At 43.1% G+C, this 141293-nt stretch overlaps 8 protein-coding genes and 1 long non-coding RNA gene across 17 annotated transcripts; 3 read left to right on the top strand and 6 right to left on the bottom strand.

The window, feature by feature from the left end:
• Positions 1–3280: 3280 nt before the first annotated feature.
• On the bottom strand, positions 3281–17011 carry keap1a (kelch-like ECH-associated protein 1a). Of its 2 annotated transcripts, none has more exons than XM_037487097.2 (12): positions 16937–17011; positions 11132–11956; positions 10635–10834; positions 10369–10525; positions 9176–9268; positions 8633–8779; positions 8442–8548; positions 7322–7451; positions 6852–7048; positions 5438–5643; positions 4842–5018; positions 3281–4039 (listed from the first exon to the last, which is right to left on the bottom strand). In XM_037487097.2, the coding sequence occupies exons 2-12, from the start codon at positions 11333–11335 to the stop codon at positions 3855–3857; spliced, it is 1803 nt and encodes a 600-aa protein (XP_037342994.2). In that variant the 5' UTR covers positions 11336–11956; positions 16937–17011; the 3' UTR covers positions 3281–3854. The 2 variants fall into 2 exon arrangements, with proteins under 2 accessions (XP_037342994.2, XP_037342995.2); XM_037487098.2 differs by lacking the exon at positions 16937–17011 and adding an exon at positions 14905–15419.
• Positions 17012–24359: 7348 nt separating this feature from the next.
• Positions 24360–37267, top strand: crlf1a (cytokine receptor-like factor 1a). 2 transcript variants are annotated; one of them, XM_037487506.2, is made up of 9 exons: positions 24360–24911; positions 27844–28122; positions 29260–29389; positions 30246–30415; positions 33758–33915; positions 34979–35053; positions 35136–35229; positions 35814–35998; positions 36133–37267. In XM_037487506.2, exons 1-9 carry the CDS (start codon positions 24839–24841, stop codon positions 36154–36156), a joined length of 1188 nt encoding a protein of 395 aa, XP_037343403.1. In that variant the 5' UTR covers positions 24360–24838; the 3' UTR covers positions 36157–37267. The 2 variants fall into 2 exon arrangements, with proteins under 2 accessions (XP_037343403.1, XP_037343404.1); XM_037487507.2 differs by having other exon boundaries at positions 35814–36002.
• Positions 37268–39213: 1946 nt separating this feature from the next.
• odf3l2a (outer dense fiber of sperm tails 3-like 2a) lies at positions 39214–41032 on the top strand. Its single transcript, XM_037487419.2, has 5 exons — positions 39214–39342; positions 39674–39784; positions 39946–40071; positions 40192–40333; positions 40687–41032. Exons 1-5 carry the CDS (start codon positions 39264–39266, stop codon positions 41030–41032), a joined length of 804 nt encoding a protein of 267 aa, XP_037343316.1. The 5' UTR covers positions 39214–39263.
• A 61-nt stretch (positions 41033–41093) lies between these two features.
• ebi3 (Epstein-Barr virus induced 3) lies at positions 41094–44519 on the bottom strand. Its single transcript, XM_037487420.2, has 6 exons — positions 44174–44519; positions 43952–44066; positions 43721–43820; positions 42149–42266; positions 41856–42019; positions 41094–41454 (listed from the first exon to the last, which is right to left on the bottom strand). Exons 1-6 carry the CDS (start codon positions 44274–44276, stop codon positions 41272–41274), a joined length of 783 nt encoding a protein of 260 aa, XP_037343317.2. The 5' UTR covers positions 44277–44519; the 3' UTR covers positions 41094–41271.
• A 125-nt stretch (positions 44520–44644) lies between these two features.
• LOC119228098 (rab GTPase-activating protein 1-like) lies at positions 44645–48451 on the bottom strand. The gene is made up of 8 exons (XM_037487418.2): positions 47783–48451; positions 47194–47271; positions 46981–47091; positions 46242–46346; positions 46079–46162; positions 45924–45995; positions 45535–45750; positions 44645–45191 (listed from the first exon to the last, which is right to left on the bottom strand). Exons 1-8 carry the CDS (start codon positions 47864–47866, stop codon positions 44958–44960), a joined length of 984 nt encoding a protein of 327 aa, XP_037343315.2. The 5' UTR covers positions 47867–48451; the 3' UTR covers positions 44645–44957.
• A 1708-nt stretch (positions 48452–50159) lies between these two features.
• On the bottom strand, positions 50160–59156 carry LOC119228091 (protein FAM163A-like). 5 transcript variants are annotated; one of them, XM_037487399.2, is made up of 6 exons: positions 58795–59156; positions 58088–58137; positions 57475–57544; positions 52385–52408; positions 52120–52234; positions 50160–51923 (listed from the first exon to the last, which is right to left on the bottom strand). In XM_037487399.2, the coding sequence occupies exons 5-6, from the start codon at positions 52210–52212 to the stop codon at positions 51543–51545; spliced, it is 474 nt and encodes a 157-aa protein (XP_037343296.1). In that variant the 5' UTR covers positions 52213–52234; positions 52385–52408; positions 57475–57544; positions 58088–58137; positions 58795–59156; the 3' UTR covers positions 50160–51542. The 5 variants fall into 5 exon arrangements, 4 of the variants coding, with proteins under 4 accessions (XP_037343296.1, XP_037343298.1, XP_037343299.1 ...); XM_037487401.2 differs by lacking the exon at positions 58795–59156 and adding an exon at positions 58568–58787; XR_005121423.2 differs by having other exon boundaries at positions 51785–51923; positions 52104–52234.
• A 2238-nt stretch (positions 59157–61394) lies between these two features.
• LOC119227364 (nardilysin-like) lies at positions 61395–87632 on the bottom strand. Of its 2 annotated transcripts, none has more exons than XM_037486101.2 (32): positions 87519–87632; positions 82502–82709; positions 81820–82069; positions 80931–81012; positions 79746–79899; positions 79006–79079; positions 78731–78826; positions 78411–78533; positions 75585–75642; positions 74898–74971; positions 74541–74610; positions 74239–74316; positions 72975–73095; positions 71551–71609; positions 71273–71327; positions 71084–71188; positions 70574–70697; positions 70193–70279; positions 69155–69274; positions 68991–69042; positions 68314–68464; positions 67396–67523; positions 67042–67204; positions 66827–66858; positions 66443–66581; positions 66307–66354; positions 66176–66228; positions 65318–65401; positions 65044–65134; positions 64820–64936; positions 64258–64347; positions 61395–64161 (listed from the first exon to the last, which is right to left on the bottom strand). In XM_037486101.2, the coding sequence occupies exons 2-32, from the start codon at positions 82672–82674 to the stop codon at positions 63952–63954; spliced, it is 3261 nt and encodes a 1086-aa protein (XP_037341998.2). In that variant the 5' UTR covers positions 82675–82709; positions 87519–87632; the 3' UTR covers positions 61395–63951. The 2 variants fall into 2 exon arrangements, with proteins under 2 accessions (XP_037341998.2, XP_037341997.2); XM_037486100.2 differs by lacking the exon at positions 87519–87632 and adding an exon at positions 83353–83418.
• A 1006-nt stretch (positions 87633–88638) lies between these two features.
• Positions 88639–103965, top strand: LOC119227502 (SLIT and NTRK-like protein 3). Of its 2 annotated transcripts, none has more exons than XM_037486315.2 (7): positions 88639–88757; positions 92011–92291; positions 92478–92729; positions 92956–93071; positions 93341–94273; positions 95542–95761; positions 101450–103965. In XM_037486315.2, the coding sequence occupies exons 2-7, from the start codon at positions 92076–92078 to the stop codon at positions 102599–102601; spliced, it is 2889 nt and encodes a 962-aa protein (XP_037342212.2). In that variant the 5' UTR covers positions 88639–88757; positions 92011–92075; the 3' UTR covers positions 102602–103965. The 2 variants fall into 2 exon arrangements, with proteins under 2 accessions (XP_037342212.2, XP_037342213.2); XM_037486316.2 differs by having other exon boundaries at positions 88639–88878.
• Positions 103966–105397: 1432 nt separating this feature from the next.
• LOC119223418 (uncharacterized) lies at positions 105398–106060 on the bottom strand. The gene is made up of 3 exons (XR_009941566.1): positions 106039–106060; positions 105610–105892; positions 105398–105464 (listed from the first exon to the last, which is right to left on the bottom strand). It is a non-coding gene; the product is annotated as an uncharacterized LOC119223418 (long non-coding RNA).
• Between the last annotated feature and the right edge of the window lie 35233 nt (positions 106061–141293).

Raw genomic sequence — 141293 nt, 5'->3', positions numbered from 1 at the left:
TAAAACCAAAACATGTAAACGTGCCTTGCTCGAAGTGTTGAAATGGAAAGCGCGTCAAGAATAAGTGAATCTCGGCTCCCCCGCGTTGCGGCGGCGTGTTTGTGGAGGACCCATAGTAGAATCAATTCAGCGAGAGGGGAGCTTGAAACCGTCCACTCGCGCTTTCCTCCGAGTCCGAGAGAAACACAGTTGAAGTGAACACACAGACCAGTCGGCCGCGCTACATGCACACAACAGGCAGCCTCCGATCACTAACGAAGAACAACAGCAGCCTCTGCGTTTCATTACGACGATACTTCACCAAACGCCGTGCGGTGATCCGAGGAAACATATGTGGCAACGGTGGAAAAGCACGCGGGAATATCACCCTGATACGAGAGCCTCATTAAAAGTGTAAAAGGTCACCATGAACTCACTTGAGAGTCGCCTGACCCGGACGCGATGTTCAATGTACATACCCATAAAAACCTTCCAGTCAATTTGGTCCTCGTGTTCTTTCTGTCAACAAATAGCCTTAATCATTTGGCATGTTCAACGTGGTATCGTTTAATTGTGCGGATGTTATGACTGGAGACGTTTTAATCTTCATCAGGCAAAAGCGACTCATAAGATGAGGTTTGAGTTTGGGGTAGCGGGGTTCAGCAGTTGCCTCAAAGGTGCCCCAATTCAAATGGAACTTGATATTATTTGTCATGTATCGTAGAACAAAACAGATATGTGGATAGATTACTGGGGATCAATAGTGTAAACTGGACCATTGTCACACAACTGCTTCTGAAAAGTTATGCAACGGCGCACAGGCAGAGCGGCCCACGCGTTCCGCTCTGCTTCCCACTCGTTTTGCTCACAAACATTCCCTGTCTGTCTTCTGCTGCTCCTCACTGATCAGCTCCACTGCATCAGCTGGCCGTGCCTTGCTCAAGGGCATCTGTTGACAGAGGGGAGGAGCGAGGACAAGGCGAGCACGCGCCATAGACCGCAAACTGCTGCACTTGGTACCGTCGGAATCCATCAGTCTTGACTCTTCAGCCACCATCGTACTGCAACACCTGCTGCATGCATCTGGGAGATTTCACATCAAGTTTCATGTAGTTACAGAACTCCATCACAACAACAAACATGGGTGCAGCGTTTGCATGCATGCACTGCCCTCACATGCATCCTCGTTTGAATGTGTTCGGGTGGTGCCTCGATGAGGGCCGGTGCCTCCACGCCACCAGCCCCGCTCACCAATGTCACCTTCATGGGTGGCTCCATCGCAGGAGCATCCTTCAGAATGTAACAGATTAGCTTTGCAGGCAGAGATGATGATGAGGTCATCATTTCCCAAGGTCACACCTACACAGCTATAGGCCCACTGGCGTTAAAGTCCCCCCCCCCGCCCTCCTGCCTCTCCAGATCCTATAGAGGCTCTACTCTACCTCCTGCCTGCATGCAGATCTGTATAAGGCAGAATAAGCCAGAACCAACAGGATAAGCCTTATTGTAATATTCAGGCTGCTTCGGCCTCTTCAGGATTCCTTCCCCCTGCGAACACGTGAAAAAGGCCGGACGGCTCTGTCACAAACACACTGTGTGCGTCACTTATAGTATTTCTAAGCTCCTATAGACTTTTAAATCCCCTAAGACACATTTCGCCATGCTGCGTAGCTGCGAGCTCTCTTATGCAACAATTGGTGATCAGATCAGCTCTTTTCCATTCTATCTCCTCCAATGTACATATTAAAATGGGTAGTCAAGTATTGAAGAAAAGCACTTGCTGAGGTCCTCTTGCACTTTCAGGTCTGAGACCGAAAGTCAGTCCCTGCCTGTTTGCTGGAGCACCAGAGTTCTTCCTTCATCTCCATGGGTATGTATGTATCTAGAAGTGCACCATGAGAAATTCCAAATGTCTAATATTCAAAAGGTAATGCGGAGGTGATCTATAAACAAAACCCTGTGCCTTCTCAGTCGGAGGCAGAGAACACGAGTATAAAAGCAGCTAATGCCAAGTCCTTCCTAGTCTTAAGATCGGTCTCTAGACTAAGACCGATCTCGAGTACTACACCAGCGTGCACCAAAGGAATGAACTAAGTTATTACAGAGCTTATAGACGCCATCTCTGCTGCTCTATCGGAGGAAGGTTCTCTCCTCCAACAGCTTCTCCTGGGGTTGCGCAACTGTTGAGCATCAGTGCAGCGAGCGCGCCAACGAGCGGCTCGAAGGACAGCTACATCTGCATGTGTACTCATTCTCCTCTGCTGATTCACTATGTACGTATGTTCTCCCAGCTGTACAGTGCCTCATCTTCATCTGCAGGCCCATCCCCTCATGAGACAGTGAAAGCATTGAGGCAGGTCTGTTTCCACAGAGTGTGAATAAGAGACAGCAAGCTTTGTTTTTGCACACACACACACACGCACACACGCACACACACACACACGCATGTCTGAAAGATAAAAGGACAAAACCTGTTTGTGTATGGACATATTTCTGTGTGCGCACTATTAGCACTACATTGTCAATGTCACGCGCTCGCCATGTGAGTCACCTGCTCTTGTGTCGGGCTTTAAGTAGTGAGTAAGAGCCCTGTGCTCCCTGGTCCGTCTCACCATCGCTGCTCGTTGCTGTGTCGATAACCCACGCTCACAACCCCCCTGCGCGGCGCAGAGTTTTCTAAATCTGAGATGGATTCAGACCGAGACAAACGCGGGACCGCAATCATCTATCATTCCAGGAAAGCAACGCAACATACATTTGCTTTTTGTTTCTTTTTCTCATTCATCCGTCACAAATCTCAACATGTATTTGAATGATTGCTCCATCCAGAGCGGTGTTGTGTGTTGGCACGGCCCGTGATGGTTGCAAGTGACCCCTGGAGGAGACAGGGAGAGACAAGGAGACACACAAGAGAAGTCTCTCTGCGGCTGTGCAGTGCCTTCTGTCTTTCTTCTGGACTGTTGCTCTAATGATTCTCCCTCAGCGATGAAACATGGAAAAATATTCTCCATCCAAACTAGACTTCAGTGCTCAATAGCGTGTAAATCCCAAACGTAGACTGAATGCGTTAAGATGGTAAAGCGTCATGTTTAGAGGCCTGATCTACTATTTTTAGGCTGGGAGTTGCTTTAGGGCACTTTTACATGGCACAACAAAACAGAAACAGCTTTTTGTGTTGGTGCAGTTTTTGGATGAATCCCACCATCTAGTGGCAGTGCATGTGTTGCTACATATCCTTATAAAGGGGATAACAAGAAGTCCATAAAAACACATATGTCTATGCTGACATCAGTTCATTGGCAAAAAGTAAATTGAAAGTTGGGTTCAGAAACATATTGGATCCATTTTATTTACACAAAATAAAATATGGTGAATTCACACAAACTGGCAGTTTGGGTGAGACGATATTGGCACAAAATAAAGGAAACACATAAGAAAGGTGCTCATTCAAACAGACACAGAGGTAGTGATTTAACAGAGGAATTAAAATATTATTGTGAAATAATAATATTGTGAAAGTCATTCACAAGTTACAAATAAAATGTCCCACTAAGAGATTTAAAAAAAAAGCTGAGGAATAACAATACTTAATCAAATGGTCCCATTGTGTGAATGGGTCAACTCATTCCGAGGTCACTGTTATGCTACCCGTTTTTCCAAATCACTCGTCCCCCCCCCCTAGAGATGCAGAGATCTTCTTCCTCTTCCCTTCAGAACATGTCTGTGGTACTCGACAGGGCAACGGAACGCGATCCATGAGAGGGGGGCGGTATGAGGAGGTCCGCATGGGATGGTTTTCAACTTAACCCTCTCTTGAAAAGCAGCACCACTTGTACTCAACACTTAAAACTTAAAACCAATTTGGTTCCTCGTCGTCATGTAGCTTCGTCTTCGTCCTCGTCCTCCTGATGTTCGGGCAGGCTGCCGGGACAGGGCTCCATGGTAACGGCGACGCCCATGCCGCTGCGCCCGACGGGCATGTCGCCGACGCGCGTCCACTCGTTTCTTTCGGGACAGTAACACTCGATGCTTCGCAGGAAGCCGTGCTGGTTGAAGCCTCCTGGACGAACCACAAACACAACACGTTCAACCCAGCTGGTTCTATCATTCTGTCTTTAAGCAAGTCATAAATGTGTTGAGGAAATAATTACAAAAAAGACGTAGCAAACTTTTTTGATTTTGAATTGATTTGATTTGCTAACGAGGTTTGTTATTTCTTTCCGATCTGAGATTTAATTTGCCTTCTGCTCATTGGTTTACTCTCAACATCTGATCCATGCTTTACTCTATTTAATTAAACAACACTCAGCTATTGAGCCACGTTGAGCCTCCCGACCCGACGGTTTACTCATTAATCAGATTATTTTATTAAGTCCCATTGCTTCCTCATGCATGCACGTCTCAGCAAGGCTCAGCAAAGTCAGAAAATATACCAGACTCCTAGAACCAAATATAAGTGTTTGTGGTGGTGAATGCACACACGATACTGTTCATTTACTACGTAGTAATTGGACACAAAGCCGGCAGTCATTAGCAATCATTACAAACCCAGTTAACAATAAAATACCTTGAGCAACACAAAAAGGGAAATAATAATTTAATAATAAAAGATAAACTAATTAAAAAAGTAAGAAACAAAGTCAGGAAAAATACCGGTACATATATATGATACAATTATGTTAATATGTATATCAATATATATCAAATTAAATGATCAGAGGGATGCACGTTGACTTCATTAGTGTAAATATAAGATCATTGATCACTTTTTTTGTATGTCATGTTATGTTTTATATGTTATAGTATGCTACAACTTCCCAAAACAAAACACTTATGATATATTTGATCAATTTGTAACTGACCGAAGACAAAGATGCGTCCCTGGTGCACTGCGACCCCGTGTGCACTGCGGCAGTTGTGCATAGCGGCCCTGGGCTCCCATTGGTTCCTGGTTATGTTGTAACACTCCACAGAACACAACTGGTTCCGCCCATCATAACCTCCTATTGCGTACAGGTGTGAGTTTAAACACACCAAGCCTATAAAGACAGACACAGAGGGAACATAGAGGAATAGGAAAAAAAAAAAAAAATTGGCCAATTCCCTTTATTGTTGATGGGTTAGAGGAGAAGATCAATACCACATTGTTCAATAAATATGCCACTGGAACCAGCAGTTGGTTGACTGAAAAACTGTTGAAAAATCAGCTCATTTACAGTCTTGCTCACAGTCATCTTTCTGTTAAATATTAAACTGCAGTCAGAAGACTTTAGCTCAGCTGATCATAAAGACCAGAGCTAATACTAAAGCTAGCTATCCTTCCTCATCCTGAAGGTAACATAACCTGCACACCTACAGCCGGCTTATCAATGCATAATACATTTGTCCAATCAGTCTGGCTTTTGTAAAAAGGGGAGTAAAGACACACACACACACACACACACACACACACACTCACCCAGTCCACTGCGTATGGTGCTCATGGGAGCCAGCTGCTGCCAGGTGTTACTGTCAGGCTGGTATTTCTCAGCAGTGTCCCAGCGGCTCTGCCCATCGTACCCACCAACCACGTACAGAACCCCCGAACACGGCGCCACTCCAGCACCCAGCCGGGCCACCGACATCGGGCAAACAAAGGACCAGCGATTAGACTCTGGATCCCACCTGCAAAACAAACACTGTGCATGTAGTCGATGTGGTAATCTGTTGACAGTGTAATGTTGTTATACATATATATATATATATACACATATATATATATACATACACATATATATATATATATATATACACACATATAACAACATTACACTGTCAACAGATTACCACCATTACTATATATATATATATCAATTACAATGATCAAACGAGTCCATCAGAGCTGCAGAACGTGTGAAGCAACTTTCTCAATCTACACAAGCCAGTCAACTTTAAGAGGATTAAGTTAAGCTGGCAACCATGTTTGGCAACTATAGACAAGCTTAATTTGAAGCGGTTGTAACTCCACTGAGACACACACACAGATGCATATATACACCAAAATACTGGACTGTTCCTTAATAACATAAAAAGCACAATAGCAGTAATGAGACTAACTAAGGGTGATGAAGTGGCAGGTTGGACTGCACGTTAATGATGAAATGAGTTCCTCGTAATGGGTGGACTCCAGCTGTAAACTGCTGCTGGGAAGGTGGTGCATATTATTTCACCTGCCCTCAAACATTGGCAAAGTGCCCTCGAGGAAAGCAATGCATGCATGTCACTTCTTGAGTTGATGTGCTGACACTGACCCTGTGCTCTGAACCCTGAAATGATTACATGCAGAAAGGCAAATGTCATTGATAAATAATCTCAATATAGCGCCCTGTTGAAGTTTAATCATTTTAATTGTTATATTCAACAGCTTCTTGTGAGAACACCTCCAAGTAGTGTCTGATGAGTTCTAATAATTCTCCTGTGATCAGCGTTGTTTAGATACATAATGCCCTTTATACAGCTTTAGGGATAAATATAATAAATAAGTAACATTTGGTCAAATGATTATTCTGCACTCACCATTATTTCTCTTGAAGTGGCGCATTTGTTATCTATTCAAATTAATTAACAGCATCAGCATGTCATATATCATAATACTGCTCCCTGATCAGCGGCGGCAGCAACAACGATGTAAAGCTACCCGACAAGATCTACATTCCTACATTGTGTGTCGTGACATGTTTTGAAGGAGTCCGTTTTGTAGTTAGTTAAGAGTAATACCCGTGAACCTCTTCACTGCTCTTCAGGTTGAATGCCATCTAGTAAATACGTTGTGAAAATTCAAATTACTGCTTGAGCGGCCAGTTCAATAAACAAATCCGCAACACACGTCCCACCTCTCCACCGTGTTATGATGTGTGGATCCCTGCGAGCCTCCCACAGCGTAGATGCAGGCGTCCACCACGGCCACCCCGACCCTGTTCCTCGGGATGCTGAGGGACGCTCTCTGGCTCCACTGGTTGGTCATCGGGTTGTAGCAGCACAGGGCGCTCGACTCGGTGTTGTTTTGACGAGACATGTTCCTGCCGCCAACCTGAGCAGATACGTGTGGAAACATGGACAGGTGTACTGAGGAAAGTGCAAAAATAATAAGTTGGGTATAATAATTACAGTATAAAATATCAAATAAAGACAGATATGTGCTACCACACAGGCAGGAAACTAATCCAGTGTTTGAGTTTTGAATCCGGTTTTGTATTTTTCATATAATAGAACATACAGTATATTGGTTTCTTCAAACGTCACTGCCTGCAATGTTTTTGTAATGGCAATTTGTCGGAGGTACGACAGAAGAGGTGAAACTTACAGTGTAGAGGAGTCCAAACAGTGCACAAGCTCCCAAACCACTACATGCAGACCCCATGCTGGACAGCTTCAGCCACACATTCCTCCTGGGATCATAGGCCTCCATGGAGTCCAGTGAATGCTCCTGATACCTGAACAGAGAAAATGTTACGTTCACTCTAAAGGAGCTTTAGGCACACCGTAGAAAAGAAACAGTGGCTTAATATGCTGACGTATGTATATATGTATGTATGTATGCACACATGTATTTATGCATTGTGTGGTTTGGAATTTAGTGGTGCAATTTACAAACCTTGTTTGTATTTTCTGCCAGAATTGACTTAAATTAGGTAGTTATTAAAAAAGGGCCTAAATTAACAAAGCAGAATGACATCACCGAATGGCTAAGAACTCAAAACCGCTGAAGCCGCACAATCTAAATGTCTTTGGATTGCACTCAAAGAAGAGTTACATCAATAAATGGACATCTTAAGTAGTTGGTATTTGGTAGTAGTTGTGAGGTCCCCAAATTGAATGAAAACACTCTTGTGGCTTATGGCAGTGGAAAGATATGTCAAAATGCAAGTTGCCACTTCAGTAAGGGCTCAGCACTATAACTACCTTGTCTAAATTGATAAAAACAATCAAAGGCTACCTCAAATTTCTCAGAAAATTGAACCATTTTGCATATAAAGGAAAATACTAATACTTTGGTAGTATTTAGTTCGCCCAAGTATACAAACCAAGTGGTTATTTGAGTATTTTATTGAATTACCAAAAATCCTACATAGTAATATATCGAGAATGGACATTTTTATCGTGAGGACTTTTTTTGTCTAGTTTCTATGAAGGGCTGAGAAAGAGGCTGCTCACATACCCTCCCAACAGCCACTGGGTGGCAGACTGAGACACCTTCTGGGTGCATGGTCGCGTCTAACATAAATGAGAACATAACTTCTGCCAATTTGAGCCAACATGGTCTCTGGTTATGAGGAAACGCTTTTTTCATAAACACTAACTGTTCAGAAATATCTGTTTCTTTCTATGATAAATATGTCATGTGCTGCGGCCTGTGTGTTTCACAGTAAGTGGGTGAACAAAGAAAAAGGCTGCCGATGAAATGTGAGATTTGAGATGGTTACCCGCCGGCGACGTAGATGAGCTGCGTTCCGCGGTTAGGTGCAGGAGGCAGCTTCCTTAAAGTCATATCCTGGAAGATTTTAGACAGGAAGTCCTTACACGAATTGGCCTGGAGATAAAAGAAGGAGAGAGTATTGAAAATGGCACGTCTTTCTCAGAAAGAAAGCTATAACAGATCAAGGCTGAGGTTTACCTTGCTGAGGATGGGGCAGGACAGCAGCTGGTTCTTTAGGAACTTGGGAGGCAGGGCGTAGATATGAACTGCGTTCAGCAGGGCATGCAGGTACTGGGCTCGGCCCTCCATATCCGAGCCGACCCAGTCTGTACAGGCCTTATACACCTAAAAGGGATGTATTTAGTCACTCCAATATGGGGTCTGTTATATACATCTGCCTTCAATCAAGGACTCATAGCATTTTTGCTAGGTTTGACCTTTTTTTGTTGCATGAGATGACACAAAAAAGAAAACCCTCTTTGTCTAAGGTATAAACACAGTAAATTTACTGTATTTTGTGGTTTCAAATACAAATGTCCATAAACAAATCATCTTGCAATATATATAGAGCATTTGGCTGAAATCACATTTTCCTCCATACCAACAATATAACGATTTAAACAAACCTAACATATTAGTTGAAAATATGGTTTCAGAAAGGCAGAACAAACATGTATGTTCCTTACATGATCGACGGTTAACCCTAACCCTAAATGAAATAGTTAATTTATTGGCACACACCTCAGACTCACAGAGCACTTTGAGACTGTCCTGACTGATGAGCTCCAGCAGCTGGCAGTGAGAGAGGCTGAAGAACTCCTCTTCTTTGATCACCTGACACACAGACACACGAGAGCATGGACAGCAGATTGAGCCATCAGACCGCTGAATATCCACATTCAACACAGTGCTTTCTCATGCAGGAAACGTTATTCAGGGATTAATGTGGGTAGGTAGGAAGGAGTTACAAAGGAAGTTGCCATCATATAAAGTAGCATCACCACCTCGTGCTTGCATGCCTCTGCAGACAGAGGTGCACTAGACGTCCATGTACGTCATCACTTCATGATTATAGTCTATTGGACATTTGTGTGAAATTGTTGTAAATTAATTACGAGTATTGGTCAAAACTGTGTTCAGGGGAGGCCACAGTGACCTTTGACCGCCAAATTAGAATCAGTTCAGCCTCGAGTGAAAATGGATGTTTATGCCAAATTTAGGGGAAATTCCCCTGAGGCGCCGCAGGGATATCACGTTCATGAGAATGGACCGGACAGACAATCCGAAAGCGGTATGCATGTGGCCACAAACGAAAAAACATTGGGGGAAAGAGAGGACGAGGATGTGTGTAATATGAAGACAAAAAGTAAATATGAAGCACTGGTGCTGCAGCCAGAACGCCAAAGCAATGGTTTCCTGGAAACATCAAACAATGCTGCTACAGTTTGCACAGTGATCGTATCACATGAAACCAGCAAGTGGTTTAGTAAAGCACTACTGAAGCATATCATCTGTAATGTCCTGTATCGTCTTTGGTGATTCATTGACTGCTATGTGCAATCTAAGTAGAGTCAATAAGCATCTAAAGACACATCACAAACATTACCACCGATCTCATGGAGGAACAACGCAAATGACCGTCATTCCTATTCAAACTTAAAATATCTTCTTTTTAGTGCTGGATACAGCTTTGATCCCTTAGCTAAACATCAATGCAAAACTTTCTGTGTTTTCTTCTTTCCCCCCATGTGACAACAACACGACAAGAGTGTATCCCTCACAAGAGTATATCCCTCACTGAAAAACAACTACACTTTGCCCAACAAATACACTGCGTCACATAAAGTACAAGCAACTATTCAATGAGCTTTAGTAAAAAAACGTTGACTACATCTCAAAGTATAACCTTTTATTTGAGCTTCCTATATTTTCACCTCGTTGAAGTGTGTGTTGATATACTCCCGACTCCGCTGGTGCAGCTCCTTGCAGCTTATCTCCTCAGCGAAGCGGGCGATGCCGATGACATTGGAAGGCTCCAGGTGCTTAGTGAGGAAATCGCAGCATGCTTTTGCCACGTCGTCCATCTGGTACCTGAAGAAACCAAACAGGAGCGTATTACGTTCTGCGTTCATCTGGTGAATTGTCAAAAGACAAAAAGCGTGCGAGCAAAAAGAAAATCAAAGCATTTGTGCGTGTTCACCTCATGGCAGCGAGGAGAACGTGCAGCACACAGTTCTTTCCCACGGTGATGTGGGAGGTGTAGGCAAAGTCAATGAGCCTTCCCACCACCTGAGGGCAGACATCGCGCAGGGTCACCTCCGAGGCGTGACGCTCCTTGAAGCTGCTGGTGAACATGGCTCTGAAGTACGGGCTACACGATGCCAGCACCAGCCTGTGCACCTGAGGGACCACAAACATGCATTCAACCCAACGGACCCGGAGAAGCACCCGGAGGCTCCGACCGCCTCTCCTTTCAATGCGGTACGGAGAGATTCAATGACTGATCCGGGAGCAGTAATTCCACCGGTGGCCTTGGTATTCCAGTATTCTACTTTTTTTCATTGTGTAACTATTTTGTGTGAAAGCTGCGTCAACCCTACAACATAATATTCTGTCTAACTTGTAATGAAATTTGGAGTTTTGACAGAAACAGAACCAAATGGGAATAAACAGCATTGTATTTGGAACGTGGCTCACCTTGAAGTCCACCGTCCTCTCCTTGTATGTGACATGCAGCACCAGGTCACACAACATCTCCTGCTGTCTGAATTCCTCCATGGCCTGGAGGGATTTGGAAGAATGGCTCCCGATTGTGTAGTCAAGACAGCCGGAGCCCTGCATGGAGGGAACGGCGATGGCCGAGAAGTCGCGCGTGGGACGCTTCTTCCTTGGACAATGCATTCTGCAAGATGGAACTTTTTTTTTTTTTTCAGTACTTGTTTATTCTCACAGTTTCTAGTTCTTAACCCGCTGGGCTCAGACTTTCAACAGATGAAATTCCTTTGTCTTTGTAAAGTCTCTGTTGAGATGTCCTCAATTCCTTCATTTTGCCTCAGGTTTAACACAAAACAATTCTATTCAGCGACGACACATTTCCCAAGAAATCAGGGATGTGAACAGCTTAATGGTACTATCCATGACTGGTGATCCTGGCCACAATCAGCAGGCACAGCAGGTAGTCCGCAGGAGAAGCCAGTTGCCACATAAAAAACATTCGGCCCGTGTGTTTCTCTGCACAAATCCGGCTGGTAGGCAAACAATGATGAACGACATAACACTCCCTCGTGCACCGATCCAGGCTCCAACATGACTGGCAGCTTTGGAATCCGGAACCCAAAAGCAAAAGTCAGACCACGATCATTAAATCACTGCTCGTCCACATTTAACAGGCTTACGGGCTTTGGAAGTGATCCATCTTGACATTTAAGAGAGTCATATATGTTGTCCAAAGGGGGGAAAAGGGCACTATCCGATATATCCTGGCAGGGATTTCTTCATCCCCTGTCTGTGGAGATGCTTATTCTGCAAAAAACAACACAAAAAAAAAACAGATTCAGTTAAGAGAGATGAGACTTTTGGTGGTTTTAGAAAAAGCCAATGATATGATGTTTGTATGAGTGAGTGGGTGTTCCACCGTCTCACACACTCAAGGTTTCACTTCCTGCAGCTTGAAACATGGCTGATTGTGTTTAACGGCTTTTTTCCCAAATGTAATGGTTGCTGTATATCTTATTCAGGACAAATATTTTCATTCACTATCTGTAAATGATTATCTGGAATTAATGCTCTCCATTAATATGCTACTATAGTTCTTAAGAGATGATATAGGAAGATTCCTTATAGGTTGAACTATAAAAACAAAACTTTAAATGAAATTCTGACAAATATTATATGCATTTCCGACATGCTCAACTGGCTCGTTATGTTGAAACCTTTTAACAAATTACATGCAAATGTAATAATTTAACCACAAATTGACATAAGAGGATTCAAGACATCTGACAAGTGTGAGAATGTCCTATGTAATTCTTTGCATTATTGTAACATTTTGAACTATTAGCCAGAAAGAACCCTACCTTTGATCATGTCACCTTTTGCTCTAGGACAATGTGATGGCCCGGTCTCCATTGTATTGGAGATCACTCTAACCACCAGATTTATCAAAAATAGTTGACAGTTGCAGCCTTACAGGACCTTAAAGAGCTGGGACATCACTTAAGGAAAGTTTGATTACTATCTCTGTCTAGTTGTCACCCGGATTACATGAGAAACACTGGCCTAATTTTCATTGCATGGAAAAAGGAAGCTCATGTTATATTTTAGATCCTAATCTTTGCACACATACATGTTATTTCCACTCCCCCAGAACCACTCGCCCAAAATGACTATATCATAATGAGAAATAACAACCAGCAAGGCTATTGTTAGCATTCACAGCTGTTACGCTAGCTATAAGTTCACGGAAAGAGTGAACACAGCCAGGAAGGAAGGAGGTAGGGAAGGAAGGAAGGAAGGAAGGAAGGAAGGAAGTCTTATCCAGCTTGAGTAAAATGGAGGCATATTAAAAGGCTGCAGCAGTCACAGATGGTATTTCTTTTCATGCTTTTCAAAAAATCTGAATTATTGATTGGTTGTTGGGATCTAACACACCATTTGAACAAAAAATACAAATACATTCCCCATCCGGGCTTCAAAATAGCAGAATATAATCAGTAAAAAACGCCTTTCCATTCTTCAAAGAGCGCCCCCTTACAGAGTCAATGAGAGAAGTGACTAAGACTCTACAAACAACCACATCCAGAACATCAACGCTGTTTAAAGCCACATTTAAAGCCTGTAGGTATTCCTACTGTCTCCCTCACGCACAGTCACCGCTATTTCCAAAGTATGAGTAAGGACATAAAACCACTCCCCTGTGTTGGAGTCGCCTGACTGGAACCTGTTTTACATCTATCTTAACTTAGTAAAAACAAGAACAAGCTAAAGAGATAAGTACTAAGAGAGCACACGGTGCTTTTCAAAAACCTCACGTCTGTGATTCAATCTCAAGAGCTGTATTTGTGAATTTTGACAACTCTAAAACGAAACAAAGCGGGTCGAAGAGACCTGTCGAGGAATCTTTATCATTCCAACCAGGTATGTAAATAATGTACAGCCTCAACAGAGTTGCGGTGCGAGGCAAACAGGTTTTTCATTTCCTCATCGGATGTCGTTCATTGACCAACCAGATATAAACTGGAACACAGAAAAGGGACTCATCAACTTATTGGCATTCAAATGAAATGAAATTGAAGCCAATTTGCAACGCAACACAAAAACCCAAAAAAGTCAGCGTTCCCCTTTAGTAATCTTTTTTGTAAAACATTTCCGTGGGAAGATGATATTAAACATTTGCCAGCAGGAAAACACTCAGACCACAATCGAGCACATAGGATGTGAACAGTGTTGGAAAGACTGCATGATGTCATGGTGTAGTCAGCATGGCCTTTGAGACAGCAGAGTGCCTGTATCCTCTAACAATGATACGTCATGTCAGCTGATAGGAGATGTCCAAATGACCTCCTGGTGGGGCCAAACTGGGGAAAAGAACACAATGGTCCTTATCCCCGGGCGGTTCCCGGCACTCAGATGTGGACAAAGCCCCCCTCCCCCACCCCACGCCCCCTTTCACCTATCAGCTATATATTATATAGAATATTTGTAACGACAGTGAGCCTCCTCTCGTCCCGCCGGAGGCTCCGTCCTGAAACTGTGCAACGATCGACACTTTGTATCACGACTTTACAGAGATGCTGTCGGCTTGCTTGAAAGACACAATTTCAGAATACCGGCTGTGTCTATATATTTACACTCATAAAGATCTATTTATTTTACAAAATGTCATGACTGGTGATGATTTCATGTAAAAATGAATGCAGAATGCGTCGTGTTTCCACAGCGTAAAACAATGTGCCAGGTTCACCCGTAATATATAATCATCCGACTGTTAATTCATGCATTAATTGATATCCAACCACATGAGGTAACACTAAACAGAACAAATGATTGAGGTTTAACTGATGTATGACAGACGATAAAAGCACACCATTGATTCATGAATAAGTTAAGCATTAGTCAAGCATAATATTTGTGCCCCTTTTATAAATTCATACTCCAATTCATACTTCTCTTTACAAACGATTAGTAAAATAAACCGCTTTGTCTAAGGTATTCGATTAAGAGTGATAATCAAAAGCTTCCAATCCAATAAGTTGCAACGCTTGAGAAATACCTACAAATCCCAGAAAATGAGACTGTGTATTTTTCTTCACACAGCTGCAAACTCTATCCAGCAAACATTCAAATATCTGCATTCCACGGCGTCACACGCTGCGACCGCTCGAGGCGGGACAAGGAGTTCACGTTGAAGGGCGATAAAAGACGTGTGCACTGCACGCCCCTGACCCTGGGAGTTCAACAGCAGTACTTACGGGCGACCGGCGGCCATTTTTTCCTGCCCCACCACGTGCTGCGTTCCACTAAGCCCAGCACAAAGAGGTTACTGCACGGTCCAATCTGCCCCCTCACCTCTCACCTTACAGTCAGTCGGCCTGTTCGCTGGTCATATGACCAAAGGAGTGAGATGGAAAGGGAGGGAGGGTGAAGCAGAGAGGAGAGAGAGAGGCTTTTGGGGGGGAAGAAAAACAATGAGGTGGAGAGGAAACAGATGCCAGGATCCAAATGGCATTAGATGTCGCACAGGCAAGATTTAAACATAAAGGGAAGCGAGAGTTATTAACACGGTGCAGCGCAGATTGCCTTAAAGGGACCATTGTGACGAGTAATATCAGCCTGTCCGCTTCTCCTGATGAGTCTTTAAGCATTTAACACGGTGTGCACAGCGTGGCTACTGCATAAAGCATTGCTCAAACCTGTAGGAACAGTGAGAGACCACCAAGACGTGTTCTGACCAGTTCGTTCATCTCAACCACTGTTTGTTTTAACGGGCCTCCACTGTCTGCGGTGCACGTGGTGCCCCTGTTTGTTTTTTGTCAAATGGACACTGCAGCTTCATCGATGAAACGGTGTGATTTCAGGAAGAAGAGATGCGGTTTTTAGATTAAAACAGAGGAACAAAAGCCTTCCGACTCTGTTTACCATAAATCCTAAACCCCGTCTTAGTGCAGAAGCGAAGCAGAGCGACGCAGAGTTAACTATTTACAGACTGTTAGTGTTGGCAGATGGAAGACAGAGCTCTGGGAACACGTCAGCTTTGACCTGGACGTGCACCTCACAGCGTTTAGTGCGAGCACTTTCTCTGCTGGAGCAAACCACACAAAGTTTGCAGCATTTCGTAACCGCATTGACACAAGCTCTTCTGCCATGTCACCCTACAGCTGCCATGGTGGCTGATTGGGGTCAAAGGTTTCTGATGACTGCAGACATTTGGTGGTCAGCACATTAAATAGGTACTGTGACCTAAAATAACACTTGATAATGAAGAATTAAAAAAAAGGGCCCAGTGCTGCCTTCCAGACCACAAACTGAACATATCAGACACACAAAATATACACAGCCCCGAACAAAGAAAACAATGTTGAAGTATTGGCAAATACTGCAAAAACTTGCATAAAATATTCTTGTTGCCTTAGTTATTCATTTGACTGTTTTTAAAAAAATGTTTTTGTTAATTAATGAATTACTTGGTCTATAAAACCCAAGCTGACATATGTACATTACTTTACTACTTTGATCAGAGAAGAATTACATTTACTATCATCAAAATGACTTCATTCGCTCATTAATAAATCAATCGTTCACTTTCAGTTGATTTTCAAGTTCATATTGTACAGCAGGGAGTTACTGAGTATCTGTAGCCCCTTAATCTGAAATCATTAAATTATCCAAATGTGTTTGTTAATTGCTGCTATTTCACTTAAAATGATGGTAAACTGAATGTCTTTGGGATTGTTGATCAGACAAATCAAGTCACCCCGCAGTAATTGCATCCATGGCTGCAATCATTATTTATTGCTTTATTAATTTTTTAATTGACAGATTTAAAATGGAAGAAACCGATGAACAGTTTTCCCTCAGCTTTTTTAAAATCTATTTATTGAAAGCAAAAATCGTTGGTATAGTGATTTGAAGGATGGATGAGTCCGCTCTGCAGGTCGCATGAGGATGTCTGAGAGAACATTTGACTCGCGTTATATGAATGACAGACGATGAAAAACAGCAGTGATAAGCAAGTTTCAATTCCCCCTTTTACGAGTCTGCGCACTACGGAGAACACAAACTACCGGATATCTAACCAATGCAGCAAGAGACAATGCAACAAATGGCACCAGCGATCCTTCTCTATCACACACACACACACACGAACACACACAAGTACACACCACGACAGTCCTCGCAAATGAGACTTTCTTTCCCTCTTTTCTTTTTCTTTTTTAAACAAAGCGCGCGTCCACTCTGCAAGTAAAATGCGCCTGGTTTAAAAACAACAGCGGACCCACTCACCGAAAGCCCAACTTTGCCGGCAGCTGTTGATTAAAACTGCGATGATCGACTGAGAATACGGGGAATCCCATCGGGGCGGCGGGGGGGGGGGGTGGAGGGGGGGGGTTCCTCAGCGGGGGGTGCGGTGAGGGGGGGGGGGGGGGGCGGTGTGAAGCGCTCGTTCCCGCGAGGACACAGCGGCAGATCAGCCTCGGCGGAAAGGACCCGACGCTGCGATGACACGAGCCGGGATGTCGCAGCCGCTGCTGCCGCTTCTCTCCTCCTGACGCTGCGGTCGGGGTGGGAGGGGGGAATCAATGCCTCCACATGACTCTGCAACTCTGGAGCACACGGGCTCTACCGGCACAGGCGGCGTGCACGGGCGGAACGCGTGCACGAGAAGCTCACATGGGAGCGAGTTACGAGCGCCATTCCTCGAACTGAAACCGAGTGCCCGAGGGTGGAGGGAGGACTGATTATACAACTGTGACAAGGCTGAAACGCACACGGGAGGCTTTATGCAAAGAAGAACGCGCGCGCGCACAAACGCACGCACGCACACAAATGTAACCAAAGTGTACCAGCAACGCCACTCCCCTATTAGTCAAAGCAGGAGATCTATACATTGACTATTCGGTGTGTGTGTGTGTGTGTGTGTGTGTGTGTGTGTGTGTGTGTGTGTGTGTGTGTGTGTGTGTGTGTGTGTGTGTGTGTGTGTGTGTCAAATACCAAACAATACTGCATTGAAAAGTAAGATAATTTATTCACTTAACAGTGACCGTCTAAAATGACTGAACCTAAAAGTACGTGTTACTTGGAGAAAAATACTTGGAGGTATAAATCCGCCCGTGCACCTCTCCTGGGTTTGCACCAACTCCAGAAAGCCTCCTTTTCCACAAGGGGAGATGGGTCACACGCGCAGGAAATTGATAAGACGCACCAGCACCAGACTTTTAAAAGCTTGGCAAAAACTACCCCCACCCAACCACGGGGAATTATTGACTCACGCCGTTGTAATTAAAAAACATGCAGGTACAAATGTCTAACAATAGCTTACCACAAATAGTTAACCCTATAATAACACAAAAGTGGTAATAGTTTCTAAAAAACTGTGAGATTAGACCCACACACAATTGATTGAAATTACTACTCAGTGCACCTTTTCAGAGTCCAATGTCACCATTACTTTGTAATGTAACACATAACAATGCAGAAGGTTATTTGTAACATAACAAGTGTCTATTGAGGCAATCCGGGCACATTAATGTATACGGATAAGATAAGAAAAATCCTAATTATATTCAACATCAATTCAGCCAAAATGGATCAACACATGTTCTCAATAAGAGGTGTATTCAACCATCCAACCCCAAATTCTTGTTTGGTCATAGTAGCAGACACCCAACAATGTTAATAACGAGTGTGGCTTATGCAACCTCTCCAATACTTTTGATTGCTTCTTTTCAATAAGAAAAAAGAAAAGAAAAATGTAACATTGATGGAAAGAAAGCACCTGGTTAATTCCAACAATTGGGAAACAAATTACTTTGCACCATTATGTTCAATGAAAAGATGGGAATAATCAGTTTGTAAACAGAGTGACAGTTATTGTACAGTCAGAAATCCCCTAAGAAAAACATACATTTCAAGAGATTAATTCTAAAGAAGAAAAAAGAAAAGAAAGCTCAAGGGCTTATTTCCATTCAGCTGCTCTGAGTTCTTTTCCCCCCTGAAATACTTGAAGCCCTCCCCTCTATCTGCCGTCTTGCTCCTAACATGCACGGTCCATATCCTGCACACCTCCAGCACCAGTGGAGGTCACAGGCCACACCCTCGGCAGATGGCCGCGCTGAATGGGCCTTACCCCGTGCAGACTTGTTCAACAGCTTTCCGCAACAGTTTCATGACCTGGAATAGAGAAAGACACGGTAATTATACTCACACTACATCCTCTTCATGCCCACAGACACATAAAGGCACATTCACTCTTTGACTTTATGTCATGGTTATCTTTCGCAACACTAAACTGTTTTTCTAGGTCTGTGAGTTCAGATTGAACATGTAAACATCTTTTTGACATACAAAGTGAGCTCATGACTTTATTCAGATCCTCATCTTATTGCAGCGTTGGTTTTCAGCCGTCTGGCGGCTCAGTAGCGATGGGCGTTGTTTTCTGCTCAGCTGTAAATGACATGTCATGCAGCTGACTTTCTAGTTCGTCACAATCTCACACCCCACCCACCAACACCTCTGAAACTGGTTATGGATTTCACGTAAGGGAAGGTTGTATCATATTATGATAGATGATAGAGAGGCGCCTGCAAATTGTTTCGGTTTTGCATGCGTGAACACGTCAATCCAGCTGCTATCTCATTGTGCAATGAATTAAAATAAGACTCATTTCAATGCAGGTTATTGTTTGGAGACACTCAATGTCTCAATAATATATGTCTGTTATTTTGTGAGTTATTATATAATCCAGAATGACGTCTAACTAAGACCTACATTTATTCACTCTGCAATAGACATATACATGTCTCAAAGTAGACACCAGAATCATTTACTTTCAATAAACATACCCTGGCAGGTGATTCACATCTTCATTCACATTCATTCTTATACGCAAGACATCTTTCATGGTTAAATTAGCACTTGTGTAGGAGTGTGCATGCACATGTACACATCTACATCAAATGTTTCTATTTCATTGTGTCTGTTTGCTCAAACTAGAGGAACGCGGTGTCCCTGCAAAGTACGTTTATCTAAACTCTAACTGTGAGTGTTGTTCAGTCAGGAATGTTGAATCAGTAATACACAGAGACTACCTGTCAGTATGTTGAATGTGAACAGCGTATTCATTTAAAATGGTACTTGAGTAGATGTACTTTATTAAATTATGCCACTAGATGCAACATTTAGTTGTTAACATAGACGTTTAGTGTTATACAGTGTTTGAAGAATACAATGAAATGTTTACATTCTGCAAAGCTCTCTTTTATTTGTTTTCTTCGGAGGAACACCGGTGTGTTTCTCTCTTGGAGAAGCTTTGTGCTCAGGCTTTTTCTGTCCTATGAGGAAGTAACAGAAAAAGTACAACAGCACGGTGACACAGCAAAATGCCGCCACATCTTTTGTCCCGTTAGAGTAGACCACTCTTCTTGACATTCCTCCTGGCATCTTGACCCAGCACAGACACAGAGGAGGAAGACACAGCATAGAAATTTCAGGGCGGCAGACTTGATTTCACCACATAAAACGTCCCATGCATGTGTAACTATGAAATAAAACCCATGTTTGTTTGAGAACACACTTAAAATCAAGAGGTGAAAGGTGTGAACATGCTGCAGTGTTTGGATTGGAGCTGCTCGTCTTTGCTGTAAGAAGAGCAGAATTTGATTGACCTCTGATAATGAGATGGTGGTCCACAACATGCACTGGGAATGTGCTGCCCTCTGCTGTTTGATCTGGAGAACATTGTAGCTAAAGGGCCATTGCGCCAATTTGACTAATAATGTAATGTGGTTAAGGTTCACTGATGAGAGGAGTAAAAAAAATATCCTGACTGAAACGAGAGTAAATTTTTTTAGATGGATAACAGATAAGCAGAAGAGCTAGAATGTGAAGAAATGTTAGCAAATAAACAAAGTATCCTTTCAAAATGTGCATGAATAATCAGGAATAATATAAAGCATATTAGGCTTGATTACTTCACTTTAAGGGATACATTAAGTTTAATGTAAGAGCCATTTTCTTTTTTGCACCCGGACATGGACTCAACAGAACAAAGTTTGCAGATTAACTTAATTTCAAATAACCACATTTTGATGGAGAAGTATACATCAAAGTATCTATAAATACATTAACTACATTATTAAAAATGTCACGTGTTACATTCAAAAAATAATTTGAGCCTTTACAAATATGTATACATGTAATTAGCTATTAGCATCCTGTAATTTAACATAATCCATGGGAGTAAAAAGAGTAGGAGGGTGGTGTTGGAGCCCACGTCGACGCCATGCCGACTCGAATGAGGCACCATTGCCTGCAGAGTCCGTGTTCTACCACCAGGACGGGAGGATTCCTCACACAAGGCAGTAATCCTCTCCTTTCTCTGTTTCGAAAGAAGTTTATGCCTTGATGCACGATGCCCATCACCAACAACACATTGGGTCCAGATGGGAGGAGGCAGAAAAAGAGAGAAAAAGGGGGAGAGGGGGAGAAAGAGAGATAGACAGGGAGCCCGGTTGATGTACATCTGTCATGCATTATTGCAGCGAATGCCAGCGCTGCTATCCTGGCCTTAGAAACTATGTGAGGAGGGGGTCGATGGGGACCTCCTTAAATCCCAATCTGATTCCTCCTCCTCTCCTCCGCCGCCTCCTCTTCTCAGTGACTCTAACAACACACAAACACACACTCTCTCTCTCTCTGCCACGCGCACAGACAGACCTCGTCTCTAGTGCTTCCTCGCTGTCTTCCTCAAACACAAGCACACACGCACACTCACGCGCACACACGCACACGCACACACATAGTATCCCCGGATGAATTCCTCAGGAAGGAGTCAGCCTTCATTCCTCTGGACACAACTTTTCCTTAACAAGGTACTGATGGTCTTGACCTCCTCTTCAAACAAACCCTTCCCTCCAATCAGGGAGGATTGCCGAGCTGGGGCTCAGTCAAGGCCTGTGGGTATTACAGAGGAAACGTCCTGATTCTCCTTGATTACTCCCTCTCCTTCTCTAAATCTCTAACTCTCTCCCTCTCTCAGTGCCCCCCCCCCTCTTGCTGCCCCCGCTCTCTCTACAAATATCTCTGTCTCAGTGGCTTCTGGCTTCTCCTGATGTCTCCAACCCGATCCCTGCCTTTGTCTGTCTTCTTTACTTTTGTTCTCGCCTCATCTGCGTCCATCCCTGTGATTGTTCGCTGGTTAGATGCTGTTTTCTATTCTCCAGCTGTTTGTCAGCAGCAAACCGAAGTGCTTTCAAACAAGAGTTTAAGGAGACGGTTCGGATAATGAAATGTATTGTACGCGTGTTCATTTTTTCACAGATCGAAACGGCCCGAGAGGTGTAAAGACACTTGAGTCTAATATCAAATGAACAACCCCATTTGCCTATAAAGATCAATTCTAATACTTATGCTTCACCAAACTTTATTTAAGAGGATGCTAGAAAAAAGGTAAATCAAAAATCTCCTTCTTTCCCGTACGACCAAGAGAGCTCCATCTTTTTACTGCGAGTAAGACGGAGCGTCATCGGCTCGCCATCCTGTCGAACATGTGCCATTGGTTTACACCGAGTCCCTGTTCCCGTGTCGCGGTTCCAGCGGTTCCCAAAAGCCCATTGTTGTGCCATGACTGGCATCGTTACAGAGCAGCATTCCTCATCTGACTTCAGCACCACGCAGAGTGCTCTCTGGGTCTTTCCGACTTTCCCCCGTCTCACTGTGCGTCGCCATCTTTGTCTTCTGCTCTCCGCCCCGTGGTGTTTTGGATTAAGGGCTGTCTGGTTGAAAGATGTGATATTGAAGTGGCAAAGTGTGTCTGTGTGTTTGACTGTGTGGCATCTTTGCATGTGTGTGTGTGTGTGTGTGTGTGTGACATGAAAGTGGAGCACAACGGAAGCGTAAAACACACGAGCTGCGACAGTGACGCCACATTCTGACGGCTGTCCATCATGAATCGAGTGTTCTTGCTGTGACGCTGTGAGCCGGGAGGTGACAAAACGGCCACAGCGCTGTCACAAAATTCTTTTCCACATTTCCCGGACGGGGACAGCGGGGCGCGAGCGGGAACCGCCCCCGCACCCCCTCTGACAAGAGTCCTCTCTCAGGGAGGATAAAGGGGGACATTGTAGGCCGGGACCCAAAGGTCATCGTGGCTGTTGGGCTCACGCTGTGTCCGTCCTCCTGTTGACTCAGCGCTGGTCCAACCACAGACGGACAGCCGGGACTAATCTGTGTGTGTTCCTGGCCACCATTAGTCAAATATTAGTCACAGCGGCCCTTTTAGGTGACGGCCACGGAGAGAGTTCTTGTTCTCCGGACTCACACAGAGGCCAAATTGTGGATTTCTCAATGAAAACGCGAGGTGATGTGAAAGTATTTCCTCTCGTTGTCTGTGTGTCAGAGGACTCCCACATCGATGTGACCGGGATGCAACTCTTCACCAGTCCTCATTTTGACTCGTCATAGTAGGAGATGCACAAGATAATACAACAAATCAATGACAGCAGGTTTCCATTCAGTTCCTTCCGTTTCCGTGTCTTGTTTGTGTCGGTTCCTCTTCTGGAGAAAGAAGTTCTGTTGGCTTCCTTTTTGGTGGAATACTATGGATTGGATACAGATGTTGATTGGCAGACAAATGATTGGATCTCTCATATTCTTGAGGTTGTTTCACATGTGGTCATTTCACTGATAAACCCAGAAGCTGCTAATGATCGATGAGTTTGAATGCATTCATTGATGTTGTTAGTAACATCTGGACGGGTCAAAATGTCTTCTGTGGAAGAGACCTGTTGATTTGACTTTGTTTTTGTCTGGTTGGATTTTTTGCATCATTGTGTATGAATGGGAGTGTTAGGATTCTTGTCGTAAGGTCATGTTTAATAAATGTGAAATAAATCAGCTAGATGTTTTGTGGGTGTAAACAGTGACAATTTCACTACATTATTGTGTAAAGAAAGAGCAACCAATTATTTGTATTTCTTCATTATAGAACCCACAGAACAAACCTCAGGATTTAGTGACATATTACAATAAAATAGGTTATTGTCCAAAGCCAATTTCTACTTTAAAGCTACAATCTTTAAAAAAAAAGTTTAACTCAGAGATCATTTAAAGTTTTTCACAGTTCTACAAATTCATTTTGACTTAATTCAGGTTTATAAAGTGAGCCACTTGACCTTGAGGCTGAAGTAAGAGCCATGTTCCTGTGGTTTCCAAAGGAAAGCCGCAGTGAGATCAAGTCGCTGTAGCTGTTATGAGTAAAAAATACAAGATAATGCTAAATGCTTTATAGTAAGAGTATACTACAGTATCACAAGTAGACCACTATCATACAAAACAAACATTAGCCACCGTTAGCCGCCAAAAGCTACAGCCTGTAACCGACCACGTAAGGCATTTTATTGCTCTTTTATTCACCTTTTCATTTGTAAAAGGAGGAATGTTTTATTTAATCTTTGTAATATTGTTTAAATGTAAATTATCATACAGTTAACTGAATCTCACTTTGGTGGATTCAAAAAATGAACAGATCAGTTATAAAATCGATTAAACAAAAGACTCTTTATATTCTAACTAAAGTGACATAACTGTCTGCTGTGTTAAAAAAAAAATCCATCTAAATGAGGGACTGGAAAGTAACAGAAACAGAGTGATTCAGTGAAAGGGAATGACACCCTAACCCATCACTGAAGAGGGAGAGGTTGGTGGAAAAAAGAAAAGGGCAAAGGACGGAAAGAGGGGGAAATGACTGTCGACTGTGTGGGAAGAGAGCGGAAGAGAGGAGGGGCTTAAAAAGTATGAACTTGTGTATGATTTAGCTGCAGGAAGCATCGAGGAGGAGCAGAGCGCAGCCGGGACGCCGTATGCTCAACTCGCTCAGCGTTTAACTCAAGGCTCCTCAAAAGGGGACTTTCTCCACTTTCTTCCAGTGCACTCCTTTCCTACTCCGGAGTATTCAGCTTTTGAAGCCGTCCTGTTTTTTTTGTTGTTTTTTTACCTCCCCCCCCCACTCTTTCCACACTGTGCGTAATTTCTATCCAGGATCGAGGGGGTGTGGAGGGGGGGAGAGAAAAAAGGCGACATCACAACAACACGAGGACGAGGAACCAAGAAAGAGACCTCAAGGGAACTGTGGGTTGGCAGGAGGGTGGTGGTGGTGCTGGTGGTGGTGGTGGTGGTGGTAGGGGGGGGATGAAAGTCGTCTTGGATATCTGCTTGGTTTTCCTCATGCTGCACACTCCCGGCGTGCTGTCCTTGTCCACACGTAAGTTCCACGCGGACGTCCACCGATGCGCAGAGGCATGGTTTAGGCTTTGGGTGCATCGCTGCGCCTCTTATAAGACCAGTCCGGTCCCTTCTGACACCGAGAGGACCGTCTGAGAAACAGCTCTGCTGGACATTGTCCCGGGCCGGTATGCGTGATTCTTTTGAAGATAAAAACATTGCAAACAGGGGTTTTGTATAACACGACACACGTTGGTGTGCTTTTAGTCACTGCAAACACCTGTAAACCTTAAAAAGAATATCCTAGTAATAACACATTACATATATTTACTGTTTTAAAATGGTGTAAGTCAGTGCTGACATTGGATGGACACTACTCGTCATAGTAATATCATTATAGGAATATAACAGAAAACACTTAAAGTTCACTTTCACTTGAGATATAAGATGTCTATAATACGCATTATGTAAATATGGCACACTATGATCTTTCTTCGGGTGACCCTGCGCTTTAAATATGTGTCCCCAATGCAAATTAACTCAAGCGATTCTTCCATAATAAGAGCTCGCCTGCTTGGCCCCGCTGTGTGTGTGTGTGTGTGTTAATTCCTGGACACATTCAAAAAGGACTAATGACACTTTGTCCACTTGACACCTCGTGTTATTGATGTGGTCCTGCTGCAGCATATTGCCTGTATCCCCGCAGAGAGAACTCATCTCCCGGGAGGCTGAATCTCAACAAGTTGGGCCATAATTCGTTTAACACATGGAGAGCAGGGGGGCTTTACAGACCGCAACATAACAGTGACATCATATGCTCGGGTTTTGGAGAATGTTAACCGGCAGCTTAATGCACAGTAACATAAATAATTCAAAGTTATGTCCCGCTTCCCCGGTTAAGTAGCTGGATTAGTTTTTATGTTGAGCTCACTGGCAAAGGGCAGCTCATCAGAGAGGATTTCCTGTTTTTCATCGCGTTTAAAAGGTGCTGATAAAAGAAAGTATGGTTTCAGGGGCTTATAGAGGGAAATGGGCCTTTATCCTAAGCTGACCTGCTGTTTATTACAGGGCTTAATTGGTCATTACTGTTTTATTCGTTGTAATAATGGAGAGTGCTTCCCTTTTACTCAGTGAGTACTGTGGTTTTCAGATGCCACTGAAACAAACAGTTTAAATGTTTTCTTCCCAACATATAATTAACGCAGATCATAATCCCATAAATGTTGAACTTGTAACTACAGCTCGGATATAAAGAGGTATTTTCTTTGGATAGGATTGTTTGATACCACATGTTCAACTCTAAAACACACAATATATCCAAAAATCTGCTTTTTAATACAAACACCCATTCTAATAAGCCTGAGTACATGTACTGTCAACACTGCCTGTACCTGGGTAACCCCTCCTCTCTCCAGATGTGAGCATCACTTAAATACCTCCACGGGAGGCTTTATAATAATAATTTGAAGAAACAAACATCCGGAGCTGTCTGCTCTGTCCCTTATCAGGGGGTGTTTACAAGGCTCATTGTGCCTAGATGTTGCGTGACTTCTTCGTCTTAGCTTGTCCACACTGGCCCATCAAATTGTACGTCTATTGTAGAACAGACAGAGAAAAGTTCAGGCTTTCTTTGAACTGTTGCACGGATGAGAGAAGAGCAAATTGTTCTTTAGAAAGAGGAGAGGTCACATACCTTTCAAGACTGACAGCCCAAAGGAAATGGTTTTCACTCCACCAAAGACATAAAATATAAAATGTCTTTGGAGACTTCTCGCTGAGACAAAAAAATAAAATAAAATCATCCATTGCCCTCTCCATCCTCCGCTATCGCTATCAAACTCGTCGCCGGCCCCGATCAGAGCTGGTGTTCAAGGACCCTCCGTTTCTCCAAACAAATAATATCTTACAAGCCATTTCCCTCACTGAGCGTGTCAAGCAGAGACAATAAACAGCAGTAATTGTGTCTAGCGCTGTGGCGTTTGTACTGAGGAGGACTGGGTGTAAGAGGGCTTCACAACCGGCTCCGGGGCAGAGTCGAGTCCTCATCGCCTGGAATACACAAACCCTGATTGTTATTCAGCTGGATCAGCTAATTATTTGCCAATCACGGCCCCCTTTAAGTCCCCCCGTATCCGGTGACAAAGACAACGCGGCAATACGGCCTCTTTGCATGTGTTTGTATGTATTCACGCGTGTGCTAAAAAGGTTTGGCAGTGTTGCGTAAAGAGTTTTTAGGAGTTGTGTATATATACATATATATATTTATGTAGGTGTGGAGTTACAGTTTTATTTCTTCAAAGGCGGTTCCTCCGTAAAGGGCCACGATGTCCTTCAGCGTAAGGTGAATAGATTCGGGCCCTAGGCGCAGATTTGCGGCGGTCTGACAAAGTGTTGAGGCTCTTTCTCACTGCGCAGTCATTTCCGAGTTGTTTTCATAATGCCTTCAACTTAGGTGGCCATTTTTTCTTGTTTTTTTTGTTCCTTGTGTCAGAATAAATGAACACTGCCCTCTTTTCCCAGTTTCGGTCACAGTATGATCATGCCTGGGACTCTTTTTAGTATAATGAAGCAAACAGCAGACGGGATCCTTTTTTTTAACATCCATGTTTACTTTGCTCTCATTATCTGTCTTATTTGTGCCGAATAAGAAAAATTAGTAGGCTATAATTAAAAAAAAAAAGATAACAGTTAATCTACGCACTCATGTTGGTTTGTCCAAAGTGTCATGTCTGATACTCTTAAAAAAACACCCCTCCAGTTGCAGTGCAGGTTTTATGTTCAACACCTTGTTACTGCAAAGTAAAACCTCCATGACATCACTGTGATGTCATCTACGTTTACAGACTTAGAAAAGGTCTGAGCGGCGCCAGAGGAGGCCGTACTATGTTGCTGTCACGCGCTTGGTAGAATTGACGAGTGAACTGACCTTTGCGTGTCACCGACCGTCTTCCTCTGACACCCGTCTCCTCCAGATGTAGCGGTAATATACCCCCAGGACCCCGTCCTTCGCATGGGGTCCAACCTGACCGCCAGCTGCTGGGTCCACCCTGACCTCGGGGTCCACGCCGGCTCTCTGTTCTGGACGCTGAACGGTCGACAGCTGCCCAGCTCCCTGTACAGAGTGCTGAGCCCCTCCAACCTCAGCGTGACGCTGGCCGGACTCAACGCCTCCAGGCAGACGTCGGGCGACAACCTGGTCTGCCACAACCACAAGGGGCACATCATGGCCGGCTCCTGCCTCTACGTCGGCAGTAAGTCAACGTCTATCACTGCTTGTGGGATTTCTCCAGCTGGGTTTCATTCACCAAGGAGTCCATTATTTTATTAGTATACTCGTTGGGCCGACATTTGTCTGTGGAGTCTTTGTCTGCATTTAGTCTTTGCTTCGCCGTTAACTCTTGTTGCAGAAAAAGGGTAATTTATGGAAGAACAGGAGTGGGAGGAGGGAAAAGGAAATGGGAATAAGGGGAAGCAACAGTAAAAGTAGTGGGTAGAGTGTAAAGTGTCTCGGTGGTGTATGTTATGTTTAATATTCCTGCCTTGAGACCAGTAAAAGGGCCTCAATGACCCGTGTGGTCCATTACTCGCACAATCACTCACAGGTCATGGGTCATAAGACAATTTTACACAGACACATGTTCAGATTTGTGAGGACCAGCATTTACATACTCCTATTTGGAAGGGTTAAAAGTTTTGTCTGGTGACGCAATGCCCTATAATAAACTTTTTTCTTAAGGATCTATCTTCAATAAATAGTTAGTCATTTTGGGAAACACTTGAATGCGCATTTAGTTACACATGCCACGTAACTTTTCTCTCTATATTTTCCATTCCGTTTCTTGGAGTTCCCAAACATCGAAACATACATGAAAAGGTGAGGAGAAAAACCTGACTAGGAAGAAAGACGTGCTCCCATTTTGTCCGACACACGCACACAGACACACGCACACAGACGCACACACACACACACTCACACACACACACACACTCACACACACACACAGGGAGAAGCAGTCAGGATCCTAATCTCTGTGCGACGCTGGTGTTGAGCACCCTGTGTTCTGAGAGACGAGGAATGTTGGCAGGGATCCCGAGTCTGACCAAATCAGACAGCACGCATGCACACACACACACACATACACACACACACACACCAATTAAGAGAAAAACATACCACTTTTTGAGGAACATCGATAGTTGGGGAATTACACTCAGGGGGAAGGGACTAAAGTAATGGCTTAAGGTAACGTTGTTCCCCTAATGACCCCACATCTTCCCTCCACCTTCTCTGTCTCTGAGCTGCTCTCTTTTGTCTCTCATGTCTATTTTTCTCTCTTTTTTCCACCCCTTACGCCCCGTCTTTCCGCCGGTCGCTCCTCCTGTCCCAGTGCCTCCAGAGAAGCCGGTCAATCTGACCTGCTGGTCCAGGAACACCAAAGACCTGACTTGCAGCTGGGCCCCTGGAGGAAAAGGAGAGACTAACATCAGCACCCAGTACACCCTCAAGTACAAATTCAGGTATTAACAGAGACACAGTGCAGCTACAGACATTGCGAACATGACTGTGATCATAGACAGCGTCTGAATTAATACAACATACTCTTAATAGATAGATACATAGTTACTTAATTGACTTTGGATATTGTTTTGCTGCAGCAGCCTGATATCAGAGAATATTCAATAAGATTAACTAACTAAACTATAGTTAACCATACAAAAAAACGACAGCATAACGGTGTAACAATTGCAACAAAACGTATTTCACAGGTAAGGTCACATTTCACAGGTATCCTCTTTGACATGAAGATTAATAATTTTTATGAATAATCCCAAGGTGAAATCATGAAATCCTTAAAAAGAAAAAGTCCTTCCATTCTGTGTTATGACAATAAGAAAATCCTATTTGAAGGGTTACAATCAGGGCTGGGGCCAAATTTCTGTTACTTGCACTTTAAATACAATTAAATTTGAACCGTTTGCTAGTGGCATTTTACAAAAATCTAATATAACTTGTAACAAGTTAGAAAGCAATTTTTAAAATGTTTAAGTTTCTTAAGTACTATCTGTTCCTTGATTGAGAACATTTATTTTTTATTAGATTATTCTTGCTGGAACCATGTGAGGTTGACACAGATTAAAGGGTAAAATATCTCAACCAAAACCTATTGCAAATCAAAATCAAAATATTTCAGGATTATTTTATGAAGATGATATGTTTAAAATAAATAGACAAAATACCAAATCACTTTCGCCAATCCTTAAAATTAACAGCAGCAGTGGTTTCCACTCTGAATTCATGAGAAATAGGAAGAGGGGTTTTCACCTGGGAAGGCTCTATATTTTGAAAATGAGGTTTCTTCTCTTTCCCTCACAGGTGGTATGGCAAAGAGAAGGAGTGTGAGGATTACACTCATACGCAACCGTACTACTGCAGCATCACGCAAGACCTGCACCTCTTCACGCCCTACGAGATCTGGGTGGAGGCCTCCAACCAGCTTGGGCAGGCCAAGTCCGATGTCATCACTCTCGACATCCTAGACGTGGGTGAGTGTGAAAAGGAGTGAACTTTGACCCGCTTACATCCCTGACTATTAGCCCTCGGGCAATAATAAATAATTTTTAGGGATAACGAGACATTTTTCTTTTCTTTTCTTTCTCGCCCCGGAGTTAGTTGAGTGGATTGATTTCACCCTTGTGAAGTATTTGTCTTAGCTTAACATTGAGACTTACAGCAGCGGTAGCATGGAAATAAAAGAAGTAGGTCTGCCGGAGCTCCCTGGAGCTTATTTATTAACACATTATATTGTGATTTTTAATCAGTCGAGACTATTTTGCTGCAACAACAATTCTTTATTGTATACATGTTATATTATTATACTGTATATATGTTATATGCCGGATATTTTCTTGGCTCATGGCAGTGGCTCTTAGTTCGTACAGCGACACAGATGGAGCTATATTTTAAACTATAGTAAGGATCCCAAAAGTTTAACAGATAAATAAAGTAGTTGTGGAAGTTCTATAACCGTAAATTAAAGGGGGGAAACAAGGGGGCCAAATGCAAGTTACGTGACTTGTTCCTGCCCCTATTTATAATCTCGTGACCTCTTGGATTAGCAACCGCAAACAACTTTATAAAACAGTCTTTTTTATTCCCATCGGCAATAAATTGGCTTAATTTCTGTGGCTTTTTGAACGTCGTTCACAAGTATTCGTCCAGCTTTACACTGATAGGATAAGCGGTGTTCCCTTTTAAAGCTTTGTTATGTGGGAGGTTTAGGCAAAATGAAGAGATCAGAATGATTCTCTTCTCTCTTTATCCTCTGAAAAATACTCACACACACTCGTGCACATATGCACGCACACACCTGGACAGGCCTGGGTGTGTGTGTGTGTGTGTGACGAATGAAAACGCCCTCTCTTTTGATGAGCTAATTTTCTCTTTACTCATGCGTACTGGACACACACACAACCCCCTTTTATGTACTGTTGGAATGTTCCAGACTGATCCTCGACCCTAATCCCCGCTCTGAGCCGGCTGCAGAGCCCCGATGCCCGAGGAGTTTGGGCTTTGAGGCTCTAAGACCTGAAATAATAGAATCTGATTAGCTTGAAGCTCCTCGTTCTCGGTTCAGCACGCATCCAAGCGGAATTGTACCGAGAGTCGAACCATACAGAGTCTCAGAGGTGAACGCGCCACCAGCGAGGAAACGAGAGTCCATCGGACCGTAATCCTTTTTCCGTTACCTTATGCACACACACACACACACACACACACACACACACACACACACACACACACACCTGCAGAAACAGCCCGAAGGCAGGGCAGGGCCTGGTAGCTGTATAGAAACAGAGAGGAAGGGGAAGGTGTAGGCAGTTTCTGGACTTGTGTGTGTGTCTGTGTGTGTGTGTGTGTGGGGGGGGGGGGGGTATGTTTCGTTCAGGTTTCCCACCGGCCATTATTGTCATGCAAGCAGTTTCCACAACAGTAGGAGGTCATAAAACACAGAAACCGCACCTGCTTTGAGCTGCTGTGAGTCACTCACGTCGCCGGTCTCGTCCAATCAGTTTTTAAGGCGAGGTGGAACCACCCACACTTTTCTCTGCATTCCTCAGTCATGTGGAGCCCTCTGAGGCCGAAGACTAGAGGCAACTTGTAATGCTGTCTGAGATGAAGATGTGTAGTGGGAAGACACTTATTCATCCGTAATTTGACATGTCTCGTTGGCTTTTATTGCCAAAGGCTCCTTATGTATGTTGGTGCTACACAGTTCCTCTTTCCAGTGCACAGTTCCCGTTAAAAATACCATTTAAAATATTTTACACAAGTCAATTGTCTTATTGTCTTCAGTTACAAAATATGTTTATGTCTTATCGTAACAACTATAAAATCTAAATCTAATATTACACCTCATATGAGACTGAATGTGTGAAAATAACATATGAAATAAGGTATAATAATTTTGTATAATATTTATAATATAATATAATAATATATATATATATATATATATTATATATATAGATATACATATAGTTTTACCTGGGCTACAAAACTAAAGTTTACTCCACTTTTGTGTTAAAAATGTACTTTTCTACAACGGCTTTCTGCACGTTCCGTCATTATATTTACACTTAAAATCCCCCATGAGTAACAACTGAGAAAATGAAGAGAAAGTCTGCGGTTCCTTTGAACACTGGGCACAATAAACAAATCCTCTAAAACCTACTTTTTCCCCCTCCACTGAATCTTTCCCATCTTCTTCTTTCCTCTGAGCTCGTCTTGTTTGTTTATCGCCATGGGATGGCATTATGTAAAGAGACTGCAGTCTATATATCAAAAGACCAAAACAAAACACGAGTAAAGTTAAAATAATGGTCTGTCAGAACATGTTTGTTTGTCAAAAAGATAATCGTTGTCAGATGAAAAAGCCTCTTCCAGTTCACACAAGTCAACTCTTCAGAGACCACAAACCTCCGCCAACGCCGAGCGATCCTTCAATGAGCTGTTACACATGAAGACATCACTTCCATGGCTTCACATTTGAATTAAGTGAATTTCTTGACACTGCAAACGTAAGCAACATTTTTGAAAAAGCCCCCAAGCACCAATTGTTGGCAAAAATGATCATCTGCGCCATCTGTCCACCAGCAGTGCTCTCATTAGGTCTTTAGGATCGAAATCTACTTGTTAATGGATGTAATAAACTGAAGAGCCCCCCTGTTCGCGCCTCACATGAAATCATTGTTTTTGAATTTAAGATTTTGCAGTCATTTGAAACTGAAGTCACAAACTAATCTTCTAAAAAATAAATAGATATTCAGCTGGTTGTTTAGCAGCGCTTACACACCCATTTTTAAAGAGATTTTTGAAATCCTTTAAGCTTTTGTAATAAAAATAGATTACTTCACCCAATGTAAACCAACTGGATAGTTGCCCTCTGCGTTCTTCAGCTCACCTTTGTTTTTCCAGCACGCAACTTTACTAGTTCACCTTCACCTGTGGCACCAAAAGGACAGATATTTCAATCAGGATATTGGACATTTGTCAAACTTGCTGCTCTGTGTGTGAATACGTTTGCTCACATCTTCACAGTAAGCTGAGTAAGGCATTACCTCACGATAACAAACCGAATCATTCAATCAACTGAATGTATGGGACGGATTAGCGCTACTTGTCCTCACACAACAGGGGTGATTTTTGGGAAGCATTTTGGATCTGATTTGTTGGATGTGATGAGATCAACGCTGCGACTAACGAAACTTTTATCGATTCATGGATTAATCCTAAAAAATGTTGAACTTTTTGAAAGCTTAGAACTGGTACAATTTTCAGCTCTCGATGAGGCCTTCTTACCTGATGACCTCCTCCTCTTCCTCCAGTGACCACGGACCCTCCGTCGGGCGTGACTGTCGGTCGCGTGGGTCAGTTGGAGGACCAGCTGGGTGTTCGCTGGGAGGCTCCGCCCGCTCTCAAAGACTTCCTGTTCCAGGCCAAATACCAGATCCGCTACAGACTGGAGGACAGCCAAGACTGGAAGGTATATAGGACTATGAAGACATAAATCTCTATTCTTTGTCTCTCACACACAAACAGATATATCACCGCAGCTGTTTCTCATCCTAATGCTGTAATCACCCCTAATGTAGTCTGATGGAGGCCTCCACTGCCAGATGGGTTGACTTTCATCAGCCATACATCTAGAAGTCAGGTTTTCATCAGGAGAAAGAGCCCAGACGCAGCCACTGTGTATATCCCTGTTCAAACTTTTAATGAATGAAAAATACAGTGTAAAACCCTCCGTCGTGCCAATGGCGTTTCCCAGGAATCATTTGAGTCCTCCGGGTACGAGTAAAGACTCTTCTGTAATTAAGGTGGAATTACACAGTACTGTAATACAAGCAAGTCTTTGCTCGCAAAGTGGAAAAAGAAAAGAAGGGGAGTGGAGAGAGGCGTCGGAGGGATGAGGCCGCTCCAAAAGGAGGAGAGAGAAGACTCAAACCCGGGGGTTTTAGGGGGGTTTGGTAGTGAAAACAAAACGCCATTTCCCTCTGAAGCGACCCTAATCATGAGGTCATGCTGAGGAATGGAGGGATACATCTCAGCTGTTAATGCCTTCAATATGGCCGTAAAGACGCTCAGGGTAACGTCTGCCCCCCCCCGCGTCACGTCATTAGCCCTCCGATGCCTGCGGTGTCCACGTCCTGCTTTCTGCTGCAGTCGTTCTTAACAAGTGTTTACAGACTGGATGCCAGAGAGAGAAAGTGGGGACTATTAGACGCGATTATTAACCGCAGGGTTTCTCTGCATCTATTCCGTCTTTATTTCTGCCGTCACGTTCCTCTCAGAACACAAGCCGCTTTGTTATGCGTTATAAAGAGCAGATATCTACCCAGCAGGCATGGCCGCATCAAAACATTTTCATAAACATGCTGATCAGGAGTCGCCAAACAATGTGGTGTGCATGCGTGCTTCGGCCTGTTCGTGGTTTCCTACATCTTGACTGTGCTCTGTGTTTTAGTTTCACGCACGTTGGTATTTAAATACTGCGGTGAGACCTCCAACTCTTCTGTGTTTGCCTCTTTCCCCCCCCCCCCCCGTAGGTGATGGATGATGTTGGGAATCAGACATCTTGTAGATTGGCCGGACTGAGACCTGGAACGGTGTATTTTGTGCAGGTAAAGCATAGTCAGGTTGTGTGTGTTTGTGCTTTTTGCTGGAGTGTATTGTATAACAAGTGTATTGTTTTATCTCCCCCAGGTTCGCTGTAACCCAGTAGGCATCTACGGATCTCGCAAAGCTGGGATCTGGAGCGAGTGGAGCCACCCTACCGCCGCGTCCACGCCGCACAGCGGTGAGCACACGCTCCAACACACTCCAACACACTCCAACACACTCCAACACACGGAACTCCTCGCAGGGTCGGCGGCGGCCGTAAAGCAACAATCAAAAGATTTAACTAGGAAATCGCAGGGGTAAAAACTGTATCGTAATCATTTTTGGAATGATGACCGTGAGTAGGAAAACAAAACATGGGTCGTAAAAAAAAGAAAAGAAAATGAAATAAAAACTTGAAGGGTTTCCCAGAACTCCCCGTGAATTCTGGCAATAGCGCCAGACCGGAGGAGCGGTCCCATCGGTTACTGCGTGCATTCGCTGCCCGAACCGCCCACGGCTCCGTGCTGTCACGCACTCCGCAGCGCACGGACACATCTTGAGCAATTTATCACTCCTTCTCCTTTGCTTTCTTCGCTATTACTATAACTACCGTAATAGCTCTGCTCTGCGATACCGGAGGGCTCCTTGGTGCGTTTAAAAGTCACTGAAACCCCACCACTGCTGCTCTTTAAAATGCTTCATTACAAAAATCAACAACGCTGGTTTTACTTTAGTCTCATTCTCTCTCTCTCTCTCTCCCTCTCTTTTCCCTTTATGCAGAGCGACTGATGTCGGGCTCCTGTGACTCAAAGTCCAGCGGGGATTCCAACTCCACCCTTCGCAGGGAGCTGAAGCAGTTCTTTGGGTGGGTGCGGAAACACGCCTACGGCTGCAGCAGCATTTCCATGAAGCTGTACGACCAGTGGAGAGTGCTGATGCAGAAATCGCACAAAGCTCGCAACCAGGTAGGTAAGCATCACTAATGCAGGCTACACACTTATTTCTAAAATCAACCGCACAAACACATACGCACTTGAGGTAAAAAACTGTGTGGTTTTATGGAAGCTGATTTGTAACAGATTTTATCCTTTTTATTTAGGTTCTCCAAGGGGATAAATCCTAGCACACCGCTGCTTTTACAAGCAGAAAACCAGTGAGGGAGTGCGTTCTTTGTCTATGTGTGTGTGTGTACGTGTGTGTGAGAAAGACAGATTGTATTCATATATGGGGATTATATGACATTTTGCTGTGGATATTTTGTGCAAACACCAAGCGTGACCGCGAGAGGAAGGAAAGTGTGGGATTTTTGTTGTCATCATCAGAAGCCTTTTTTTCCAGTCGGAAAATGTGTAACTGATCCTGCTTCCATCATAAGCAAGAGCCCATGTGGGCTACTCCGCTTTCAGGCATTAAGCTGTAGCATCAATAACTCAAAAGGGATTCGAACAAACTAAAAGTGTTTCCCGAGCATCTGAAAGTATTGTCTGACCTTTTGTTGAGTTTTTCCTGTGGATCCAAAGCACCACCTAGTGGCAGGTCAGCGTCCGCGGATACTCGGAAGGATCGTGTCCATCGTTGTCCCCCTGAAGAGGAAGAATAGTTACACAATTATCGTACAGTAATTCTGAGTCATGCTTTTTCATTTGAGTGCCAAACTGGTTCAGCCAGCAGTTTCTGAGCGATGTGTCTGATGACGTGATGGTGTTTGTGTATGGAGACATTTCACGGCCTTTATTTTTGTACTGAATTGTACCAGCATATTTAAATCTGTATAAAGTTATGTTTTATGTCTTAAGTTATGTTTAGTTAGTAAAGAAATAGCAATGAGTTAAGTTGTCATTGATCTTTTTATATTGTTGTATAGGCTGTAATTAACACATCACAGTAAGGAACAGAATTTCTTTTTTTTCCCCATCCCCATCAAAATAGGCAGAATGCCTGCAATACATTGTGTGACTTGGAGTGACACTATGAGTGGGAGACAAAATGTCTGGCCACCTGCTTATCGAAAGATATCGAATTTTAGAATACAAAAAAAATGTCATGAATTCACCTTAAAAGAAATTATGTCTGTTAACAGAATATACAGTATATATATATAGAAACTATGAGATACATGAATAATTGCCTGTAAAAATCAACCTCAAATGAAGCCAAATTAGCATATATTTAATTATACTACATTTGCATATTCAAATATTCCGTTTTAGAAAACACATGATACAAAAGAATCACCTTAACCTTTTTTCTACTTGTGATTCCAGATGTGCTTCAAAACACAGTTAAATAAAGAACAACACATTTCAACATATGGCCTCCATCGGGCTCATCAATATGTTCTATATATATTGGAGACTTTTTATCTCTTTAGTGATGCTTGGATGCAGGTGGAGTTGAGCCACAAGTCTAACTTAAAGATTCAACTTTTAAAAACAACAAAAACTGATTTATCCAATTGTGATCAAATTGCACTCATGATAAAAAACTACCCGTTTTAATGTGTTTAAAGTGACCCCATTTGTTTAAGAATAATAGCTATGATTACAATATTGTTTATGAAACATTTAATAATGGAAAAGGTTACGTTTGAAGTGACCAAGAAAACCATCTAAGCCTCATAATTCAGCAGAACAAACATTGCTGTCCACACGGTGGCGCTGTCTCCACCCACATCCACTTAGTTTTTCCTGGGTGGGTGTAATTACTTTGTAAAACAATTTCAATTTGACTTATTGCAAAGGTGTCCTTTTAAACTACAACAAAAAACAACAACACAAATGTAAACATTGAAGAGTGCAATTAAAATCGGTAAGGCCTTCCCTAATGAATCCAGGCTCGATTCCAGTCCCACAACAACAACAACAACAACAGGGCGACGCTTGCTGCATCATCTCTCCGTTTCTCAGAAAAGCTCATGACATACGTGCTTGTGTTTGCTGTCAGCGGTGCAGGTTCATCTCCAGCTGGTGACACAGCGGAGCTGTATTACTACACCCGAGGTGCAGCGGTGCTTAATATTTAACCAGTGTGGGGTCATGGCTCTGCCCTAAAGGCCTTAGTTACCTCTGTGTGCAGGGATTAGTAGAATGCGAGACCAAGACTGTAAAAGTCTACTCGAGTTTCTCACGCTGGAAGGCAAACATCATCTCTGCGTCTGTTGGAAGCGAGTTCCCCTCAGGGCTTTCTCTGACACGTTTCACATGCTGCCTGCTAGCAAGTAGCTTACTATTCAATATGGTGGAAATATTCTTCCCTTTTCCTGTGGCTGCTTACCAATTTTAAGGTCTCAAAAATCCTACAAAAAAAAGAAGAGTGAAAAAACAAATATATTTCCCTCACATCCTTAGAACTATTTTAAAAATAAAATGGAATATCTTTGTCTCTGAATTTATAAACGATAGATCCTCAAGTACGTTAGGAACCTGAAGACTGATCACTCACTACAGTGCTGGGGTCCATGTACGTGCAGTAGTTACTTCCTAAGGGACTAAACATTTTGGCTTCTAACTGTGAGGGATTGAACTCACAATAGGAAACAAAATGCACATCCATGGAGAGTTTTATATATTATAGTGTATTTAAAAGTTTGTTTTCCTTCCTGAAAGAAGCCAGTTTGGCAGACGACAACTTTTACACTGATATAAATATATATTTACTAAGTGACAAAAAACAGTCCAAATCCTAATACCCACCAATCCATGGTTTTCATTACAACAACCTCGAGCGTATCAAATACCCACTTGCAACAGACGATCCGTGTAAGTCCTTTCATTTTTAATAGCGTGTGCTCTGAGATGCTATTAGTTACAACGCACAGAGTGTAGTTGAGAGGATCCCCGCACACATCCGCTGTAGTAACCTAATGCCTCACAATAGCATGGCAGAGGAGCTGCATTACATGTTAGCGACATTACTGTTGCAGTGCTTCAAGACTTACGACTTACTGTTAGACAACCACTGGTTCTCCCACCTGACAAAGGCTGTTTTTTTGACCACGATGTGAAAACTTTTAAACTAAGGCGATTTGGAGGAATAGGAGGTGGGGGTAAGTTGGGGACTTAGCCGGGGCCTCGGTCGAGGGTTTCTCTCGCCTCGCGGCTATGTATAATTCAGCCCAGGATGTTGTGCATCACATGGACACACACACACACACACACACACACCCCCACGCACACAAAAGAATGCCTCTGAAGTGACACGGGACCCAAAGAGAAAGAGAACGGGACAAAGATGAAGAAAGAAGACGGAGGCCAGCAGAGTATGCAAGAGGTGCCGAAGACACGGCCGATAATCTCTGCAAGAGAAAGAGGTCAGTTTAAGAAATCTGTATGCTTCTAAGTGTGTGTGTGTGTGTGTGTTAGCTCAGCTGGTTTCTGCTAAGAAATCGCACAGAACTACACCGCCGTTGCTCTCGGCTTGTTGGGGGTGTCTACTGCAGTGGGAGTGCAACATGCAGAGGAAGAACATTAAAATGCATAACCATAGCAAATGAGAGAAAGAGCTCCATCTGGAAATAATCAGAGACAACACAGCGCGAGCCAGAGAGCAGTGGGAGAACCATACTGCTGCACGGAGCTGAATCTGTTGCATCATTTTCATTACCGTCCTCCTCCTCCTCCTCCTCCTCCTCTCATTGTCAGGCCCGGGCCCCGGACGCTACGCTCTGCCACCTACAGTTGGATACATTAACCATGACTTCACTAAGCCCAGCAGCCCTGCATACTCCTTCCACAGCCGCATGAGCAGTGCCAGTGAGTGGTTGTTATATTTTTCTGTTGTACTGGTCTGCTGTGCCCTGGTTTTTACTCGCATGGTCTCTTTTTTCTTACGACAAATACCTTCCTGGAATTGGTTTATTTCACTGCTTGAGGTCTAAAGGGGTCTTTGGATGAGTGCATTCTGTTTTCTGCAGTGGTCTCTGTTGACTCCAGCCCAGGACCAAAGTACCACGTTGACGCCAAGGTCACCCGGTTTGGCCGGATGGAAACCCCCTCTTACTCCATTTTGGGTAGAGGAACGCGCACAGGGAATAATAGAGGTGATGACAAGATATGAACTTCTGCATAGTGTTTAAAATCAACTCATCCGAAAGAAACCTGTTTGAAACACACACACAAACCAATGAAGGGAAAAACAATAAATGCATTTGGTCTGATAGGCCTGGTGTTCCAGACTCCAGGGCCGGGGGCCTACAGCCCAGAGAAGGCTCCACCTGTCAACGCTCAACTCAGAACCCCATCTTACACCATCAGCTCTCGCACCAGATACCGCTCAGTGGATCCTGTGCCTGCACCCAACACGTGAGGCCGGCAGGGCGGAGACATTCCTGTTCCTTTGTCCACGCCCTACCAGATTAACTTGTGATGGGAAGTCAATCCCTCTTTTAAGGCAAACCAAATGTGTATTTGTGTTAGGGCCCGACAGATGCACTGTTCACTCATTTGTATAATGTAATCTGAGAACTATAATTACTGGCTTTTGTTGTGGATGTCATTTTTTTTAAACATACAGTACATTCGAGAAAGCGTGTCCAAACTTTTGACGGGTGCTGTATAAACGTGTATGTTTATGTTGCGACCTGAATTACTTCTTCTGCGGATAATTGCGAGCCTCATTGTTTAAATCAGACATTGTGTCGCTTTCTTCTCTTTAGCTACAGTCTACCTGACCTTCTGGGCCGCCAGGCTCCCAATAAACCCTCCAGTGCAAGCTACAGCTTCTCAGGCCCGAGGAAGGTCGGAGGTCCCTCTGAAGACCTCTCTAAGAGTCCTGGACCGGCGAGATACGGACGCACAAACCCAGACGTTTACCACCAGCGCCAGCCTTCCTTCTCCATTCAGAAACGGACTAAAAGGCCCAATTATTCCTCTGCCACCCCCGGGCCCGGCTCTTACAGCCCGGAGAAGTTTCATTCGCATCTCCCCAAACCACCGTCCTTCAGTCTGGGTGTCAGACACTCAGAGTTTGTCATGCCACTGGTGGTGGATGTTGTTGACTGACAAAATGCATTGTGTTTATTACATTTTCCACAAAATGGTAAAAGGGTCCTAATCTTGGCCATTTATCATTTATGTTTTATAGTAGAGTTTATCATTTGAATCATGTACAGTATTACACAATTATACAATACAATATTACACTGTAGAGGTGATATTTATTTTCTTTCGTTATAAAAAATAAATAAAACATTAATTGTACATGTAAAGATACAGTGAGCAGTTCTACATCTGTGTCGGCTTTAAAGGAGAGTGTTAAATGAATCAGGGAGTAGGATGGGGCTTGGTATGGTGTATTTTACAGGTGAGCTCCATGCGCTGCACTTGCCCAGACCCAGCAGCTCCTTTGCACACACCTGGAACAGGTAGGTCCTCCCTGGGGTCAGCCTGTTCAGTTCAACGCTGGTGCCTTCAAATGGACCCAGCTGCAGGAGAAAATGCATGCACATCCTCTTTAAATCATCCGCTTTAATGCAAACACAACACAACGACTCCATGTAGTTTAAAGGAATGGTTTGGCCTTTTGAGGAAGACCCAGTTTGGGATATTTGCGGTCTTGCTGAGCGTGTGAGAGGATCGATTCGGTGCTGTTCTTTAAGAGTTGGTAAGCTCCGCACACAACAGGGAAACAGGGAACGGCTCGCCTGGCTCAGTTTAAAAGTTAATTATGCCTCACCTCTAAAGCTCACAGATTAACACAAATTAGTGTATTTCCCGAAATGCACTTGAGCATAGTGTATAATTTGAATGAAAACTACTCCACGTAGTTAAAAGCTACTGTGCCGTAATTAAAAACACTTCATACTTTAAATTAGATTATTCTTACATTGACAGACTTTGGGGTGCCCCTGTTTTCCCACTGGTACAGGATCTGGTATTTCAGGGGGAAGATGTTCAGGTAAGTCCAAGTCGGGGGATGAGACCATTCCAACAACAAGTTCTTGGTGTCATGAGGGGAAACCCGGACGTCTACGGGGGGATCTGGTTTCACTGGACAGAGAAGGAGGCAAAGATGGGGATTTTAAATCAGTGTGTCTAAGTTCCCTTCACAATCTTCAGCTGAATCAAACACACCTTGCATTCAATACTTTATCTCTTTTACTTCGATCCAGCACTCACCTATATCCTCCAACATGAAACTCAACAGATGGGAGCTGCTTCCACCAGAAGAAACTGCTGTGACATTGAGGATGTAGTCAGTGAGAAGCTTCAGGTTGGGCAGGTGGCAGTGCCAGAGCTTAAAAAAAACACAAGATGCTAAGTATTATATTTAGGGGTGTCAAATGATTAAAAATTTTAATCAAATTAATCAGAATTTTCAGTGGATTAATCATGATTAATCACACCTGAATCCTAACCATTTTTTCTTTCTGAAATGCATACTAAAGATAAATAACAGGACACAGATACATAATTATCATTATTATTATCATAATTATTATTTTTTACATAAATATATGTTATTGATATTTGATTTTTTAATTCATTCCAGAAAATAATCAAATCAATGTTATTTGATAAGTTACAGACTGATTTCCCTGCATGGCTCTAGAAGGGTCTCGAGCCTCTGCAGTTTATCCCACTCTGCTGCGAGTTTGTGCTCCTGCGATGACCAGACATGACCAGACATGTCAACCCTCCCGATGTTTCAAAGCCCCCCCCGAAAATCTCCCGGACCGACCTTTCTCCCGATTTCCACCCGAACAACAATATTGCTGCACCACCCGTCACTGGGCGCGCCGTTTCAGACCGAACAATAATAAAGGTTACACCTTGAAGTCGAGCGCGGCGATTAGAACGACTGGCGCTGCAAAGAAATCCGCTACCACCCCCATTTCAGTGTGAAATATTCCCATACCTGGGAGGATTTAGATCGCATTGGTTTCTCTTCCTCCGCATGTTTCAGAACAGCGCTGCTCTTGCTCTGCTGGGCGGAGCTTTTCTTCTTCTCTGTTCTGCTGCGCGAGAACGGGGGGGGGGGGGAGCGGGTCTCTGGCGCAAACAACTTGCTGAACCTGACGGCCTGACATATGCCTGCAGGTGGCAGTAATGTGTTGTATAGGATGAAGTGCATTCCCTAGAAGAAGAGGTTCTTTCCGGACCTGAATAATTTGTCACACTGCGCATGCGTGAAATGCGTCAAAAAAATTGACGTAATTAACAACAAACAGCTAATTAACGCCGTTAACGCGCTATTTTTGACAGCCCTAATTATATTATTTACCACTTTATGTATATGTATATTTTGCATATGTCATTTATATGGTTTCAATATACTTCATGTCTCACTTTCAAAAACTAATGTTTGCGCACTCGGCTTAATGTTTTAGAATAGATTAAAAAAGATATGCAATTTCAGAGTACAAAAATGCAAGACACACTCCTGATTACTTATTTTTATGTTACTATTTCCTACCCCATACCCAAGAAAAACGTTTAACTGTAAAATTGGATTTCACAGCTACTGTATAACAAGAACTATAAATCCCAAAACGCAGCAACTCCACTCTGAGCGTTTTGTAAAATGGAGAACGGAGCATCTGGATCAACAACATTAAAGTATCATCAAGTATTCCCTCGAATCCTGTGTGCTTGGTTTCATTTAGCCTAAAACCAGCCTCAGTGAGGTTGGGAAACTCCCTCTTCAGCTAAAAACGATCTTTCTGCTCCAAATGCAAATGAAGCTGGTACCCGCTCGGATGAGGGTGACGGTGCTGAAACCAGGTCAGAGGATGCAGAGCCGGGTCGGATGAGTCGGCACGGCTTGGTGACCAGCTGTCTGTGTCTCTCACTGACAAACACACAAACGCAGATTTAAATGAGCCCCTCGTTAACCACACTTGACAACTGCATTCAGTGTTTCACTAAACGGTGCCAGGAGCAGGCAGGTGGGGGGGCAGCTGTTTTCAATGTGGGATGTACCTGTAAGTGGCAGTGTAGTGTGTTGGTGGGGAGCGACGGGATTCAGGCCAGGAGCAAAAGGTCACATTCGGGTAGCTCGCACACCAACAATTTACCGAGGGAGTGGAGGGAGGATCTGAGGGAAGAAATCACACGTTGTAACATAATGTGCAATTTCATACACGTTGGAAGCACAAAAGCTGATAAACTGTGAGCATATTTTATAAACAGATCGGTACTTACTGCCTGATGTTGAAGTCACCCTGAGCAGCTCCAGGGCTCGACCTCCAATAACACACACGAGGAGAGTCACAGTGACGCACAAGCTGGCAGCCGTTGCAGCCATCGGAGCTTCTAGGTAAGAGAAATGATGACCTGGACCCAGCGGTCTAAATAGCTTCGTAGTTGCTGTGCTGAAGCCTCCCTTTAGCAAGATATGAAGTGCTCTATTCTATGGTTGTGTGGTTCTTAGCTCTGCAATTGTCTGTAATGCTCTACTCCATTGCCCGTCAAAGTTCAGAGATAAGAAAGTTACAGCCGGTCCACGACTCTTGTCTTGTGTGTTTGAGAAGCAGCTGATCAGCACTTGAATAGTCAAAGTGCTCAAAGTGAAAGAGGAAGAGCGAATGTGGTGTATCACAAGAAACCTTCTGAAAAAAAAAATGTTGGTTTCGGCTAATGAGTCATACACAAAAAAAGTATCTCATAGTTGTTTGAATATTGTATTCAAATTATTATGAATAAAAACACAAGAAGTATGTACAGGACAATTTCAAGAATAATAGACACAGAAAATCAAGTTGCATTGATTTGGCTTACAAATCTAAAAAATGACTTCATCATTGTAAAGTCGCCCACAGGCAAGACGCTCTCAGGCCCGCTGCTCCTTTTCAGACTGCCCTTCAGCACACTAAACAAGAGATAGCAGCTACAGGATTGACTACATACTGGACATATCTGTGTGAACCAATACAGGTCGTATCCTCTTATTAAAGTTACGTGGTTGGCAGATTCACAGCGCCAGCTATCATACATTTTCTTCATTGTCTCTGTGAGGCCATGACAGCTTCTTGGTGCTCCATCCAGAGAAGGGTCTCTTATGGAGGTTCCAGCCCACCGTGGGAGCCCCATCTCTGGGTATTATAATACTGCGAAGCCCCCCTTCGCTGGAGGGCCGCCGGGAGGTGAAGGCCTTGCTGATCCAGTTGTTCTTCGCTTCCAGAAGATCGTTGGCCAGAATTCCTTTTTGGTGCTCCAGCTCCTGCACGATGAGGAGAACAGGTGTATGTGAGATATACAGCCGGGCAATGTGAACTTTATGTTACCTGTGTCTCTTTTATTACGTCTTCATATGGACCTGCATGTAAAGAAAATGCTTCACATTGGTGGGGTCTATTGGCCAAAGTTAATTGTACTAACCTCAATTATATATATATGACATCTATCTAAAAACAATGATAAATGAATATAGATTTTTTTATGCATTAAAGTGGCATATGATGATTAGCTGGGAGGATTTGGCCCTGTGCGTTGTATGCTTAGATTCACAAAATGTGTAGATCCCATCCCATGTGCCGTGTGATGGTGTGTTGGTCTGCTCTGACCTGGATCTTGCACTTAGCCTCCACCATCTGGAGTTTGGTCTTGGCCAACTCTTGTTCATGCTCCCTCATCTGGGCCCTGAGGGACTCCTTCTCCTGGTCGTCTCTCCTCTGCCCTGCATCTTTTGAGCCGTCACCGTCTTCTCCTCGGCCTTCTACCGCTGACAGGTCCTCTGATTCCACGACATGTCGGCAGCGCGAGCAAGCCGTCACTGCGCTCTTTGAAGATGGAAGGATCAGAGCATAGGGAGAATGCGAGCGTCATGGTTTATCTGCTCCAAATATTTTTTTAAACAAAGTAACCACTGAAATGAACCCGAAAGAGGACGTGAAGAAGGGATTGTTAAATGATGTCCTACAGGGAAAGGATGAGAGGAGAGTACTATTCTAACCTTGAGTGCATCCAACTCTTCTCTGTGGGCGGCTTGCTGCCTCTCCAGCTGCTCATTCAGCTGAGAGCAGATCTGAGCAGGAGAAAGTCTTTTATTAGGATATCCCATTATGAAGAATATGGCCTTTTCCAACTCCAATCTTTGAATCTCTCTACCTGTTTGTAGTCCGCGATAACACCAGACGACCTGCTGACTTGCTGCTCAGCCTTCTCCAGCTCCCTCCGAAACACTTCCTTTGACTGCGAGAAGAGATGAAGCGCTTCACGTGTGCACGTCAATCCTTACATAAATGCCGTGATGGCCGTCAGCTGCTCTTACCGCGGCAGCTTCCTCCTCTTTCCCAATTTTCTCCTCTTCCGTAGCCTGTAGTAGATGTCTGGTCTGAAAAAGTTCTTTGGTGAGTTCGTCCACTTTGTCCTCTGCCTGCAAACACACATGGTTCTTTCTGCTCAGCAGCGAATACGCTCAGTTCGAAAATGACAGTATTGTGCTTCATGAAATCATTTGGTGTTGTCATCAGTAATGTAGGATAGATCCAGAATGCTGTGTGTACATTTTCAAACAACACCACCCTCAGTCTGTTATCAAAGAATACCTTGAATGGTTCTAAATACTGTACCTAAATCTGATTCTCCTGTATGCAAAGAATTTGAAAATGTCTTGCATTTGAGTCATTCTCAAAAATATAAATCAGTTAAAATCCATCTTGCCTTTCAAGTGTCTCTTCAACACGAGAAAGGAAACAACCGCTCAAATGTTTAATCATTTTTAAACCTGAATATTTTAAGGTTTTGTTTCGTAAAATGGTCCCAATCTTAAAATACATTGTTTTCTTTTTATTTCCTTCGATAACCTGGAATCGTGCTTTGTGCTGCCGGTCTGTTTATTGGAGAGTGAAGGCTGTTACCGGTTGCCGTTCTAATGCCCTGAAGGTTTCATTGGGGTTACAGTCTGAATGCCCCCGGAGAGGCTGAGTAATGACCTTTCACAGGTGATTATGCTCCTTCTCAAAATAAACCCTTTTACCCTTTTGCTGAAGGGCGGTAGCTAATCATACCTTGTCCAGAGCGCTCCTCAAAGCAACCTTGCTGCTGATCAATCTGTGAGCAAGGTTGTCGTTCTCTTGCTCCAGGCGGAGGCCGGCCTGCTGAAGCCGATGGTTCTCCTTCTGCAAAAACAGCACAGAAGAACTCAATCTCAAAATTCACTTGAATACCGGGGAGGTTACTCAAATGTATCGGCTTTTGAAAAGGAGTAGAAGATTTCTGACCACGTATTTATCCAAAGAATCCTCATCATTCATTAATTGAAGCCGGCTTTCCCCCAGTTTATCCTCAATGGCCGGGATCTGAGGGGAGAGAGTCAAAGATAATGAAATACAGCGATGTCCCATTTGACTGAACGGAAGAAAGCAAACTAATCCAAGCAGATCTGGTGCCGGATGCTGTGTGAGCGTGACGAACGAAGAACAGGCCCTGACGGATGAAGATAGGCATTTGTACAAGATACGATGGAGGCGCATGGTGTTACGGATCATCTAATGACATAATAATATAGGGGAGGATTCACGTTTAGCCTTTTCCAATAATCAAAATGAACAATCAAAGTCCTTCTTCCATCTCAGATCTGTCTCACAGGGGAATTTGTTCTGATAAGAGTAACTCTCATGGCGACTTGTGTAAAACCTTGCACTGTAATGTGTTATGCTGTTTTGTTGTTATGGTGTATTGACACAAATCAGAAGCTTATCAATACCAGAGGGATCAAATGGTTTTGGATCTCAAAAAACAGTTGATGTTGACAGTAGTTGTGGTGATTTAACAGAAAGTGAGTGTGAATATAAGTTCGGTTTCACCCACCAAGCAGGCCAAGATCTCGTCTTCGCTCATCTGTTCCATAACGTGGGCATCGTACGCCATAATCGCAGACACCTCTTCCATCATCCTGCCCTGATTTTGCAACCCCTGGAGCCGCCGACACACACTCACACAAACAATCACAGCCTTTTGCAGGGAGCCTCCAATTCCAACCAGAGAGAATTCGGAAAATCCATCAGGAGTGTTTTGACCACGCTGTCAGCCTAGAGAATCCAAGAGGTAAAGCAAGTCCAGAGACGGTCTTATTTTGACTTGCAATGTTGCAGGTAAGAAGTCAATCCAGCCGAAGAGCGTGAACAGGAAGTAGCGTCCAGGTCGTCCCGACGCAGGTAAACTCTGCTCACGGTCCAAAGGTTAATAACTGACAGAGATCCCCACAGCCAAAATGCAGCTACGCTTAAATCACACCAAGTGCTATTGTGCAGCAGTGAGATTAACTTCCAGGCGGTGTCAGGTGAAGGAGCCGGGAGGAGCCGGGTGAACGGGCAGCAACAGGTCCAACAGGGTTTGTAAGAGTGTGTGTGTGAGAGAGAGAGAGAGAGAACGACTGCTTTAGACACACCCGCCACCGCCCTCACCTCACCTGTCACCTCTCTCTCTGCCCCACGCACACAACAAACAGGTGTTTGTTGTGTAAATCCACCATTTGGATTGGTTCTAATATATATATATATATCTATGGGGGGTGGGTGGGTCATTAATTGAATCAACAGGAAGTACTTTGTTTGTATAGTTCACGCTCTACCAGCTGGCAGCCGTGTGAACCTGCCCGACTGGTTCCCCAAACACTGCAGATGTCTCAGCACAGTGGATGATGAGGTATTTGGGATATTTCCCCCCGAGGTGTCGGCAAGCCTGACTATTGGGTCTGTGATTGTTGTGGGCCGACAGGTCCAGCAGGTAAAGGGATGGAATATCAAAGCATGGCTATGCAATAACAAAGCACCTCTCGCTCTCTCTCACACACACTTTGTCTCTCACTTTAGTTTTTGTATCCTTTGTCTTGATGACTTGGTTTCCCTTTCTTTTCGAGCGTTTGACGTGTAGCAGCTACTTTTCACTTCCTTCTTTGCATTTGGCTTACGTTTTTAAATTCCGTCTCGGAGGTTTTTCAACACTTCCCGCTATATTTAGGTGCTTTTCACAGAAACTGATTTCAACATCATGTGCATCTACTTTCTGAGTCAGTGAGTGAAGACAAACCAACAAAAACTCCAGACAGATAAACTTTTATTCCTTTTTCAAATCTAAAGGAACATTGCGTGAAACTTGGTGGAACTTCTCGTTTCACAGAGAAAAATCTGAAAAATACAATTTTTCAACAGGAACCTTAAAATAACTTATACAGTAATGGTGCCCTTTGTAATGCAACAAACTGGTCGTCACAAAATCTTAACTCATTTGCCCAAACTATGGAGACCCCATTTATTGAGTGAGTATGTTGGCTAAAGGGCAGTGAACACCAAAGACATGGAATTCAGCACATTAACGACAAGATGTGTGGTGAGGGAAGTTTGGAGATGTGATAATAAAGCCCACAGCTCAGTGGAAACAACGTGGTGCTGAGAATGCAGAATAAATATGATCTTTTCTATATATTTAACAGATATTCATTTTGGGCTAAATGTAAAGACAATTTTAAAGTGAATTTCCAGGTTAAAATGTACATTTGTCATCTCTTCCTATTGTATTACTCTCTTGTAATATAACTAACAGAAATACGAAGGAAAATCCAGGTAAAATAATAACTGAAGAGTATGAAAAAGTTACATTTGGTACAAATACACAAATCCTGACATACCTCAAAAAACTTTAACACTCCTTAAAAATATATATTTACTATTAGATATTTATAGCATTTACTGCGGAATAACAATACATCTTGATACTCTGTAGCAGGGGTCCCCAAACTTGTTCCTGTGAGGGCCAGATAACTTTTCCCTTCTCTGGAGGGGTCAGAAAAAGTGTGACGATTGCAGTGGGTGCCTAAATGTAAACATTTATTTTTCCAGAAAGCCACATATAACCAAATAATAACAATCCAGGATCTCCACAGAAAAAGTCAGGAAAATAAATAATATCACTTAATGAAATAAATAATAATCAAATAATCTTCTCTGGGATCTTTACAGAAAAAAAATGAAATGAATAGAAACCGCCACCGCCATTGAACAAACAAATAATGGTTTGACCACTGCAGGTTAAATACCCTGCGTTCTGAATCAACCTTTTCTCCATTATTCCATTCTACTTCACAGGGGCTAGTCTAGGATTTGCGTGGCCAGACTGAAAAAAAAATCATAATGCCCCTATGGTATTGTTCAGGGGGCCGGGCCAGATGTGGAGGCGGGCCGTGTCCGGACCACTGCTCTATAGCATATATAATGGGTTATAAGATACAAAACTTAAGCTTCAGGATCAACAAAGTACACAATGTGAGTCTTCAAATCTGAGATGGATTACTTTCTGATCATCCATCTCAATGTGTAGACATAAAGAAGTTAAATACGTCACCTTGGAAGACACCAAAAAAAAAAACCCAACTTCCTTTTATTACTCAAGCTTCATTACAAGTATTCCAGCATACTTTTGTTTCCTAGTAAAGTAAAACTAGACTCAGCGATATGCACAGAAATGCCTAAAACATGTCTTTCTTCTAGAGAAAACCCAACAACAACACTGAATAGAAAAGTGTTAGCCCTCGTGTACAGTAAGCAGGTCGGTGTCATTGACCCGGTCCGGTAATACGGGCACAGCGCGGGGAACGATGCGGGTGAGAATAAAAGCAACTAACAAGGGAGTTGGTTCTTTTCAGACAAACACAATCGAGAGACACTATTATCACCCCCCAGCTATCGCGTATTCAGAAAGCCGTGGCTAAAAAAAGATGGTTCCCCAGACAGACAGAGAGGCGCATAAGAGGATTTTGACTTAAAACTAGACGTTTTATAAAAAGGTAAATTATCCATCAGTGGTTGTGAAGTTTCTGATGCTTGAACCACTAATATCAGTTGAGAAGTGTAGCACATCTTTCTATGATTTCACTTTATAAAAGTAAAAAAATAGTAAGAGAATCAGCGTAACTAGCAACAGAACTTGATCTCCTGGAACTTAATTTATGAATAATCGCATTTGGAGAAGGAGCAGAAAATGTAATAATGCTTTTCTTTACGAGTCAGTAATATTAATAACTTGATAATACTCACAACTAATAAATATAATACTACTAATTAACCTTACAGTCAATTTATCTTTTCATACCATTTTTACATTTCCAATGATTAGTACTAAATTACAGAGTTATGTCCACAAACACTGAATTTGAGAAGCATTTACTGGAGGAGTTTAAGTCATTAAAATGGCTTATGGGAATTTCTTAAAAATTGCCTCCCCAATACAGCACCAAAACAAGAGAAAGTACTTGGCTGTGTCTCAGTGTCCCTGGGGACCCGTCTCCACACTACTGGACATGCTCACACGTGTCCCTGACCACTTCCAACCACGTCTTCAATGATCCAATCCAGCTAAATCACACCTCAATTGACACACATTTTATCCCCACGTGATTTGGCCTTGGAACTAAATGAGATGTAGCGTGGACCACTTGGCCTCATCCAAAAGGGGTTTACGCCCCTTTATGGGGATTCGGTCCCAGGATGCCTCGCCCACAAAGGGAAATCTATCGCCTGAATTGAGTCGCAGACGATGGGGCGTGTGCTAGTTGTCGGGTGTGCAGCAGAGGTCAGACCTGGGTGCTGTAGGGGCGTGGTGGCGGGGGAGGAAACGCGTCCGTGCCACTGAAGAACCTCAGAGGAGAGGCGCCCCGCGGGTTGGCGGGCAGCGGCAGGGAGACGCACGGGTTCTCGTAGTAGGTGTGGAAGCCCAGCCGCTCGTCTCCGTTGCGCAGGGCGTCTGAGAGTCCGGGGCGGAGCGCGGGCGGCGAGCAGGTGGGGCAGCGGCTGTGGTGGGAACCCGAGTCCAGCTGGTCCAGAGCGATGGGGGCGATGGCCGCGCCGTCCATGGCGAGTGCGTCGCAGGCGTCGCAGGGAAAGTGCGAGAGGGGGTCTGCTCCCACCACGGAGGCCACGTCCTCCTCAGAATCATTCTTCTTACAGCAGTAATACTGCAGAGAGCAGACGAGGACATCGGTGAAGCTGTGCCAGAAATACTACACACCTCTCATGACATCCTTGGATGACTCAGCTCGCCTCTTTAAAAAGGTAATTATAGATTAAAAAAACTGTACAGAGAATGTTGTTGTTTTTTTAGTCCATGCTGTGAAATGAAACATTTAAACACATACGGTGACACGGTGATACCTGCAGTCTACAGTAGCAGAGCACCGCTACGATGCACAGCAGGATCACTCCGGCGAGAATTCCTCCGGATATAACAACGGTTCCTGCTGACATTCGACCGGCTCTCCATCAAACCCTTCAGAGCGAGAATGACAGATTGAGAGTTTGAAAGAGGTGATTCAAAAAAAATGAAAGAGTGTGAATGAGCCAAATAGACATCTGGATTTCAGTAGTGTTTGTAGAGATTGGACTTCATTTTTTTGGGCAAAATATTCAGCATACTCACGTCAAACAAAGGTTCCTATACTGCCTGCAAAGAAAACCAATGCAGGCCGAATTAGTATATTCATGTAACATAGTGATGTAACCCGAACTGATGAAACATGTTGTAAGTATTCATGACGCTGTTATAAGACAGCCAGGTTTTAGGCCTTTACAGATACAGATTGATGATAATTGAAAATCTCCATTGTCTTAAAGAACATCATCGATGCTCCTTAATGGAGTTGCCAAAACACATTCCTAATTTTGGCACTGATGAAGGTATAAGATTTTCAAATACCATCGAAATTGTTCACTTTGAAGTAAACAAGAAAAAGAATATTAAAGGCATGCAACATGAATGAATTGGGATTTCAGAATTTTATTCAATCCTGAAATCCAAAATGACACACAAATTGAGTAGGAAAAGCAAAATCCTACCAAGAAAACAATCATCACACCGTGACATTCTGATTATACCTTCCACACATGATACATGTTATATTTCCATTTTGTTTTAGCTTTTGAGGTTAAACTGTCACAACACGTAATGGAATCCTTGTTTACCGACCGGAGAATTGGCGCCACCTAGGGATAGGAATGTTCCAGTATCCTTAAAGCGATACCGATACGAGTTCTTCATTCAATACCCACCGTTTGAATGGAAGCTGTGTGTCTGTTTGTGCGTCGCCCTCTAACTAGTTAATCATCACCACACACTGCACAGCGCTCCCACAAGCTTCTCTCCACAGGTTCTCTCAAAACGTGATCGAAAGTCGCAACACATTTGGATGGAGTCAACGAACCACTATAAATAACTAACACTGCGAAGGTGATGCTGAAAACGTCCCCGTCTTTCCAGAGCATTGACATGTGAGCCATGATGGACGAGAGGGACACTTATATTAGAAGACGGCGGGAGATGCAAAGATGTGGGAGAATGTTGGTAACAATGGGCGTCCTGTGGAGTCTCAAGGCCTCCTCTCACTGAAACTCAAGCAAAGAGGCTTCAGTCAAGAACATCATGAGAGGAATGAAGTGCCGTAGCTGAGGATTACTTTAATAAACTCAACTTTTATCTGCTCTTATTTGACATTAAAATGAGACCACTGCATTTCATTTTGTCCGGTCTTTCATTTCAGTTTATGAAGACACTAATTATGAAATACAGAAAATAATTACTGGGGACTTATCAGTCACCAAAGCCTAATGTTCTTCAAACTGCGTATTTAGTGTGATCAACAGTTCAAGTATTCTATTTATAATTATATGAGAAGGACAGAATCAGTGAATCCTCATATTTGAGAAGCTGAAAGCATATAATTATGTTATTATAAAAATGTCCAATCAACCAACTAGTTGCTTCAGCACTGGATAATAGCTCTCCCCACGTTTCATTTGGCAGGGAGTCTGCTCCCAAAAAGACCCATTCATGCATCAGTTATATGTTATCAGCCTTTGTGTTGTAAGTGTGACTGAATTCATACCCTCTGCATGTAGATGGATCAGCATGCTGGACGCAGCAGCTCCCGCTGAGCACGCTTCCCATATGGCCGGTACATGCACATGTGCAGCATGCTAAATTGGTTATTTTCTGATTGACTGTCTGATCCAAAAGCACATCTCAAAGATGCATGAATTATCACCACAAACCAATATTGAAAAGTCAAACAGCGTAAAGATGTACGCACACGACTCAAAACATGACCGTAACTTGATTTCAGCCAACGTTTAATTTTCAGTACACGTATGTAATCTCACAGCAATAGCTTGAATTCGCAGTCTCACAAGCACAAAACGGGTGTTAATGAAAAACAGTTTGCTCTCATAATTATCGCCTTTGCACTGTGTAGCCTAAAATAGACCTTATGAACAGAAAGCACTACCTTAGCTGTTATAGAAGTGGCGTGCGGATGCCTTGATTAATTCTTTACAATGTTAAAATACAACAATAAGATAGAACTACTTTTCATACTAGGATATAAAAGACCTGATTTTAACATTCATTTAGATTAATTTATAAAAAGGTTAATTTTCAATTTCAAGCACAAATACTACAATCATTTCAAACCCTTTACTTGATAAAAGTTGATAAACTAAAACATCCACATATTTTCTACAGAAAAAAAGAAAAATTGGGGCAAATGTACTTTTTTAAAAGCACTCAAGGCAATCATTGTATTGCTTCATGAAATGATTTGAACATTCTGGCACTTTGTGTATTGACAAAAACTGGAAAATCCCATCTAAGTTAAATGCTAGTTTAGGGTTTGGTCTGCTGACCCAAACCTACATGTGAATACAGCCGGAGATTTATTCCCTCGGTCGCTTTTCTTTTGCCTTTCTGACTGAATGAAAATAAAAAATACAAGTGGAGTTGGGCGTACCACTTGTAAGATGAGAAATATAACATTTAACGCACATCAATGACAAATTTAACACAATTAAGAGTAAAATGTGTGTTTTGAAATGAGCCTGTGAGCCTCCTTCCAGACAGCTCAATCGGTGCAGTATCTTCCATTGCGTCAGCGTACTAAATTATATACACACACCACGGACCACACTAACGTCGTTAAAAGCAAAGTCTCTCTTGCTATACCGTTCCTCCATCTCTTCCCGCTCTAGCTCACTATTCTGTCTTTTCCGTCCTTTCATCTCTCCTTTTCTCTCAAATCCTCCTCTTTCACCACAATGACTGGTTTATGCTTTCAGTTTTCTTGGCTTTCAGAGCTTGACAAGACTGCTGAAGCTATTCTAGCAAATTCATGCAGAAACGATGATGCAGAGCAACACAAAGCAATGGAATCGTTCTCAGACAAAAAAGTTAAGTGGTTTGGACAAGCAACCGTATTGTGATAGAAAGGAAGCGTTGACGAATCAGATGAGTTTCAAACAGACTGGAGAGACAAAGATGCCAAGTGACAGAAGTTCTAAGATTCCTCTCTAATGACATCTCAGTATCTTCTCCAACGCCGTTCATGTCTGAATACCAGTGGGTTTCCACCGGGAAACACACGCAAACACACACACACACAACTTGGACCCCAGAACAAACATGTGGCCTGAAAGGAGGTAGAGGCTCAGCCATGAATCCCCACCAGTGGTTCATTTGGAAAAGTGACAAGAAGGAAGGGAGAAGAGCAGGTCTAAGAGGAGCCAAAAGGCAACACACAACATCAGAGTGATGAAAGACCTCTGTCCAATGAGCTTTCACTGAACAATAGAAAGGCTGAAGAAATGTGGAGATTTGAATGGGTCCTAATTGATATGCTCAATGGTTTGTGTGTGTGTGGATGCGAGAGAGACGGTGGGTGGAGTTAGTTGGCACTTACAGTTGCAGAAATAAAAGCCTTCCTGATTTTCTGCAGACTGTTAGGTAAGGCGTGTAAGGGGATGCATGCATTACCCCACAACTTCGACTAACAAATAGTATTTGGTAAAAAGCATCCAACCAGAGATGCTAACATTCTGCAGGCTTCCCCGTAGCCGGCTACGAGTAAACACAGTTAATCCTACTGAAAAATAAATTTGAGAGTTACAGGTTTCTTGTTTTTAGAATGAGCATATTTTTAATATTGTGTGCGTCTTCTCTTTCACATAAAATATAAAAAACATAATTTATACCTGCCACATCATAATCTAGTTTTGACTTTCATAATATTGAAAACATTGAGGTTTCACACTCAACTTGCAGGACTATTCTTAGCAGTTCCATCGTCTCTTGACAGTGAAAAGCAGGAGATGAGAGGCGGCCCAGAGAGGTGTCATATTTTAATTTGTTTTCTCTGTGGGAAATGAAATAATCCTAGCAGTCAGCTAAACTCGAACCCACGGAAACCCAGAAGTGTGTGTGTGGGTGAACAACCAGCTTAAACACACACACACACACACACACACACACACACACACCACCACCCCCCCGCACATGTCCCTAATCAAGAGTTGAAGAGGTAAAACGCTTTGCTCTCAGGTTTCACGTGGGTCGATGATTTTGTGTTTTGAAATCAAGGGTTTTCTCTCCCATGTAATTCCCAGGTGAACCACCAGCATTAGATAAGCTTTGAACAGGGAATTTAATTTTGAAAAACTCCTAAAGTTTAAAAGGAATAGTTTGAACTATTGGGAGATCTGTAGCAAGTTAGATATAGAAACCACATGTATCTATATGTTTGATATAAAGCTAAAGCCAGCGAGTGTTTAACTTAATAAGTCTGGATCCCGGAGAATAGAGCTAACCTGGACCCGTCCAAACAGAACAAAATCTTCTTATTCAGACTCCCTTTACCTTTTTCTCTGTACAGAAAATGGACGACTGCACAGTGGGGGTTTTATGGGGAGCTATGAGCAGTGACTTGCTGGAGCAAAACAAAACAAATCTCCATATTAAAAAGATCTGTAACCAGCAAATATTTAGAATTGTTTAATAAAGACCATCAATTATGAATCGACAAATTTGAGGTGAGCTGTGAAGTGGAAAAATTACCTCATGAAGCAGCCTATTTTTATTCCCATTATATTCTATTTTTCTATTTCAAATATATATGGAATAAAGCATTATCATTTGGTTCTACGCAAAGGATGTAGCTATAATAAACCAATTTTGCTTAATTTTTCTCTTAACCCAACATCTACATAGATCTGAATGGATTCAGATAGATAAAACAAGAGGCTTGAGAAGCTTAATTCATTTTACATTTAGAAGTGAACCTTTTGGGGTGGGGTGATCATGGGGAATTTATCCATGTTCAAAGCCGCTTACCAATCATATACAACATGGTTTTGTTGTTCAATGAAAGAATGAAGTTCTACTCACAAATGGGTTAAGTCCAAAATGTAATTGAGTTTGTTTTAGAAATGAGTGCTTATTAGGTATCGTTAAAGAGTTAAATTACCCCAAAAGTTCCAGTTTATTCCCGTTTCCAACTTCTAATATTCCCGGAATTTTGCAACATAATTATGAAAGCTGAAACCCATTTAAGCGTAAGTCATTATGTGGATGAGTTTTAATCCATTTAAAAAAAAAAAAAAAAAAAAAAAAAAGAAGCTAGGGGACGATTTCACAATGGGAGAGCGATGGGAAACAGAGCCCTCACTTGAGCGAGTGGGTAGCAGTACCTGAGCAGCTCCTTGATGTATCTCCATTCTTCGTTCAGGTGGCCTCTAACTCGATTTCCCCAGCGAGTCCCTGCAATTTTAAAGCCCTCGGGCTTAAATTATTCAGGTATCATTCCTTTAACAATATTTTTCCATCACAGGGCAATTTAGCCAGGTAGTAAAATCTGGACTTTTCCGCCTCGTCTGTCTCTGAAAGCACTCCTCTCCGTGTGTGAGGGGAGGAACACATCCACATCTAGGACAGAGACACCGACGGCTCGAGAAGGAGGGACCAAAGACAGCAAGGAGAAGGAAAGAAAGGGGGGGGGGGGGGGGTTTATTTATTTTTCCAAATAGTCTAAACGTTTTTTTCCCCATTTGACGGATGACACTCCCCTTTTGTGTTTGTGTGACAATTACCTCCTTCACTCTGGACCATTTGTACTATGTAAGAAACTTGATCGGTGAACTGTGCAGGATTAAGTTCAGTGCAGATAATGCCAAAAAGTTCACTGAAATCAAAAGGGAGCTGCAGACAAAGCTTTGTTCGCCCAAAACAAAATCTGCGAGGGGCATCAAAAAAAACATTTGGGGTATTGAGAAATAAATTGTGAATAAGCGACACACTGCTTACCCAAGTCACCATCTGGGGGGGACAACATCATCTACTGTGCAGCAAAACCCCTGGGAAAGCAAAAAAAAAGAAAATAAGACATGACATCAGTTCTAAGGGACACCTTGCAGGGAAGAGATGGGCACCTCAGATACAGCAGGTGAGACCTTTTAGTTTGTTTGTGCAGGCCACATGGATCCATCTTTATTAATTATTACATAATTCATCAATTAAGCACATAACATGGACCACCTCATGGGGTGAGGTGCAGGTTTAGTTTGGTGCAATACACATCACATATCACAATAAATCAGAATAAAAGTGGACAAGAATACACAACAAAGTACAGGTTGGATGTTCTCTAATGCCAACAAACTCTAGAAATGGATGAAAATGATTCTCCATTACCCGGTTAGTATAGTAATGCAAACGGTCTACTGTGTACTGGGTTTTTACAAAACAGGAATAAAATGGAAGATAAGCGATTCAAAATTTCCTCACCTGGACAAATTGTGAAACCAACTACACGCGATTTAAAGTAACCATCAACAGCAGAAACCACCGCTGAACAAGATCACATTTTGAGCGCTTTACCGACACCGAGTGGGCGGCTGGAGGTCAACATTTAGCAGCTGTTACATCACTGATTAGCGTCCTTTCTACTCAATTAAGCGGATCAATTGATATGCGGAAGCCGTTAAGTGGCGCGCGCTGGATTGCAGCCTTACCTTTCAGACTGAGGCAAACATCACCAAAACGTCACCGCTCCTTTTTTTTTATTATCTCTCTCTCTCTCTTTCCAGTGCGGTCGCTCCAGGGTCTGCACACCATAAAGTCCGGTGATTTACACTCCAGCACCGGGCTTTAATAAAGACTCTCGGTGCCCACCCGCGCGCACTCTACAACCGGAACCATCACGTCATCATCTGCCGTCGGTTATTCCCCCCCCCTCCTCCTCCTCCTCCTCCTCCTCCACGGGGTTCACTCACAGCAAGGTGCCACTGATGGCCTGTGGGACATTTCATGGCATTCTTTGCAAAGCGATGGAGACGGATGACACGAGGCGGTGTCCGGTTACCGAGTGTCACCGCGCGGCATGGCCGCGTCCTTGGCGAGTGGGAGGGGGGGCGGGTCCCGGAGGGGCGGGGTGAGAAGACCGCTGCCTTGGTGGAGGGACGTTTCCAAATTCACATCCAAAGCCTTGATCTCTCTTCGTAATAAAACTATTTTTTCCCTCTGCAATCCTTACGTGGTACTTGCAACAGCCACCTGTCTCCGCAGGTTTCATGAGGTTGAACAAAAAAGGGGCCAAAATCTCTTGAGCTGCCCGACAAATTTCAGAACATTTCTTTTTTTGTAAGGCAAGCACGGATATATAGAGAAGTTGATATATTCACGATGAATAAATGTTGTTTCTTCTGTAAAAGGTTAGTTTAGGAAACAAATGCATACACGTATTTCTAATGGCTTAACGGTAATTGTTTAAGCATTTAATGACACTGTTAAAAAAATGTAAATATAAAAAAAGGTTTAATAATCAGAAAGTCTCACTCCAATGCATCATTTCACAACAATACAATATTTAAAATGGTATATCCATCTGCCTAACTTTTTGCCGATTAAAGTTATGACCATAACGATTATTACTCTTGTCGGGGCTTTGAAAAGCTTATACATTAATGGCACTCCCTTGTTTCGGAGAACCACTCATCCAAACATATAGCACTTGGCACTGTGCATGCTGCGAGTCCCTGAGTGACACACATGCCACAACTTGCGTCCCAAAGTGATGGAGTACAGCAGTCACTGTGGCCCAAAAGCTCACACAAAAACAGGGGCAGGACGATCTGCTGTTTGGCGGTCAGTTAATGGGCAATCCCGTCCCACTAGAACACAAAATGTGCACATAATGTACTTAATAAATATGCCTCATAGATCTCAAAAACGGGCCGGGAAATTCCTTCATTGCACATTCCCCAGCCAAGTGAGAAGTCAATCTGTTATACAGATGGAGAATGTTTTGGTTTGGATTTGTTAAAGTTGACCAATGGCCACCTCGTAGCCAAAAAAGTGAAATCAAGTTATTTGTTAATGATTTTTGTCCTTATGATACATTCTAAGAGGATTCCCACAGAGAAAAACTATTATTAGGGAGAAAAAATATGGATTGAGGGTAAAGTTGAAGTGAAACTAAAAAGGGTTTTCAAGCCACTCTTCTGCTGTTGAGACAGTAAAAGTCCATCTAAGGTAAGGGCCTTACCTTGGGGCATGGGGTCCTCCAGTTGAGTCTCAGGTGAAAGTCCATGCAGCGGCCCGTGGTGCTGAAGTTCATTAAGAGAAGGGGCATCGCCCGCTTTAGCTCAGACACATGGAACTAAAGGATTCATTTAGACGGTGTAACAACCTATCCTCCGCTTTCTAATTGCCTTAAGCAAACCGCTCCTGCAAACAAGATCCATCCTGATAACACCCATAGAATACGATTTGGCATAATGTGACACCCCCCCCGAAAGAAAGGGTTCATCTGCTTTGAATTTCACTGCCTGTGTCTGCAGCTAAGTCAAGCTAGCTTTGTAGCAGGGGGCTGATGAAGGTAAGCCAGTGGGGAGTTCTAAGATTACTGCTCAAATTGAATTAAGGAGTCGACACATTACAGCGGCTTAGACGATGCACCCCACTGCATGATTCATTCAAAACCAGCACAATGTTATACACGGGACACACACACACACACACGCTTCAAACTGGGCCAGCACCCGCTCTTTACCTCCATATACCTTTCCTCATATTTCCTCCCACCGACACACAAACAAAAGGGCTCACAGCCACTAAGCAGGGCCCTTTGCTCAGGGTACGAGTCCCTGAAGCCTTGGCAGGAGGCTCACAGATGAAATTAGAATGACAACAGATGACAAATAAATGTGGCGGAGGAAAGTTTACACAGGGTGAAGTTGAAAGAGGGTGTTTGTGCATGTGCTGAACAAATCCAAACTCTGATTCATAGGCAAGCTTGTCTGCATGCATTTGTAATACACTGCCTCTGTGTGTGTGTGTGTGTGTGCACTCAACCTAAGGGATGGAGACAGAGTGTGAATGAGAAAGAATGGTCTCTGACAGTAGAATGCAGCATGAGCCAACTTTTCGGGACAAAGTCACAAAGCCTTTCCTTGCAGGACCACCAGTTTGTGTTGACAGCACAGACTGGCAAGGCTACTTGTGACACATTTACATTGACTTCAAAAGGCCAATCACGACTTCAGGCTTTTTGATGCACTGCAGCTCATCGGCAGACAACAGGGGAGGAAGGCAAACAAAATTTCAACCCTCGACATCTGTAATTTGAGTTTAGTACAGTTTGCATGCCAGATTTACAAACCTGTTCAATGTGCATCCTCAGAGCCACTAGCATGGCCATGCAAAAAGGGCAATAAAGTAAAATATGCTATAGTCATGGTATAAATAATGTTACTTAAATTCTATTAAGGAAATCTATTTTCTAAAACAAGCTAAGTATTTCTTTAAAGATAAGGTGGACCACATGTGTGGATGAACGATGAAAGCTTTTTCTCATCAGCAACGGGCCAAATTGTCTGCTGCGATCCAGTGAGGAACAGCGACGGGGACGTTATAGCTACAGTAAATCTTGTACTTTTGAAGCCAGCAGCAGATTGACTCATTAAATCGTTCTACACAGCGCCTCTACAGAAGGGAGATTAAAACCAATGGAAACATTTTTAAAAAAGGCTTTAACTCTGAGCTCAATTGAAGATGGCCGAGTAGCAGCTACAGGGGGTTTGAAGGGGCAAGTCACCACTCTCTCAAATTGCAAAACAGAGTTTTATTATCACCTAAACACTCGGGGGACATGTATTGCCTCTTTCAACTGAAGCATCAGTAGCAGTGTGTTCAAGTAACCGCAGGGTTTTCATCTATAAGGGTGGTTTTTGATCCCAGTACACACACTTTAGTTGAAGTATGCTGGTAGAGCAAAAAGAACTGAATCTTTCATGAAGCCAATACATGTCCATTATAGTCACATAAGTCACATCTTTAATATCCTGCACCCTCCAGAGCTCAGATGATAATAATCTGAAAGTTAAATTGGTTTGACAGCTCCATTAAATCTCTGTGGGACTTTACGGTACAGCACACTTATTACATATACTCAAAACCTTTCAAGGCCTAACGTATTATCAAGGACTGGAAGGGTTGCACCACAATCTCACAGGTTGGAATTGAATTTATTTCTTGTATTAAAAATTTCCCCTAATTTTGTCTTGTTATTGATGCCATAAAACACATGATTCCAGTTGTTCCTTGAAAACATACTGCTTCTTCTTTACAGCCTTCATCTCTTAACAAAATCACTGTATTCAAATATCACCCTCAGCCAACAATAATGAGTGAGTGAACCTGACCCCACACTAAAAGAGTTGTCTCCACTAACTTACTCCCAACAAGAACATTTAAGCAAAGAGAAACCTCAAAATAAAACCTGTACCAAGGTAAAAAATGTGGTGGAAACCAGAAAAGAAAAAAGCATAGTTCGTTATGGTTGTGTATCAAATAGTCAAAACAATTTGGGGATCATATACCTTAGGCCAGTGGACCTGAAGCAACAACATAGTGTTTAGATGTTTGCCACCAATCGTACAGGTCGCACAACTATCATATTGTGTGGGGCTCCATAGGTGAAACAGTGTGAGGATTCCCCGCTGGCGTTTTACTCAATTACAATAACACGCTCTGCTGTGCCGGGCACCGGATTGGTTTTTAAATCACATTCAACAGAGTGTCACCAGTCACAAAGTCCCACACAGTATCGCCTGCAACAACCTCTTCCTCGGGGAGACGAAGGTAAAGAGCCTGCGAGTATCTGAATGAACAATTTTACACATAAATGAAACCTGCGATGATAGAAGAGCAGATGCAATACTGAGTCACCATCATGCAAACACTTGTGACCTTAAAAAGAAATGCGTGCCTGATTTGAGCCCAGTGGGTCGTAGCAATATTTGGCCATCTCCAGTTTAGTTGGATCTGTATGTTGAGAATGTGTCAGATAAGATTGCGATGAGAAGGAAAAAAAATAAAACAATATTGTAAATTGGTTTCACCTTTAGTATGAGCCGTTAAGAGAAAATCAATTCAAATGCATCTAAATAAACCAAATTTCAGACGTAACATTTGGGATGTTTGGCTACTTTTCCTTCCTAAGACTCAAGTATGTTTCTTTGCAGTCAGCACATTGCTTCATTCATTTTAATCATTGATTTATTCTCTTTGCAGTTTCATACTAGAGCATGATCTAGGTCAGCTAATAACAGTAGCGCACAGCAGAGATTGAAATCCTGCACACAATCACTCAAAGACACGTCTGGAGTCGAAGCACTCAGCATTTCTGCAGGTTTCACAGTTGATTTGTGTTTTTAAAAAATGTATTAAACTTGTTTTGCTGCTCCTCAAACAGCGGAAAAGACGGGGATTCTGAGATGCAATTGCAGCAGAGCTCAAAGAACCAAATCAACTCAAGATTTGAAAGATTTTCACTCAGATAGACTGAAGAGTGAGAGTAATAGACACAGCGCTCCTATGCTACTCGTGTCTGAGGAAATAAAACAATTGAGGGTAAAATAGCAAATCAGATCACCACTTGGCTATAAGAAAACCCCTATCATCACTCCCGGGCCTTTTGCCTGTGCACACACTGTGGGTAAAAACTGAGTCCTAGAGGCAGAGTCCAGGATCAAAGCGGAGCCAAAGCCATTTCTAACCTTCCTTATCCTCCACATATTAAAATGCATCTCTAATGAGACGGCCCCTGAACGTTGCTCAGTGAGAGGCAAAGCGCCGCCGTCCGTGTGTGTCACAGTCTGAGCAGGAGTTCATTCCAGTATCTTGTGGTAGGGAAAGAGAGGCAGGTCTTTTATGAAACTAGAGATGTCCATGATGGCTACGGCCCCCGCAATCCTGGGTGAGGCCGGCAGGAAGGTGAGCTTAGACACCTCGCCGTAGGTGGAGCAACTTAAACCCTCCTTTTCTTGCTTCTCACCGCCAGCCTCCTCGTCCTTCTCTTCGGCACCGAATCCCACCACCTTTGGGAGACGGGGATACATTTAATGTGTTGCTCTCAAACGTGAAAAGGAGAACATACCTTTCCGTCTCTCTACACACTTAAAGGCATTGCTTACGTGCACGCTGAGTTTGCGGCTGTTCTGTCCTTGATGTTCTTTGAACCAGGAGATCAGCTCAGCTCTGGTCATCTTCTTCAGAGCCTCAATCTAAAACACACACAAGCACTGATGTAAGAGCACCAAGGGGACTGAAGGACAAGTGCCCTTCATTTAAAATGCAGCCTCTTTATCTGGCTATCATGGTTTTATGGCTCATTTAGCTGATGATTCAAACAACCTTAATCCAACAAATTTCAAGAAACAGCTCTCAGCAGAGAAGCTCAGGAAGCCCACTGTGCAGCAGCACATTTCTAGCTGGTAGAGAAAGTCGAGTGTCTAGCAGATAGACAGCCAGATACATCCCCAAACTAATTTTCATATGCAGTCCCTGCAGGACATCGCAAATTAGAGGACACAGAACACGAAATGCAATACAAAAAATGTTGCAATACAAAATAAGCAGATATGTTTTAGGTAATTAGAGATCTCTATCTTAATATGAATACTGTTCCAGTGGCTGACTGAAAAGTCTTGAAGACTTTTGGATGATTGTGTGTGTGTGTGTGTGTGTGTTCCTTACCTCTCTGTTGAGCCTGTCAAACACAAACTGCTGTGTGACCACCTCGGCCCAGTTCCTGTCCACCTCCTCCCCCAGGTGTGTGTCCTCGCACTCCTTCAGCTTCACCAAAGCAGTCACCTGTACAGAACACACACACGCTTTAGACAATGGTTCCACACACTGATACATACAAACACAAACACACACACACACACACACACACACACACACACACACACACACACCTGGGTACTGAAGGCCTCCTCAGAAAGTGAGTCGAGCGTCTCCCCAAATGACGCCAAAAACTCTTCAATCTTTAACTCCACTAGCTCGGTACTGTGAGAAAATAGTTACAGCTTTAGTTTCACCACTTTGTTTTTCTCTTTCCGGGGCCAGTTAGAAAAATCTGTAGCCTGCATTTTAGTGAACATTAAAATAAATGATACCGTGGCAGAAAAGCAGTTAAGATGAATCGTAGCTTTGGGCGAATGGAAGGTTAGGATTGTGTTGCAGACTCACTTGAACTTTGTGGCCTGTGTTTCCACGGTGACGGAGAAACCCAGAACGCCTGAGGTGTTTCTGCAGGTGGGGTAGACATGGTACCTGGAGAGGGAGACATAAAAAGAGTATGAGTAATGTTGAGGGGCAGATTACCTGAGTAATATCAAATTACCGACAACAAGAAAAATGGTTACATCTGCCAAAAGCTAATATCTTGTGTTCTAATTTTCTCTACTTTATATCATAATAAAGCTTTGGAATGCAGGGAATCGTGATCCAAACATGTAGGAACTAAAAGAACATAGGATTTCAAATGCGGATGATAGTGGAATGGGGGTGAGGGTGGTGCATGGAATAGTGTGATGCACTGGGAGCTTCAAGGTTGGTGGTTCAAATCCCAGCTGCTCCATGTGCCATGTCAAAGTGTCCCTGAGCAAGACTCCTCACCCCCAATTGCTCCCCAGGCTAAAATGTAAGCCATGGATTAAAAATGTAAGTTGCTTTGCATAAAAGCATCAGCTAAATGACATGTAATGTAATGTCTCCCAATGTATGGAGCAGTTAAGTGGCGGCTTAAACATTGTTTCAGGTTTTTTTACCAAGATTAGCACAGATTTGCAATAAAGACAATTGTAAAGACAATAACACATCTAGGCGGACACAGAAAGTTCATTTCAATCCATGCGTTTAATCTTAAGAGGTGCAAATAACCCCCCCCACCTCCAAAAAGAAAAACAGATGCTATAGTTTTCTCTAAAAAAGTAAATATATATATATATATATATTCAAATATCCAAAACATACACTAGCTTATATTCCCACTCACACATCGCCTTTTAAAAACTAAAATTTGATTTGAAACATAAGTACGCTCACCCGAGAGTCTCTTTGGTCCGGAGGAAGTCAAAACAGGGTTCCTCCATGTGCATCTGAAAAGACAACAACTCAGTTTAAAAAGAGGAAAAGACACAAAGAAGGGATTAATGCATGTAGATAAATAAACGCACCACCAACAGCTCCATCAGTGTGTGTTCTCTCAAGAGCTTTGGGCCAGACTAGATGAAAAGGGAGTAGTGTGCATTAAATAAATTCATCTGTAAGTCAGAATGAGAAGGATCTGCAGCACTGCAGACGTGCTTGTACCTGGTAGTAAACAGTGACCTCAGAGTTGGCATCTCCCTTATTGAGTGATTTGACCTTACAGATGTGGTGTTTCAGAGGAAGCTCCACAACTCTAAACATCACCGGCACCTCTGCTGGCAGCTTGGAAAACTGCAGCTTTCTGCCAGAGTGAAAGAAATGGAGGACAAAATACAAGAAAAGGAGAATGAAGGAAAAAGGAAGAAGAGAAAAAAACAGGCAAGGAATAAAGAAAGGAATAAAAGAAGCAAAATAAAAGAATAGGAATCACGTTGTGAACAACTGGAGCTAATGCAAATTACTGTGCATGGCAGTAAACAAATCCACTTGATTGCATAGTATTGGTGCTCTCGTTAGGGAATGCATTCAGTGTAAATGCGCACTCACGCTGTGACGTACTGCAGGAACTGCTCTGAATCCTGTGGAGAAAATACAATAAGGGATGATGAACAGGTAAAGATGATGAGTAAGACATGAGAACAATGTCAAGTTCACTCACAATCAAAAGTGCAGCCACACAACATTAACAGGTTCATTAGCTAATCAGCTAATTATGTTGCTAATCAATCTCCTTGTCTGTGTAGTGCCCGTCATCCACTCACAGCGCTGCTCAAGTTGCCCTGGACCAGTCCCTCCACGTACAGCTCGGCTCGGAAATTGCGGCTGAAGTCCATCAGCTCATCGCTGGTCAGGCCGTCCATCAGAGCCTGATACTTCTCCACCATGGACCAGCGAGAGTGCTCCAAGATCAGCAAACGCACATCCCTGACAGAGAGGACAGGAGTGAGGGGGGAAACGAGCACAACATGAGCTCCATCCACTCCTGCTGGATGAGTATTTTTGCCCCAACACATTCAGGGTGGTGGCACATACTCGCCACTAGAAGGCAACACAGACTCAAAGATCAGCCAGAAAGTAGGCTGTAAATGTCGAAAGACGAGATGCAAAGGACTCACTTGCCCAGTTTCTCAGGTTTAATGAGGATGTTGAAGTAGGTTTTCTTGAGCTGCTCGGTGAACATGCTGAAGACATCAGGGGAGGCGGAGAATTCACTCAGGTGGTCAATGATCAGGTGGAACAGCAGCTGAAGAGAGAGAGGGGACAGAGAGAGACACACGTGGAGGCAGGATGAGTCCCGACCATCATCCCGCATGAAAACAAGACGAACACAAGTAGCAGGAGTTAAATCATTTCATATAGGGCATTTTGGAAAATACTCTTAATCACTTTCACAAGACTTTAATTGGTTATAGACAGCTTTGAACCCCCCCCCCACTCCAACGTTTTCCAAGCGGTAGACGTCATAGAGCATCCTACGAGCAACTCATTTAGCGACTTATTCAGACCATGAGGGAAAAAAAAAAAAACGGAATGATATTCAAAAGAACACTACATTGTAATTCCTTCCCAATGGCATAATGACTCATCTGCCAACAGCAGCCTTTCCTCCTGTGCCGACCGCAGGCAGTCTCTCCCTGCTGCAATAGATGCAACCTCTGGGCTGAATGTAAATGATTGCGTGATGATGTCGCCATTATGCAAAAGAGTGCATGACTTCATCTGGCTGCTTTTAGCGACTTGTGAAGCCAGTGCTGAACCTAAATCCATCTTGTGTTTCCCTGAAATAGCCTGCCGGTGTGATTTTACAGCCATTGACAATTACTTCATAAGCAAAGCCCGGCTGGTCCCTTCGCTTTTAGTCTGAATGCTAAGTCTGCATGGTCAACACCCTGATAGCACAGTGGTCTCGTTATTCTCATATGTACTTTTCTACTGTTAAATAATAGGGGGGGGTACCCCGCCTCCCCAGTGTGGGAATTTTTTGCATATAAACCGCTTTGTGTGTGCGTTTTCTACCGAATTCATTAACTCACAGGCAGTTTGTGGTTGAATCCTTTAACCTTGATGACCAGGCCGTGCTCACCGGCCGTCAGTTTATACTCCAGTTGGGCCACTTCAGCCTCGTAAGCTGGCTCGGCGAGGTGGTGGCCTAAGATGTTGACCAGCAGGTCAAACAAGACCACACTGAAGGGAGAAAGGAAGACGGTAGTAGGGGTGGAGAGGGAGAGACATGATGGAGAGGAGTTTAAGGGAATTACATTACATGTCATTTAGCTTTTATCCAAAGCTACTTACAGTAAGCGCATTTCAACCATAAGGATACAAACCCAGAAGAACAAAAAAGTGCAATTTCATCAAATAAGCTGATTTACAACTTGCTATAGATAAGAGCCATTAAAAGTTCAAAGAGCCCTTAAAAGTACAGGAATAAAGTTAAATAAAGCAAGGGAAGGACATGAGGTGAGGAAAGAGACAAGGAAGATAGGAAAAGGTAAAAAAAAAAAAAGGAGTAGAGAACAGAAGGATATCAAATGAATAGAAAAAGGGACCGACAGATGGTAAAAGTAATGAAAGGAAAATAGGGTGTAATTTGGGGGCCGAAGAAAAGTGAGAACATGCAATTGAATAAGAAAAAGGAAGAAAATATGTCAATTAGCGTTGCAGCCTAAAAACACCATTTTCAAAAGACAATGTTTGAGTCTAAACTTACTTCTTGGCAGATTGCTGGATTACAGGAGAGATTAAGTGGAATCTGATGTAGGCTGCAGCAGGAGAGGGGACAAACGTGTGTCAACACCTCTCAAATGATATCAAAAGTCTTTGTGGAAACATCCTGCACGCAAAAAGATGCTAACACGCTGCCACATATTTCACCTTTAGGGATTTTGAATTTGTTGTCCTTCTTGTACCACAGGCATCCCCTGTCGCTGTCTGCTATCCGGACGGGAAACTCAGTGTCTGGGCAGTCAGACGGCTTCAGGGTGAAATCAGTAGCTGAACAAATGCACATAAACAATAAAAAATAAAAAATAAAGAATCAGAATTCCTACTTGGTTCAAAGTCATAAATAATGTCTTCGCTTCGGCCGTTCATTATCTCCACTTTTAGTTGTTAGACGTCGCTCCACCCACCCATTCCAATAAATGATTCAAAAACCCTCGGGCGTATGAGGGGAGATGCATCATTTTTTGACATTTGATCGGTTATGGTTATGTGGTGGTTTACCACAAAAATGTAACGGCACACAATGCCGAACTACATTACCCTTAAGGTTTGGTTAGCTGAAGATCAGAGACGCCTGGTTTGGCTTTAAATTGTCACTCTTAAATTTACTGGGCCTCTGCAGGCTAGAGGTGACATATTATGCACTTTTACCACAAGTGGATATGGTTCTTTGTGGTCTGTAAAAAATGTCTTAAACAGTTTGGTCAAAATACCACAAGGATCATTATTAACGACACCCTTTTTGTCAGCCTGCCTAAAACAGTTCTGCTCAAAATTACCCGTTTCAGGTTTTAATAATAATAATAATAGTATAATAGTAATGAGCCAGCCAACCACTCCTTCCTCCCCCCTTCTGTGGTTTGAACCTTGCATGAGTCATCATAAAAAATATGAAAAACAAAATAATTAAAAATAAATATTTGTGAATAGTTGTGAAATTTTATTACTGTATGATTCCAATCATTGCGTTGATATTTAAAGGCAATATTGCTGAATTTGTGCAGTTTCGGGAGGGGGGGGGGCAGCACCATTTACGTGTAGAAAACCAATCTAAGTGGAATTTTGTCCTGTTTAGGTAAAAAGGAGGAGCAGCTATTTCACCGTGACAGAATCCACCGAGAAATGCTCTATTCCTCCCAATCTGGTCGATCTGACATCTCCCCCCCCCCCCCGAGTTTATTCACCCACCGATGAACTTGTTTTCAGCCGGAAGAGTGAGCTCACTGTTGAGCTTCAGATTTCCTGTCCACCGCTCCATCCACTCCTGCTGGATGTCTGTGGGAAGAGAGGCAATCTTTAAGTATATAAGAAACGGTTTGCACTTCAGATCAATGTTTGGAAATGAGACCAAAAAGAAATAAAATATAGTTTTTTGCAGATTTAAAATTTAAATCATATTCCAAGACCAGGACAGAGATAAATGTTGGCATTTCTGCTGCTGGTATACACTGTATCAGCCTGAATATCACCACACAAGGGGAAAAGGACAATGTATTCACTAGATGACTCCATTAGGGGAAGGAGCGGTTACACTGGAATTGGACACACACACACAAGAGAGAAACACACCTTCCACGCTGTATTGTGTGCCAAACCACTTCTCCCTGAGGGGACACTGGCCCTCGTGTTCTGGCGACAACAGCATCAGATTGGCGTTCTCAGGGGTAAGGAGGGACAAAGCTCCACTGATCACCTACAGACAGACACACACACAAGTTTCCAGAAGAGCTGGAAGTCGTTTTTTTGCCCCTTCATTCTAAATGACTTGTTTGTGAGAAAACAATTTCAGCTGTCAATCACAGTAAGAGGCAGCTAAATTGAAAACTTGTTGTCATCACAGAAATATGCAAAGCCCTGATTGGACTGTAATGTTGGATGGAAAAATATATATTCTATACTGTATAATGATAATAAAAAATCAAAGACAAGTTTTATATAAAATCATTAAGACATCAGACAGAGTAAAATGTCTGTTCTGGCCCACTGTGACCTGGTTTATTAATTATTTTTTTCTAAAAAATAAAAGAGTAGAATAAAATCTTTGACTGGTTCATTCCCCAAACTCAGTGAACTACTTACTTCTGGGTCGAACTCGAACATCAACTGATCTCCTGTCAGGAAGTCTTCTTTGGGGAAGAGCTGCATGTTCTCACAAATGTCCTCGACGTACTCTATAGGGTCAATCTGACAAAGGGCAAACCGCTCTCTGGTCAAAACAACACAATGCTCAGTGGTCCTTTGAATATTCATGTGTTTGAAGATTCTTACTTGCTCCTGATAGTGAAACTCGTTTGCTTCGATCTTCTGAATCTCTTCATACACTCTGAAGGCATACACAAACCGATTTAAACATCACTCGCTTCCCAGACGGAACCTCACAACATCCACATCTCATTCAAATACATTTATAAATAAGCGACATGATGCTGTATTAACTACCGCCTACACCAATGTCCCAGAAAAATACAAATATAGACGTTTTGTTTGAGCACAAGGATGTTTTCGTTCCAGTATGTTGTGTTATTTTTGTAAGATTGTGTGTGTGCCTTTGCTGTGGTCCGAGTGTCTGCAGCATCTTCAGGTACTGGAACACCAAGTGAGTCACCTGTGAAGTACAACAGACCCACAGAAATGAGATTACGTAAAAGTCCTTCAGCTTTAATGGATAATTACCTTGGACCTTTTATCGGTGAAATAATTGTAATAACCTCCTTTCAAGGGTCAAGTGAAATGCACAGTTAAGTTTCATAAACCACAACAATGACACTGATGCAAGGCAAAGGTTGCTAATCTCATGAATGGTTATTTGATTACAGTCACTAGAGCAATCACTTGAATACTAAATAGAAAGTGTTGTAATTTGCCCCTCAAACGTTTGAATCAAAATGCAAAGGGTTTTATTTATTAGCTCTGAATAGCCGTCCTTAATCTGTTCGTTAGAGAACACAAAAGTATTTAATATTTGCTAATCGCAGAATGAATTTAAAGGCATGCGAGTGGTATGAATGAGCCTCATTCAGAAACCGTTAGAAGAGAAGAATTCTCAGAACCCACTGATGAAGATTCAAAAAGACTCTGATATTCACCAATGTTTTCCCATTTGGGACTTGGCTATAAGTAAGAACAGAACATACACACTAAAGAATATACTTAAGCACATATCAGTGCCGACATGTGGCAGCAATGCGTGCAAAACTACTCAAAATAATCTGTTGGTATTATAATGGTATTTTAAAATAAATGTCAATTCACATCAACCAAGTTGCATGAACCATGCCCTTAATTGAAGGGTTAGGGTTTCTACATCATAAGGTGTTGTAGCTTCCCATGCAACTCTTTTTGGTTTAATTTTAAACCAACAGCTGACGCTACATAAGAGGACAGCTCATTTGATGTCAATTTCCTTCAGAAGTACCGTCACTTGAGTTTTGTTGAAGTCCGGCACTCTACCTTCTTCAAACATTAGCTTGGGTGTTCTGTTACACACTTTGAATTTAAATTCATCCTTATAAAAATAACACAGGTTAAACAATTGTGACCCTCATGGATCTAACGTAGATCATTTTTCATTCAAACAGCATCCTTGAGGCTGTTGCAGCATTTATCAAAGTTTGTTGGATGAATTGTTTTTTTTTCATTAATCATTAGATAAACTCTCCTGGTGAATGATCGTCACTGCCTCATTGTTGAAGACACACATTGTCATAGTAACAGACAGATTGCGCCCTTGAAGTCACCTTTTGTATTCATGAAAAAACAAGAGGGGCCAGCTGGGTCCTTGCAGGGCACAAAAACAGACACTGAATGATTCTCTATGATGTGACAAGGACATGATTTGAATGGTGCGCTGTCAACTGAAGATAGATGTGTAAACTGCAGCTTGATTTGTCCGACTTCCTCTTCTGAGGCCGGCGTGTCTCCATGTCTCCCAAGAATTAACTAAGAATAATAGGAAAGAGATCTGCTTTACCTCGTAGAAGTTTTGGAAACCTTCATCCGTAAGGGTGATGGAGATGGAGAAGATGGAGTAGGTGGTGTTTTGGTCAAAGCCAGTTTCACTGTTCCCTCCGAACAAAGCCATGGCCCAGCACCTAAAGAGACAGCAATGAATTAACGCCGATTTAAAAAAAAAACAGGACAGCCGGGGAAAATTCTTGCACTACCATAAACTGGGAAGACAATGCACATTGTGTTGAAGGGCGAACAGCACAGCAAGTGGAAAATATGTCATTTCATGCTTCCTGATTGCAGACAATTTAATGAACACTATTGTGGTCCCTTTGAGGCAGTCGGCTCCACTTCACAAATCCCAGATTGAAGGAATGGAATGCTAAATCATTCTGTTATGCATTTGCATGGCCTTACAGGCAGCCTTTCATTCATTTAAAAAAAAAAAAAAGTAACAATTTGCAGTTCTGGGTATTTTGTCACACCGTGTCTGGCCCGATCTGCATGAAGACATGTTCCATAGTGTGATTATGTACGTTAATAGCAAAGGTCGTTTTGAAAAGAATGCATCGCACAAGAAGAAATGTAACCGATGAGTCACACCAGAGGTTTAGCTCTGAAAGTTTTCATACTGAACGGAAACCAGCAGTATACCCATTTATTCTGCTGTATAATACATTCATTAAAACTGATATCAGTGATTGGTATCATCCTGTAAACTTTTTGTTCCACACAGTTTAAGCGATGGACACACGCATAGGCAGTCCCAAATTCCATAGCAGGGGACAACGATGTCCCGGTTTCAAACGAGCCTCTGTGTCCTCGATGGACAACCGCTCCACTGCCTCAGTAGTTTGGTTCGACGGGGAATTCAAACAGAGTGCACTCAAATTTCAATATTGTCATTTAGCAACAATTGAAAATAGCACACAGTAACTATAAATATTCTATCAAACACTACAAGTGGTTCTGATGGGAGAAAGGGACTATTAGATGGGCTCTTGGTGTTGTGGCACAAAAGAGGGTTTGTCGCATCACTTTGCCACTTAGCAACAAGAGGCTGAAAACACTCTTCTACATCCACATCTATGATGGGAATATATGAATTATATCGTCAAGTGGTCTGGCAAATGTTACAGTTTGAAGATCGGGCTCAAACACTCGGGCCTCCCTCAGAAAGAACTCATGTATACCAAGCAAATTGAAGACCTTTCAATTGGGCTTTTGAGTGCCCTGAAATAAAAATAATAAACCCAAAACAAATAGACAGAGGCAATAACACCCACTTCTTCCTGAGCACTGAGAGGATGCTTCCTGTTCCTTCATGGCCAATCAGCCAAGAGATGTAGTGGAGAGGCTTCACTCTGAGAAGAGGCGGGAAGAACATTAATGGAGAAAAAAAAAAAAAAAAGCATTGATGCAATCCCACTAAAAGCAGGGCAAACTTTTTATATGAGCTGGTTGTACGAGGCATCGCTTTGGAGAAAGAAGACAGTAAAATGAACACGTTTTATACTACGTTTGATTCTGCATTAATGTGCGCTGTAACATACAAATGATACACTGATACACACTGCATGTGGCTCACCTGTAGTACATCTCCTGAGGGGGGAGGGCCCAAGTTATATTCAAAGCATGAACTTTTCTCACAGGGACGACTGCAAACACACAGACCGTAGACTGTTATAGAAACACCAAGATTGAAAAGATAACAAAACAGCTGCTCATTTCTACTCGTTTGTATTTCCTCAACCTTTGTGGATTGAGATCTATTAAAACCAGTCGCTGCAACACTGCATTTCTGTTCACACGAAGAAAATAATGTTTGCAATACAACATTTCAAACCACATCTCGACCCCTCAGATACATTCAGAGGAGGAGAACGACAGCAAAGCACCCCAGACGTGGTTGACAATTAGCAAAGTGCGGTGGATGGATCCGTACCTCGGTAAAGGCGGTTAAAAGCTGGCGTGTCAAAGGGATCCAGCAGGTCGGAGAAATTTGGCTTGGAGAGACCACTATGGACACAAAGAAAGAACTATAGGAAACAACGGTGATGGTATCCATCAAATACACACTGATCACTATGTCAATTTAACACACCTTGATTCCAATATGTTTTTGTTAAATAAGAATATTGAAGAACACATTTTTACAAATTGGAGAGAACAAAAAAACAAAAGAATTTAATAAGTTTACTCAATTTTACAAAATGAGCACCTGCTTCTGGCAAACTCAAATTTAAACTATTACTATGTGTTCAGGAAAAATCAATTGAATTGGTCTAGGGGATGTAAGCTGTAAAATACTTCATGATCCAATTGAAAAATGTTATCAACAAATAGAAGAGCATGTAATCCCTTCACTGAAATGAAAGCACATCACAGGTGTATGCATGTGGATTCTCAAAAGGAAACCTGGCACAGGGACTCATAAAGCAAGTAGAAGTCAAGTTCTGTAAGGAAACACTAATCCAGTTTGACTTTGGGGAAAAAAACCCTCTCAGTGTTGAGGGGAGCAAAAGAAACGAGATGAAGAGAGGTTAAAAAAAAAGAAATTAAAAAAAAGGATAAAAGCTGAGAGCGAGACAGAGGCTTGACATTTAAATCTGAGGTCTCAAAGGAAACTCACTTGTTAGGCACCTTGCTGAAGATCTCTCTCACCCACTTCTCCAGAGTGTCCAGCTTCTCTAAAAAGGACGGCAGAGTGGAGGAGGATCAATTAGAGTTTGAGTGAGTCTTAATAGTTCTGGTGGAAAACTCTTAATTCTTGGTTTGGGAGTCTTCAGTGAAATGTGTTTTTTTTTTTTTTTACATTCAGCCCATACATGCCCAATTCCTAGACGGTTTTCCCTGAAATTGTTTTATTACTATAGATTATAGCTATACCTGTCCGTATAAATAAGGTAAAAAAAAAACATTCATAAAGAGTCACTACTTTGTTTTTTTTACCAAATGATACTGGATAATATATACCTGATTTAATATTGGTTTCCCATTCCTAATGAATAAAGAGGTAAAAGATCATACAAATTATTTAAACTGCAATGTAGGTTCTTACAATAAAGAAAAGTCCACTTATTGAGAAGTAATGGGACCAGCCCTTTACATTTACTTATTATTATTTGGATTCAATAATTGGTCAGCATTGTGCCTGTAATTTAATACTTTCATATGGTGTAATTCTATATAGTTGTTTCAGTGCAACTGGCTGTCATTCTTTACTGTGTGGGATTCAAATTACACAGCCAACGGATTCATAAAAGGAGGCATGTATGCCTGCCTGCCCCCCCATTTGTAAAAGGCTTCCTTTTTAATGGATATGCTCCCACGGGACATCGATACTGACAGTATCACTAGTATAAATGTAAAGTTGGGATCGGTCTCATGTAAGACACTGCTCTTTCTGAAGGCAATCTGTGCTTGATGGAAAAAACGCTCCCGCGCAGCCAGAGATCAGATTGTGATCGAAGGCTCACAGCATGACGGAAAAAAGGCCAATTATTGACTTCATTCTTTAATAAAACTACGCAACATATTTAATCTCAGTGGTTTGTGTGGCGTTGCTGTAAACAGATACAGAAGCCGCACTGATTTCTCTGCCTACAGAAATACATACTCGGGACATTTAAATAAAACGACCATAACAGAAACTGCAGAAATAACAACTTATAGCTGCTATTATAACTGGTAAATGGGCCGTACCCTCACAGCGCTTCTCTTGTATAACCACACAAAGTGCTTTAACGCCATCAGTCATCATCCACTGACTCACACACTGATGGTGGGGGCTCGCATGGAAGGTGCCAACTACCCACCAACACACACACACACACGAGGGGGAGCTATTTGGGGGGGAAATGTCTTGCCCAAGGGCACATCAACATGGACTAGCGGAGCTGGGGATCAAGCTGCCGATCCTTTGATTGACAGAAAAAACGCTTCACCCTGGGGGAAAAAATATGAATGATTGAACTGTTTTGGTTTTCCAACTGTGGCGGTTTCAGAGAAAAAGCTCTCACAAGCTCACGTGCACCAGCTGCCCAGCACCAAACGGCACACACGGTCAGTGCCTATCTGATGGATATAGTGCCACATTTAGCAGCTAAAAAGACTAAACCAATTCTATTTTTTTGGAGACAAAGAGTTGTAAAAAGAAGAAAAAACATTGCCATATCAACTTTACAAAGAGATAACATGTTTTTTTTATCAATATACAATATAGCAGAGGTGGGACAAAGTCATTGTTATGCAAGTCACAAGTAAGTCTCAAGTCGTTGCCCTCGAGTCAAGTCGAGTCAAAGATGAGGCAAGTCCCAAGTCGAGTCAAAAGTCAAAGCCAACAAGTCCCAAGTCGAGTCAAAAGTCAAAGCCAACAAGTCTCAAGTCGAGTCCAAAGTCTTACCATTTTAGTTTTGAGTCATTTCAAGTCCTTTTATTATAGTGGGGACGGGGAACCCTGGGTGATGGTGCGCTGCCTCACAGACCTAGACTACGTAGGGAAGGGTAATGGTGGATCGACTGTGACTGTGTTATAGTACTTTAAAACGGACGTTGACATAATGTTGGCGAGGATTTCCATCGGAGTCTGAATCCGGGTTCAAAAATCCCGATTTTTGTAACCATGAACGAGCTGTCTCGTTGATAAGGTCAAATGGACTGCAGTGATTGGATGTCGTGCAGGCAGCGCGCGCTCTCTGCATACAGGTGGCGCACATTTTTTTGACAGATGCAGATAAACAGAGCGGCGCGGTGGTGTGAAAATGTTATCCCCCAGTTTTCATGGGAAGTAGCAAGTCTTCTCGAGTCAAAAGGCTCGAGTCCAAGTCAAGTCACGAGTCATCGGTGTTCAAGTCCAAGTCGAGTTGCAAGTCGAGTTGCAAGTCTTTGTAAGTTTTGTCGAGTCGAGTCTCAAGTCATCAAATTCATGACTCGAGTCTGACTCGAGTCCAAGTCACATGACTCGAGTCCACACCTCTGCAATATAGGTAGTATAAATTATTATATAGGCTTAATGTTTTCCTTTCCAATGGATCATGATATCGTTGTATCACTTTGCAGTAATGGATTTTCTAGGTGCTTCAAATAGCAGGAGGTTTCAACAACGGAAAATAATTCAGCGGTTTTATTGGATAATTTTTCACTGCACAAATGTCAACACTATAATTTTACCTTCATGCCGCAGTTAATTAGTCGGGTGATATTTCATGCAAAACCCGAAAACATATTTGATATATTATGCATTTGACTAAATTATTTCAATTTGAGTTGATTCAGGAATGATGAACCAGTTGGCTAAACATAGATGAATTCTTGTTAAGAGTTGAGACTAATTACCTTTTAAATGTCAGATTTCTTTTCAATTCATTCTTCTGTTTATTAAAAACTAATACATTTCAGTAAATCTATTAATAAGGCTGGTTATTCACGTATAATAAATTAAATACACATTCCTGACCTTTAGACTGCACAGCCAGAGTCATGTAGTGGGCAGAGTAATGTTTCTTCCAGAAGGCACGCAGTCGCTTATAGACATTGATCTTCTTCTTCTTTGGCTCGTGCTTCAGCGTCTCAGCATTCCCTGGTGTTGTCACAGGGAAGCTATAAATTCAGCAAAACTATAAAACACTGTAAAAAGTATCAGTTTACAAAAGCAGGGATATCAGCATGAAAGGAAACTTGGCGTCGGTCTCAGCACTCCTGTTTGTTATTGCCTAACATACCCCAAGGAGGCCCTGTGTGTATTATGTGTCCCAGCAGGTGTGTTTACCAACTCACCCCAGCAGAACTTGCCCATAGGGTGTCCAGGTTTGGCCAAACTGCCGAACAGCATCTCCTTCCTCTGGGAGTCTGACGGCTTAGCCAGCTGGTACTCTGATGGGCAGGAGAAGAGGCACAGAAAAGCTCGGTACAAAAAAGGAAAAAAAACACTGATCAATGGTGCGCTAAAGAGCTGTGTGTGGAGAACTCGGTAATGCTGCTGACGAAAAGTTCAAAGCTGAAATCCAACTTCTCAGCGCAGAGGAGTGACGGACCGAGACAGCCAGACTCACCGCTGTCAACGGCCTCCACCTCCCGATCAATGGCGTCACGGATCATCAGGGGACAGATGAAGAACTGAGCCCACCTAAGAGAGCACAAAGAGGCAATGATCAGGGGCCATGCACCAGCCAGAGAGAAAGGATACGGGTCAAAGGGACACAATCAGATATAGACTGATGCAGAGAACAGACAAACAACAGGGTGGACGCCGGCTGATTGAGCCTGTACCGTTTGTCAAGAGTCTGTCAGTTTACCAAAAAAAACATGAAGATCTTATGACATATCGTATTGTGAAACATCTTTATATTCATACATTATGTTTGGTATTAAGTATGGGCAAAAACGCTTCCCTTTTGGCAAAGTGCTCAAAGGGGAGCAGTTTTGGTTGGTAAATAGGTGCTAAAATAAAGGATGCAATAAACTACACCAACGTTCTCACCTTAGCAGCATATTCCTTAAATCTTTAAGCCATTGGTTAAGACTTACAAGTGAAATACTCAATAAGTTGAAACCAGCTGGTCATCAAGAATTTAAACTCAAACATATTGAAGATTTTATTCAAAGCTGGTGGATCGCAATCTTGACCCGGTCTTTTGATGACCAACTGCGTGCAAGTTCAAAAAACAGGATTCCATATTATAAATAAATATCGATCAATCGATCTATATGTGAAAATGGTCAGATGGTTCTGAAGAAGTCCACTTCTAAAGACTGCTCCGCAACACAACAAAAACCGTCATTCCTCACTCACCTGTCAAGAGCCTCTTTGAAGCTTTTCCTCTGGATGTCAAACTGGAAGACGGTCCTCTCACAGTCGGTTGAGGCGTTGTCGCTCCCACCGTGCTTTTTGAGGAAAGAGTCAAAGCCGTTTTCTGAGGGGTACTTCTCGCTGCCCATGAACACCACTGTGACAGAGTGGAAAAAGTGTGTTATTTTGTTTATAAAAAATAATTTGTGCCTTTCATTTGTTGTTCTCTTATTTATGTGGGAAGCCGGCCAAACAAAGATGGCATTTGATTTCCCACTGAGCAACATTAGAAATTGATATCAGTTGCTAACATTTGGTTAAGGTTTTGATGACAGTTTCAAACAGATCACTTACATTTGTAGAGGACACAAATAAAGTAACTGTTGCACAGTAGCATCAGTAGACTGGAATTCCAACAACATGTTACAAACTTCTTTTGAATGGAATAAAACCGTAATGCTTAAAAACTTCTGATTCATTTTGTGTAGCTTGACGCAGGGCATTCTGGGAAATGTCAGTGATTACCGACTCAAGAAGCAGACAAAACAGGTTACAGAAAAGAGGGTACAATGAATAATTAAAAATAACAAAACAACCCCTGGAATGCATTAAACATGGTTGCTCTTCTTTAGGTTTCTCTTTTTTTCCTGCACATTAATGTTGCAAGATCCGAGATTGGGAGCATTTGATTGCTTTGAACGTGTCAACGTTGCAATGCGAGGGCATTATCGGCTTTAACCACCATATGAGAGCGGTGCACAGATGCATCTGTGAGTTTATCCATGCACCCGATTACAGGCACCAAAGTGCACTAAAAGCAGCAGCTCAACACACATGGATGGAGAGCAGCAATATTCTCTCCGACATTACTCCAATGTAGAACTTTAAATGGTTGCCTGCTCTCGGAGGTGGTCTGCTGGTATATTGACATTAGGAATGTAATATAAATCTCCTATAGAGTCGAGTTTTGTTCCTGTGTCTAAGAATATAATTAGTAGAGTATTGTATGTCGTACAGACTTTGAGTGATCAGTGACCAGGGGGATGTGAAAATAAAAAATAAAACGATGTACTGCAATGTACAATGAACTACTAAATTTGAGGGTGAATTAACCTTCAAACAAAAGAAGTTGAGAATTAAATTTTAAAAAAGAATAAGAACTTGACCCTTCTTTGGTTGACTACTCACTGTGCTCTAGAAAGTGGGCCAGGCCGGGGAGGTCATTTGGGTCACTGAAGCTTCCCACTCCTACACACAACGCTGCTGCAGACTGACACACACAAACAAAAACACAGAATAGAGAGTCAATTTTGAGTCTGGCAATGCACTCGAACCCTCATTTTAGTGATACTAAAACCTGCTCCAATGTACTCCTCTGTGCTATAGACCTTTGTTATTTAAATAATAGTAAAACCATCTGGAAGAGCAAAACTGTGCACTGTCCACGAACCACCGTTTCATTCCCATATGCACTGTCCAGCTACTGTTAATACAGACAACAAACAAACTATCTAATGTGTTGGGGAAAAAATGTTGGACCATCAGTGCCGCCACCACCCACCATCGACCGTAATGGTCTGGCCCGCGTTCGGTCGAAGTGGGCTGCATCTGGCCCGAACCTGAAATGAGGATTCTGGTCCCTTTCCTTGTATGGTGTTGTTCCGCGGTTTGGGTTTCCAATGGGTATTAAAGGCTTCGCTTTCCACTGAGAAGCTTGTCAGATCTTCCTGCTCCGCTATGGGAGAAGGAACAATCTGTCCCTTTTCAGCTGAATTGAATCATTGGACTTTTGTCTGTACTTAAGGCTTGTGTTGGTGATTTCTTGTATTCTTTATGATTTTTCTATATTCTAGTTAGTAATAAATACTTAATCACAGACAAGTTTAAGATACTTTTGATTTATCACCAGGGCTTAATCCACTAATTTCCACCACATAATACATTAATGTTCACATTTTGTGCTGGCTCTCTTGCAAAAATCAGCCAATTCTTTGGTTTCAAAACAACTCAAGTTTGTTGTCAACTCTGCAAAAAGTTAATGAATAGAGTTCTATATTTAAACACTTCCCATTGGTACCTGTTTCTCTGCATTTCTTTTCTTTTTCCCTTCGTCATCATCTTCATCATCATCATCGCTGCCCCTCCCGTCGTCATAATTGTCGTCGTCCTCTTCCTCGTCCTCTTCATCGTCCTCAGTTTCCTCACCAGATTCATCGTCCTCCTCTTCGCCTTCTTCTTCTCCATCAGAGTCCTCGTCTTCAGATGCGGCTGGACCGCTGTAATCTGAGATGAGCAGAGCTCGCAGGCCGTTTTCCAGCACGATGTATCTACAAGGAGAAAGGTCCAAAAAAAAAAAGGTGAAACAAAACAGAGTGAGGAAAAAAAAGTGCCATTTCATCTGTTTTCTGAGACTCTTTTTCTATGCCTTTTCCACAGCAGATTCCTCAGTATTTCCCCCAAAGAGGCCTGAGGCACTGATGAAATCACCCCATCAAACTACAACCAAACTGTACTGATCCAGCTGGAAGAGAGGCGCAATGTATCATTTTTGGAACTAGGTTAGTGGATCCGGGTCATTTTCTCAGAATTTGTCACATCAATGAATATAGGAAAATAGTATCACTGCATGTGTATCACTGCACATTCAATCGTATAAATAATAGTGACTGAGAAAATCCAAAATAGGGAAGATCAATCATGCATGATTCAAAGGCAAATTCTCAGAGTGTGGCCGCGGGGATGCTTGAATTTGGATTTACCTGTACTGTTTGGGGTCACTGGGGGACTTGATGATCTCGCCATCTCCAACATTGTCCTCCTCTCTCCCTGCGTCCCCTGCCGCCTGGCACTCCTCCCGGGACACCGGCGCTTCTTTCACAGAGCCCGAAGTCTCGGACGCAGGCACGTCCCTGGATTTGTTTGTTTGCGGCATCCTCGGCACAGGTGACGACACTTTGGCACTGCGGGCTGACAGCGAGGCGCGACCGTAAACAACGGGACAGGTCGCCGTTGGCGTGAATCTGCCGCTCAGCACGGCAACACACCGCGTCAGCCTGACTAGAGTGATGGTGACTGCGCCTCCCTGAGCTCAGAGAGCCAAATGGGACAGACAAACAACGCAGCTTGACCAGATTGCCCCACCTCACCCCTCACCCCCCTCTCTCTCTCTGTGTGGAAGAGGCCTATAGGGCTGAACCCCTTGCTGTCACACGCACCAACCGGCGCGCACAATGAAGCTATTCACATCGGGCTGTCTGGTGGATTCGCCTTTATTCAGCTAGGTGTCAGTGGATTCGCCTTTATTCAGCTAGGTGTCAGCTAAAAACACGACCGAGGCGGAACCAACCCTAAAGACTCAGCTCTGCGCCGCTCACACGAACAGCCAGACTCAACACTGACCACAGTATGGCTTAACGTTACACACATACACAAGGTAAACACGAGTTGTTCGCTCTGGGCGGATTGGTAAAACTTCAGGTCAGCATATTCGATGCATTCTTAAACGTGAGCTTTTACATGTTCCGTTAAAATTATGTTGTGAAATAAAATTCCAAACAAAACTTTGCAAAAAGAACTTCGTGAAGCCGGTGCGGTTACAATGTTTCCATACCTTCGTCTCTGTTGACAGCACAAGGGCCTGAGAATATGTGGGCGCAGGGGTCTTCCCAACAATCCGCGCTCTGATTCGCCGAAAAGATTTGAGGCGTTTACATGTCGCCCTTTGATTGGCTCTCAGCGAGAGAGGGAGGGAGGGGCGGGGCCTGAGTGCTACCACGTGCGCACGGCTCCGTGCGGTCGGGAGCGGAGATAGCTGCAGGGAGAGGGACAGAGGCAAGTTGCCACCTGGATGTAATCAGCAGCTGCTGGCCATCTGTTTATGATTATGACTGTTAGATTGAGGATGTTCAATCGACCACTTGTCATAGCCAGTAAATGTCGGGTTTTTTCATCTCATTAGCCAATATAGAAGTGAATTGGATGTGAATTTTCTTGTCAACCACAGCACTGCATGCAAATTCTACCCCCCATATCATTAATGCACCTGTTTAAGGTTCCAAAACAGGGACTATTGATTTAGGGGCCCACTAGGTGGCAGGCATAGGCCACAAGGGATGTTGGGCAAAATGTAACACCTGATTTTTGATCCGAGATCTAAATCTGAGATCTGAGTCTGTGATTTAAATTTAGTCTGAGATTTGGATGCTCCTATTACATGCCTGTAGTTTCTCAGATTTCAATGATTGTCAGGAATTTATCATTTTAAGTATGCATATTTATTGTGGTCCTTTGAAAACAAAAAATGTGCACATAAAAATAATAACAGCAGAGAGAATTTATTTTTAAAATGTGCAAATTGTATGAACAAGGAAACAATAAAAATCATTTTAAGTAAGATTTTTCTGAATAATATTGATTGATGATCCCCTCACAATTCTAGTAATGTACTGTAGTCTTCCTTTAAACCCCAATTCCCAGTCAAATGGTTAAAAACTAAATCTTATCATGAAAAAGCCACATTGACATTTGTCCAATGTCCTTCCTCAGGCTCCCCTCTACAGTGTGTTGGCATTTCACCCCTCCACTGTGCCAATATGTCCTCCCCCTCAATCACCAACTCCCTCTCTCTCGCTGTGTCTCTCTGTCTGAAGCCAATCTGATTTGCCCCTGGGCTCCTGTCGGCAGAAAGAGGTGATAAACACCGCAACCATGACAACCGGTGAGCCAGACACACGCCTGAGTTCCTCTATCCTAATGGCTTTACTTGGCATCTTCTCCTCTTTTAATTCACCAAGTCCAGTCTTCCCCATATCTAATATTAAGACACCCGGTGCATATGACAGCGGCGTGCTTCCACTACAGTTTAAGCTTTCTCAGCCCACAGTCTAGAATGGTGGAAGACATACCACATTTAAACATCCACTTTGCTTAAAAAAGAGCTCCATTGGTCACGGAATAAATATTTCCCCAAAGTGATTACAATGAACAGAACATGTTATTGTTTAATATTGATTCCTCTAACTGACAAAAAAAAGTACAGAGCGGATTCTCACAAATATATCCTATTGATCACTAATGGATCCCTTGAGTCAACACTATGAATGAGGTTTTTGGAGGAAAGTTTGCAGGCGTACTGCTGCAGCCCTGTCAGTATGGAGCCATTGCTCGGCTGAAATTGCAAGGCTGCGGTAATAACGAAGATAAGCAGTCTATTACAAGTGTGTGAAAGTGCCTTTACATGCCTCACCACCACGTGGAAACTTCAGAATGGCAGGGCTTGTGTTATAGATTGATTGGACAGGCCCCTGCAAATCACAAACCTCCCCCTTAATGCCAACACACGTGGCCTTTTCATGGTCAGGTACATGGTGTTAGTGCTTCTGCTTCGTGAGCCGTCATAATTCCAATTTCTTTCCACTTTTGTACCCCTCTCTATGACCAGGCCCAAATTGAAGTTCAGATTGGGCACCCCGGGCCTCTCAGGAAATAAAAATGTGTCCGTGTGAGATGTCCATGTGTGCAATGTAGAATGCAGCCGGCTGAATCATTGTAGGTATTGTGATACTTCCTGGAGAGATATTGGAGGCAGCAGCAACAAGACTTTACATTGAGAATTCAAGGGGTCAGGGTTCCAGCAGCAACTGATTTGGATCCTAATTAAAACAGGGGATTTGATTAATTAGTTTCCGCAATGTGTATATGTGTGTGTGTGTGTGTGTGTGTGTTAGCTACTGCATGTGCCATGTGTGTGGGAGTCGGCGTGTTCTTGTGAGTCACGGTGTATCTTGTGTGTCGCTATGCTAAATGAGGAGGGGGTGTTATATGCCTATACATGTGTGTGTTCGTGAGCCTCTGGGTAATGCTGTGAATCACTACTCCTCCAGCATGTGTGCTCATGTGTGCTCATGTGTTTCATGTCTCCTGGGACGCTTGTCCTTGCCTGCAGTACTACTGTGTGAATCAGAGGTGAGTCCTCTGTAGCTGCCCTCTACTTTAATCTGCAGCTAATGACAAAAACCACCTGTCCTCCAGCCCCCCCCATCCCCCCACACTGCCCCTCCCTCCCCATCCACATATCTAGCCTCCTTTATCCTATCCCTTCTTCAATACCCCCCTCTCCCCTCACCACCCAGCCCCTCACAAACCTCCAAATTCCCGCTGCTTGTTGTCTCCTACAACTGGAAAATCCCTCTCTACCCGGCTCTCTTCCACTTGCTTTCTTCTCTATCCCACAGAGTGCAGGATGCCCTTGTGTGCCTCTCTGATTGCCTCATTCCACCGAGCAGCTAGAGGCTCGGAGCAGTGCGGGCCTTAAAGAAACCCAAACACGTGTGAAAGGACAGCGGGACAGTATGTGAACAGCGTGGATAGCTTTAAGGAGTTTTTCTGACCCATGGATCGGGATGGGTGAGGAAGAAACCATGTTCTTGCTGTCGTCAGCATGTCTGCCAGTCCTCAAGTCTTGAGTGTCTGTGCAATCGTGCATGCAAGGCAGTCTCGGTGGATATCTCGGGAACAAGAGCATAATTGGAGAGAGCTGCAAAAACGGCCTGACCACTTCCCACAATGTGTCCAAAGTGGAAGAGAAGAAGAAGGAGTGAGTAGGGGGAGGAAAATAAAAGGGGAGAAATCAAAGACGGAATGGCAAGTAAACCAGTCTGAATTGACAAGAGCCCAGGAGAATCAAATCAGAAAGTAAAGAGGGAAGAAAGGGGAAAGAAGAGTGGGGAGAAAGAGAAAATATAGGGAGTATGATCTGACAGAATTAATTTAGAGGAGAGAAAGAAAAAGGCTTTGGAGAGACAGAAAGCGGAGGAGGAAGAAAGGAGAAGTGGCTGAAGGGAAACAGCATGAATCCCCATCCATTTCAGCACTGGACAGCTCCACAGACAGCACTAGGCCAGTATAAATAGATCCCCTACTTTAGAGGCGCCGTCAACGCTCCGAAAAAGTGCTTTATGTGCTCAAAGCAGCTCCTGCCCCTGGAGAACAGACGTGCAGGTATCTGATGGTGCCCGATAGCCATCTTCTCTCAGTTCCTCTCCGTTTGTTTTCTTAATCTAGGGAGCCTCCACGGTTCAACGGCAACACTACGGTGAGGAAAGTGAGTGTTTTTCTCCCAGATTCCCCGTCACGGGCATCGTTACACTCTGAAGGAGAAGATATTGCCTGAGGTCTGGGATCATATTATCCCTGGTGCTGATCTGCCATCACCAACCACAGAGCTGGAAACAATACCTCAGTGCCAAACCCATATTCATAAATGTCTGCAACCCTGCTTCTCAAAGATGGCTTGAATGTGTGCATGGGTCTGTTAGCAATCTCCACAAATGCATGTGGCTGTGCATACATGCCTGGCATCAGCCAGCCTATTTCCATTGTAAGTGAGCATTAAGTAGCCTTGTGGAGAAGAGGTAATACAGCCTAATGCACCTGAGAGCCCTGAAATCTATAACCATCATCTACGTCTTCCTGATTTTACTGGAACCGTCTCTGTTACTGTTTCAGATAGGAATCTCCAGGGAGAGCTCTCCCCTCCACTGCTGTAGGGAGAGGTATGCTGGGAGACGTAGAGAGGAAGGAGAGGGTGTGTGTGAGGCAGAGAGGCACCTCTCCATTTCCTCAAGGTGATTCACCTTAATGCACGCTGAAATCAATGTGAAATTGAACTGAAAATTGAACTTTCAGCTCAGTAATGTAGAAGACATGTTGTTATTAAATCTTTTCCTTTAGCCATGAAACCGGCAGACGGATATTTGAACGCTTTTGAATACTTACGTCCAACACTGTGGCACCACGCAGTCCTTGATGGAGTGCCATTGGTCCACTTGGGACCCCGGGCTTCACAGGGGGTCCATACCTGCCATGCTGCCACTTAAGAGTCTGCATGCTATTGATAGAGCAGCAGCCACCCAGGCTGTGGTTAGCCGGAGTACGGGCTAAATTCAACGTTGCGGAGGGGGGGGCGTCATTGCTCTGCAGTTTCTGCACCATCTGTTGCGCCCACCGATTCCATTTGGCAAGACAGGTGTTTTGATGTAGGCCGCGCAAACATCCAGGCCTCCCTGTAATCTACCAATAAAAGTCGCCACAGTTTTCCCGACTGATGCCGAGCGCGTGCTCGCACTCTCTCGCGCGTGCGTATGTGCGCGACGAAGCCAGCTGGCACGGGTCGCCATGGTAACACACATCGGTTTCGCGAAATCCGTCGGCGCTTAAGGGCAGGAGGAGAAATTAATAAACTAATGAGATTATAAATTATTGTCGGTATAGCTGAACAGTCGGAGTATTTTTACCAGACTGCACGCGCGGGTAACGTGAGGAGAAAGTTTATGGGGCCCATTGTCTGTGACTGTTGTGCCTTCTGTAATCTGTTTATGATGAGGAAGTGAACGCGCTCCTCTGTTTGAGGAGGAACGCACCCTCCGCGCTGTATGCCTCATGCACAAACTTGCAGTTGCGCGCCGCCTTATTGCATGATTAATTCCAGGCCCGTCTGTCCCCCCCCCCCACAACACCCCCCACCTCCCTCCCCACTCCCTACCCGCCGTCCCCCCTTTTCTCCTCTATGAATTACCCAGTTGTGTTTGAAATGAAGAGAGGAATCTCCATCACCACGCAGGCTACAACTCCGCGCATTGCACTTCTCTCCAGCGGTCCAGTGCCGCAGCTCCCACGGGCTGCACAGTGGAGAAGCGGACCTGTATCCTAAAGCCAATCGGGTTTTTTTCTTCCTCTTCAATCTATTTCTCTCTCTCTCTCTCTCTCTCTCTCTCTCTCTCTCTCTCTCTCTCTCTCTCTCTCTCTCTCTCTCCGGGTTTTTATCTTCCACCTCATTGCAGTCTTATCACGTCCCCCCCCCCCTCCCTCCCTCCACCCCCGTCGCCCCCCATCCGCCTGAGCTTGCTACAGGAGAGGAGAGAGGGAGAGGAGTGCGGCTGAATGTGAACGACATGTCGACAGTCAGCCTGTAAAGTGTTTTCTCGGTCGTTCCCTAATTCTTTGGCGGCGGACTGAGTGAGTATTACCCGCATCCCTGCTCTGCTAAGCGTCGCTGTGTGGATCAGAGAGGAGAGACAGACAATGGGGAATGCAATTGGATTGCGTTACTCTGCCAAGGATTTCCATACATAGCCTGGTAAAGGTCTTAATAGCTTCTGTTAATGACTCGGCTGTTTAATTGGTCATGCTTTAATTCTGCAAACTATCACAATGTGCTCGCTGTAATGTTAGGGGCTAATTGATTTTCTTGGAGGGCTGTGGGCAATCTGGGCTGATAGCTCCATACATGCATTTAAGCTGTGGTGGTGGTGCTGCTGGTTTGATAGTGCAGGTCTGTGTTGGGAGCAGGGGCCCGTGTAAAAGCCATTGGGAAGCTCGGTGAGGCTCTGTGTGTTCTGACGGACAGAGAGGACGGAGAGGTAGACACAGGAATTATGTGACATGAATAAAATGGTGAGGAATCAGCAGTGACCGTCACCTCTGGTTCGCTTGCGTCAGTGTGCAGGTCTAGAGGAGAGTAACAAAAAAAAAATAGCGAGAGCGAGACCCAAGAGACATAGAGGATGGATTGGCACACCTGTCAGACCTGTTTTCAGATGGACATGACAGACAGACGGACAGAGGGACAGAGTTTTGAATTGTGCTGCGCTGTCACCACTCAACACATTAGTCCTTTGCTTTCTGGTTGCCATAATGATGCAGAGCTATGCCGACTGCTGACTAGTCCACTCGGCTGATTGAAGAAAGAGGCTCGAGTGGACTGTGTTTCTTCTTATTAAGGAGACATGGCCGTCCACCAGGAGGGATCCCAGTGGTCTATCTGTACTCGGTATTGATCGCCTCCATGTAGGGGGCTTCGGGCCCAACAATACACAGTCCATTTGATGAATACAAAGACCTACTGGGACTGTGAATGGGTTCTATTCTCGATCATATTCCAATTTGTCAAACACTATTGAGCCTCATGGCCTAGATTTTTTATTTTCCTCTGTAAATCTTCATCATCCAAAACACTTGGTGGATTGTCCTCACATCACAGGAAACGAAAAAGCATCGCTTTTCACTGGCATTTGTTGTTGGGGTGACAGTATGTCAACAGTATTGCAGCAGCATGTTTGTTATGAAAGCGCACACTCCTCCACACGTGTCTAGATACCTGCTTCTGGACTTGGCAAGGAAAGCGCACTTTTTGGGAATATGGTTTGACCTTTCTCACATAGTTTTCAACACACACACACACACACCCACATGTAACTCCGCTCTGGCGTTGTTTCTCGGCGATGCAGGCGTACATTGTGTGCAGGGCGAGAGGAGGGCTTTGATGTAATCAATATCAGATTTCAGCTCTTTCACTGTGAGCTCTCCTCCTGAGTGGCAGCCTTGACTGACTTCTTACTGCTTATGCAATCCCACTCCTCTCTCTCACCTCACCCTTTTCCTCATCCTTTGTACCTGCACTTTGCCCATTACTCTTCCTTTTCTGTCTGTCTCTGCTATGCTCCATTCCTGCACCTTGTTCCCGTTTTTTCCTCCTCCTCCTCCTCCTCCTCCTTGCCCTCCTCTCATTTCCCACCTCTCTGTTCATCTCTCCCCCCGTCGTAATCATCTCTGTGATTGCTCTTCCTCTCCAGGGCGGTGATGTTTTCGCCGCTGCATCCTTGTCTAACTCGCTGATGCTAGATTATTGCGGTATGATTACAGCTATACCATACCATGATGATCATTATTGCATTTTGCATGGCGGTCTTCAGCGCTGGATGAGCAGATCGAGATGCTTCATCCAATTTAGATGTCATTAGGACTTGAGAGGAAATATCTCCTTGCAAGACTCCCATCTCAGCTGTTTTTGTAACATCATTATTTGTTTCAAGAGCTGCTGCGACTGTTCTCGATCTGTTGGTAAAGCAGAGCCATCCTCATCACCCCCATCAACCTCATCGTCAGCTCATGTTCCTGCCTGTCATCGCACTGCCTTCAAATCAGCTCTTTTGAACATTTTGAAGAGTTTGGATTTGCAGCGACGCTTTCACTCTAGTGTCACAACCACAATAATGATGATGACAGGACTTGATGGCTGTTGATAACGTATTCTGCTGATTGGTAATGTGTCTTCTATTTTTTGTGGCTCACTCCTCTGTTCTCTGATTGCCATTCATCTTATTAAAAGGAGCAGGTCATTAGACTGAAGCATTATGGGTCTGATTTGCATTCACCTAAATTCATATTGCATTAAGAAAATACATGCATGACATTTCAGCTGTGCCGGGCATTGGAGAGTACGGATGAAAATATTCATCACAAGTCCCCCCCCCCACACACCCCCCCCCCACCCCCTCCCCTCATTTGTCCAAAGCCACTCTGAAATTTACAAAATGTTACTCACAGGTGTTCACGTGTTTGCCATTGTTTTGCCTTTATGATGTCCGTATTTTAAGTTATTATTCAAAAGATAGGTAGCTGCTGAGAGATTGTTCAGCACATTGTTTTTGGCAAACTGCACATTGTTTTTGGCAAACTGCACACAGTGTATCCTCCAGTTGGTCTATACATCATTGTTCCAGCGCAATGTAATTCTTACCCCGTTGCACTGCTGTCTGTGTGATTTAACTTGTATTTTTCGACCTTTAGTATTCTTGTGATGTATCATCAGTCTGATTCATCCAAAACAGACTTGCTGTTGCCTCGCTGAATGTTTGCCCTCTTTAAATAGTGTGTGTGTGTGTTTATGAATGTACACAGCAATATTTTTGAGTTAATTTTCCAGTGTTGGGCAAAAGTGCAGAGTTGAAATCAAACTGCAAACTCTTACAGAGTCAATTGTACGAAAGAGCTGGAGTCATCATCCAGGTTCAAGATCAGATTAATATGCAACACTTAGTAGAGTTAAACTAACTCTTTGATAGGTTTGAAATGTAACTGTACAGTGTCACACTTCTTGGTGTAGGGCTTAACTCTATGTACTGTGGGGCATGGATTGTAGAGGGTGCACCAGAAACCATGAGGTTGGTGGTTTGAACCCTGGCTCCATGTTCCATGTCAAAGTGTCCCTGAGCAATACACCTCACCCTCAATTGCTCACTGGGCTAAAATGTAAACACCATGTGTTAAAAATGCAATGTAAGTTACTTTAGCTAAATGAGCATATTTATTTTTGACACTCACTTTGACATTCCGAGTTGAAATTGAATCTCACAAAGTCAATTTAACTCTCTGAAATGTGCTGTGTACATTTATGCATTTACTACATATGTTGTGCCTCTCCGGGCAGTGCGGTGAAGGGCTGATGCCGGGCCGAAGCCCCAGGCTGCTGAGCTGAGTGGGAGAAGCAGGAGGATGCAGTGGGTCACTCTGGCGGTGGCCCTGGGCTGTGTGTGTCTGTCCTGGGCGTCACACACACCCACCCCTACCCCCACCTCCACACACACCCCTCTGGTGGACAACTCCGAGGAGGAGGTGGACGAGCCGTGCTTCGAGCCCTGCACGTGCGAGGTCAAAGAAGGCGTGCTACACGTGCACTGCGATGGGCGGAGCTTCACCAATGTCAGCCAGGTATGATCCCTGTTCATCTACCTGGCGATGCACATGGAAGCGCTCTGCACTTTATTGTTCATGTCCTTGACGTACTGTTTCTCCAGGTCCACTGTCCTGTCTCTAATGTGGCTCATACGTGTCTCCAACTGTTAGATTTGATGTATTTATTAAGACAACTAATCAGACCTCTAATTAATCATTTAGGTGTCACAGTCATGGGTCCGCCCTTTCAAACTCAACCTACAGAGGAACTCTCTGAGGCGTCTCTATAGCAACGGGTTTCAGCACCTTGGCAACGCAGTGTCGATAAACCTTGGCAACAATGCACTCCAGGACATCAAAGTGGGAGCTTTCAACGGGTTGGCCAAACTCAGACGCCTGTACCTCCACGAGAACAAGCTAGAGGTCTTCAGAAATGATACCTTTGCTGGCTTAGAGGCTCTGGAATACCTCCAGGTAGGTTTGGGAAGATAATCTAGGTTGATTATCCCGTTTGGACTGGAATTTTTGACACATGTCCAAGATTACAATAGAGGAATGTGACAGAAATAGTCAGTGGCCAGCAGGTGGAGGGAGTGAAGGAATCTCTGTGTATTTCCACACACAGTGCCTGCCACATTCAGTCTTATTTTTCAACCATAGCAATTATATGTTCATCACATTTTTCCTCTTTCCCCTGCAGGCCGACTACAACGTGATCAAAAGAATTGACAGCGGTGCTCTGAGGTTCCTCTACAAGCTCCGGGTTCTCATCCTCAACGACAACCTGATTCCTGTCTTGCCTGCTCATCTGTTTAGGTAATATTCTGATTATTTCACTGCAAAGCTTTTAAATTATGCAAAGGCTGATCGTAGGAACATCAGTGTCGGACACGATTAGCCGGTGTGTGCTAGTGTGGAATTAATGTTTCCGTGTCATACTATTTCACATCATGAAAAAAACGATTAATCATCAGATAAAAGCAGATTCGTCAGCAATGGATTGTGTGAACTTTTTATTTTCATGGAACATCATGTTGTCCTTTCATCTAATCCAGCTAGCTATCTCCCTCCTCCTCTTGCTCCAGATCTGTGTCTCTGACTCATTTGGACCTGCGGGGAAACCGTCTGAAGAGCCTGGCATATGCTGGGACCCTGGAGTATGTCGGTCGCTCCCTAATGGAGCTACAGCTGGAGGAGAATCCCTGGAACTGTGGCTGCGAGGCCGTGCAGCTACAGCAGTGGCTGGGTCAGATCCCTTACACGGCCGTAGTCGGGGACGTTACCTGCGAGTATCCCTTCCACCTTCACGGGAAGGACCTGAGGGAAATCCCCCGCAAGGAGCTGTGTGCTAACCTCCCGGATAAAGAGCTACAAGCAGAAGGGGGTGGTGGTCCATTAGCAGGATCACAGCCCCAGCATTTGCCCCCGAACTCTAAACCCAACTCCCAGCCGGGGCGGGTCAGGCCGACAAAACCCTCCTCCATGGTCCATGGCTCCCGCCAGAACACTCACACGTCCTCCACGTCTTCATCCTCATCCTCGGCAGAACGGAAAGACAGGGAGAGGCTACCGAGGCCGACTAAAAGGCCTCGGCCATCCAGAATATCTCCCACACCCCGCAGTCTGATACCCAACCAGAACCCCCCGGTGGCTGGCTACCAAACACGGCCTCCCATCCCCATCATTTGTCCCCTGGGCTGCACTTGCAACCTGCACATCTCGGACCTGGGCCTGACCGTCAACTGCAAGGAGAATGGCTTCCTCAACGTGTCCCAGCTCACACCCCGGCCCCTCAACGGCCGCAAGCTGTACCTTAGTGGAAACTTAATCCAGAGGATTTATCGCACAGACTTCTGGAATTTCTCCAGTCTCGACCTGCTTCACCTGGGCAACAACCGCATCTCCTACCTCCAGGAGGGCGCCTTCACCGGCCTCACAAGCCTGAGGAGCCTCTACTTGAACGGAAACAACCTGGAGAGGCTCAATCCCCACATGTTCCTCGGGCTGCAGAATCTGAGGTAGGCAATTTATTCTATTTTTTATCACTCACAGCGTTTCAAGCACGTTACCTGCACTGCACTTCAAACAGATTTATAAACTGAAACCACTCGTCGGCTTTGGTTTTATAGACGTTTGTTCAAAAGTATGTGGAGAAGAATTGTCACTGTAATACTGGCATAGCACTGAGCAGAACATTTTGATTACCATTATGCTGGATTTTGATTGAAATAAAAAGCTGCCCATTCTCTTCCCGTGCTATTTGTTAGTCACGCTGGCTGATGACACGCTTCAGTTGAAGTGTGATCCTGGCATGAGTGACAACGTGAACTTTAATGGGGGGTTTTGTATTTGCATACAGTAGTGGTAATAAGGAGCCTGGATCTCGTCAGGAATGCGCTTATTTAGGAAAAGAGCTTATTATGAAAATGTGTTGTCAAGAAGATGCCTATGTATCATTGTCAGATTACGCTTACACTGGAAAAAATGTCTCGCAAAGAGAATATATGGCAAATACCTACAGTCAATTTATTGTATGCATCCAGAGAGCTAAACATGGTTGTGTTTGATTAAGACAACAGATCATCTTTCATCCTCTGCTACATAAATACTGAGAGGGTTTCTGCCATGATATCTTTGTATGCGGAACATCGACTCCAGCATCTCTATATTTCAAGATAAGGCTCAGAACATCGTGAGACACATTAATTTGACTATTAATCAATAATAAAGATCCTCTCAGGACGATTAAAATCTTCCTCTTACCCTCTAGTTAACCTTTATTAGTGACTTCAGGGCAAGGGAGCGGTAAGTAATTTAAACAATATCTATTACTTATTACAGCCAATGGACCTTTATTGGATCACTGGCCTGCAGGGAAAAGTCCACATAATACTTCTTTGTCCCAATGATTCAATTTAGCGTAAAAAAAACGTAAATATTCAAGGCGTTTAGAATTTGATATGACAAGTAAAAAAAGTCGTTAGAATGAAATCACACAATTTTATTTGACACCAATCAGTTATTCAGCTGTGAAAAGGGCGGATTGAATCTAACTGAATTTTGGTTACGACTTCTTTACATAAATATTGCTCTAATGGAGAACTATGACCATCTACAGAGTTAAGACTAATAATATGTAATGACTGTATCTAATGGCTGTATCTTTACTGTCAGATACACCGATAGTGTCCTCTAACATCCCATTTATCCTCCAACTTCCACAGTTGATGCTTAGTTTATTTCCATGTATACAGAGATATTGCAACGTGTCCTCTCTTCTCTTTAGGTTCCTTTATTTTGAGTACAACGAGATCCACCAAGTAGATCCCGGGACCCTCGACTCCATGCCGTCCCTCCAGCTGTTGTTCCTGAACGCCAACCTTCTGCGCAGCCTCCCTCTCGGCGTGTTTGCTGGAGTTAATCTGGCTCGGCTCAATCTACGAAACAACCACCTTCTGCACCTGCCTATGGAGGGCGTGCTGGAGCATCTCACCGGGCTGGTTCAGGTTGGTGAGAACCTACGACCGGCCTTGCTGAATGATTGAGGGGGTTTTACGGTGCAGGAGGTGGATGCTTGAAGAAACTATTTTGAGCTGCTAACATGGTGTGTAAATGAGTCAGATTCCTGGCACTGAGCTTTTAGCTGGCCCAGTAACACGCATTTGGTTTAGTGACAGTGGCAGGTCGAAGAATACAAATTATTAGATCACCCCTGTGGATTTACTAAACGAAAATGTGCATAATTACACAGAGTATATCAGTATGTTTATTTCAAATGTCAGACGATGAGATTACAACAACTCATACCTTTATCACAGCTTGAGGAACCAAACAAAACGAGCAGAAATCTTGGATCAAGCTGCATACCTGCGAATATATAAAACCACCGGCAGCCCCTGATCTCCTGGTTTCAGGCACAGCTCCAGCTTTCTCCGTCATTGGTGTCGTCTGTTGTTTTGAGAGCTCTGCTGTGGCATGTGGGACCGTGGTTGTGCCTCAGGTATTCTATTTGGAAAAATGCAAGCGACTCAATTTGCAGAAGTGGTTTTATTAAACATGAGCTAAACAGTAGAAATCTGAACCCCTCAAGTTTTTCATTATTGTTGTAATTAACACAAATAGATGGTGTAAACCACAACATTGGTTCACCCTATGTGTGCGACATTACTCTGCACATTTAACTGCAGCATTGCGCGCCGCGCACAACGCGTCTATAAGCACCCAACCTGAGAAATTACATTTTTTTCATCCTCCCTCCTCTCACTTCAGCAAATTTAAGGTAGGCTTTTCTTAGACAGCCAGAGTAGAACGAGGAATGGTGGGTGTGGATTAGCCTGAATGTCATTGTGAATTTCCATTTTTACTACGCTCCGTGAAGAATCCCTGATCTCAGGTAGTGTGGGTGAGGCCAGCAGTTCAGAGGCAGAGCTTTCTTGAATTTTTTTTTTTTCAGGGGAAGGAACACAGCGATTTATGGAGCTGGAGGAACCATGTTAAAGTGTAATGTATTTTATGCTGTTTCACTCTGGTGTCCGAGAGCATTAAAGTATTCACCAATTGCATACATTGTGTGCCTTATTCATGAAGCCTCGCGATATCACCATTATGTTTATGTCTTAATCTGCTCCACGGTAATTGAATTCACAATTATTTTCACAGGGCTGTTGTTGCTCTGACAGAGCCTCATGAGCGCTGCACATGGACCTCACAAACAATGTGACAATGATGTCACCTGTTGACTCGGTGCAGGCCTGTTTTTAGCTCTGGAACTGGGATTTCTGAGCTGTGTTGTGTGTTTTGCACACTAGAATCAAAGGGCAACACAGATGGAAGGTGGGTGCAGCTTGCCTGTGCTGTAAAAAAAAAAGATGTACAGATTAGAGTCATTGTTACCATCAAGTAAGGTATTCAACAGTTACACCCACTTACATGCACTGATATTATTTTCATAATACCTCACAGATGTCACTGTGATCTAAAAAAAAAAGCATCATCGTGACATTTAAGGAAAAATATTATTTTATTAAAAGGAGCGTTATTTAAATTCTTCCCTTTGAAAAGAATATTACAAAATTGTGGAGTTGTGTTAGAGAATGTGCCACGAGACATATGTACAGTTCAGGGAAACATATGTCTTTCTCAGTAAATGCAAAGAATATGTTCACGCTCATCTTTGCCAGCTGCAGTGAAAAATCGTCCCCAGCCACGTCTCACCTCCCGTTATGTTGGATAAAAACAAAGCACAGCCCAGAAAGATGGATGAAAACAACACAGTAATTCACCGGGGGCAGAAGTGACAGGAAATCATTTAATACCCAACTAACAATCACCTGATTATCAGTTTGATTTGAATGTGAGTTAATACTTGCACAGATTAATCTTTGAGGGGGACAGATTGGCATTTTGAGAAATATACAATAGTTTGTCGAGTTAGATGAGATGAGTGATGATGTACATGTATATACATATATATATATACTCCAAAATACCACACTCGTACCATAGAACCCATCTTCTTTCACATATCTCGAGGACAGATATCAAGGGACCCCGTCCAACAATCACCATGCTGGTGTTCCCACTTTGCAGCTTTATTCATCCTCCTTCCCAACACGCTCACATGGATGTTTCCAAATAGATTCATTAGGTTGTCTGGATTCATATGATAATATAGCTTTAAGAATCCTTGTACAGGTTCTTGAAGATAGAGTGTCGCTCCACCAAAGGCTTAATAAACGTGAATCTTTTTTAAACCGGATTAATAATTTCCACCTCAAATACCAATTTCTTTTCTGTTATCAGAGCAGCAAAGGAGTTTTTCTATTGAATCTAATATTCAAGGAATGGGACTATAGTGGCGAGCCAGCGGCTGGGACAGTCAAAACGGCCTCCTAATAGTATTAACATTGATTTAAGTCTAGAACTCAACTGATAGTCAGGTATAGAGGTAATTATAGCCACCAAATTCATCACCAGATTCTATTAAAAGATTAGCTGTCAGTATACATTTACTTCTCCTAGTCTTTACATTATTTTCAGTTGATTGGGTGGCATCTTCCTGAACACAAAATAAACCAGTGGTGGTGTTTATGCACTGAAAAGAAGTTATATACATTTCCTTTTTTAAATAATATCTGCCAAAATAGCACTTGAAACTGCACAGCACAGCAAGAACACACAGTCGATTTAGAGATAAACACATTAGCTCTAAGTCCGGTCCTTTAACAAGCATACCAATGTATTTCATAGTGTAAATGCAAGTGGAGTCAACAAAAACGTTACATAGGCCTAAAAGATGATATTTCAGTGTGCAAAACAGCGAGCAGGAAATCACACTTTTATTCAATTGTCTGTTGGTGTTGACGATACATACAAGAATAATTAATTGTAGTGTATTTTTTATTTAATCACAAAAATCATTTGCAAGCCTGGCCTCATTTTGTGGTTTACTGTTTTATTTCTCTGCAGGCCATAGGGCAAAAAAAAGTCATGTATATAAACGTATACAAAACATGGAGGTTTTTAGCAAACCTCAAAAAAGAAAACCCCATATATCTAAAAAGTGAGTTTTTGTTTGTTTCCCTCAGAATAAAAAGATTACGGGTCTCTTCCTGGACTCCCCATGTTGCACTGATGGTCTGCAATCACACAGAGATGCCAATTTCTCCACCGACAATAGCCTCAATGGACCAGAAACCCTTGCTCTTTGCTCTTCGCCATTAGTACCGCTCCATCTCCACCTACATGGAACACAGGCCCCTGGATAGAACGAGTCTCTGCCCCTTCCCGAAGGGTTGTTGATGTTGCTCTGGGAATTATAGGAAATCACTATCAGAGGTAGGAAGTCGATGAGGCAGGCAAACAGAGCGTGAGTACACTATGAAAGTAAATTGCAACTCTTGAAAAAATAAAATATCTCCTTGAATGGATTCAAGGTGTTTAGAATTGGAGAGTATCCCTGAGCGAACTGCTTTGAAGCATTTACAATGCCTTGTATGTATAGCCTCTCACATACACTTCATGAAGGCTGGTTTTCCACACACGTTTTTTCAAAAAAATAAATTTTGCGGATGCTGCAGATTCCTCTTCTAATGCACTCTTTTCATCTGGGCTGTGTATTATTCAAAAGACAATGAAACACATTCTTCAGGCTGGAGAAGGCTTGGCAAGCCGAGGCTCCGTGGCGTCTCCTCACCAGGGAGTACAGCAGGATCCCTGAGCCAGAATGTCCACAACCTGCTTTCAGTATAACGACTATATTTCTAACTAGAGCAATCCTGATGACTGACAGGATATTGCTGTTTGGGCAAAGTGATCAATTATACGACACACAGAGAGAATCTTGAATTTTTTCCCTGAAGGTTTCTTTTTTAATGGCTCCCAAGTAAATTTGGGACAATTATTGCTTGATCTTGGATCTGCGTCATGATGATAAAAACCCACTAGAGCCAAATTGAACCGTCTGCAGATGAAGCACGGCAGTTTTCATCCGAAATGGCATTACTTTTTGGTCGAAAGCTTTTTTTTCCCCCTAATTATGATAAGAAGAAAAACTCAAAACCGAGAATGTTACATTCAGAACACTGTCTGTTTGCATTTGCTACCATAGTGTATACTGTATGATGATTATATATTACCAATACCAGACTTTACTACTTTGTGTTCAAAATAAAATAGGATTCATACACTTGCATTCACACCTGTCAGGCCAACTGAGGGCCTTTAATTTCCCTTCAAAACAAGTCTTTGATTGACAAGTTGACAGCAAATCACACACTAGGTGACCAGGCGTATAAATTGTAAGCAGTGTTGGAAACATTGGACAGATGCTTACAAAAGAGAAGGGAATAGAGCCCTTGGGATGTAGAGGCAAACATACCCGGAATAAAATGCTTCAAGAATTTCAGCCAGATGGAGGATTCTAGATATGAAAGTTATTAAACTGTAAAACAAGCTGCTTTTTTAGTTTTCTTGTCATATGATTGTTTATCTAAATTTTTGTTTTTTAATGTGCATTCAGGCTGAATCACAGTTGTGTCACAATGACGCCGTAACATGGCAAATCTGAATCAGTCAACCTTTAATGTAGTGGAAGTGTTCAAATTGAGTTAGAACTGCACCATATTGTTGTCTCCACTCACACTTCAATCGTAATTATGTCGTTATGAGAGACTCACAAAAGCCCACATTGGGATCTCCAATAAAAGGATGCAGCATCCTCTGTGAGGCGTAGAGATGAAGTCATACCATGGCAATCATCAAAAAAAACATCCATCTTTTTCTGCAAACCCGGGTGTTGACCTAACCAAATTAGCATGACAACATTTTGCGTGCACCTTGGAAAAGTGACAGAGAGGATAACAGCTTTCATTGCCAGTGTCATTGCTAAAGATATGGAACAGATCAGCTCTGCAGACAATACAATGTGATGAGAGTGATTCCCTTTGTGCATAATCTGCTTTACCCTTTTCAAAATGTGAATGCAAAGTGAATATCTGTGGGTTTTTTTAGGACATGCAATCAATAGCTGGCAATGAGCAAATGGATTTACACACACACACACACGCACCTATTGGATTGTAGCAAAGGGGAGAGTTGCATCATATTCCGTCTTGTTAAAAAACAAAATGCTGCAATACTCGTGCAAACACACAAATCCTGCCGGTGAGTTTTGTCAATAACCACTTATACAAACTCTGAGTGGTCTTTATTGTGAACTGAAATGTTCCTACAACCTGCTGTAGCACAACTGTGAACCACTTTCAAAGAGAGCACTTGTAGGCGTATAACTTGAATTGGTCACTAACCAGTTGTTCTGCATTAATGAGAGTATATTGTGCCTGTGCACAGCCATTGAGGAAATTTGAGCACTTCACCTTTAACAACATTATTTACATTAATCAGGGCATTACATCATCTGCATATTCAAAACAAATCATTAAAAAGTAGAGCTGTGTTGTATTATGCAAATGCAGAAAAACTCCAGTCAGAGGCAAAGGAAGCTGACAAAACAGCATTTTTATTGTTTTCAGCTAGAGCAAAAGACCAATATACAGTACAACACAATCATTTCAGCTAAATGATGTACTTTTTTGTTTCAGTCCACAAAGTGTATTTGCATTGCACCATGGACCAGTAATTAGTGTACTGTTAAACAATGACAAAGCGCTGTGTGACGTTATGTGTTCCTCCAGGTGGACCTGCAGCAGAACCCTTGGGAGTGCCACTGCGAAGCAGCTCCACTGAAGCGTTGGCTGGAGGGGCTCAGCGCTGTGGTGGTGGTGGGAGAGGTGGTCTGCCATTCCCCAGACAAGACCAAAGGAGTGGACCTGCGCTCCCTCTCCATGGAGCTGCTGTGCCCTGAGCTGGAGCCCCAGGAGGACCCGGAGCAGGAGGAGCAGACAGCCGCCGCCGCCACAGCAGCAGACAGCGGCGTGTCGGTTGGCTACCCCAGCTCGGGGCTGGGGCCCCTGATCCCTCCGGGGAAGGATTCAATCCCTCTGTCGGTGTTAGTGCTCAGCCTGCTGGTGTTGTTTGTGTCTGCATTCTTCGCGGCGGCGGCACTGATCGCCTATGCCCTGAGGAGGAGGGACAAGCTGCCGTTCCGTCGCCAGGGAGAGGTAGACTTGGCGGGCATCCAGATGGAGTGTGGAATCTTCACCGAGCAGACCCATCACCACCACCACCACCATCACCACGGCCTCCCGGAGACGCCGCCGCCTCCTCCTCCTCCTCCTCCCCCCACCGAACACAGCCACGTGTACGACACCATCTTGCCCCCAGAGGCCGTGTTGAAGGGCAGCAACCCCGCTGCAGCCCCGCACATGTGTAGCAACCCCATCTACAAAGAGGAGCCGGATGCAGCCGCGAAACAACGGCCACAGCAGACGTTTGTTTCTCCCAAAGAGAGCAAGGGAGGGTACTGCTCCGCAGCAGAGAAGCAGAGGGAGTGGACTCGGGAAGTGTCCTCATCGCCCCTCAGCACCGTCACGGGAGCGATGGGGCCGCTCCCCGGCCTCCACGGGAACGGCATCCTCTGCCCGACAGTGATCGACAGCCAAGGCCCGACCCCTAAGGTCGAACTGGTGGACTGCCTCTTCAGACTGCCCGCCCCCGAGTTCAGAGATCTGCCAGATAGGTACGCGAGGCCACCGCCCTGCTACCCTCACCCCCAAGACTCCAATCAGGACGCCAGACCCGACCAAACGATTGTGGTCAGCGCCGCCGGCTCCGCTGTGGGCGTTAGTAACAGCAGCCAGAGCGAGCAGGGAGCAGGGGAGCAAAGAGCCAGGCTGAGGACCACACCGGACTACATGGAGGTGCTGGACCGGTCTTACCAGTTTTAAACACTCCCCCCCTCTTCCTCCTCCTCCTCCTCCTCCTCCTCTTCTTCCTGCTTCTGTTGTCTCCTTATCATCTCCCTCAGTGGTGATGAATCATACAGTAACAATGACTCCCGTGGCTTTTAGAGGAGCCTGTGGGGGAGCAGGACCACACTACACACATGTTTATTCCTGGATAACGAGTTGAGGTCAGTTTTTGTATTTTCCCCACTACTGGCGTACAGGTTGGTATTTGGCAAGGATTCGCTGATCCCAGATCTCTGCCTGGAGGCAGAACTTCAGCTGCAACACTTACCGATTTTGTTTTTCTCCCTCTATTACGCCTCACAATCAAAATGTACAGAGGCTCCGTTTTTTTTCTACTCGGCGCCACAATGAGCAGGAGACAGTGTGCCGGTGGTGGGCGTCTGTGTTCACATTATCAGCTCTTTGCAACATCGAACACAGAGTCATAAACTGCGAGAGTCAGAGGGTGTGGAGCAAACTGGGTGGACGCGCAAGATGGATAAAGAGAGCGAGAGGGAGATAAAAGACTGAAAACAGCCAAGTGCCTTAGCAATGAACAGCCAGCAGTGTGGTCAATGCTTATTTTTCTATGAATACAGATCTATTTATCTATAGAGGTTTGACTACCAACGGATGGGACGCTGATGGACGACTGAGACTGAAAGCAATCAAAGCCGCCGAATAATTGCATTCCCTGGATGAGCCAAAAATGATAATATACCCAGTAAATATTGGAGTTGTTTGTATGCAGTTCAGTTCATTTTCATCTCATCCAGTTAACTTAATTTGCTTATCCAGTTGATTTTCCCCTGAGCTAGATGGGATGACATATCCAGGAGTGGCTGATTAATATGTGAAATTATGAAAAGATTCGGGTTTTAATGGATGAAAGAATACAGAAGTTATTTTTTGTAATGCAAGACATAACAAAAGAAGGCCGACACACAGAAGGACATTGTGGCAATGGATGCATTTTGGATTTCTTAATCAGCCAGACTTAAGGAGGCCACAAGGACCTCCGCCTTCCGTTTTCTTTCATTGGACAAAGGCACAGAGGTTGTTGTATTGATTTTTAAGTATTTCTCAGAGGAAATTTAAATGGCAAAAAAACAATGGACGTGAACTACAGGACCTGAAGGCATTTTTTTTCTTCCGTCAAAAGAAGACGGACAGACACTTAATTCAACTATTGATTATTATCTTTTACGGAGGTACCTTTTTATGCTTTCATCTCCTACCAATAGTAGAGGCAGTTGTGAATATATTTATTCTTAGTTTTTGCGTGTTGAAGCTCTCCTGCAAAAGATCATGTTATATTAATGTATAGGATGATTCTGCATCTGGTTCAGCCTTCTTACCGCCGACCCACGAAATACAATAAAGGGTGCTACGTAAAAACCTTGCGCAGCTGGTATGTGACAAACCGACACACACACGCACACACACACACACACACGAATGCCCTGAGCCCCATAGATGCAGACTCACTCTCTCCGTCTCCATTTCCTTAATAGGGCATGAAAGAAACAGCTCGAGGTGTACTAAGCCTGTGAGCTTGTCCATGCAGCGTGTTGGAAGGATCAGATGAGAGTTGAGCCTTCAAGCTTCCTCCCACACTGACGATGGAGATTTTAAAGTTAATAGTGTGAAATCTAGCACATTGATGGTATAAAATCAATACAATCTATTTGCGAAATAGGGACAGTATGGGGCTGGTGGCCCCGGAGACGAGGTTGAGAATTGGTCCATCTTTCCGGCTCTGTTTCTCTCTTACAGTTTTTTTGGATTGCTAAAGCACAATTTTCAAAACAGGGCCCGTGTTTTCAAAACACTACACACAATTATCACAACCACACACCCAATTAGCAAAACACTAAATATCCTTTGCAAAATTAAACACACTTGTTAAAACTATACACTTCTTTTTAAAAAACACACTTTGTTACCATATGAAGTACACACGTTTCACATTACTATACTGTTTGCACGAGTTACACTCTACTGTGATAAACTTAAAACACTTTTAGCACTTCTACTTTCCTATGATTAGAGTAGGCTACTACATCAACAAAGTACAAATATAATGTAAATTCACCAAACACTACACAAGACCAATGTTGCTGATTGAAGATACTCATTTATTTCTGAACACGCCCAAAATGTTGACATGGAGATCCATGATACTGTAACCAAGCGTCACTTTACGTATTGTAAATGAAAAAAAATATATTAAAAAAATAGATATTGTCTCTTTGCCTAGCTGGATCTGGCCAGAGAATTTCATCAACATCGCAAGCAATGTTGTCATTAGCAAGACACCTTGGAAAGAAACGTCTTGAATGACGAATCCATCCTTGCATTGCTGCTACCTCCATCTGGTCACAGGCGTCCTCCATGGCTTGGATGAGGGGTACCTCAGCCTGGAGACGGAGATCATATACCTTCCACCGCCATGCAGAGAAAAACTCTTCTATATGGTGGAAGATATAGGACGGTGAACTGTGGATGTTGCTGAAACCAGTTCTGAACCAGAGCAGAGCGGTGGAAAGACACATTGTCCCAGACAACAATGTATTGCATTCGATCGATTTGATGCTGTTATGTTGTGCAATTGGTCCAAGAATGCAAGAATGAGTGCTGTGTTGTAAGGGTCCATTTGGGCATGGCGGTAGAGGACCCCATTCTGTGTAATGGCTGCACAGAGTGCTATATTACCCCCACGTTGCCCTGGGACGTTGACTATAGCCCTGTGGCCAATGATGTTTCTTCCCCTCCTTCGTGTTCTTGTCAGGTTGAACCCAGCCTCATCTACATAAATGAACTCATGCTGGATCTCCTCTCCATCCATTTGTAAAACTCTCTGAAAAACGGTGTCAGGCAAAATGGTGTAGTTCAGTGTAGATCTAGTAGACATATTACAGTAGGCTACTACATCAACAAAGTACAAATATAATGTAAATTCACCAAACCTAGCCTAAGATCACACTGCTAAAGTAAATACACACCTCTGCATAATCATGCCGCGCTCGTTTCACTCTTTCGGAATTGCGCTCGAAAGGCACTCGATAAATTTGCTTCATTTGAATAGGTTTTTTTTTTAGGATGCGTGCCAGTGTTGATGTTGAGACCTGATGGATATCGTTGAAAATGGCGTGGTCATTGACAATGTTAGCTTGGAGCTGCTTGAGTGTTATAGCATTGTTGGCCAAAACCAGATTTACTATCTCCCTCTCTTGCTGTTCTGTGAACATAGGAGGTCTTCCCCCTTGTCGTCCCTGACCCTCAATCCTATGTAGAAAAAAAAAAAACAGTATACAATAGTACAATAATTTCACAAGAAAAGGTAACAGAAGTGCTGATAGTGCATAGAATACAGTACTGTAAGCAGTTACTGAAACCGTGCAGATGTTGTTGATATGATATTTTTACAATACCTATTTTCCAGTCGAAATGTTCTCATCACACTTGCCACTGTATATCGGCTTAGATTTGGCTGAACTCGCAGTCCAGCCTCCCTCAGCGTCAGGCCGTGGTTGACAACGTGGTCAACCAGTGTTGCGCGGATCTCATTTGTCAGATTCGGTCCTCTTTGAGCACATGCTTGTCTTCCTCCTCTTCCTGGTCGTTCTGGTCAATCTTCTTCTTCTCCTTCTCCTTCTCGTCCTCGTCCTCGTCCTACTCTTTCCATTGTGCTTGAAGACCGATGAACTCACCTGCTGCTTTTTATAGTGCTTATACACCTGATTGGTGTGTCTACAATTAAGCAAACAGGTGTTTGCACACCTGATGACTGTGTTGAAGCAATTGGTTGGACGGTGTGCTTATTTGACAGTCAGTGCTTTGGTATTGCAAGGACATGACTTCATGATAGATTTTTGTGTGTAATGTATGTTAAGAGTGTTTAGTGTTTTCCAAATCACTGTGTGTAGAGTTTTGCAACAGGTGTGAGGTTGACAATGTGCTTATAGTTGTGCAAATATGGGCTGATGTTTTGCATCTTGAGTGTAGTGTTTTGCTAATAGTGTAATACTTTTAATTTTAGTGTGTAAGCGATCCAAAAAAACTGTAATGATTTTCTCCCCTTTAATCTCTCCGGTTGCTTTTCTCTTTTATTCCTTTTCCTTCTCACCTCTGTCTTCTTTTCCTCTTTCCACTATCCTCTCCTTCCCCCTCCCTCCCTTTCCCTCTGGTTGCTCCTGCTGTCAGCTCAGCCTCCCAGGACATAAGCACAGAGAGAGAGACAGAGACTGTTCTATATGCCGCTCAACACACAGGTAGCTCGCACTAAAGCCTGTCTACGTATGTGTGCGTGCATGTGTGTGTGCATGTGTGTGTGTGTGTGTTTATGTGTTAATGTGCTCTTTCCATCCTTCGGTGGATGAGTGCAGTTCTTCAGACGCCTTCCCACTCTGAGTGTTCAGAACTCTGTTGCACAGATAATCCCCCTGTGAGTGCGTTTGTGTGTGCACTTGCAGGACTGTGTGTGTGTGTGCCTTTGTTTGTAGGTAAGGTGTGCCTTTGTTTGTAGGTAAGTGTGTGTGTGTTTAAGAAAGCGTGCGAGGCCGAGTGTTGTGCAGCTAGTTGAGTGTCTGTCAGCGTGTGCGTGGTGAAGAGAGGAAGTGCGGCGCCACAGCCTCCGTCCAGCCTTAATCCTCTAAGCTGTGTAGTTCACTCATGCCACATCAGGCCCATTGTGTCCACTGACAAAGAAGCCCAGTTAAAACTAAATGCCAGTTAAAGAAACAAATGACTAATTATAGCATCATTCTCTCTGCCCTATTCTCTCACTCATGTCATTTTTTAACGCTTCCTTCTCACTTCCTTTTTCCTGTTCGCCTCGTTTTTGGACACTTACTGTTCTGGACTTGTTCTAGCTGTGCGTGTGTGTCCTTGCTGTGTTTGTCCCTGTATATGTGCGTGTGTATATGCGCGTGTGTATGTGTGTTTTACTATCTGACAGCTTTGCTATGGTTCATGTGTTTGGGTCCTGTCAGAGCTGTCCTGTCACTGTGTGAAAAAAATCATTCATTTCCCAGAGTCGAGGATGAAAGAGTCTTTAGACTTCAAACGCCTGTGGGCCCCTGTGGCTTAGATTGCCTCCCGCTCTCCCCCCACCGCCGTGTCATTTATTCCTTTAAAAAAAGAAAACAACAACAAAAAAAAGAAAACAGTGTGGCTGTGGCATTGGTTAAGTAGAGATGGCGGAGACATGGCGAGGGGCTGGACAATTAGCCTGATTAAAACACTCATTCCGCATAATAGATTGAGCCTGAGCTGCGATAGGCGGATCCTTACTGAGTGAGCGAGTCTGTTTTTGTGTTTGTGCATATGTGTGTAGTTGTGTGTGTGTGTGTTTGTGTGAATGCATGAAACCATATTATTCCCCGCAAAGACATGTGGCGTATTAAATATGCACAGTTGGGTATAGTTTGATGTCAGTGAAAAAAGATCTATTTAAAAGTCATGGTGCATAGCTGCAGAAGCTTTGGTGTTTGGGCATGACAAATAGTTGTGGTAGAGCTGGTCATTGCTTACAAACACACTCTCTTCGTTCACACACATTCATCACACAAATTTGAATATGCACACAAACTGCACCTCCAAGCGCACATGCAAACACGGCATCTGCTGCAGCGCCGTGATGCTGTTGGGTTGCTCTGCATTGCAGTAATCGCATCCACTCTTCTCCTCTGCTCTCACCCACAGACAATCACCGTCTCTCAATGGACAACATCAGCAAGGGAAATATCTACAAAGAGAGCGAGAGACATGGTGATAGAGTGAGCGCGAGAGTAAGAGAGGGGGGGCAGGGGGGGGCTGAGAGGGGAGGGGAGGGAGGATGCTGGAAGGGAGAGGATGATGAGAAGGTGGGGAGGGAAAGAGTGACTAAAGAGGAGAGAGGGAGATTTGAGGGAGGATGGGAGGAGGTGAAAAGAAGGGTGAGAAAGAGCAGCGAGCGGGTGTTTCCAGGCGGCTGCAGGAGGACTTGTTCATTTGGGCGCCAGAGAAGAGTTACAGTAGGATGTGAGACGCAGGGAGGGAGGATGCACTCAAACTAAATGTGTGAAGCAGGGACCGTATCTGACATCGGAAATCCACTCGTTTCCGTCCGCCTTTTGCTCAGTGACTGCTCTCCGGCACGCGGCGCCACCCACGTGATCTCAGACTCTGAGCTCAATTACTTGTCTACCAAAACACCTACAGTCAGATGAGGAAGATTTATATGCCTCCCTGTGTAACATGACAATAGTTATTTACAGGGTTGTGAGGCAAAATGGCGGATTATTGCGTGTGTTGGCTAGGTGTTATTATGGTAAGCTGATATGTGTCTGTTACTGTGTCATTCTGCTGTTGCAGTAAGCTGGTGTGGAGACATTAAGATGGCAGGGAGCGGGACTGTTTGACGTTGAAAGCTTCACATGAGCTTTACAGGCCTTGTGCTTTGGTTTTTTTTGTGTAAAGCCAGTGTGGTTTTGTATCTTTGTGCACATTCATGTGAGTTGTACGTTTTGCATGCGAAAGATCAGGACAGACAGAATAAGGAGAATATGGAGGGAACCAGGGAGTTACTCTTTTTCAGTTTTTTCCCAGAAAAAGGCTTTGAAAGGAGTTGTTGCTTTATACAGATTTTCACATGGATTTGATGTCCTCCAATAAAAGGCTAGAGTTTCCTGCTGCGTTCAGAAGCTCAGAAAATGGGGGAAATTATGACTTGCTGACCACGTATTCATGAGAGTAATGAATACGAAAAATGTTCAACTACAGCTATATTTTTGCTGCAAATGTATTTTCAAAGTCCAATATTAACTCACATATTGCTATTATTGATCTGATTGAGAGCTACGCCAAGACCCACTAAGCCTCAGGATCAGTGTCTCTGTTAACCAAGTGTAAGATAGGGTTGATGGCACCATAAATTCTGATTTGTGAATGCGTCTCCCTGCGGTTTCGACTTCTTTCCTCCCCGTCGGGAGTGAGCCAGGAGCAGGGGATTAGAGCCTACCTCAGCACTAGAATGCCTGGTGGCTGCTATTGCACAGCTCCCAACCACCTCCCAAATACCCCAGCTGGGGTTTTTAGTATTGAGAGGCAGTGGGCCACACAACTGTCGACTTTGCACTTCATTTATGATAAACTTAAGTCGGCCTTAATCTCCGCCCGTCGCCGTGGTTTGAACCAGTGTTTGGAACATGTTTATCTGGCTTGGAAGGCGAGTGGATTGGGAGCCGAGGGAAAGGCACCCGTTCACTGAGATAAACCAGAATATCTCCTCTCCCTCCGTGTGGCGCGCTGAAACTCCGAGGGGCAACTGTGTTCATGTGTTCGGGTGTGCAGGGACGTAACTGGGATTTCGGGGTTCTGTGCACCGAAGGGAATTCTAGAACCTAGTTTTTGATCCAGCAATAAGTTCCACAAAGTTTTTGGGTGCGACATGGTGGCCCGACTGAAAGCAATATCGTGGATATTTTAATAAACAAACCCGTGTCTATTGGTAATATAGATGTGTAGTTCATAATGTTCAAAGAGTTGCCCCTGAAATTTGGAAAAGCGCCCCAAATGCATATTCAAATGTTTTTCTACTAGGCAGAAGGAAAGGAACTCATTGAGCGCTACCTGATCTCCAAACTGCAGACGGATACAGATGGCAACAAGTTGCTGAACTTAGAGAAGCATTTATCAGCTGAAGATTCGGTTGTTTCCTTTAGCAGTTAATGGAGGCGAGACCAGAGGGAGAAGCAGACTGAAACCGTCATCAGCAAGCCAGAAACACTACAAATGAATGGTAACGTTGCCCAGTGTTTGCTGGTTGTCTAAGTAAGTATGATACGATTAATGATGATGAATCAGCAACTGTAATAAATGCTTTTCAATATTTCCTTCTTTGATTTGGAGATGATTGACTTCCTGTTTAATCAGATTTTTTTCCATGTTTTCTAAAAGCATGTTCTGATCAACCGAGAATCTTTCGCTCTCTGGTAATATGACCGTATTTTATTCACAGCTCATTCCACTGCCTCCAAGTGGCCTGTAATAATGATAATAATAATAATAATAATAACTACTGCTGTAAACAGCCCGATAAACCAGTCCTCAAAACAATAAGAATGACAGACAGGCAAACAATTGTTTCATAAATCATAAACAACGCATGAGTCACTAATGACTTGACTAATGTGTTGAAGAAAATACAAGGTTACTGGAATTAGTCTCTCTCTTTAATTGGGGTGTGTGTGTGTGTGTGTGTGTGTGTGTGTGTGTGTGTGTGTGTGTGTGTGTGTGTGTGCGTGTGTGTGTGTGAACAGAAATCAACAGTGAGCATTGAACACTGTAAAATTTCCACGGTTTGAAATAATGATTAACATGTTGATTCATGGTTAGTAGTATTATGTGTTCTGCCCGTATTTGACCTGAACCTACAGATGATTATTGATCATTGATTATGATCATGCACGTTTTTGACAACGTGCCGTGGACTGCATTCGATGATTTTAAAATCATTGTTACAGTTAGTTTTCACAATCCGTCTCAGTCGAGACATTTTCTATACGTTGGTTGCAAAACCTTGCTTTGCTGCATATCTGCGGCTTACCTCGCGATCAGCCTGACAAAAGGTGAAATGGTTACCGCGGTGACAACTTTCAAGAGTTTTGAATCCCGTCTGTGAGTTTTACAAACCGTTGGGCAATGTTCAGGTGTATTGTGAGTTTCCCTCCTTTGTCGTTTTGATGATTTGAAGATTTCTACCAATCCATGTTTCAAAAACCCAGAGCCGTGTGAAATCAAAGTGTAAGATCTTCATAAATATCCACTTGGCGACGACAAAAGGCTTTTCAGTTCAGACAGTTTAGGAGCAGTGGCTCATCCCGTGGAGCTGCTGTTTACATGAATAAGGGCGTAAAAAAAGGCGCCAGTGTGTGTGTGTGTGTCTGCGTTTTTACTGAATGAGAGCCTGTCTGGTAGGTGCACGTGCCAGTCCTCAAGCCGTAGAATGACTCAGATCTGCTCTCAAGGCTGCTACCTCTCTCCAACAGGGGACTCGTGAAAGAAAGCCCTACAAGAAATCCATTATGCTTAATTCCCCAAATCCATAATACCCTCAGAGGTCTTAATCTCCATCCCATTCTTATATAAATTAGCTTTCTCGTCTCTGGCAGACCGAGCTCAGACCTTTCTGCTCCGAGTTGAGGGGAATCACTGTGACTACACGGAGCAGCCACGATGGTTCCTCCAGCTGTCGTACTGTAAAGGAGTCGTTAGACTTTTCGGGGAACGGGTTCATTCGCTTTCTGGTGGAAAGTTAGACGGTTGATGCCGCTGGTTGAATTAATGGTTTGCTTATCTAAGCACAAGGATGGAAATGGAAAAAAAAACAGCTTGCTTGGCTTTGTTTAACATCAACACAAATATATCTAGAGAACACCAAAACCGCTATTGGCAATTTTTTGTTAACAATGCACTGACATGCATCACTGGATTAGGCGGATACTGAAGAAATCTTAATAACACGATGATAACTCAGAGATAATGATGTCCCCAGGAAGTGAAAGTCTAACTGAATCTAAAAACGTGTGCATCCTATCTGTGTGTTGAGATTTGGTGTTTCTTCAGACACAAATTGCAGTAATGAGGCGCTGATACCCGCTTGTTGTTTTCTCCCAGCATGCACCTGTCCCTTTCACCTTCTCCACCTTTGGCCTCTAATCTCTCCCACACGCCTCTGGGGAGGCATTGCTCACAGTTTTAACCTTTCGATTGGCGAGCAATTAAACGCATTTCTAGACATTACTTGTTATTTTGTGAGATTTGGATGGAACCAGCTGAGTTAAAGTTAACTATAGTTTCATATTCATCCCACAGATAGAAGATCGTGATCATCGTCTCAGCTCAACTCCCTAACCAAACACATGAGCCAAATGTGAAACTTTGCGATGCCGATTTCTGAGAGGTGCCGCAGAAAACAGAACGTTATGTTGAGGTCACACGTAGTGAGGGACAGAAATCAACACTTTTTAAAAATGTTGTCTTCAGGCTCGGGAGTTTTTTTGGCCTCCAGTTTCCTTTTTTGTTTGGGGCATCTGTCACTGACTGTTTTCTCAAAAGTGGTTCTGGGACGTAGCTGAGCAAAGCGTCCCATTGTGTGTGTGTGTGTGTGTGTGTGTGTGTGTGTGTGCGTGTGCTTGATGCTGGATAACCGGGGGCGATGCACCACAGTTTCAAACCAGGAAATAAAAACAACATTCCAAAGAGAATAATGCAGCAGGAGGAGGAACCCAGTTCTTCCGAGATCCCCTGGCATCGCTCGCTAGCTAGTGTGTGTTTGTGTGCGTGTTTGTGTGCGTGTGTGTGTGTGTTTGGCGTCTCTACCAGCTTCTGTGCATCTCTATGTGTGCTGGCTATGTACACATGCTTTTCCTCCAGTACAACAATGAATCACACACACACACACACACACACACACACACACACACAGTCATATAATTAGTGCTGGGTTCCCACAGCGGCATATTGCAAAGATTATTCTCCGCATTTCCAAAGAACACAATGTTTTGCTTCTCTCTTGTGCGACATTAATCAGGGCTTCAAGACTTTTACTGTTTTTTAGCACTTTCTTTTCCCCCCTTTCTCCTTCTTTAAGTATTCTCCCTTTCTCTATTACCCCTTAATTGCTCCTACTTTCAAACACCTCCCTCAGTAATTATTTCCTTCCTCCCCCCCTCCCCATCTCCATCCCCCTCTTTTTATTATTTCTGCCTCCCTTGCCGTCTTTCCTTCGTTACTTCTTATTTAATATCACGTTGTCTTTATATGCCCCCCCTCCTCACTCCATCCCCTTTTCCTTTCTCTCTCCTCGGTCTGTCTTTGTTAAATGGGAGCAGTGACCCCATTACGGAGCGCTGGTGCTGCGCAGCGGAGGAGGAAGAGGAGGAGAGGGAAGGAGGAGCAGGAGGAGGAGAGGATGGAAGGATGGATTGCATTCTGTGTGTTTGAATGGGATGATTAATGAGCGTCGCCTCCAGAGAGTGTTGTTCCTGCTCCGGACCAGCAGGGACACCACTGGGTCACCTCTGGTCACACACACTCACACCCACACACACTGCACTGATGCATAGCTGCTCAGATACACACCTACACACCGTGCACACAAAGGGTTTTAAGCTCTGCAAACACACTGTGAAGCGCGCATATCGACACACACACACGCGTTCGCACACCTCACACACCCGTCACTGCTGACATTATCATTAACAATGGTGAGACAATGGGATCGGGGGCTACAATAGCAAACAATACAGATTGGAAGTGTCTACAGTTCGGCTGATTGCTGCGACCCTGCTGCGGCTCCCAGATCTCCTTCTCAGGCCACTCTTTTCTGCCAATTCACTATGTGACTGATTAATTACGTTGATGACTTGATTGAATCATGAATACTAAACTATTGATACTGAATGTCTTCTTTGTAAGTATCTTGGTGATCAGGCATAGTGCTTCAACAAAATATTATTGCAGTATTGAGGAATCCGTGTATTATTCCTCAATTAAAAGAGTCCCTATTTAGTCCAGTGGTCCTGTAATGACCCCTGTTGGAGGCCAAACTCATATCATAGGGAGCTAATTTGAAAATCTGAAAACTGAACTTTTATTATTGAAATACAAAGAACACGAACTGTCTGTTATCCTTCTGTTTTTATTTTCTGTTGCGGTATGGGAGTTTGTGCCTTTTTTTGCTGCTTTGCACTGCGCTCCTATGGTGGTTAAAGTTCCCTCCTGCTCCTCCTCAGGCGAACAGCTCTGTCAGCACTAACTCCACAGTCATTTGCACCGTTTGTGCTGTTAGCATTGCTAGCTGCTAGCCGCCGGCTCAGCTGCGTGTCACCACGTGGAGAGTCGTGTGGAGGCATTCCCTATGTCACATGCTCTGAATTTGGAATTCAAACGTAATTGCAGCTTTTACAAAGCTTCTCACGGTGTTTTCATTGAATTGGCATTGCTGGGCTGTATTGTGTAGAGCTGAAAGGATTACTTTATTAATCAATAAGTCGTTCCATAGAAACTTCGTTTGCAACAACTTTGATTATTGGTCTTCTTTCTTTTGACATTGATGGACCAACTTCTCTTTTCTTAAAACAATCCAATAAACCGTCGTCAGTCAAATCAATCATAAGGCATGTAAGGCGGTTACATTTTCTCTATTTGTTGCATTCACAGGCCCGTTTCTTTGGTCTCGTACTGTGCGCTACCACAAAGGTTTATCAAAGTAACAGAAGATGCGGGATCTACTTTAAGTCTTTAGGTGGTTTCACAACCACTGATTTGTTCTAAAAAGAAATTCAGAAAATAGTGTCTTCATTTTCCAACTGCTTGTTTGGTCTCCCAAACTACAAACACAAGAAATTCATTTATTATCAAATTTGCTAGCTATTAATTTTGTGTTGATTATATATTTATTTAATCAACTTGTTTTAGCATAGCTGAGCACTTGCAAATGTGATTAGGTAAAATCATATGACTTGATTACAGCGTCTTTTTTTGACGAGAAAAGAGGAATTAGAGTGTGTTTCTGCAACGTGTAAAAGCCTCTGTTTGAGGATGCTATTTAGACTCTAGTTGTCTTTGCCCTCTTTTCATTTGCCCCTTTTTTATTCCGTCACTCCACAGGACACTCTTCTTCTGCATCACCCCCCCGCTCCGCACCCCCCTCTGCACCCCCCTCCTCTCCCGTCCTGTTTCTGCCTCTATAGAAACGTATACTTCAGCCACATGTGGACAGTTGATGGCAAAATGAATTCCACTCATCCCGTGATGATGAGAGACGATGGGAGGCCGGGTTGCTGCTGATGTTAAAGATGCTTCGGTAAATCCTTTCAAATGTATTAAGCCACACAGATCTGAGCTAAATGCAGCACCGGTCCCTGTGGTGCATTCTTCAAGATGACCAAACCTTTTATGACAATACATTTGCAATTGTAACTAAGATTACCCTGCGAGGTTGGTTTGTTGGTTATGATTGTTGAATCTAATAACTTCGCGGAAAGCTACAAAAAAAAAGAAAGCCGGGCACAGCTGAGCAAACTCAGCAAAATGTGCCGCCCTGTTAAATTCATTCCAACCCAGAAGGGATTTTTTTTAAAGGTTGCAATGCAAATGGTGTGTGTGACTCTGCTCATTCAAATAATGGGCTGATTAAAAAACAACACACACACACACGGTTATTTTGTGAGAGTCGACACTATTGCTCTGTTTCCAAGATCTCTGCCGGCTTTACCTGTTCAACCTCTATTTCTCTTCACTCGATTATTGCTGCATCACACCTGACTGCCCTCCAGCTCTCTTTCTCCTTCTCTCATTCCAGCCTCATCGAAACATTGAACCGTACCCTCTCTTCCATCTGCCTCCCTCCCTTTTGAAGGAGCACACTTGAAGGCGTTCTCTTTTGCCTCAAGATCAAACAGTGTATCAACAAAAAAAAAAAGAATTGTACACCGAGCACCTGTTTACACTTGATCTTTTGGGGTGAGCTCAGTCCAGCCGCACCTGACCGGACTTCCATTTTCTTCATCTCACCGTGATAATCCACTTAGCGGCGTAACTTCTGCTTTCCTTCATTGTCCTTGGCTGTGTTTACAGAAAACATCAGTATTGAATTTCATCTCTCACTCCACGGTCGGTTCGTTTTTTACCAAACAGAATTATTAATATAATATTCGTATGGACAATCTTTCTGTTTTGGGAGGAAGCCAAACAGTTTTTGCCTGTTGAGAATAAGTAACCTGTCCCATATATCTACATTAATATACTTTTATGCAGTGATAGAAAGATTCTTTTAACTAACGCTCCAGACTATGTTACAAAATTCTATAGAAACAGGTTGAAGATAAATTGTTAAAGGTAAAACTTCACATTTTTGTCAAAAAGCTAATGCCCAGACACCCAAACAGGTGGGAACAGTTGTGTAGGTACGCGGGGAGGTCAGGTGGTGATGAATGGCGTGAAAGAGGTTACTGCACAGCAGGAGAGCGAGATCTAGATCTGAATGAATACGAGAGTTCGTATGTGGCTGGAAAGACAGAGCAGACAGCAGAACGTGTGAGTGGACGTTGGCTGATCCCGAGCTGTCAAAGGAACAACATTTGAACAAAGTTAATGAGGTAGCACACATCTAACGTTACATGAATGAATGAGTGGAAGCCTCTAACGGCCCTCGGGCAATATCCTTTGCTTGAAGAGCATGAAAGAATATCAAAGAATTTTGAAATTCACACCAGTTATGACAGCATGAAATTTAACTTACAACGTCATAAAAACATGCTGACTCAAGAATAAGTTAAGCTTAGCTGAAAGCATCAACCTGTCTCAATGTGTTTTAAGCCTTTTCAAAGTCAAATGCAAGCAGCCTTTGTCCCCTCACATTCTCTACATAACCCTGTATTTTTCAAGAGTGCTTTAAAGGGTGATAATGTATATAAATCCAGTGGTTGGGTTTTGGTTCAGCATTTAACAGGTGTGGCTTGTAGCCGTGAACAGTGACGTTTACAGAGGGAAGGTTTTAGGGAAATTAACTCTGATCTGAATTTTAACCAAGACTCTTTGGAGAATAATTTGGAAAATGTGCAGAAAAGACATAAAAAAAGACAAAGTCTTTTTCTCGTGAAACACGATTGAGTAATGTAATATTAAATTGACACATCGACCTCATATACTAAACACTAACATATATTTGTAGTAAAGCATATCCAAGATTGTTATACAATTCTGAATCATCGAAGCAAAGCAAGGCAATTTTATTTGTATGACACATTTTAACAACAAGGCAATTCAAATTGACCTTTGCAAGTTGTTTCTTTTTCAATTCTAATCGTTGCCTCCACCAAGGCCAGCTATTTTGAAAGAATTATTGAACATTTGAGAATATGTAGGACAACTTCTTGTTTTTGATTGTAATCCAAATATGATTTCCTCAATAAGGTGTCTTTTTTCTGTAAAAACTGACTGAGACTTGAATGCTAAGATGGTGACCGCAGTATGAACCGCAGTGAAAACCCTACTAGTTTTCAGTACTCCAGGTTAACCTGTAGGTTTCAGGGACGGACGGTGTTGGTTCTCCACTTTGGTCCCTGCTGAATATTTAACAACTATTGGATGAATCGCTCTTTAATGTTTTAAAGATATTTGTGATCCCCAGAGGTTGAAGCCTTCTGACCCGGAATACATTTAAACTAATGCTAGCATTTATGGCAAAGCAACTATGTGCTAACGGAGCTGCTGGAGGGGGCATGAAATTCTGGATGATATGCATGAATGCATCTAGTGAGCTGCGTCTCACGCCAGGCTGGCAAGGCTGGATGCGGAGGCTGCATGCCGTTAAATTGTTCCTTTGTAGCACTGATACTTTTGTTCTAGGCAGAAAGTAAATGTTGAGGTGGGTGCAGGAAGCAGGTGGAGGCTGTTTGGAGCATGAAAGAGTTAAGGGTCGGTGTCTAAACCTCTTTAACCCTCTGTTTGTTTTGTTATATGCCCTCGCTAAAAGTTAGAGCAAACATTTTGCTGTGGGAACAGTGTCTGTATCAAAGTGTCTGTTTGTGTTATAGCAGGTGTGGCTGCAGAGAGACGTATGTACCCCGACTGCACTTTGTATTGCTAAAGAGAACATGCCCTACTATAACATTATCATACCTTTCAGAATTTTATGAGTTCATGTTTTATTGAATGTGAGAGCTACTTGCATGCAGCTAAGATGTGGCTGATCCTCATTACAGTGCGCAGTAATTACTATTCATTATTTAACATTTAACAATTTGGAACCAAATAAAATGCATTCAGGAAATATATTTAAATGCTACTTGTCTTACTATAAAATTACTATATTAACAGTGCTATAGCAGTAATTCATAAAGAAAATCAAACTTTAAAGTGCTGGCTTTTCTCATCTCTCTTAATAGGTTGTTTTTAACAATTTCACTTCAAGTTTTCCACTATTGTTTCATTTTCTGCAAAAAAAGTTTGAAGCAGGCAAACCTAAATGCAGAAAGTAAAAACAGACTTCTGAACTTCAATCATTTATTAAAAAAAAGGCTTGCACGCAATCAGGCTGGTTACAGGTGAACAGAAAAAAAGACAAACTGATGAAGGCCCGCTGTACGGGGCGCCGTTTGTCAAATTTTGCACGTTTTAAAGTTCTACACAGTTTGGGTACATTTATCATATGAAAAGAAAAGCAGGACAAGTACCAAAACTGCGCAGGATTTTAGAATGTGCGATATTTTACAAACGGCGCCCCATGCCGCTGGAGCACAGACTCTACATTCAAGGCAAGGAGATAACACGGGAGACGTGTTGATGAGGAACAGGTGACTCATGAAGACGGAGCTGTCAATCACACAGGCAGGAAACAAAGACAAGACTGGAAGTAAAGACCAGGAGGACCTTTGGACAACCATGTCACCATTTAGATTCAGGCTTCTGTCTCAATATTGTCAAATTCATGGGTTATACAAATGTCTTCTTTATTCATCCAATCGATTGTTTGGCGCTTGGATTTAAAAGTAACTTTTAATGGATTAGTGTTTTTAATTGTATTTTATTTTTGCAGTGTTTGGGTGCACAGCATATTGTTGGTATGACTCCCAACAGGCAGCCTCTTGTTAATGCAATTATCAAATGGGGATTTTCCTCAAAGAAACAAATATATGTTGCATACTCATATTAGTTATTTGTTTAAAAATATTTTCCTCTACGCATTCTCCTCTGTGCCATCTAAATACAATGTGTGATTATTAGTACAATTAAAAGTTACAGCCTCTCGGAAGTTCCTCCCGCTGCATTGGAAGCTCTAATTTCACACCACTAGGATTTCCTCCATCTCCCTCATAAAATATTAGGTGTTCTAATGACGCCGGACACATTAATGCATAAACACGTGCAAGCACACAATCCCTCCCACATACACACACAACACACTTTTAATGACAGCCAAGCGCTAGCATTCCTTTTCAATATTCATGCCTTTTACGTAACCTTTACGTAACTGTGGGACATGTGTACACAATCCAGCGTGCGTGTGCGTGCTCCATGCACGTGTGTGTGTGTGTGTGCCAGCGTGTGTGTCTTTGTGTGTAGTTTAGGTCTTTTCTCTGTAGTTTCCCTCATTATAAGAAAACTCTTTAATGTTTTTCTCCCAGTGGAGAGGGGAAGGGAATATGAAGCTGTTATTGCAGAGATAGTGGGAGAAAAATCTAAGGGAGACGGGCAAAAGACAGGCACTTTAGCTCATGCGGTATGATCTCTCGGATGATGACACCCATATTTGCCGCGCCGGCATCCGCGTGGGCACCTACGCTCACGGGGCCCGTCTGTCTGTCTCCGTGACCTCAGCAATGTAGTTTCCAATGAAGGGGAATGAATGATTGGGGTGCTTTACTTAAGAGGATAATATCACAGGGGGAAGGAGAGGTAGAGGAGGTGCGTGTGGGGCGGGGGGGGGTAGATGTGTGAGGAGAGAAGAGTGGGCAAAGGGATACAAGCCGGTGAATGAAGGAGGGATGATGGCAGACGAGGAAGAGGCAAAGTCTGCTCCCATCAATCTCTGACTGTACATAACGGTGACCAGAGAGCCCTCGGGGTTCAGTGTGTGTTTGTGTGTGTGCGCGCGTTGTATGGGTGTGTTTTCTGTATGTGTGTGTCCGGGCATGCTCTGTTGGCCACTGATAACCCCACAGCAGAACTGTCACAGTCACGCTCTCCCTCGTAGCATGGTGGGTCCGTGCCTGTGTCTGTGTGTGTGTGTGTGTGTCTGCATTGCATGCAAGTATCGGAGTGTGTGTGTGTCCATCTGCCGCTCTCTGTCTGCCTGCCTTAGCGTCAGTGTATTACCATATTGCCTGATACCTCTAAAGTATCAGAGGCCATGATTTAAAACGGCTCAGTGGCGACGTAGCGAGTCGGCTGAACGGGGGAAGAAACCGAGAGAATATCACGCAGCTAACGGGAGCCTCGTGGCCATTACTCCTCTACAAGAGCTGAGCAGCCAGCTGGCGTGCCAGGAGGCGTCTTGGTGGGCCGTCGCTGGACCAAAACAGAAAAGAGAAGTTGGTAGTCGCATAACTACTACTGTCAGCGATGCTAAAAGTGGGTACCGAACCTGGGGGGTGATTTCACCTGCTAGACGATGACAGGGACCGGATAGCGGAGACGTATCTCCTCTTATTTTCAGACAGGACGCATTATAGAAAATGTTTTACCTACCAGCTGTTAGAGATCATTTTATCAGGTGGATTTGAAAATTATAAACACAAATATTGATAGTAATAAATATCGTATAGTTTTCTGTCTGTCAGATTGATGATTACCATCATTTATTATGGTGTAATGAACAAAATTTGTTCAAAGGTTTTTAGGGAAACTTTGACATTTGAGGCAACAATAAATTACACACAACTGCAATCTGTCCTTGTGCCTTTCACTTAGTTCTGGATGTATTGTATCAGCTCGTAGTATTGCTCACCTTTATTTGAGGTGGCGTATTGATTTACTGTGCAGCTGCACTCAGTTTTCACTTGGTTATATACGATAAGAGCTCTTTCTATAGGAACATGCTGGGTTGAGTTATTACAGATGCTGGTAGCATGACTCAAGGTATAGTCCCCCCCCTTTAAACTGAAATATCTCAACAACTACATTGATACCATATGACATTTTAACTCCAATTATTTGAACATGGTTAACATATCATCATGTTTCATTGTGGGCATTTCTGCATGCTGATAATAGTATTTCTCTCACCACGATGCAGGGACAGAACCAGCAGGGCTCTGGACTCAGTTAGATCATGTTATATTGGTGCATTTTGGTATGATGCAGTGGGTTTTCCATGGGTGTGTGGCTCTGATTAAGATAAACTACCTCTTGTCCTGCTCTGCCTGCAATGCAGGAAAACATATCTGTCCACCAGGGTTTCTGTCTGTCTCCTTCTGTGTGTCATGTTCCATGATATATTATAACTGAATAAGTTTCGGGACATGTACGTCATTGGAATTTGAGCTATGCTTTAGTTGACGTAGAATGGTTCGTTCTATCTTTGATATCTTTTTCAGGCATGATGCTCCCGAATCAAGGTCTTCAGTTCTCACATGAGAAAGCACAGATCAGGCTTGGTGTTTCAGAGCCACCTTTGAATGTCATCTATGATTTTAAATAGAAGACAAAGGCTGGTAGTGAATGGTCGCGTTTCCATACTACACAAGTATGTTTTTTTGGTGAGAGAAATAGTCTTTTATTTTTTTAAGAAGTCCCTCATCCAGCAAATCTGTCGATATGAAGACAGCGTAATGAAGCATTTTGTCAGCTTGAGAAATCCTTTTTATGCGCTGTCAGGTTTGCAATAGAAATATAATTATGCTTTTGACAACACAAAAGGAACATAGCTGGTAAACCAGACTGCGTGCTGAGTTTCACACTTTTAAATTCTCTGTTTTCTTATTAAATTTCGGATTAGTTGGTGATTGTTTTTTGTTGTTTTTTTGTTGTTTTTAATTACTTCCAGGGTGTTGAAGAAATTTCTCATGCTTCACAGTTCAAAACCACAGGATTGGAGACATGTTCCTGCACATATTTAAACATTTCAGTTAATTTTCCTCAAGGATCAGGAGTCAAAATGAATCATGTAAGAGTTTTTAATGAGTCTCTTTTTATAGGCCGATTGTTGTTTTTTTGGTTTGATGAATTTGTTATCAAGGCAAAATGTTTGTCCGATTTAAATTGTTTTGAGCACCAATATGATCCCATTCAGTCTATCAGGCTTCAGCCCTCATTGCGTTCCCTTCTTCTGTGGAAATAGTGACATGCGTTTTCTCATATTCCAATCGGTCAAATTAATTTCTGGTGTTCACAGCACCTCAATGTCTGCAACAGTTCAGTGACGTCGAGCAGCTTCCCCCGGAGACGGCTGGACCAGCCTATCGTGCTGCTGTGCTTCTGGTCAGAGCTCTGCAGGGCTGATTGTCTGGGAAAAGCGAGACATTTTTCAGACCTGATGGTTGTGCCGACTTACAAATAGCTCCCTGTAGTCCAAAACTGATGGAAGGTCAATTTGGTGGATCAAAAGGGCCCAACCGGAGCACACCTGTGCCGCTATAATTTTGTGGGTTTGGATCTATTTCCTGACCTTCGATTCGGTTTATCCTCTCTCTACTTCTCTCTTCACTGCCTCGGCTCAAAAGACTGCGCCTCTGTTTGCTGCACACCACATAGAGATAGAAAAAGAATCATGAAACTTTCATCTCAATTCCTCGTGGGATTGTATTTAGTTTTGTGTTTGCACTTAGTGTACTGTAAAGCTGTTTAATGCTCCCAAAAATCTGTTTTACTCCAATTGTCAGTTTTAAATGGCGTGACTGGAAGGAAGGTGTATTTTAGAGAGCGTAGGTAGCGGGGAGTCAGGAGTCAAAACTAACAGAGACTAAGATGTTTTTAGAAGTCCCATTTTTATCGCAGCGGCACAGTTTGTATTTCTTCTTCCCCTTGTGCTTCTCATGAGAGCTGGATATACTGTACAAACACAGCATTGAGAGCGGGACACAGGGATTTGGTTATGTAAGTGATGTAGCTTAGATTGCGTTTTGTCTTGCGTTTCAAAGCTACAATATCAGCAAATGATGCAATTTTGTGTCCTTACTTGTCATATTTGGCTTACTCAGTTTGCCCTGGTTCTCGCCTGAGTGCCCTTCCCACCTCTTCCACGTGCTGCAAGGGCTGCATCCTGTAATTAGCAACGGCCAAGACGACTGTGATTGGTTTTAAAGAAATATCAACAAGCCACAACGTTATTTTTTTTCTCCCAGAATGAATATTTATGGAGCCTTTTTTTTGGCAGTTACACTGCGCCATGGAAAGGTCTGGCTATGCGGGCAGAGATAATAAAGCAGTAGGTAAGAGAGCCTGTACTTTATTGTCCAATAATGTAACAGTTCGAGGGTGTAGTTAGGCCCCGCAACCCCCTGAACTGTTACATTATTGAAGATAAAGTACTGCCTCAAATACCTTATTGCTTTTAAAACACGGTTACCAGCGAAATTATAAATGGTAAGTAAATATCTGCCTTTTAGCACAAAATAGTTGTAGCCACCAAAGGTTGTGTATCACATTTTATAAGTCTAGAGAAAAAATAGTCCCCGTACGTGCACGTAAACAGCAGTGTCCCGCACCATCTCATTCATTCACATCGCTCATGACGTCCACCTTAATTGTCCGGTTGCGAAAGCTCGCATTGCCTCCTAACGGTCATTTGTGGGGCTTCCGGGGGGTTTCCGGCGATCGCCACCGAGCTAAACGGTCCCACAAAAGCTAACTTGTTACTTTGAGTGCGCAGTGATATGGAACGCTCGGCGCTGGATTTCATCTAGCCGTGTTATAATGTCTAATAATTTCGACATTATAACACGGGGTTTATTTTGGAATTGCAGTAGGTGCCAAGGTTCCCAAAATGATGAGTTGGAATTGATTGTATTGTACTTTGTAAATAGTCAATGGACTGGTATTTGTATATTCCCTTTCATCCGTTTACACATTCATACACTGATGGCAGAAGCTACAATGCAGTGTGCCATCTGCCCATGAGGACCCCAAAATAACTAATTCATATTCATATATCCATAGCAGTGCCAAGGACACTAACACCTGTCTTTACATACTTTGAGGCAGTTTTATGAAGGTTCAAAAGAGATGCGGTAAATGTCCAAAAATCACATTCAGGAGTAATGTTAAAGTGGTTTTTTTTTGTTGTTTATATACTTTTGACCCAATGTACATATAATATAGCTTCAAATATGCATTTGCTTTGTCTTAAAACTAAAGGAATCAAACTGAATCACACTTGATGTCTGCACCTGCACCTGGCTGTTGCAGGTGGTCGGACCATGCCCGCCTTTAATTCTGCTTCCAACACTAATTGTGGGAAGGAAGCAGAGAAAATGTCCCCTAATCGGCAGCTCTCCTGCGCTATACGCAGATTTTTCAGTGAGATTTAGCTCATTGTTTAGCTGTCCGCGTCGCAACCTTGCTCTTTTGATTCACCGATACACCTCACCGCCACAGGCAGATGTTTACAGCAGGGACGGATATTTACCCCAGGAGTTTGTAGAGATCAAAAGACCCGCAGTGCCCCTCTCCTTTTCAGCAACAGAAATCTAGCAAAGCTGGCACCACTGAAAACCCCCGTGCACACCGTGATCACTGCCATGTGTCGACGCTCGCTATTTAATAATGAAAGCGGAAATAGAAATGGCCTAGATGAAATTTCAGTGATGCAAGTGGTTGTGTAGCTCACTGTCACTCTATAGGATGGAGTACATGGAATAATGTAACCAGTGATAGTGTTTTTTTCACATTCTCATTTAAAACATTATAGTAATATTAATTATAGCTGCAAAAACAAATTTAAAAAAAAGAAGTATTGTATTGTTACCGGGGTTAAATTGACAGAAGTCAGTGTTGTTTAGTCATGCATATTAACAATAGAGGACTTTAAAACCACCCTCTTTGTGTTGCTGTTGCCAAAACTTTCTTAACCCAAGTAGTTCTTGTGAATTTCCTCGCATTTCTACTTCTTAGCAGTCCGATCTCAAGCCCTCTTCACTTTTCTGCTATTTCCGATGCACTCCCTGCAGTGTGATACCGTAGCCTTTACTTGAGCCTTAGTGCACAATCTGCTGTGTCTAAATAAAACACACTTAAAACTGCCGACATGTCAGGAAGACTGCAAGGTGGTGTTTAGCTGGACAAGGACTTCCACCCACCTTATGCTATTTCCCGTGGAAACAGTATTACTGCAGTGTCATGACAGGTCAGGCCGGCGATGTCCTCTCCGCACGCCGACAACTGTAGCGGCAGGCTTAGTGCCAGCAGAGTAACGTCAGCTAACTGTGAGGCAAACATTCAAGGATAAGAATATCTCTCTCTTTACGGTCACCTTTAGTTCTTACAAATTCTGTAGGGGGAAAGTCCCTCTTACCCTCTGCAGGCTGGGGAGGCAACGCTGTTATCTGCAGCTGCAGATTTGGCCCGAGGGGTTGAGAGTCAACACCTGCGATGTTGTCTTCTCTTGTGCTTGAGCTCTGGGTTGGTGTGTGTTGGTTATCTGATGACAACTCGTAATCCTTCACACAAGTGTGCCTGTATGGTGTCTTACACAATGCTTAAGAAATAGGGTCGGTAACCTTTTAGCTCTTTAATCTAATACAATTAATAACTACAAAAACTCATCTTCTTAATATATACTTAATATATACTTTTTTATTGTGAATGTTATTGGATGATAATACAATTTGTTTTTGTGCAAGTAGGGGCCAACAGTTTCCATTTGCACCATTTCCACACACGCATCGCTACAGGAAGTCATCAGAATCAGCGTTATTGGCTTACGCATACGAGCATTTCCATTCCTTCCTTTTACTCTCCACGTAGTGTACATGCAGTTCCTTTTTAAAAACCAAGATAAATGACTACATACAAAGAAAAACAGGGGAAGGAATACACGTTCAACATAGATATAAATATAGTCAAGTATATATACGACAATAATCTCTTTCGAGTGCAGGGAAGAAAAGAAAAGGGCTGGTGGTTACAGACGATTTCCGAGGCTGCCGGTGGTGCAAGTTGACTGCTCTTAAGTTCCTCTGGAGGTGTGAATGTTTAAAAAAGTACTTAGTAACATTCTGGAGCTGTAAAAAATTGCTTCCAAGGGGCATTTAGTGTTCACTATTGTAACATAGAAGAAGGAAAAAAATGTTATGCCTCTGATGGATCTTGGTAGAGGTTGCATCCATAGAAGACAGAAGAGGCAATATGTATGAAAATGAGCAGAGCAATGTTCCATCAGCTCCAATATCAACAGAGAAGAGATGTCGTAAAATACTTTGCCCTGGATATTATTGCTCTGCAACACATCACTCTTCATTGCTCCCAGCAAGCCTCCCAGAATTAAACAACAACAACAACAATGCAAACGCACGTAGACACATGCAGATTGCGACATGGTTACTATCCAAACATGTTTCCAGTAACATGCATCACCAAATAGACAGGGAGAAAAGAAGCATGCTGACTCCTCTAAATCCCGCCCTAATCAGACACAGATTTGCATGCAAAGTGTGTCTTCATTGACTTCTGTAATGCAGATATTATGGGTGCCTGTGGCTCAGTGGGTAAATCAAGTTTTTGTCCAACCATGTGACTAGTTTGAACCCCATCTCCTATACTGTCCTTGTTTTGAATTTTGCTTCAGCTAGATCATTTCATGTATTAAAATGGTTGCATGCCAATGTCAACTTCTATGTATGCACGTGGATGTAGGTGATGAAGTCTGACTTTAAGGATGGATAGCAGCGGGTGTGAATTCTCTAGTACAATGACTGCACTCCAGAGGAAGAGCACACTGTAAAAAGTGCCTGTCGAACAAATGAAAACAATGGCGGATGTGTGATTCAAATATGGTCTTTATGTCTGTTTCTTGTATTAATTGAGCCTTCATTAAGCTCCGCCCTCTAACATTAGTCATCTGACTGTCAGGGTACCATGAAGCCCACACCAACTGCACTCATAGGATGAATAAAAAATCTTTTTGAAGGGTTTTGTTTTTTTAGCTGTCCTTTGTTGTCGTTAGGAGAGTTATCTTCTAGTATTATTAACTAGTTGGAGATACATTGAATGATAAATGACTGAATTTTTTCGGTAATTGTTAACGTATCTTTAATGTCCTATGCTTTATTATTTTGTCTTTGTCTTCTAATACCGTGTTGGAAGATATCTCACAAAAACATGTTACCATTTGGATGTTTTTTTCTTCTTTGTCTGATTCATTCATAAACATCATCACGTTATTCCCTTTTCTCTTATCAAGTCATCCAGGATATATCCAGGATGTCAAACTTATTCAGGATTATTCATTCAATGGAAGCAGGTAAACAGATAAAAAAGCTAAAGCCTACAAATCACAGCTTAAGGTGCTAAAGGTAAAAGGAGGAAGTTTATTCTCCATGTCAATGCATTTTGCTTTCATCTTAACTCAGAGAAGCATAACAAATATTTTGCAAAATTTAGATTTTTTTATTACAAATTTCCAGTAGATGAGGTATTTTTATTTGCCAATTGAAATGCAGATCATTATATCATATCTCAGCATTTGTGAGGCCAAGCAGGTTTATTGTCGGTGGCAATTTGTGACAAAAAAATACAGGAAGTCCTTTCATGCATCACGTCTTTCTGTCCTTTTCTGTCTCTTCTCCCCAAGTACTCTGTCCCATTTGCCATCTTTGTCTCTCCCCCTTCACTTTCTGCCAACCAGGAGGCTGACAATAGCTCCAATAAAGATGAATTGAAATATACTGTGGCCGGATTCGGCTTCCCAAGGCACACAATGGAAGGACCCAGTGCTGCAATTATTACTCAGGATTCCAGCTCGCTGCTCAGCAAGCTCATTTTCCTTGTGTTCTTTCTCTTCCTCGATATTCCTCCCACTCTGTCGGTGGTTTTCCACCTGAGTTTCTCTTTCTTTCAGGGTGGTATTTCTATCTGCCTCCTCTCCCTTGTCTTTTGAGTCCCTTCCATCGTTCTCTTTTGCGCCCTCTTTCTCACCATGTTCAACGCAGTACAGTCCATTATTGTTGTTTGCTAAAGTAGAACTATAATTTCACAGCTGAGGAGCCAGATCGGGTCTGCAGTAGTGATTAATAATCTGACGGTGAATAATGATTTCATCCTCCATATTCAGCTGTAGGTAATTACTCGCTGTGTAATCGTGGAATAGATTTGCTCATGAAAAACAGACTTATTCAAATGTGAGCTATAAACCGGAGCGCCTTGGGTGTGTCGAGGCATCCGTGAAGCTAAATTTACATGGGTGGGATCCAAATATAGGCACAAGAATAAGATTAGAACATTAGCGTGGGCGTCACTTCAAGCCTCTGCGGTCTTCGAAGTCTCCCCCGGTCTTGTTTCCACCGCTGCTTGTGCTGTCCCCTTCATCACAACTGTGATGAATGTGTCAATACAAGGCGTCCATTCTCTTTGTCCTTGTATCCATAATGATAACGGATTAAATTTGTTTTCTCAATGGAAGTCGAGGGATCAGGGGGACGTTGGCAAAGCAACAGATGGATCCAGAGGAGAATGCGAGCAGGAGTTGCCAAAATAAGACTTCATATTTTGTTATTGGTGATTTGTTTTTTATTTTTTTAATGGGTCTCAGAGCAGCTAAGCAGCATACCAGAGGGTGTAAAACACTGTAACTCACTTAGAAGGATACACAAGAAGGAAACACTTTCCCCTGTGTGAGGCCACACACGTTTAAATCCACGAGACACAACATAATTCACACTTTGCACACTCCATCGACGTGTTTTTACCCGTGTGTGTGTGTGTGTGCGTGGGTGTGTGCATGTGAGTGTGCCTTTGTATTTGCACAGCTTTGGTTATTTTGGATCTTGCTGAGGAACACATTATACAGATGATCAAAACAAAGGTCACAATGCAGTTAATCCTGGTTGTCAGAGCAGTGCTAAGTGGGTGGGCTTTGTACAGTCTGTGTGTGTGTGTGTGTGTGCATGTGTGCATGCGTGTGACTGCGTCCGTGTGTTTGTTAATTCATAATTGGGTGTGTTTGCTCAGGTTTGGTTATTTTGGGTGTTGTAAACGAGACAGTGAACTCTTCATTGTGGCTACAAGTTTCTCCATCTGGTTGCCCGGCAACCAAAGGCCTTTTGTTGTTCCACAAAAGGCACACATGTGCATGCCCATCCAGATGTACATGCCAACATGCACAGGTGCACACACATGCATTTATATGGACACACACACACACACACACATACCTGGGTGTTAGTGGTAAACATGCAGCTCAGCAGCAGATAAACAACAGCTATCATCCCATCACAGTGTCCACTCTGAGGTTTGTTCTCACAGATCACATGCCAGATCACAAACAGTGTGTCTGCCGGTGTGTTTGTGCGAGCGTGAGCGTTTGTGTGTCTGTGTGTGTGTGTGTGTGAGAGAGAGTGCACCAGGGGGATTTTCAAAGTGCCATTGTTCAGACCGTTTAGATAGTTCTGCTTGCCATGGACTCAACAATCCCCTTCTGTACGCACACAGGCACAAACAGACACAAACAGGCACGCAAACTCCCCCACATATGGCTACACACTCCACACAAGCATGCATAAACACAGACACACACGCACCCCTGCAAACGCACTTCAATGACAGAAAGACGCTCATTCAAAGTGTTCCTCTGTATTTCCTGGTGATGACAGGTGGAGAAATGTGCCATTGGATTAACACCAAACAGAATTGGAGGTTTGGAATGTAATGCAATGCTTTGTTGATAAAAAACAGACGCTGTTCCTCCTGACTTTGGCTCTTTATGCAGCGCATCCCCATACACGCTTCGCTCAAAATAAGGCCAATGATGATAGAATGAGGCAATCTGTGCTCTTTAGGGCGTGTGTGTGTGTGTGTGTGTGTGTCAGGAGAGAAGGAAAGCCACAAGCACGGCTAAAGGAATCCAGACATGAGTGTATGTCTGTGGGGTTGTGTGAAAGTGCGCGCGTGTGTGTGCTCATTAAAATGGTAAGAAAAAAGGAGGACCAGCTCTGGAGAGAGATTTCTCCGTGCCCATCAGCGAGGATTTACTGATGAGGGAGTAAAGGTTCTCTCATCTCTCCTTAGACGTTCCCTCCTCAGCTTGCTCCGCTTCCTTACTGCCTTTCATTAATTGCCATTGTTCGATTCTATGAACTCCCTTTGTCAGCACGTACCATGTGAAGGCGGAGGGAGTTAAAGTTCTGACCGATTTCAAAGAGAAATTTTGTTCTGTATTCCAACTGTAGAGGGAAACGGCAAATCTCGACCGCCTTCAGCTGCAGCTCGTTTCAAGTTGAAACAGATGGTGAGACTTCAGCGGTGCCCCTGCAACAGGCGAGACTGCACGACTACAAAGCTAAGATAAGTGATAATGACGACTTGTATCAGCATGGAGCAAAGGATAAACAACACCTTGACAGGAAATGAGTAAAAATGTGTTAGAATACACAAAGGACTTATCCTACTACTGTCTTGAGGAGAGAAAGAAGGCAGGGATATATTTTAAGAATGTGAGGCTCTCCAAAAATGAGATGCCCTTTGGTGGGAAACAAGAGATTTTTATGATAGAACTGCAAACCGTTCAATATTGAAGCACCCCTGCACCCAAATACGTGTTTTGCTTATTGTAACTGGACTTAGATGTTTGACCTTCACTGCTCAAAGTGATACACGTGCAGAGTTTAACAACCAAGGGCATTTTTCACATTGATCTTCCACAGGGGGAATGTTTCTCTGCTGTCAGCCTTTATCCAAGTTTGAGACGTGCAAATACGGTTGGGATTTGGTGACAAAGCAAATCATGGTCCCGTATTTAATTTAGATACCAGTAATGTATGGATGAGATCTGTGTAGTTGTAGTAAAACATTTCAAATTAAAAATGGATGGATAATTAAAAGTAAAAAGATGTCAAATGTTGTGATGTCGTATATGTCATGTAAATTATGTTTGCTGCAAACAATATAAATTACCCGTATTTCCTCCAGCAGCTGAAAAAGAGAGAGAGCTAAAGAGAGAGAGAATATTTGACTTACATTTGTCAACACTCCAAATGAAAAACTTGTTTCTATGTAACTGTTTGTCATGATAATTACATGTAATATGTCAATGTTCCACAGTGGCTGAAAATAACCCATTTTTGCAGGTTTAAAAATACTACATATGATCACTAGCTAGCTATGCTGGTCTGTGACCTTGAACTATTATGCCTAGTCAGCTTAAAATGAAAAGAGCCTGTGTTAACAGCAGCAGCTGTAGCTGGTTAATTCACAGCTACCTCAGCAGTGCTGTGATTATAAAGTGCTGTGATTATGAAGATTTCCCTTTGATAAATATACAGTAAACTGTATAAAGTGTAAAAAGTCCTCCAGCAAACAGGAGCTAGTTAGTAATCTGCTCGGCAGCTGCTGTGTCAGCTTGGAAAGGCTGCGATGCGGTGATGAACACGAGAAGGTCCGGCTTCAGAACACCGGCAACAACTCTGCTGTCATGGAAGGAGACTTTAAGAAATAAAATCTGACAATAAGCACAAGCTGCACACCATTATGAAAAAATATGAGTCACAAAGGAAGAAACCTTGAAAGAAAATATTGTTTCTTTATACGTGTATTATTTATATAATAATGAGCACTTTATAATAATGAGGGCTTTTTTTTATTTTACGGACTGGATGTACAAAGGAGCTAACATGTTGGCGCTGTTATATGCAAGCTCTAAACCCTGTTGGCCCCGTGACAAAAACTCAACAGCAGCTCTGACACAATATCTATAATCCTTGACATGTTCTATGGCCCCTGTCCAGCTCTGTGTGAAAGCCTGCACAGCGTCAACTCTTCACAGACTAAGAAAACTATTTTACTTTTGACTGGCTGACAATGCGTTTCTGACGTCGCCCAGTTGGTTTGAGAGAAAAGACTGAAAAACCGGATAATACATATAACCGAGAGTGTGAGAAACAATTGAAATATATGAATGCATTTTATCGCACGATGTAACTGAAGTGGACATTCAAATAACACACCTCGCTTACAACTCAACACAGGAATTGTTTCAAGGTGAAACCATGAGCGAGCAGATGAAAGGAGAAATGATCGGGCCGGCTGTTTGTGTTTTGCTGCCCGTAGTCGGCAGCAGATCAAGGTGACTGAGTGTAAGTGAGCTAGTCAAGGCCGCGCCGAGGAATCCATATGAGGAGAGAAGCGGAGGGGTGAAAGGCAGATCAATGTGCAAACAACTCAGCCTTGCAACAGCCAAGAAAACACATCCGTCTACTGTGGCTACAGGACGGGTTTTATTCTGCACGGTTATCTTAACTAAAGAAATAAAGAAAAGATCTTATTCCTTTCTGTGAGTCTGGTCCTTGAAATGCTAAAGTGGTAATCTGTAAGGATTTTGTTCTTTTCTCCAGTCACCTGATGGCTGTAAAGGCGCCGTAAGCGCTGTTCACGTCATGCACTCGTCATTCAAACAAGGACTATTTCAAATTGTGAGCCCTCCTGTTTGTTACCCGGTTCACCAATTTGCTCCGATCAAAACTATGACAGATTTAAATTGCACAGAGGGAATAGGTGAACTGACATTTGAACGTACCGTAAGGTGAAAGATAATCATTAGTGGACAGATGGAACAGGGCAACGTGCTCTCTAAGTGAACAAGATAAATCCGGGTGAGAGCGACGATCCCTCACCGATTTCCCAGTTTGACAAGCCGATGAGGGCGGCGGTTTAAGGAACATTTCGAATCCTTTCGGCAACCGTTAAGTGCAAAGGGGACTGCAATTCAATGTTGGTGAAATTGCTTTGCTTCACCTTCTCCCCCTGTTTCTTTATTCCCTTTTGTCAACAATCCAACTCTCAGCGAGAGGACAGAGACGCACACAGATACAGCGACAGGCAGCCAGATTAAGGCAGATAGATCGGGGGGATGGATGCATTATCTATGCAGCGAATCACAGCACTCACAACTTGTGATCACACTCAAGGAATGGGAGGCAGGGGGGCAGGATAAGAGTGACAAGCGGAGAGAGAAACACGCAACAGCAGGTGATGAGAGGAGGAAGAGGACGTGTAGTTGAACGTAAGAATCTCTTCTTACGTTAGTGGAGGGAATCAATGTTCCCCGTGCGATCCATAATACTCTCAATTAAGAGCAGCCCGTCGACGGCAGCTCTTTAGACAAAGAGAGGCGGACGGAGAAAACATCAGTGCAGGAGGGATGGGGTCACCCCTGTTTCAGCAGCATACTTGCAGTGCAGAGTGTGATGGCGAGCTCTGGGATGCAATGCAAATTTACTGTCCTGTTTGTCCAGCGCTGCCAGCTGCAGAGGACGAAAACACAAGACACAGGAGTGGGGGAGTCAGAAAGAGAGGGAGACAGAATGGAAATGAGACACAGCAACAAATGAGCGATCACAACAAAAGGGAGGAAAGGAGGGAGATACAAAGACAACAGAAGGGGGGGGGGAAAGGAAGGATGCTTTTGAACGGAGGAGAGAAGAAAGAGGAGGAAGCAAGAGACTTGAAGGGATGGAAAGGGGGTGAATAAATTTAATAGAAACCTTCCACTTACAGCAGCTGACTTCCTCTCAAAAAAATCAATGCCAACTGCAGCCAGAATCCCCACAGGCCAAAGAAAAAACCTCAGCGTGGAAAGTGAGCATTTTCACACCTACCACATATGTTAGTTATGCTACACCTATGAGGCCAAACCCACCAAAAGGTTTTTTGATTATACACCTTTGCAAAGTGAAAGGACCTAAAATCATCATTTAAGCACATAAACCAACACAAACCAAATATGTTGCCACCTTGTTGAAGGAATATGACTATCTTGTCACTTTTTAAGGAAAGGTGCGACGCATTTATAGCAATACATTTGCATGTTTTCTTAAAGCTCACAAACAACCACAAGACCTGGTGATTGAGAAGACGATCCCAGTCATTAAAAAACAAAAGCAGCATGTGTGGAATGCTAGCTGCGCCGCACAGTTGTTGGGCCCTAGTCGAAAATGTCAGACTGTGTGTTATGGGACAGTCTGCGTACGAGGGACAGAACTTATCAAAAGGTCAATGAAGTAGAGCTTCATGTTTTGCTCCCAGCACGGCGTCTGTCGTCCAGAGACAGTTTCAATACCTTTGCCGTGGTCAAGTGCTCAAGTGGACATTATTCTTATATGGTGTTTGCTTAAATATTAATGCTCTGAATCACACACATTGACCCTTTAATATGCAGAAAAGTCTGGTATGTTCTGCTGGTGGCAGGACAGGGAGACAGCACGCTAACAATAAGGAAAACAGAAAAACTCTGCTTGAAACCACAAATTGTCATTTTTACTTGTTGGTATGGGTTAGAATTAAACAAAGATGATCACCTCCTTGCTCCAGCTCCCAGCTCTACTTAACATCACATCAGAGTACAATCCATTTTGTTATTTAGCTCTAGGGGGGTAAAACAAATAAGCTTATTCCCAAAATGTCCAACTAATCCAAATATTTGTGCTTTTACCAGAGTGTGGACCATGAAAAATTTCCGCACAAGACCAGTCGGTTGTTTAATACTAAAAAGATGCGCACTGCCAACACGGACCCATTGACATGCTACTCTGAAAAATAAATGCAATTTTAAGGTGCATTAATGACTCAATTTATCGATGGGAGACGGTCTATAGCTGCTCCAATGGCTGGTTCTCCTTACTCAGGGGGAGTTCACTGGGAGAGATCCCACCGGATCGATAGATCACTTACCCTCGGAGGGGAAAGAGAGAAGCAAAACCAATCCATTAATCAGTGTGTGTGTGTGTGAGAGAGAGAGAGAGAGAGAGAGAGAGAGAGAGAGAGAGAGAGAGAGAGAGAGAGAGAGAGAGAGAGGAGAGAGATATACGTGGATGAGAAGAGAAGGAAAAAATGGCTCTTTTGGGTCCAAAAGAGCCATTTGTTATTAAAGAAACTTCATCATCGTCCCTTAGTGGCTACTGTGTGTGTGTCTTGTGTGTATTGTGTGTGAGCACGCTCTCATACAACATGTGTGTGCGTGTGTGTGTTTATGTGGAATTATTGGGTGTAAACAACAGAGAGCGACAGTAATTAGGGATATGCCATTTCCTTTCTCTTCTCAGCTGCATTGTCTGTAAAGGTGCCGATGATTATGATTGATGTGCCTTTTATGTGGTGTGCGTGCGTATGTGTGTGTGTGTGTGTGCTTGGGAGATTGTGATAAAGGATTATTGTATTCGGTCTCAAGCTGTGCTAAATTGAAAGGGGGCCGCACCGAGTCATTATGGTCAGTGTGACATCCATTGATCAAACTGTCAAGTATCTATATGTGTGTGCTTGTGAGTGGTTTTAAGTGTGTGTATGCTCTTGCCTGATAAGCTAATTGCCCCTTCGCCAATGGAAAAACACCATCAAACGCATCAGAAACATTCAGTCAATTAGCAAATATAACAACAGGCAAAGATGAAGTCCCCCTCTTACACATTGCCCCTCATCAAACACTTTATTTAACTTGCTGTATGTGTTGTTTCTTTGTCACTCTCCTCTTTTCTGTGTAGTGCTGGTACTAAACACCCACATGTGATACTAACATGCATGCATACACCCACTTGTGCCGTGTCTACATGCAAACATCCATGCATGCCAGCTGAGAATTAGGCTGCACAGCATGAAGAGAGCTGCAAAGTGGTGATACCTTGGGGAGCTGATTTACTGTGCACATTACACACAGCAACACATGTACAAGACACACAAGCATAGAGACGGGGATTCTTGCCAAACACAATGATTGATTTAATCTAAAAAAGAAAGGAGATAGATGCCAAATCCCTCCAATAACTCAACTTTGATACTCGCAATGAATTGACTTGAGCATAGACAAGCTTCCGCATTGTAATAAATGTATGTAAGTGCACAAATATTGATAAGCAAACAGACCACACACACAGATATATCTGCAATAAAATGGGATTAACTGTGACTGCAGATAATCTGCTAAATGTGTTATGTCATTTCACAAGTCAAAATCTGTCAATGTTCTCATGAAAAAGTGGCTGAGCACTAAACTGCGCCTCCCATATGAAGTTAAAAAATGAGTAATTGTATTAGTCTTTATCTTATCTCCGTATACATCCGAAAAGGAAATTGGGATCCGACGTGATTTGACTGAGCTCAGAACGCCACTAACACCATGAATATTTTCACTGCTCTGGCAGCTTTAATGTAAAAGCTCCAGATGGAAAAAATCCAGATGCTGCTCCCCGGGTCAGCTGACTGGAAGGTGTGCTCTGGGAAAATGAACGAGAAAGGCAGTTAGCACTCACATGCTCCAGTGGAGCCGCTCAGCAGTCGACAGCAGCAGACAGGGGTTCCACTCCCAGGTGTGAATGTTTGTAAAAGCAGCAATACACCCGAAACCAACCTGAGAACCACGTTGCTGTCCATCACGGCAGTGAGAGCGCGACTCGCCGCAACTGAAGATCTGTCCAGTTTGACACTTTGGTTCGAGGGTCAGTTAACACAAATAATACAAAATATGTCCTTTCTGACCCTTGTCTTATCGAGTAATGTCTCCACCTCAAAACAACAAAGCAGGTTTTTGTTCTTTCCAATAAAACAATAAAACATGCATGTACTTCTTTTTACACCTCCATTTTTTTCACAGTGGTCCTTTAATTAATTGTTTCAGGTTTTCTTGATAGAAATGTGCAAATTCGTACGAACTGTGAAATCAAGACAAAATATATTTTGAATTTATAAACAGTTGTTCTTTTCCCAATTCATTTCTAAATGAAGTGCGTTTCAGCCAAAGTAAATATTTGTGAATTTTATATAATCCTTTTGTAAGCTTGCCTGCAGACAAACTTAGTAATTATACAAGTCGGCCCTGATTTAACTGAAACATGTCTCTGTTCTGCCTACGATTATCGTTGAATTGCATGAGTCCTTCAAGGAAACTTCCTAGGAAATTAATAGGATAATGTCAGGAATTTACAGATGAGTATCTATATATATATATACAAAAAATGTGGATTAACCAGACAAACTGCAAAACATGATGTTGTTGCGGATATATATATACATATATATATATATATATATATATATATATATATATACTGTATATATATATATATTAAAAATATGTTACCTGGAATCCGCAACAACATCATGTTTTGCAGTTTGTCTGGTTAATCCACACTTTTTGTAGGGATTAATTTTTACCAACATTCTCAATTCTGATGATGACTGATAAGATCTGTGGACCTCATCAGTCATGAAAGTAAGTTTCTTCTTATAACTTATACAAGCCTTGTTTAACTCAAAACCAGCTCAGGGTGATGGCCACAGATGAGAACCTTAACCTTAGAACATTGTTGATGAATTGTAATATGCATGTTTCTGGAGCTGGAGCTGACTGCAAAACCTTATCCATGCTCAGTAAAAGTGAAATATCTAAAAAAAAAAAAAAAAAAAAATCTTTTATTTCTAATTATGACTCTGCACAAATGCTTCCTACAGTTTCTGTCCCCTGTTCAATTTGACCTGATTTATCCATCTAATTTCTGGCTGGCTAAGCCTTGTAGCTCTCTCTATGATCTTGTCTAAATTTACATCTCTCTACATGCCCCTCTAATCGTAGACGAGGAGAAGTTCTCATCGCTGCTGATGAAAAGAGTAAGAGGTCGATCAAATGCAAAGCAGCTTCTCTAAAGCCTCCTTTGCATCACACACCGCTCTGTATTTGCGGTCTGCAGCTAAAACCACAACTAAGATGGTCTGAAGGCAGCGTTCCCATGAAAATCAATGATCAGATTTTGGTATTCCGTCATGAAGAAAGTGTGAGAACATTTCAGAAACTATGGGTGCTGATTAGTGTGAATAACTGGGAGTGTTAGCGTTAGTTGTCGTACTTCATGAATATAGTGGGACAATTCATTTGTGTGTGTGTGTGTCTGTGTGTGGGACAGGGGTTTGTGATGAAAGACAAATTCACTTGATAGTATCTGATGGCCAAGAATGACCAGAGAGAGGCGTTTGTCCTCCAACGTTCCAGATACATTAAAGATATGGTGCAAATACGCTTGTCAGCATGAATCAATGTCAAGTTCGGTGTTCGCTGCAACACAAACACGACGCAGTGAGTCTCAGCTGCAGAAAGAAATAATAGAGCAGCAGATCCAACGTGATGAACATGGAGTGTATATAAAAAGAGCTTATAGTCACTGGAGAGTTTGACCACTATGGTTCTGAAACTCAGAGTACTGTATCTTAGCAATCATCTCTTAGCAACCAGAAATACATTCAAACACTGAATAAGACATTTTTATACCCACAAAACCTCCCCATTAACAGTACATACAGTAGTCTGTATGTGTACATACAGTACAGCCATTTGCCTCTTTATGTGAGATATTTATATGAATATGATCATTTCACATGTTCGGTTCGAGTCGGAATTATTAGCATACGATTGATCTTAGCTTGATCTTTTTATTTCCCTTTCGTTTTTTAAAGCAATTAATCCCACATGATCGTTCATTTAAAACCCCTTATATTTCTTACATGGATCCCTTTGATGTGTTTGGAGAATTGGGGAATGAAAACAGAGATGCTTCTCACCACAGAGGAGCAACATCATACAAATTCACAAATCGCTGACAAAGTTCCATCAATATGTCCAATAAAACTTCACCATCACCCTCCAAACAGGTTCAGCGTGCAGCAATTAGTTTCACACCTAAAACATTATACATTTTTCAGGTATGACAACTTTAGATCTCATGAACAATTTAAATTGTTTCTATTAACAAACATCCCAGAGTAAATATATTCTCTGTTGTATTTCAACTCTAAGAGTCTTATTTGTATTAATTTCAAATGATCATGATGGTCGGTTATTATGTATGACATACTACCTTGGGTTATACTTAATTAATAGGGCTGCATGTGCTTTGAAAGAACATTTGTGTATTAATAAAGTTCTGTTATGTTCATGAAGATGACCACTCATAATGCCACCTTGAAGAAATATATTTTTCCTCTTACCTAAAATACTATTCAAGAAAAACTGAGTAACTCACCAGCAATGTCTCTTTTTTTTAAAATCATGACCTGGTTACTCAAGATGATGTACACTGTAAGATAATGTAAAAGAACACACCGCTTTGAGAATCACAAGGTCAGACGTGTATAGTCACATATATGGAGCTTAAGCGGTAGTTCTAGAAGGAAGACTCACTTTATGCTACGCATAATTTAGATATGCTTCAGCTGGTCTCCCTGAATGATCCAATCAGCGGAGATCGGCTGCACCCAGGTGAATGCAACGCTGTGGCTGTAAACCAATCACATAGTTGCTGTCAAACCTTTTAAGGGGTTCTTTCTGTGTTGCTGTCAGGTGTCATTTCAATGTGAAACCGGATGCGACCCTCCTCCACCCCAGGCACCTCCAGCAGGGTTTTCATCAACTCCCATCTTCACCACCACCACCACCAGTGTTTGGGCTCCAGGGGGATTCTGTCAAGCAGAACTCGGCATCACAGCCCCTTGATTATCCCGTTTTAGGATGGAGTCCAATCGCCAAAGATTCTGCACGATTTCAATATCATACTGTGTAATTAATGTTTGACCGAGTCTGTCCTGATTGAAATGGAAGAGAAGGCAGACATCTCTTAAGGCCAGTCCCTACTAAGCAATTTAAATCCAAAAACATAACTGATACGAGGAGAAATATGCATTTGTGATTTGGGGTTTAACTTCTTGTGAAGAATGAATTGTTTTATTTTGCTTTGTCTCCACCAGCACCGCCCTCCCTTATGTCGAGGCCCCATCGTTGGCTCCTTTGGGCTTATCTCTCACTGCTATTTATAGGACTACATCCCTGTAAATTGATATAAATGACGAGGTCAACACCAAAGTCTTTAATCACTCGTGGCCTCTTGATCGAACCCTCTGCTTTGGGAGCACCTGAAATAACTGGAGCTGGGATTTTATGGAGTTGTTGTTTCTGTAAGCACTCAAAACAAAATCCATTCATGGCCTGGAATAGCTTTTACAGTTTCTGACACTACAATCCTTATTAGAGAAATATCTTGCAACTGTTTTGTCATCTAAAGTTCATGGTATCTGTGTGGTGAAATGTGTGCCCTGAGTAAGTCTTTATTAATGGAGATGTTCATGCTCTCCCTTTTGTTTTTTGGCAGGAGACACTAGGCAGAAAAAGAGGGGCGTGTAGTAGTCGTATATGCATCTTACCTCACAAGTACATTGTGTATCGTTAACCTACAGACATAAACACTCCCAGTGAATTCACAAGCTGTCTTGTACTAGAGCTTTAATTATTCTGTACGCTATGTGCAAAGTTTGGCTGGCTGAACTGAATTCTTACAGCAGGTGGAGACATTGGTCAACTTTTTCAGTAAAAGAGCAAAGCTGCATTTAGTAGCAACAAAGAGCTTGCTGATCTTACCTACCAATCGTTAACGCCTCCACTGCGCTTTGAAATCAGTTTGAGTCCAACCTAATATTTAAATGATTCAAACCAAAATGTATTGATCCACGTATAGACAACTTAAACCCTCAATGAATTAAACTGCTTCTGAACAAATGTGTGCTGGATGACAGAACACAGGATGGGCAGCCCTGCCTCCTCCCACCATTGTTTCCTCTGTGGTCGACGGACACAAGCTCACTCATTACTGAAATTCTTTCTGACACTGCTGTCGATTATCTGCATGCAGATTGTGGTGAAAGAAGACAGAACTTCAATTAGAAGAACAAATCAGATAACTGACAAACAGCCAATTCAAATGCAGCCTAAGGACGTGTCGGCATCATGAGACGTGAAACAGGATTGTTTTTTCAGTTTGTCTTTGATAAACACTCACCTACTCCCAAATTGAATCCCAATTTTCTGCTTTGATTCAATTGATTCAATTGCTCTTTCAATGGAACCTACACCCCAACCGTAAAATCCACTTCTTCTAAATTACATATATGGGTCAGGCATTTCCGCAGCTGGGAACATGAGACACTTTGTGGTCCCTGTAGACCAGACCAGGCTTTTGAAGAT

Source organism: Pungitius pungitius, chromosome 14, assembly GCF_949316345.1.
Source record: "Pungitius pungitius chromosome 14, fPunPun2.1, whole genome shotgun sequence".
In the NCBI taxonomy this organism is placed as follows: Eukaryota; Metazoa; Chordata; class Actinopteri; order Perciformes; family Gasterosteidae; genus Pungitius; species Pungitius pungitius.
This window is presented reverse-complemented; position numbering and strand designations above follow the sequence as displayed.

What these genes read in the sequence shown, in the direction of transcription:
- keap1a (XM_037487097.2), bottom strand. Translation starts at nt 11,335, where the DNA reads ATGCATTGTCCAAGGAAGAAGCGTCCCACGCGCGACTTCTCGGCCATC. An exon ending in TGTTTGGACTCCTCTACACT is followed by an intron (nt 7,049 to 7,321) that starts GTAAGTTTCACC and finishes GTATCTGCTCAG; the next exon opens with GTTGGCGGCAGGAACATGTC. An exon ending in CATCATAACACGGTGGAGAG is followed by an intron (nt 5,644 to 6,851) that starts GTGGGACGTGTG and finishes TTTGTTTTGCAG; the next exon opens with GTGGGATCCAGAGTCTAATC.
- crlf1a (XM_037487506.2), top strand. Translation starts at nt 24,839, where the DNA reads ATGAAAGTCGTCTTGGATATCTGCTTGGTTTTCCTCATGCTGCACACT. An exon ending in CTCCTGCCTCTACGTCGGCA is followed by an intron (nt 28,123 to 29,259) that starts GTAAGTCAACGT and finishes CTCCTGTCCCAG; the next exon opens with TGCCTCCAGAGAAGCCGGTC. An exon ending in CGCACAAAGCTCGCAACCAG is followed by an intron (nt 35,999 to 36,132) that starts GTAGGTAAGCAT and finishes CTTTTTATTTAG; the next exon opens with GTTCTCCAAGGGGATAAATC.
- odf3l2a (XM_037487419.2), top strand. Translation starts at nt 39,264, where the DNA reads ATGAAGAAAGAAGACGGAGGCCAGCAGAGTATGCAAGAGGTGCCGAAG. An exon ending in CAGCCGCATGAGCAGTGCCA is followed by an intron (nt 39,785 to 39,945) that starts GTGAGTGGTTGT and finishes TGTTTTCTGCAG; the next exon opens with TGGTCTCTGTTGACTCCAGC. An exon ending in GCGCACAGGGAATAATAGAG is followed by an intron (nt 40,072 to 40,191) that starts GTGATGACAAGA and finishes TTGGTCTGATAG; the next exon opens with GCCTGGTGTTCCAGACTCCA.
- ebi3 (XM_037487420.2), bottom strand. Translation starts at nt 44,276, where the DNA reads ATGGCTGCAACGGCTGCCAGCTTGTGCGTCACTGTGACTCTCCTCGTG. An exon ending in GGTGACTTCAACATCAGGCA is followed by an intron (nt 44,067 to 44,173) that starts GTAAGTACCGAT and finishes TTCTTCCCTCAG; the next exon opens with ATCCTCCCTCCACTCCCTCG. An exon ending in GCACCCCAAAGTCTGTCAAT is followed by an intron (nt 41,455 to 41,855) that starts GTAAGAATAATC and finishes TTTCTCCTGCAG; the next exon opens with CTGGGTCCATTTGAAGGCAC.
- LOC119228098 (XM_037487418.2), bottom strand. Translation starts at nt 47,866, where the DNA reads ATGATGGAAGAGGTGTCTGCGATTATGGCGTACGATGCCCACGTTATG. An exon ending in ACGAGATCTTGGCCTGCTTG is followed by an intron (nt 47,272 to 47,782) that starts GTGGGTGAAACC and finishes CTCTCCCCTCAG; the next exon opens with ATCCCGGCCATTGAGGATAA. An exon ending in ATTCTTTGGATAAATACGTG is followed by an intron (nt 47,092 to 47,193) that starts GTCAGAAATCTT and finishes CTGTTTTTGCAG; the next exon opens with AAGGAGAACCATCGGCTTCA.
- LOC119228091 (XM_037487399.2), bottom strand. Translation starts at nt 52,212, where the DNA reads ATGTCAGCAGGAACCGTTGTTATATCCGGAGGAATTCTCGCCGGAGTG. An exon ending in TCTGCTACTGTAGACTGCAG is followed by an intron (nt 51,924 to 52,119) that starts GTATCACCGTGT and finishes TGCTCTCTGCAG; the next exon opens with TATTACTGCTGTAAGAAGAA.
- LOC119227364 (XM_037486101.2), bottom strand. Translation starts at nt 82,674, where the DNA reads ATGCCGCAAACAAACAAATCCAGGGACGTGCCTGCGTCCGAGACTTCG. An exon ending in GGTGGAGGCCGTTGACAGCG is followed by an intron (nt 78,827 to 79,005) that starts GTGAGTCTGGCT and finishes CCTGCCCATCAG; the next exon opens with AGTACCAGCTGGCTAAGCCG. An exon ending in AGGAGGCCTTCAGTACCCAG is followed by an intron (nt 64,937 to 65,043) that starts GTGTGTGTGTGT and finishes TGTTCTGTACAG; the next exon opens with GTGACTGCTTTGGTGAAGCT.
- LOC119227502 (XM_037486315.2), top strand. Translation starts at nt 92,076, where the DNA reads ATGCAGTGGGTCACTCTGGCGGTGGCCCTGGGCTGTGTGTGTCTGTCC. An exon ending in TTGCCTGCTCATCTGTTTAG is followed by an intron (nt 93,072 to 93,340) that starts GTAATATTCTGA and finishes CTCTTGCTCCAG; the next exon opens with ATCTGTGTCTCTGACTCATT. An exon ending in ATCTCACCGGGCTGGTTCAG is followed by an intron (nt 95,762 to 101,449) that starts GTTGGTGAGAAC and finishes GTGTTCCTCCAG; the next exon opens with GTGGACCTGCAGCAGAACCC.